Raw genomic sequence first — 144,179 nt, 5'->3', positions numbered from 1 at the left:
CTGATTTAGACGAACGACTGACCTCGGCGGGCTACAAAAAAGACCAAGAGAAAAAACAGAACAAGACAGCAGAACAAACCGATAATATTTCATCGCGTGGCTTTCGGCACGAAAACGAAAATACAGCTTACTTCTGGATAAATTCAGCCTTAGAAGCCAGCAACTGGTCCCAAATTACTTTCTGTATCCTTACAAATGTCCTGATTCCCATCTCCGAAAGATTTTGCCCCAATTTTGAGCAAATAAACATTTCGCCGCGGCGACCGCCATTACGGTGGCTTGCATACTAAATTAGCTAACTTAACAAAATTCTCCCGAGGGGGGGATATGACAAATTTGGTGAGAATCGAAAGTAACGCCAATTTTCTGTCACGCTTTCAATCTGTGGTCACTGGAGTGACCAAAATCGATACATCGGTCGGGATAGGGTTTTTTTTATATGACTTGTGTGACTACTTTGCTAGCCCTTTACTCGTGGAAAACACCAATTAAATTTAATCATGACTTTTAAAAAAGAAAGCTGTTGTTAATAGTGTTATTATTGTGTCGTTCATATCGTTAATGCCCATACATATCCCGAAGAAAGTTCTAGATTAAGACCATTACGTCATCGGAGATTTGTCAACGGCTACCACTGATGGTGCAATAATACAGTTTGTGTTGATCAAGTGATGTGATGTCTACAGTAAGAAAAGAATCATCAATGACTGCTTTGGAATGTGCACTGCGTTCCGACGGTAGTGCTAAGCGAACAGTTAAATTTTAAAAGCGCGGTTATAAGATCTAACAGATCTTCTTGTTATGACTTGCGCGAGCGCCGTGCTACCTCATGTGACCTCTCGACTTCGGAAGTCATGAGATAGGATCTCAATCGAACTTCAACTTTCAGGTAAGTCTTGTTTACTTTCCCAATTTTAATACTCGTATTGGATTTCAGTTCGTGAGGTTTTAGCTACAGTTCTCCTCACTCCCGCTTTGTGGGATTCTTCGTCCAATGCGACCAATGCGACCTAGCAAAAACATGACTTCCGTTTTTTTTTTTTTTTTTGTTCAGTGTATAGTAAAACAATTATTAGATTCGGTTTTTGTGATATCCAGAATGATCAAGGTCTCGGTAACCCCTACCTCGACCTTGATTATTCTGGATATCACAAATCTCATCCAATAATTGTTTATAGTCTGCACCACCATTAAAACCCTTAAATTGCTTGCGCAATCTTCGGGTTAAAAAGGAGGTAAAATAAGCAAAACTCGTATATTCCGATTTCTGGTTTTCTATAAACAAGAGCATTCAAAAACCACAAATCATTAAGAACATGACGACTTACAGTTCTTTCCGTTCCTTTCTTGATTCAAGGAAAAGTTACTTGGGAAAGCTGCAATCATTGTTAAAATGTTTATGTGTTCCGCAATCTATTCTTATCAACGATACTGAAACCTCGTGCATGACACGTGTCTTAATACTGGTGTATGAATGTCTTATCACGAGGGAATGAGCTTGCAGAAAAATAAATAAATGTTTATAGACAGCAATATTTATGTCTTTATTCCTTTCTTTGTGTACGAGAGCAAAGTGTTTGTCACTTGGTTTACACTTGACTGGGTTCCAATAGGAAGAGAGAGGACCCTAGTAACGATCGCGAGGCTGAGTGTTTATGAGCGGCGGCCATTGTACTGTGATTACCCTCATCGGCTGTTGTTTTTTGGAGAATTTCAACTTGTTTCTGAGATTCGCAGGGAGTCTTAGGCCTTTTTTAATTAGTGTTTGAGACACCCGCTGCTGTATTTATTTTTCGCGCGCCATCTACTATGAGGTGGGTAAACATTCACTTTCTGTTTGTATACCGAGCACGAAATTCTTGGGTGAATGAGGAACAATCATACAAAGTTTCAGTTCTCGGACAGAACTGTCTGCAATTACATATTTAAATTATGTCACAAATTACTTCGATCAGCTGAAAATCCCGACAATTTCGCGGAAAATAAAATTCTAGTAAACAATGTCGCCCTGCGCAGTCTGCAACGGTCGGGAGAAAATTTATTCTTGAATGGTTTCATTACTTTAAACTCCCGTCTGTTGCTAAACTCAGCATTTTTATATCAACAACCGAAGTTTTACGGACAGATCTAACATAATGATAAAGTCCAGTATTTTCCTGTGTATTTATGGTTAGTAAGTTGAGGTGAGGTCTCCTCTATAAACCAGGATTTGTTGAAACGTTGCGTGACGGCGCCAGTTTCCGTGGACTCATAATTAAGTTATAATAGGACTAAAATATTTGCATTTGCCTTCAAACTTCATACTAAACATTTTCACATTAACTGGTCATGTTTAAGCACAAAAGCTAATTTCTAAAAGTATAATGTACATACAATGTTCTAATCTGGAAGCATGAATATTAGCTGACATTTGCAATCGCGTGCTGGTTTATCTTAAACAAACTCCGTGCGACCAGCGACTGATTCTAAAATATTTTATATTAGCTATATTTAGTTCTTCACAATAGCAAACAATAGTCTTTCCCAATTGACACAGGTATCTGATCCCTATTTAGGGGATACCGTAGAATTCCGAAAGTAACGACCCCGTTACTTTCGGATTTAGCAAGCAAAAAGGGCAGCTACCTTCGGGTAGCCGTTACTTTCGAATAGCCGTTACTATAGGGTGGCGATGTTTGTACGGTAATTCGCAGTCGTTTCAGACAAAGCGGACGCGTAACACATGAAATTAAAAGTTCCGTTTATGTATGTTACCACGTACCCACATAAACAAAGCAGACTATCAACCAAGAAGGCCCTTAATGTTGGTACTGTAGGGAGAAAGTATAATGGTCGCATTATATCGCAGTGCAACTGATTACACTATATCATTTGACACTGCTGCCAGACAAATACGACTTATAAATCAAAATTTCAATAATAATAATAATAATAATAATAATAATAATAATGATAATAATAATAAGGCACTTATATAGCGCTGTTTCCCGGTGGCTCAACGGTGCTTTACAGATTTAAAAATTCGCTAAAAATTAACTAAAAACTTACCAAAACTATCTAAAATCGACTAGAATTAACTTAAAACAAAGTAAAACCATAATAAAAAAAAATAAAAAATCAGCATCCGTAGTAAACACTCTAGACTACGAGTAGTCCCTCTTTCGCTTAGTCCGTCGTGCGTGACGCGAAAGAAATTCGCGAGAAAAAAATGGCCGCGCGAAATCCTGGGGGCTAGGAGCGCGCGAAAGGAGGGACTACCGCCAAAGCCCAAGAGTTTGCCCTTTCACGGCCGAGTGATTTTTCGGTGTAGGATTTCTCATCTTGACGTTCTCTTATTATCGCCTGTTATCAATAGCCCTGGGAGATCTGAATAAAATTGCCCTACTCTACTCTTCAAGTAGCCAGGCAAAAACATGTGCCGTGAGAAGTATATCTTCGTTCAGTGTTCGTTCAGCGAAACTGTCAAAGAAGTTTTAAAAAGAAGACGGCGAATGAGGCCTCTTGTAACGATTTTCGCTGCGTCTAAAAGTTATTGCGAAAATTTCAACAGAGTTTCAACCGAGAATTTACATTATACATTATACATTATACATTATACATTATACATTATACATTATACATTATACATTATACATTATACATTATACATTATACATTATACATTATACATTATACATTATACATTATACATTATACATTATACATTATACATAGGAGATCATCCAACTGCGGTGAAATGTTTGCCAATAGCAGCGGAAATTTTCAGGTGAATGTCCGGCGTCAAGTGAGAGTCCGGGTCAATCTTTCAAATGGACGGCAGAAAGGCCAAGTTCAGTGAATTTATATTCGCTGACTTAGACGATGCTGTTGAGCGGCGAAATCACTAACACGCTCGCAGTCGGGGTGGAGGCAGAGAGCTTTGCCAAACAAAACACTGGATAAATTTAAATCTTTCCAAAGTGCCTGTTGGCAGATTCGCAAGAACATCACGGCTTGCGAAGCGCGATTCCAACGCTTCGATTTGCTCTGGTACCGCTTCGATTTGCTCCGGTTCCAAAACATTCCTGCAAGACGTCACAGGTATCTCGAATGTTGACAACACGTTGTCAACGCTTCTAACATAAGCCAATCATATTTTTGCGTTGTGAGAGCAACGCATAATTCAAACTCTTGGGCTTAGGCGCTAGTCCCTCCTTTCGCGTGCTCCTCGCCTCCAGGATTTCGCGCGGCCATTTTTTTCTCGCGGCGTCACGCACGACGGACTAAGCGAAAGAGGGACTACTCGTAGTCTATAAACACTCAAGAAAAGATGCTTTTTGAGTCTACGTTTAAAAATGTCAAGTGAAGTAGAATCTTTGACAGATTGGCGGAGAGGATTCTACAGCGATGGCGCAGCAACGGCAAAAGAACGCCCACCATAAGTTTTAAGATTATAGGTTGGATTCCAGAGGAAGTTTTTAGCAGATGAACGAAGTGATCTCGATGTCAATTAGATACGGCCATGGACTATGAATGGTCTCAACTTAATTTGACGTTTCGTATGCTGCAACATTCATACCTTCAGAAGTGATGGTTATACATATGCGAAAGAATAAAGTAAGGACAGGCGAGTACAATTTTGCTAGAGCAAGCGACATCTATTGTTGAGGACACTTAAACCGAACTGACCATATGCACAAAGCGAGTAAAGAATTAAAACTATTTCCTGTAATGCAAACTACTAGCACGTATGTAAAGCTATAAATATAAGAGTTACAAGAGGCTTCAGTCATGGCTTCATGCACAGCGCTGTTACTCATTCTGCGAAGTCACGGCAGCACAAGCTGATATCCTATTCTTCAATTGGCTTTAGTTAGAAGTTCAGCCTTTTGGCCGTGTAATTTGTTGAATTTGTGTAGATTAAAGCGGAAATATTGTGATAACCTAACACGTGCACCGCCATTTAGCCGAGATACTTCGCTAACTCTAAGTTAAAGTTGAGATCCTGGCTCAGTTACGTAGTGGTCAGGGACGAACGAGATATCTCTTTGCAGAACTTTTCACAAAATATCCAGTGTTAATTTAAATATGAAGATTAGATCTCATTTCTATAAGTTACGCCGGAAACTTTTTCACACTGATGACCATTATATTGAAATCAACAAGCTGTGGGTAATCATTTGCAATCCGTTTCAATCTACTTCAATCTTAACCATCCGCGTTTATCCGTGACTTCTCTCAATCACACATTTCGATTCAATTCGTATTCTGTCATGGTAGAAGTTTTCTTTTAGTCTTAAACTAAGAATTCTGATTATCGGTAAGCTATCGTAGTAACTACACAGACTTTTCTCCACGCGGCTTTTCCGGCTGTGACGCTTGAAATTTCGACATTCTCGGGGTCTTTGGGTAAGTGGTTTTCGGTATTCTTAATCTTACCTCTCATTTATGATCACAATCACGGAGCCCCACTTCGGACAGAAGGAATTAAAAAGCTAGAGAGAGTTGATTTAAAAGTACAAGAAAATGCAGTTTCAATCTGTCAGCATCAGACCAATCGCAAACGCTTTATTAAAAAAACTGACGTTATAACTTTAAATAGCCACCGGTGTAACGAAGTAACAAGTAACGAAGTAACGAAAAATTAAACCGAGTAACGGGAAAAAATTTCAAAGGAAAAGCACTGTTTTATGTAAGAATTGTAGAGAAAACCTAAGTACAATTAGAGTGTAATTAGATCTTGTTCGATCGTTGAAGAAAAAATTCAAGGTTGTTGGATCAAGAAAAAATTCAAGATTGTTGTATGGATCGTTTGATTTGATCGTTGATATACTCCTCAAATGAACCAGCGTGGGAGGTTTGAGCTTGTATATCTTTTACAATCATCGACAAAATAATAAGAACAGAAAAAAAACTAACAGAAACATTTTGGGCTTTACATCTTTCCTTGCTACTTTAAAACACCGGCGATTGACATCGACTGATATCGATTAAATTGATTGATTTTCGATATCGATTTCTATCGATTGACTAAAGTAGTAGTCAAGAACACTTACCGACTCCAAAATGGGCGATTCAGAATAAAAAGGATCGTTTCCACAAGACCTTCGTTAGTCGTGGCTTATATAATAGATTAACTGTATGATCTAGAACGAAAACGTTTGGGGTTAGTTGACTCTTAGAGTTACTTTATGAAATAAATTACACCAAATAATATTATATTCACGGCAAAACGATTAAAACGTTCGACATTTTGGCGAACCTAGACTTCACAACTACAGTCGACTACCTCGTTATCACTGGATGTGCTTGAATACATTGTACTGTGATCTTCTATTATAATCGTCTTTGACCACAACTTTTAGTACTGTCGTGCGCTGGTATTATACTGACTACGTGTCTTCGATTGATAAGCTAATGTTCTCGACGGTTCTCCACGTCATTAGAACTGAGCATACAGCGTCCGCGTGGGAGCACTGACTAAAGAAAATGGAAATGATCGAAGTCATATGTTAACCCACGTAAACTGAACGTTTTTTTACCTTCAATCAATTGTAATTACTAGTCTAGTCTTAGGAAAATAGAATATTATATCCCAGTACTATTGATTTGATCGCTGCTTTTCCCTTCTAAACGGAGAAATTGATTGCGATCGTGTTTTAAACAAGAGGGTTAGCAACTCGGAGCGTCTGGAGGACATCTTCTTATCGGACCAGTGCATTTATCTCCATTGGCAAACGAACTGTTTTCCAGCCATGCTAGTTGTTATTGTGAATATGCCATCACTTTCAAAGATGATTAATTCATACTCCCAGTCGCGCTACCTGTGGATCGTGGCGTAGATTTATTGACGAAGCCATAAATTTCTTGCAATACTCACAAAGGTAATCCTACGGACACTAAACTACTTTTGTTAGAAGAAAGATCAATCCACCAGGTCGTAAACTGATCGTGACGCAAAATCCAACACGTTTGGCAAAGGTTGTTTAATTTCTTATGAAGTTCTGCTCTAACAGCCCTAACAACATCTGCGTGGGAGGAAATTAAACACTTGGCCTTTTCAATGGGTCAGTATGCAAATATCACTCAGTTATGCTGCATCTGATTGGAGAATGCTAAAAGCTTACACGGCTAAGGTTTTCATCGGTAGCCTTAAGTTAGGGGATTCCCCTTATTTCATAACCCTACGTCATTACTCATGTGAACATGAAACGACCCTCAGTACAGTACCATTGATGATTTACAGTGAGAGTACAGACGAGTAGAATTTAGTGCTAACTTCCCCGTTCATGGAAACTTCCGAATTATATTAACAGCTCCTTGTGTGTGGCCCACTGCTATTATCACTCTTTGTTGATTTTAAATCAATGATTAACCGATTTGCGTTGCCCACGAATAAAGAAGCGGTTACTAAATAAAATTCATGAAAGTACTAGAATAGCAGATTTGCACGTTGTCGTCATTTGACGACTACCAGAATTCCTTTCCTTTTTTCTTTATTATTTAAATTTTGAATTTCCAGTGGGGTTTAAATAACAATTGCCCTAATTAGCATAAGAAACAGAAAAAGTGAAGGATTCTGGTAGTTGTAGTCAAATGACGCCATCATGCAAATCGCCTATTGACAAGATAAGCCTACATGACACCAAAAGGGGCGAGCGCGGCTTCCGTCTTATAGAGGTAAAACTGAGTGAATTCTTGGTTGTTTGAGGTGTCCGTATTATGAGTGTGTCTGTAAGAAGAGGTTCGATTGACGAACGCAGTCTGTAGATATTACGGACCTTGAGCAATGACGACGGTGACGCCAAGGACGACGCGTAGTAAAACAAGGATTTATAATTTACCTTTGAACTTCGCAGTTATCTATATCTGTTCAGTACGCCTATCGGTCTCAGAACTTGCTCAAGTTTAATGTGTAACGCCAACGTTGAATTTTAAATAAGAATACGAAAAAATAGCCGCCGTCGTTCGCGTTCTCCAAAATACGCAAAACTTAGTCATTTCACGATGAAGACACGGCTAAGAAACGTACAAAGATTTATAATGCACGTGCATCTCCACTGTTTTGCTCGTTAAAGATTTTGTTTGGTGCCGTTCACGTTGTCGTTGCCGTCGTGGTTTGCTTAAGGGTCCCTATTGAATATTGCTTAGTTTCGAACAAGTCTGTTTATCCATATTTACTTAACTTGAAATATTTTAGTGGTAAACTTCAATTTTTAGTAATAAGTCTACGGTAGATTATTCTGGAGGAAATAATTTACGTTTCGTTTGCGTACAAGCTATAATACTGAGGTTGCCTACCAGAACAAGATAGCGGTGTAAACTTTGATAAGGTCTAAACAGGAGATTGACGATTCGAGACGATGAATCCACAGCAACATCACCATTAGTAATTATATTATACTTCTGTAAGTTTTTTCTTTGACCCACACTCGTAATATTTTGACCAATTTTTATTTCACAACCGAGCTTAAAATTTACGATCTAAATGAAGAGGGTTTCTTCATTTATTACAATGCAGAACAATATTATTAATAGTAAAACTGGTCAGTCATAATGAATATATAAATAATTGTTAATACAGCGTCTCAAGCCATTTTTCACTGATCGAAAGGATAACATACCACGATAATGGTCATCTGATGTCTTGTTTATCCTAAGATTTAGAATTAGTCGGCATGGTTCATCAAGTCTAACTGCAAATGCTGTATCGTGACGTTTTAAGACGGAAAACCCGGCATCCGTAAAATTATTGTGCTACACAGCTGAAGAGATCAAAAAATAACTCGAAACACGGCTCGGGTTTCGATAGTATTTTTCACACTTTCCCAAACGTCCGCTCATCAGCCGCCATCAGATAACCGGAGCGACACAGTAATTGTTTTATATTTCTTGACTGGAAGTGAACGATGCTGTGTTTTAACGCGATCTAAAAGGCGATAACGGAAAATGTAAATAGGAGTGTTCTCCTCTATAAAAAGATTATGCAATCAACAGATTTCGATTTCCTCAGCTCGCACGTAGGTCGCTTGTTAATTATAGTGAATTATTCCTGCTTGGTCTGTTAGTCCTGTCGGCTTCTTCGTTACTTAGTCAATCAAACGGAAAAGGAAAAGATAGACCAGGAGTGCTGTTTAGCACTTCCATGACGATTGTAGACCATTACTCAAGTTCAACTTAAGTTGTCGCACCGCTCCTAAATAGCATGGCGGCGTTTTCGCCACTGACTATTTCAGCTAAGATAATCAACTTATTTTCGTTCGAAAATGACGAAACGTTTTGTCTCTCAATGTAGACTCTTTTGAAAGAAAAGGTTACTACTGATCGACCCATGTTTACATGTCACCGAAGGGAATCTGTAATCGAATCTCTAATACCGTCCTTCATCGTATCGGCATTCCAGTTTAACACAATCCAAACTGGAATCTAGCCAGGACACCTTTTAACCAAAACTCTAAGTTACTTCGCGATGGTCGGCTCCCTACCTTAGCCAAAAATGTTTGTTGTTACTTCAGTAACTTCCTCCGCTGATTTGTTAGCTACTGGTTTGTAAATCTCGAGATGATCTGTGCGACATACAGAGCGGTACCCTGGGTGCCAGAGGGTTTTTTTCGTAGCGAAGCTGCGATTGTAAGGGGCGAAGCCGACACCGCGGAAATACGTTTTTTGACGTCACAGTAACTAGCCAGTGGTCATCACCATCGAGCTGTGCTGTCCTTCGATTGACCGATTGATCAGTTCCCTAAGATCGGTATTTTGCTTCGTTTTAAGGTCGAAAATATCCTTGATACTTCTCGTTATTGGTGAGTTTGACGTCCTTAAATGGGTTTTTAATACTCAAGCAATGTTCGTAAAGAATAGTGGTACAGGGGAGTCATTTTGTGTGGAGTAATGTGTAGTTTGCTGACTCGAGCCAGCTCGAGCGGACGAAGCGTGGATCGTGTTGCTTCAGCCGCCCTCGCCTCAGAATTGTCAAAATCAACGACGGGTATCCAGCAAAGCAGAAGATTGGTCCTGTATGCAGCTTTTGCAAGTATTTTGAAGACTGGTTGGATTTAATGTGTAATTTGCACGAAATGGTTAAGGTACTACATGTAAGTCGGGACTGTTTTATTCACACTCACTTTGCGCCGACGTGTGGTGCTTGTTCATTGAGATTATATATCGCAACGCGTCAAAGAAACTTTGATAAGAATTTGTCTTTAAAGACTGGCGTTTTGGCGTATCTATCACCTTTCTGACTTTCCGCGCCTTTTGGAACGGGTGAAATGATTTTTTTGTACCTGCCGTTTGCTGTCAGAATAAAACATTTGTTCATTTCATTCACAAGATATTTCTCTATCATTAAAGATTGTTTAAGCCTACATTTATATAATGGTGGCGTTTGCGAAGGGAGTAGAAATCGAAAATAATGTGATTTGTTGGCCGCAGCGAACGCTGGAAATACTGAAAACATTCAAGACCGCTCAATATCTTCGATTCATTGACAATTTTTCCTTGCCCAAACACCTGTATTTGTTTACACGAAACCGCTTCCACTTATGGGATGTGGTCAAGTTTCACTTCTTTTGATGCTGAAAAGACTTTCAACATTTCAGAGAGGCAGTAATCAACTCCTCAATGAAACCCACTAGTTTATTTTGTTTACTCAGTCATTTGAAGCTTTTCGATTTCTATTTCCCTATCTTGCATGTGCATTGTATTAACTTATATAAATAATTGACTGTTGTTGTTTTTCCTTTCATTTAATTTAATTCAGATGAGCTTTCAATCACTACAAAATAATTTTTACATTGTACCGGTAATCATACATGTACATATCACGTGCTTTGAATCAATATGAAATTAATTATGATCCCTTAGTAATAATATTGTATCATCCCCCCTTCTGTAAGATTCTTACTTAACTTGTAACCACTTTATTACAAGACATTATAGCACCTGATGGCAATAAATTATATATATATAATTATATGTGTTTACTTTTTTTCCTGTGATAAATTGGCTAACAAGTGGGTTTGTTTATGCCACTGTATCTCTGAATTGGCTTACTGTCGTCTACAAACCATTGGTAGTATATCTTCGCTACGTCTAACTCAGATACTAAACACAATAGCATGTATTAAAGAACAGATACATTTCTTACAAATTAATATTTATTGCATTTAGTACATCACTTAAGTTCTACAACATTGCTTTTCTCCAGTGAGAAATTTTGTGTAAAGTCTGAAGTTGTAAGTTGCAAAAACAAGTTCCGTCAGTAGTTGCGAATCACTTAAAATCAGGCTTTGGTACTGTAAACTGAATGGCAGAAAGTGAGGAAATTAGAAATTGTCTCAAATACACAAGTGATAAAAGAGGTAAACTTGACTGAAATCTACAGACTCCTTTATTTTAGGTTTAGGGTTAAGGTTAGGCCTAAGGGACAAGGTGAGAGGTGCGGTGGCCTTGTGGTTAGTGCGCTCAGCGATGGATTGAGCGGTCCGTGTTCGAGCCCTGGTCAAGGACATTGTGTTGTGTTTTTGGGCAAGACACTTTTACTCTCACGGTGCCTCTCTCCACAAAGGTGTACATATGGGTACTGGTGAATTTAATGCTGGGGGTAACCCTGTGATCAACTAGCATCCTATCCAGGGGTTAGTAGAAATACTCCTAGTCGGTTCATGCTACAAAAACCAAGATAAGCCTGACCTGATGGGCCAGTTGGCTCTATGCAGACTTTACCTTTTACTTAGGGACAAGGTACTGCATCAAGTGGGGGAAGCGACAGCAGAGTCAGAACCTCCCACTTCCCATACCCTGTTCTCCCACTTCCCATACCTCTATCTCGTGACTCCCACCCTTGTTTGTCCTGCTCCTGTCCCCTGTAAATTAAGAGACTCAAAACACATCCTAGTCATTTAGCTGCACAGTCCTTAGGCATTTCCTTTTCCTTTTCTCCTTCGTTATCAGCCTTGCTACTATTACACACGTCTTTCAAGAAAATGACCTATGATGTAATCATTGTCAAAGGGTTTAATTTTGAGCCCAAGGGTGAATTTTTCTTTGCCCGTTGGCCTAGAAGTCTCCAAAGACACTAAATGAAAGTCAAGTAACATTTTCAGTTCTTGTTTTTGAAAGTATTTGAAGCCTTAATGAATGACAAAAATTAGCATTTCTCTCCGAATTCCTGTCCCCTATTCTCCCGGGCTCCTGCCCCCTGCCTCTCCCCATCATCAACAGATGGCTGAATGTTCAGGAGAGGAGTTGCCATATGGAGAGCATTGGTCAGTGTTCTCTCAGTCGGTGTTTTTACATCATTGATGTTGTGGAAATCATCCAAAAGGATTTTTCCTGAGCCAAAATGGAAAAAAAATGTACAATAGTAGTTTTCTATTGGGAAATCCAGATGACAGTAATATGTAAACAAATATTAATTTTAGAAAGTTATACAGAGTCTCAGGCTCTAAGGTAATGTGGTCAGAAATTATCTGGGTGGCCTTATAATCAGAAGATTGTTGTGTGAATACAGGGGGGATAGCCTATTTATAACTAAAAATGAAATTCATTTATTGAGTTTTAACTGGAAGCTGCTATTACCCAGATTTTATGGTATTTTTATTGTCTTACAGTAACATATGCACGTATTTTTAATTACCCTTTTAACAGCTTTGTATTCCATGACTTCTGCCATCTTAAGATAATCAGATGTCATGTACTTCTTGTGGTTTTTTCTAATAGCTAAATAGCTTTTTTTCTAAACTCTAATAGCTATGCAACTAGTTTAAAATAATTTTCACACTTTCGAGGCGCTAAAAGCAAAATACAGAACTGCAACAATTCGAAATTATGACAAGAAACAAAGAAACAATAATAAACATGAAAATTTAAAATTTTATATTCGCCAGCGTCAAGCTTCCTGAAGTACAGTATAATTAAAATTGGATATTTTGTGATAAAACATACCTCGGTGAATTCTTCCTCGAGTTGAGGCCAGATTTTGAACCCTTTTGGGGATTCAGTCCTACACTTGTTACACCAACGTGTCCAAGATTTATGCGAAGCACTGCTTCGATTTCGGCCAACTTAGTCTATAATTCGGTGATACCGAGTGAGCACAGGATGACCGTGATTACTTACGTGAGTGCCCCCAATCGAACAAGTGGACGAACACGAGCATGTCTTCCTGGCGAATTTGATCGAAATGCCGTTGACGTACCGATTCATACGGTTCAAGCCCATCAATTCAACAAACTTGAGAAGTTGATGTCCTCAGAACACCGCTACAGCAACACAAAAGCTGCCTGGTTTTATCCTTAGCGCACATCGTAACGTAAATTGCCACTGGCTCTCCGCTTGCGAGCATGAACTCTCACGAAACAACAACAATTTCACACCGTGTGCAAGTTCAGTTTGGCTTTGGCACAATATATAATATTAACTGAGAACTACCCAACAAATGAGCGGAGTTTAAAAGCTACGTTTACAGTGTGCGCTCTAAGTTTTGTATCTTTTTGACTGTCGACAAGACTCGCTGCGAAAACAATGTAAACGTTGAAGGCATTTTGTAGTTTTGTTAAGGTGTACCGCTGACCAGCAAAATACTGTATCGCGCCCCAAAAACGTATTTCCGCGGTGTCGGCGAAGCCGGATCAAGCCGCCATCGAGATCCTGGCGAGAGAAAAAACAAAAAACAAAAAAAAGCCTCGATCGCAGCTTCGCCGCTCACAATCGCAGCTTCGTTACCCTCTGGCACCTAGGGTAACAGAGCGGATATCGACAAATGCTCTCCATCGAGAGCATTTTTCGCCACATGTGGCCGCATGTGAGCAGTCACAACAGCCGTCTGAAAATACCACAAACACTTAACGTTGGTAGCGAGCCCAGACCAAATCGTTTTAACTCCTATGGCTTACTTTTAGTTTCAATGACCGTAATACAAACAAAGAAGTTTGATAATCTCTGATGCCGTTGATCAAGGAGGGGAAAAGAACGTATAAGCGTGCAAAGAGGGCATTTTTTGACAGACCTGCTATCGTTATTTTTGGGAATAAATTTTGAGATGTTCATCTCCGGCAGACGCAGCTGTTGGCGAAAAAAAAAAATAATGGCACGATACTGTTGTTGTTTTTTTTGTTTTGTTTTGTTTTGTTTTGTTTTGTCAGGAGGGAAATTATTTGTCTTTCATCCTTAGGTATTGAAAGTACCAGAGTAAATCTGTTTGGAGTGTGAAAGCTATTGTTAGATCTTGTTAAAGGAACGAAGGAAAACGATGTTTCAATTTTCCTCAGTTAACGTTCAGCTGAATACAATGTTACAAGATAACGGTAGTGTTTCTGCCTTCATTTATGTACGATCAATTCATGCGTCGACGCAGTCTTGACGACATTCATTGTTAACAAGAGGACAGACTCGAAAGAAAACTTGATCGTAAACGAATCCAATATTTTTAACAATTTTATAGGTGATGTACTATATCGTAAGTAATGTAAAGTTCTTTCTGAAGAAAATAAATGTTAAAAAACTACAATTATATGAGTAACACGATTAGAGTGTCATGTATTTTAGGCTGGGTAGCAGGCATAAAACGGGGGAGAGGGGAGAAGAGAGTGGAGATGGAACTTCCTGGCGTCTTTTGCCTCCCTAACTCCCTCTCCATTTACGCTTTCAACGCAGGCCACGTATTGGCACTGCAAAACCCACATCCCATCATAGAAAACATCCCTTATTTAAAAACTCTCCTTCTGTCACAAAAGCAAAACGGGAAGTCATTTTGTTTTGCTCGAAGGTGAATGGCGAAGGATAGGCGTAGTTTGAGTGTCCAATAGGAGCGCGCGAAAAGCAATAATCACTGGTTGAAGTGTACCATTTAAGTTACAGTTGTAAATAGACACTATTTTTAACATTTACATGGAAATTCGCAGTACTCGAGTAGTGCTTATCGCTGGTCTTATGTATATCATTTAAATTTCTCGTATGTGCATTAATAATTTCAAGGGACATTTACATGCTGCCCAAAGACACTGTTTCTATCAGACGTTCTCTGCAACAAATCGCCGCAACTTCATAAAATAAGGCTTACCTTTATATTATGGCAACTCTAAGAAAGTCTGAAGGTATTTCTTAGTCAGTGTGCACCGTGAAATCAATTGTGGGCTGTAAAGGATGCGGCAAGCGGGCAGAACTTCTTAGAACTGGATGATGTTCCTGTCATGCTGAACATCACAACAAATAATCATTTTAGTCAATAAACGTCATTGCTTTCAAGCTGTACTCTCAACTGACAACCGAATGCCTGGAAGAGGCTATATTTCGGACATGATCGGAATGTACTTTTTACATTTACTTTTTACATTCAACTGCTTGTTTCTTTCAGATATATTAAGCATAAATTCCACGATATCATACGTGTTAACATCACAACACTTTAAGGTTAATATTCTATGCGCCTTTATTGTCTGTCCCCCTCCCCCCGCAAACAAACATTGCCCGCCCATTCGCCTGTTAAAGCTCACTAACCCCCCCCCCCCCCTCCCCACATCCGCCATTTCCTCACAAAAAAATGAACGATCCTTCAGCTGATGTCCTTGTATGATGGTATTGGAAGTTGCGGTGGATAATGGGATGGAGCCAGAGAAGAAAGCAAGACGACTATGCCTGACTATTTTTCTCCTCCCATAATCCCTTACGTCTTTGGACTGGCTTTTTTGAATTAAAGGAACGACCTGGGACGAGTTAAGTCGCTATTACCTGCAAACGTTTCTCGTCATCTCACCGTCAATTTGCTATCACCAATGTACACGCATGTAACACAACTAAGTAACAAATCTATGAACAAATTTCTCCCGAAAGAATGAAAGATGCGAATGCAGCCATAACACTACTGGAAAAATGACCTGAAAAAATTTTTTGCTGTGAACGGGATTCGAACTCACGACCTTTGCGTTACCGGTGCAATGCTCTACCAACTGAGCTATCAAAGCCACATGAGAGCGGTCGTGTGTGGGTTCGGCCCTATATATTCAGTGGACGTGATACTCGGCTCAAGTATGTGAATTCCATGGTAATAGATGTCCAACAGTAGCAACTTGAATTAAATAATGAAAGAATGAAAGATGCGAATGCAGCCATAACACTACTGGAAAAATGACCTGAAAAAATCTATTACCGTGAAATTTCTTCCGCCGTCTCGTTTAGTGCCGGGAGACTAATCGTTCAAGCGTGTCAGCGTCAGTCGGTTTGTATTACTTGCTGATTCATCATTTCATCCAGACGGAGTGAACGAGGAAGCCAGAGAGTTTGAAGGAGATATTTCATGTTCACGTGTGAAATGATCGGAAGAAATGTCTTTTCACTGAGCTACCGTTAAGCTACACTAATACTGCTACGACTGTGACATTAATTTCCGCATAGACACTGTTAGTTTCCTTTTCCACGCAGTAGGAATTTTACTTAACCCCACTGGCCTATCAAAAACATCACTATTCCTCTGGATAAAACTGCCAGAGCAAATTGCCGTTTACATATTTTACCATACACGATTGCAAATGAGAGTTTACGATATTACTCCTCGGTAGATAGATACATGTATAACTACTACTCAAGCCACAAATTCGGGCGACGAATCAGTGTGACATAAATGCATTTAAACTCACTTTGAATCGGGTGAAACAAATCAGACCGACATTCAACATTTAAACTCAATATGGCTGATTATTCAGTTTCTCTTACCTTGAAAATGCAACTATGTATTATCGTGGCCCACTGTTGTATTTCTAATATAATGTTATGTTATGTTTCCATGGTGCTTGCCTTTATACAGGAAACCAATCTTAATTTCCGCGTTAGTGATAGATTAGAAATATGATTAAACCGGAGGGAAACCCATTTATTTTCCGAGCTGGAGCCAAGGGGAAACATTGAAATACTCAATTGCAATGCAAGAAACCATACTAACTGGTTTCCTGAGGCCGAGGGATAAGTTGTCATTAGACGGGCACTATCATGGACATATCCCCATTTATGGAAACCTAAAAATAATGGTCTGGTTTCTTTAAAAATTTCTATATAGAGAGTTTTCGTTGAGCTTATAATGGTGTTCCAAAACAATAGGGCCTTATAGCAGAGAACCAGATCGACCACATCTGTCTTACAAAGGAGTCCAAAAGATCACTATAAGACATCCGGGTTGAGTTAAAATGCATGAAGCTAGGAATGAAACAGGTTAAAAAAGAAAAAGAGCGCGATATATTGTTGGTTTCCTGAGGGACGTAAGTACAGCGGATAGATTCAGAGTGGTACTGTCCAACAGGTACCAAGTCCTACGGGGATTGCACGAGGACGATCAGGGAGCAGACATCAACTCTCAATAGAAGGATATAAAGGAGGCACACGTTCTTTGCATCACGCAAGGCATGGTTTAAGGTAGCTTACTACAGTTTTGATGGATTATAACAGCCCAACTTCTAACTCCGAGTCTTTTAAAAAATGTTCCAATGTTTTTCTTTTCTCTATTTACTGTTTGCTTACGTCTTTTACCATTTTGTGTGAAACTTGAACAATTAAACGCCAACAAATCGCCAAAATGAACGACTGAGTACCTAAGAAGAGACTGGGCACTAATAGGTTAGAAACCAGAAACTGCAAGGGACCGCATACGATAAACGCTGCCAACGTAGGATCTACAAGAAATCTGATCAGCCAAAAAAAATGTATGAAGACAAGCAATAGACTGCAAGGCTGATAGTACGTGAAAAACGTTTCGAGACACCAACATGACAAGAACCGATAAAGTAGGATCGCAACAGTGGACAGCTGTTTCGCCCTTCTTGGGGCTCGTCAGCACTGTGTAGCGAAGATATGTAACGCCAGCCCAAAAGCCAACGCACGTAAATTGCAAAATGACCCGTGCACTATATCAAGTTCCGTGCTTTGAACTCACTTGCGCCCCGAAACACGCGCTGCTACATCACGTGTTTTGGGGCGCAAGGAGACAAAGTGTCAAGATTGGTGTCTCGAAAAGCAAAAGAATAAATCTGGCTGGACAAGGCCAGCCTAAACATTGAAACATTCAACCGCATGGCCAGTACCATGCTTAAAAAACGCAGCGTTGCGATCCTACTTTATCGGTGCTTGTCATGGTGGTGTCTCGAAACGTTTTTGACGTAGTATCAGCCTTGCAGTCTATTGCTTGTCTTCATACTAATAGGTTATATTACGTTTTCTCAAAATCTACCCGTATGACCCCACCTCAAAATTTAGGAAAAAGAAAATGGCTCCGATTTAACATTCATGCAAAGTAAAATAAAAATCTGTAAGACAGATTTTTCGCAAACTAAGAAAATGTGAGATCAAAAATAGCTCAAAATCTGTCTCAGATTTTTTTTAAAATTTTGGCTCCAAACGTGATTCACCCCAACAAATCAACTGTGAAAATTTCATCATGGGTTGTACGGTAGGTTTTCGAGTAATCCTCGATCAAAGACTAGCTTTTACAACCTTGGACGAGAATTGAATTGTGCATGCCCTTTATTTAAGCGCGCACTCATGTGATGCCATGTATCGCGTGCGAGAAAGCAAGAGTAAATTAGGGTTCTTTTACCGGTTATTTATAGAGCTTTTTTGTCATACTTTTTTGGCCCTAGGCTTAAACACATGTTTGAACGGAGTTTGAAAGGTGATTTAAAGAAGTGATTTAACGCTTTTCAAGTGCTGAATTGGTTTTCGTTTCTTTTTAGGGTTACTTACGTCATTTTTGAGCGCGCGATTAATACTGACGTCTGGCAGGCAATGGTAGCGCGCGCTACTGAGTCTCAGAAAAACTGTAGTAAGCCACGCGCGCGCTGGGATTGACATTGACGCAATCAACTACGCTACCAGGTACACGACCAAAATGAAAGCACAATTTCCCTACTGCGACCAGACCAAGTTTCAGGCATCTGTCCAAGTTTCATACATTATATGTCCAAAATTATACTGAAATCCAACTGTAAACATGTACCTGCAGATGGCGTAGTGCGCGCTCAAAACAAGTGCGAGATACGCGAATGCTTAACTTACTGGGGAAGTGACAGGAAAAATGTAACGGGCACCGTAAAAGTTTTCAAAAAACATCAATAACTTTAAAAGACGCGTGGTTACCCCTACATTTTATGTTGTGAAATGAAAGTGGCAAGCCTATTCAACACGTAATTAGTTTCTGGTTGTGAACAAAAGGTATTTAGGCTGTATTTAGCTGAACCAGAGGAAGGCTGTCAGAGACGCTAGAAGCGCTGTTGCAACGATTTTGTTACTAACAACGTACCAAAACTTTAGAATGCAGTTTAAGATATTTAGAAATGTGTTTGCTTTTCTGTATGTAAAGGCGAATTCTAAGGAAATCTGTAAAAAAATATCCTTTGCTTCTCTTTTCAGAAAAACGCTGATGTCAGCATTTTTGTTGAGATTCAAGGCTAATTATCTCGAAGAAATGCGTGGCTACCCCGATTGCTCTTTGTGGATTCCAATACCCTTTGTAAAGATCTACTTTTTTCGCGAGGTCCTAACCTGGTGCAAAATCCTTTGTATTTAGTAGGCACCGTCCTTAACTATGCTTACGAAGAAGTGGTGCGTCGACGGAAACCTCAATGTAAGGCATGGCTTTCGGTAGAGACAAACCAGAAGATACAGTTAAAAAAGCGGCAATTATTAATAACTGCTGAACAAGGGCAGCAAAGAAAGAAGCGCAGAAACAGTATACGGAAGCAAAAAGTGAAGTAAAGAGAAACATCAGAACAGAAAAGAGGAACTTTGTGGATAGAGAGGTCCAGGAAGCAGAGGAGGCGGCAGAAAGTGGGAACATGAAACAGCTCTATGATATAACAGAGAAACTTACGGGAAAGTTTGGACGAACAGAACGTCCGGTCAAAGATAAAAACGGGAGTCAAGTGTTCTGGTCAGTGCGGATAAGCAGCTAAGTAGATGGGCAGAACACTTTGAGGAGCTTCTTAACAGACCAAATCCAGCAAATACACGAGACATCCCGCAGCACATGAAGACCTGCCAATTGATCCTGGCAAGCCCACCAGGGCAGAAATCAGGAGGGCCATCAGACAGTTAAAGAATGGCAAGGCAGCGGGCGTAGATGAGATTCCAGCGGAAGCACTCAACGTAAATTCAGAGATGCTAACTGAGATGTTTTATGGATTATTTGAGAAAATTTGAGAGGAAGAGATCCCTTCAATTCAGAATGGAAGGAAGGTCTCCTGTTCAAGATCACTAAGACAGGAGACTTCGGCCTATGTTCAAATCATAGAGGAATCACACTCCTGTCCTTACCCAGGAAAGTACGGAACAGAGTATCTTGGAAAGATTGAGAGGACCGGATCTAAGCCCTGCGGGATCAGCAAGCTGGTTTCAGGCCACGCGGGTCATGTACCGACCAGATCACAACACTGTGAATTATAGTGGAACAGTCACTTGAATGGAACTCTCCCTCTCCCCTCCCCCTAATGACAGTTTTGTTGACCACGATAAGTCATTTGACAGCCTAGACAGGGAGACATTATAGAAGCTGTTTCGACATTATGGTGTACGCATGAAGTTCTTATGAGAGATTGTCTTGCAGGGCAGTTGACCGAGAAGTTTGAGGTAAAGACTGGGGTGAGGGAGGGATGCTTGCTGTCACCCTTTCTGTTCCTCTTGGCTATAGACTGAATCACGAGATCTGTCACAATCCAGAAAAGGAATCGGGATCCAGAGGACCTTGTGGTCGCAGTTGGATGATATGGATTTTGCTGATGATCCAGTGCTTCTGTCATACAACCATCGACAGATGCGGTCAAAACATCTGACCTGCATCATTCCTCAGTGCAAGTAGGACTGAAGCTCAATAAACAGTACTAGACAAAGATCCTAAGGATCAACGCAGGCACTCAAAGAGGCAGTCATAATTGAAAGGGAGGAAATCGGAGAAGTTGAGTCTTTTACTTGTACTTGGGCATTGTAGTGGCCAAACAGGGGGGAACAGACGCAGATGTGAGGATTGGCAAGGCACGATCAGCATTCATGTGAATATGCTGAAGGTCTGAACTCCAGGGAAATTGGAACATCCACCAAGGTACGTTTGTTTAACCAGGCTCAAATGTTAAGCCCGGCTGTATTGTTGTAAAGAGCCGAAACGTGGCTGACAACCAAGGCATCTATGGAGAATATCCAGAGCTTCATCAATCAGTGCTTACGGACCTTACGTAGAATCCTAAGGATCTACTAGTCAGAGACCATCAGCAACGAGAACCAGTATGGGCAAGGACGCAGCAATCTTTAGTGAAAGAGGACATTCATCGAAGGAGATTGAGCCGGCTTGGCCATACGCCACGCGAAGACCGCAAACCTAGCAGCATTGGCCGTCGTAGAAACAACTTGAAGGGATATATAGTAGACATAGTACAGGACAGAGGAGAATGGAGATTAGTCCTTGGTGGCCTATGATCCGGGAAGAGTTACGAGCCAAAGTAAAATGACGAGATTCTCGTCATAGGACATTTTTCACAGGAAGGTAACTTATTTCCCAACCAAACGAGAGCAATTTCATTGTTTGGGAACACCAACATGGCCGCCGCGACGTCATGCGACAAACTGAAAAAATCTGGCAGACTTCAAAGTCTGTTGTCGTTTCGCTGAAAAGAGAGCACGGCTAAAATTAATAACAATTTGCTCTCTCTTTAACAATTTGCTTAATATTTACATATTTGTGTTCCAGGATCTATTGCTCAAAAATGCAGAAAAATCGACGTGATGATGGCTCCTGAAGTGATTTGTTACAGTTGACCTACAACTCTTTCAAACCTCTATTTTGATTTGCTCTTGTTAATCTGCACCTCTTTTGTTCTTTATAGAGCTAGGGGAATTGTTTATGTTGTTTACCTATTGTTTCGTTTGGCCAATTATAAAGAACGTTGAAAACTTGTTACACATCACAAAACAGGTCAAACTAGTAGTAATCAGAGATTATGAGAGTGCGTTCGACGCCCTCTCTTTAATATATAATTATATATCGTAAATAAATGATTACACTAGCTGACTTTCAACCTTTGCCTACTGCTAAAATCAACATTTTCCAGCAGCAACCGAGGTTTTACAATCAGATATGCATAGTGTCAAAGTCCATGCTTGCGAGGAGGTCACGATTTGTTGATACGTTGCGTGACGCTGTCAGTTTCTGTAGTCTCTCAAGTTTCATAGAATATTTAAATTACGTACATTATTCTAAGCTAGCATTTGCAGTCGCGTGCTCGTTTCGCGACTAATTCGAGTATTTCCCGTGATGAATAAAGTAGTCTTATGGATCTTGCCTTCAGAGTACTTTTCCACCGATTCCAAACAATAAAATTTCGACCGGATAAAGACTGAGCTATCTGTCGCGACTGGAACTAATCAACAAATGCAATCAAAATGTAGCTGTTCCCACGGTTATCATCCCAAAGCCAAGTCGTGTAATAAACAAGGACAATTCCCTCAGATTGCGATAAATGCTGCCCTCGAAGCGTTTAAATTCGCCAAAATCTAACGCTGAGAGCACATAATAGCGAGGCGTACGGCGACTGAACAGAAAGAAGACAAAAAAGGATCCATCGGAAAGACGAGCTCACATGGCCTGCTCACATACTCACATGTTCGCCACATGTCTTAGCATTAAACGGTACCAGTTTACTGGCCGTGACATGCCCCTGCAAAAATCAAGCGGGGTGCCCATTTTGGTGTCCCTACAGGAATGTGGTTTTTTTCAGCCTAGAACCGTGCACAGCGAGACCAACTCTGAAAAGCGACAGGTCAAAATTAGGTTTGCGTTCCACTTCGTCGAACGCAAAGACAAAACGCTCCGGTCCGCGCCCAACGGCATCCGTCCGGAAATTCGCGGGAGCCAAAGAAGACAAAGAATAGTCTTATAGAATAGTGGAGTGGTTTAGCGAGTGTAAGGTACAACTGGCAATTTACCAAACTAATTTTCTTTTTACAGATAAATTAATTTTGAACGTGATCAATATAATTGAGAGTTTTAAAAGTCTTAAATTTCCCGGTCCTATTCCCAGAGACACACGCCAAGAATTGCTTTTGTTCGATCCGACACTTTCAGATCGTACTCCGTTAGATCAACCCGGCCGAGTTCTTCAATCATATTTATAACTTTGCCAAGGGTTAAACAAGTAATTTGTATATACTTACAATCGGTCTGTGTTAAATCTCAGGGCACTCCAGAGTTTTTCAAGTTTTCCTTATTTCGTTTGGTAAAGTTCTGAATGCAAATTACAAATCAACGAAACTGAAAGTAAAAATGTGCTGGTAAAGCATTATATGATCTGCCTACATGCTGCGCTTGATGCAACTTGAATGACTTATAGTCACGATAGGTCAATATTAAGCTGCAGTTAAAACAAAAGCTTCACATGCATAAACGTGCCAAAAGTCATAACAATTTATACTCGGGGTGGACCATTGTCTCTATGCGGTTAATCGTCAAATGGCCTAAAAATTTAATTTACCGTAATATCAAACTAGACGCTCTCAGAGCGTTTGTTCGGCCTTCGTACCACAGTATCAAATCGTACTTTACGAAAACGCATATTGGACGCAATAAAAGCAAATTAAAGAATCAGGATATTTTAGTACAAGAGTTCCGCTTAGATATTTACAATTAAAGTTGCTTCGTCGAGTATCCTCCTCATCCTATCGTAAGTTGTGAGTTTAAACCATTTTGGTTCAAGAATGAAGCACAGCTGCCTACGCGTTGATGGAGAAGTTGTTTCCATAGAATTTTCGAGGTCTTCTTACAACTTATGGCGATTGCTTTGTACAAGCTAGGAGAAATTGTACGAAGTTTGTTTGCTGGTCGTGGCGATCCGAGTAAATTGTATAGCTGAACATCTTTGCCGTGTTGCGATCTTAAACCCTTTTCAAGAGTCATATCCCCTTTGGAGAGCGAATAATCCCTTTCGAGAGAGCCAAAACGAATCATGATAAACTCCTTCGCGAAACAACAGTCCCGTGACTAGGCTCAAATTGCATTGCACATAATTTGCATAAACTTTCAAGTTGTGTTTTTTGCGGATAACTTCCAAGAATTTTCGACCCTTAACGCAGTTTATGAAGAAATATTCAAGCTACATATTTTTATTGAATCAAGGCAGGAGTACTTTTAGAAAGGACTCTCATTTATAAGGGAAGATGCGGCATTCTGTTTTGCTATTATTTTGGTTTCATGCTCGTCCAGTTCATGTCACGCAACATGATTTTCTTTTGCAGTCAGACACAGTTTTCTAAAAGAACTGGCGATTGCTAAGGCTGCTAAATATATTTGAACTACTAGTGAAATAACTGGCTAAACTATCGTCAATGCAGATTTTCCTTAGGACTTGGCAAGAACGTTGGTTCGTCAATAATCCCGCACAATTCCCGGCACAATCGAAGGTTTAATTCTCCTGCACAATGTGCCTCCAAATTCACACGTTATTTTTCGTTTTCTGCACCCTACTAGAAAGCCAACTAACTTGGAGGTAAGATATTTAATTCAGTTACCGAAAGTCTTATCTTTACAACTTTGGAGATCGACATATTTTGCGCGGTGCAAGAAACAAGTCGGCATGTTTTTAATGAGCTACCAGTCCAAAAACGTTTTCGTATTTAGCTCGTTTTATCGCAATATGATTCGTTTTACTGCAGTGTTCCAAATAATAACAGCAGTAGCCACATACCGTCATTGACTGCCTATTTTTTGCCAGTGTTTTCGTAGATTGAACTCATACCGCAATCGGCTCAGTTGTTATCTCACGAGAACGTTTCGAGCGTGAACTTTGCTTACCTGGCTGGCTTTCAAGCAATATAATTCGTGGATCGACCCTTTCTGAAAACGATCGACATCTTTGTATGTGAGATTAATGTATAAGGCGCGTTTCTTGCCAAAACTTTCTTCGCAAAACACCGCATTCTGTCACGGAGAGCGAGCAATGTTGCGTTTCTCGTCCCCAGTTTCCAAGGCCTACGCATGGAACGCCTGTTATATACTAACTATATCACGTTCAAATCAGTTACATTTCCACAGTAACAAAATGGTTCGTTGCTTTTCATATTCACTCATTCAAGTTGTTTACTGCAAAAAAAAAAAAGCATTAAAAGGTTAATGTGAGCTCTTTTCAAACGGTAACACTTAGAAAAATACATTCTTTGAAAGACCATCTTGAGTTATTTCCGTCACGGTACATTGAAATGTTCATATCTAGAGGACGCAGCTGGTGATTAAGAACAGGAACATGACATTGCTATTTTTTTTGGTCACGTACTACGCTCTGTCAGGAGCCCAATATCTGGCTGCGTAGAGAAGTGAAGGGAAAGGGAAAAAAAAACATTATGTGAACATAGATCAACATAATATGCTCTTGTTAAGCGTTGAACTGGCGCATTTGATCGCGTTATTTCCCGCAAAGATAAAACGTCCGAGGGCTTGCTTGTGAGGTTTTAGGTGTGCAGCAGTTATTGAAAGTCGAAATGCAGAGCATCTCGTAAACAGACTGTAACTTTATCCCACGTCAAAAGGCTTTATTTGTGTGTCTCCGGTATTTTACACCCGGAGGAAACTCCAGTCAGTAGTGTTGTTTCTTACACGGGCCTTTTGTTTATTGCTCCCTGGAAGACACACTTCTGGATGGGAAAGTCCTCCCTGTCTCGCCCTGCTGGGGAAGCCCTCCTAAGCAACCTAGGCCCATCACAATAACTCAACATCCAACCTTCCAATACTTGCCCCCAAACCTTACACTCCATACCCTCAAAATCTCCAGACCCACACAAGCAAGCTAGAGTGAGTTAACGTTTAATGGTCATCCAACATAGAAGGCCTGCCAAATATTAGTTTTTATCGAGCTCTCCCACCCTCAAAGAATCAGGGTCTCGGAAAGAGATGTCCGTTACTCTCCGCCAAACTCTGACAAACTCTTCGAGTAAAGACGCGGGCTCTATCGCGTGGTTTTATCCAGGAGTACCCACTTAAGGTGATTCCTTAGTGTTGCATCGCACATCCCTACTGCGCACGATTTTCGCGTCATTAGCGCGCGCACATGAGGGCGTGCGCGTACAAAACGAAAGAGATTTCCCTAAAACTAAGCTCGATAGCGAGTTAAATGCTCCTTTTCTCTTAAACGAGCACGGTGACCGCCACTTTTTATTTCATAATTTCAATGAGAACAATATCCTCGATAACTGAGGAAAAAATTAGCAGAAATCTACTTTTTTGGCAAATGAAATGAATACTATAGAGGGAGACATAACGGACCCAACAGCGCATGTCCAAATTATATTTCCTTTAAAGGATAAAAATATGCAGGGGATTTGAAGACATTTTTTTCTGGGACGTAGATGAATAAACAATCAAAGAAAGTCAAACTCTGTGTGATATAACTTGGCATTGAAAAATAATCGAACTTATTTGTTGCGCACGGAGATTACCAAAAGGCACCTAAATAACCGTATTTTCAGCAATGCGGCGTGAAAACAAGCACGATTACCCCCTCTCTTTTATTACGTTTTTGATATCTCCTTGTCTTGTAACAACAGTATACCAAGTTTCATCGGAAATCTATGGCGGGTTCTTTTACTAGGGAATCACCTTAATGCGGCGAAGCTTTGCATTCTGACTAGCCGTGATCGGAACGAATTGTCGCTCCAGGTTTTGCTTTGTTGCCTTGGGCTGCAACAAGACAAAAGAAAAATAAAGCTGAACTTGGAGTTACGTTATCCCTAGAAGGAGATCCAAGCCCGGAGGAAACGACCCATCTGCCCGAGAATTCGTAGCACTAAGGGAATGCCTTATAAGGCGAAACGCTTGCTGAGTCATCCCACCATTCAAGGGTTCCAGAGAATAAACAAGCTGTGATGTCGCATGTCGCACTTTTCACCAAACAAACCTTTTAAATTCCAAGACAACTTAATTCGCTAACCGCGATTAGCAAATTTCCTGTTGTGTGCGTGCGCGTGTGTGTGCGTGTGTAAGTGTGAAGAAAAAATATCATTGCTTTCCAACATCAGTGTTCCTTCTTTGTTACCATCAATTGCCATGCTCATTAATATTACATCATATATCGGTTATCCGGTGTCCAGTCCTAAAGTTGCTTTAAATTACTTCACAGTATGTAACTCCTCGGTCATCTACTGCTCAAGCTACATTTTCCTTTCTCACGCTAGATCCCGGTGAAGCCTGTGCAAACGGACAGAACTTGGCTATATGGCCCATCTTTCGGCAAGAAAAGCATTTTAGTTTAAAAGCTCTCCTTCCCATTCCTCTTGATAAGGCGAAGGACGTGCCCTCCCAGGCTCTCTTCCGGCCTTTTGTTGATTCACCGCCTTCAGAGCCTTCTCACCGACCTTTGCAATCTCTGCTTCTTGTTTCGACGCTACCAATTTTGCGGGTACCCAGCTGCATACACAACCAGACCCCTTAGTGGGCACACAGCTACAGTGCGCTGACGGACATGAAGCCACAACTCTTCAGAAGGGACACATCCACACCTAGCCCTCATCAGTAGGCAAACTATTGCGCCTCTTTGGCAGACAAATAGTCACTTAACCCCAGTGAGTACACAGCCACACTCCTTCTGTGAGCACACAGCTACACCTGTCTAGCGGACACAGCCACACTAATTCAATGGGCACACAGCCACATCTATTCAGTGGGCACACAGCCACACCTCTTTAGTGGGCACACAGCCACACCCCTTCTGTGAGCACACAGCTACACCTGTCCAGTGGACACAGCCACACTAATTCAATTGGCACAGAGCCACACTAATTCAATGGGCACACAGCCACACCTATTCAGTGGGCACACAGCCACACCTCTTCAGCAGGCTTCGATCCTTTCAATCGAACGTGTACCCCAATTTTCCCGTGTTCTGAGATAACAACAAAGCAGCCTACAAATATAAACACACGTGATACAGAAGTGTGAAACAAAGCATGAGTAAACATTAAGACCAGTCGCGTCAAGGTGTACTCCGAAAAAATAGATCCACAAATAGGCCAAGACATGACACTCGCCGTCATGCCCGTGTGAGCATCTTTGCATAAATAATCAACCACGCACTCGCGAAAGAAACGACAAACAAACCCGAGAAAATATAACGTGTGCGACAAGCTCGTTAACCCATTCGAATAAAGAAAAAATTAGGATTTAACTAAAATCCTTACCGCCAAAGTTCATTCTGCTTTGTTAGCTTCACCAATTTTATCAGTGTTTATCGAGGCCTGTGAATTAACGGCATCTTGTTGCGAAGCTGCCGAGTCTTGTAGAGAGCTCGTGGGGCCTGACGAAGCCGTATCCCCTCCGAGGTGGATTATTCGCCGCACCATCTGTGCCGGGTTGAAGAACCACAACATCATTGTTGACGACCGGGATGGGACGCGACTGGTCAGGCATGCTGTTGCGAGTTGTATTGCTCGTGACTTGTTAGCTTAACTGATACAGCTGCTTTCATTAAGTTGTTTATATAATGCTAGGGACGTCATCGCGAGGGATTATGAGTACTCTATGAGGTTTGAATAGATCGACTTTCAACCTTTTTAAAACTCAAAACGGTTAATTATTCAGTTTCTCTTACCTTGAATAATGTAGCTATGCAAGATCGTAGCGCTCTGTATTGATTGTATTTTTAAGACCCTTTTAATATCGAGATGTTTCTATGGTAAAAGCTACAGGAAGGAACATTCCCTGATGCCTGGCATTAATGACAAAAACTAGACTCCAGGGCCTCCGGGGCCCGGTTGTTCAAACACAATTAACTGCTAATCAGGGTAAATTTTGATTTTCGTTTTACGCCTTTTCAAAGAGGTCTTGTCGTATCTTCAGTCCTCACGTTTTGACGTGGATCAATCTCAACCTTCACAGAAGATTAACAGTGAACAACACTTAACAAAGAGATGTTAAGACCTCAATCACCCTTCAATTTCAGCCCAACTTGCGATATTTCATTCTAACTGGACGAAAACGTAGGTTCAGCGCTGTCCACCATTTTTAGAACAACTAATGGAACATGAAAATTAAACAGTACAAATTGTTTGACTCGATGCATAGCTGGCTTTCAGAAGAAAGTTTAATTAATAAAGATTGTTTAAAGAATGTTTAGTATTTACCATCTATTACCAAAACAAACCTGAAATAAGTACTTGCAGTTTTCAATCGCCCACTTTTGGCCTCCAACCCTTCCCTCTACCCTCCTAGAGCTGCTCCCGACCAAGCCTCGAGCAAATCTTGCGCTTCTCCCGTAATCTGCAAACTACAGTGTGCGTCCATGATAACTCGACAGACGCACGCATCAAACAATTCTTAAATAGGAAACGCACAATCAAACCATAAAAAAATACTTATTTTAATTTGTCCTCCTTTTGAATTGCATCATTTTAAAAAGTACACTCTTAAAACCGGTGTCGAGTTGTTATATTATGCTCTAAAAACATAAAATTGGTCATAAAATTACTATCTGCTCAACTTTACATCAATATACTTAATCTAATTTATATATTTTCTTGATCTTTTACAGGGTGTCACCTGATTCAATTTTTACGAGACAAATAAAATACAATGATACAAGATACTATCACGCCCTTGCAAGAACTGAAGCAACATTCCGTTTATCACTGTTTCGTAACTATCACAGGCATGCGGGCTAATCCTATAGCTATAACTTAACGCATGTATTCTTTGAAATTAACTAACTAAACCTATAAACTTACTCTATTTCTTTAGTTATTAGGCTGTACCTGTTTTCTTTTTTTTTTACCTAAAAGCTGTACAGCTTGTTCCAAACAGTAATGATATTTCACGTGCGCATTCAAACCCATATCTCACAAGTCTGTGAACACATTTCAAACAATCTCAAAACTGTCCTTGGGCTACAAAAAGCTGATGCTGCTTAGCGTGCCCAAGTGCCATTTGATAAGAAGGCTTCTAAAACTCATTTAATATTCATCACGTTGAAACACGGGAAATCATAACCGTGACGGTGTTTGGATATCTGAACTTAAGTAGCTTAAATTTTAACGATTTTATTTCTCCGTCTTTCAATTTTTTTTCTTCTCCGTATTTCCTAATTAAGATCAGACATCCAAACACCATCACGTAAACTCGCATTTTTTGAAATATACCATACATAAAATGTACTTTGATGGCATCTTTGTTTACCAGCGCTGGTTGCCTAAATGCCTCGGGTACAAGTAACAAAGTCCTTTTCTATGTTTATCATTACCCTAACTATAAAGATAAATAAATGCTCTTAATTAGTACTTTGCAAATGCTGCCATAAGCAAATACCTACAACTCAATTCCAGAAGTTTTCTATCGGATGACGTACAAAAAAACACTTAAGACTAACCGTGTGTCTGTACTGTTTTGTTTTCTAGTTTCTTCTACAAATCTTTTACAGTTTTCAACACATTTCTTGACGATTTGTTGCTGAATGGTCAGTGATTGCTGCTGAACAATTAGAAGGTAGCTAGTAGCTCTGTTTGGCAATTACACGAGCCACGCCGTTGATTGTATTTTAATGACATAACCCCTCCTTATTCTTGATACGTATAATACATAGTACTTATTTTTAGAAAGTCTTGTAAACCAACAGTGATAAAGAACCGTATTTAAAACCCCTACTGCATCCAGGAGCCTACAATCGTGTATTGGTCGATGGCGACAAAACGCAAACTTTGGCATATTCCAACCAGTAGCCTAATGATGCGTATAAGGTTCCGCTTAAACTGAGTTACTATTTTTTTTTTTACTGACTTCTAGACTACAGTGATAATTGCATGTACTAAGACTCACGGAGCACCCTGTATAGTAGGTGCTCCACAAACTTCACAAACCAAGTGTAATTTAGTAATTGTTTTGGTCAAGTTATCCACCATGACTTTGAGTGATTGTGAACGTCGCTCCAATGTTTGGATCCCTTCCTCCATGTCTACTTTCACGTTTCTGATAAATCTACTGAGTTCTTCGTGAGTGTGAGTTTGCATGCTCAGAAAATGGAAAATTTCGGTGAACTGATGCTGAAACACTGACTTCATTTCACCAAAATCGCTTTGAAGCTTAGCAGCATCGTCTTTAAGAACTTGAACAGTGTTACAAGTCATACGATGGTCGGCTTTAATTTGCTCTACGCTAATCTGTCTAGAACGAATGAGTTCTTCATGATGTGCTACCTTGGTTTCAACGTCAGCCAATCTGCTTTCAACCGTCTTGTTATGGGTCATATCTGAAGCTGAATAACCAAATTTGCCTCCTATTCCGTTTCTGTTGTAATCTGGTCCGCTCGATGAGACAGACATCAAGAGACCAAACGCTGACTGCAAGGCACTGACTTCTTCAGGCTTGAGAGCTTCATCACCTTTCGCATACTGGGTCACAATCATGTTAGCCACGCGGAGTGCAAGTGGAATGCTGTTTACGTTTCCTTGTGCAGCAAGCTCTCTTTGCTGCAAATTAAACGTTAAGACACCATGAAGAGTTACTTTCTCCTGGTACACAGTTTGAACCTAGGAGTATCATCGCAATCGATCACACCATGTATTCAATAAGTCACCAATCAACATGATCAGGGGCCACTAAGACGAACAATTGTTAAAAATAGTGAACTAGTGCAAACAGATAGCCACATCCCACACTGGGAAATCAAACCCTTGAACAAAGAGTACATCCAAATGGAGTAAAGGTGATAAACCGTAATTACCTCGCTCTCGTTGCTAGAACAGGGACTTTGGACGCCACTGAAGTCTTCATGGACTGGACCCACTTCATACTCTTCAGATTTCTGGAAGTTAGACAAGCTCTACGTCAAAGTTATCCAAACGTCATCATTGACAAGTAGCAGAGGCAAAACTAATTACATGCAGAGAAAAGAATGCTAATTGTAGTTGATGTTTTTCACTTGTTCATTTGGACACTGGCCAACAATTAAGAGTCCCTGTCCATAAAATAATATGAAACATAGCTCGGCAAAATTGGCCACTCGGCAAGGATCGAAAATTCGATTCCGCTCATATTTTTATGGTAGATAGGCTTAAAGGCATGACGAAAACTACTGGATAGTTTTTTTGGGCAAGATATCCTTTTATTTCAAAGAAAAATGCAAATAACCAAATCCCGTTAAAATCGTCATTTGACTCACCATTTTATTAAACAAGTTCGAGAGCCTCACAAGCGAAACCACATTATTCTTCCGTCTTTAGAACAATCAAATAGTTTTTTTGCAATGTTTACATGTGTACTGGGTTGATTTTAGGGAATGTTGCGTTGTCTTTTTGGGTGCAAAATAATTAAATTTCGAAGACATGTATTTCATTCACTTAAAAGTACTTCATGAGTATAATTAATTTTCACCATGTGCGAAACCTTCAAATGGAATGATTAAGCTTCTGGTGGGTGAATCGTAGGATGGTCTACAGATTCCTCTACTGAAAGTTGATCTAAAGTGAACTTCACAATACTTTCCACGATCGGATATAAAACAAATTATTTGGATTGCAAAAGATTCGAAATAATTTGGAACTATTGAGTGAGCAACAAATGGAGCTTGAACTTTGGACAAGTATGTCATCAGAAATGCGTCTTAAAATCATCACAAAACGACAAACAAACTTGAAGTGACTCAAAAATATTTTTAACATATTTGAATTAAACTGTTAAATTTAAAAAAAAAAACTATCTATGTTACAGTATATATACAAATTTAACGTTACTCTCACTCAGAGATGGATATCTCATAAAAGCATCGCACAGTGTTAAAGATTTCACTAAATAAAACTCTTTCAAGGTTTTTGGTATTCATGTGAAAATTTAGCTACCTAAAAATATAAATACATTAAGAGTTTTATTTTCAGTTGGTGGTATAACCCATCAAGGGGAATATCAGAGTAAGAGGAGGCCGAAATAAAGAAACCCACAGTTTTCTGAAGGGAAAGTAATCGAGTGCTTACAATAGAATTATTAGCCACATAAAACTATTTGGCATTTTTATTGGGGTGCAGTCAGCATAGAAAAGGTCACACTCAGACCGACTCCCCACAGAAGAATAAGGAATGAAATGGAGATATAGTAGAGTTAACCGAGTGGTGGCTATAGCAAGCAGTGCTCTTATGCATGAGTGACTGCAACATACCGACACATCCTATTTGTAACTGACTGATTGACCGATCAATAACTGATGGACTTCACTTGCTTTGTAATTAGGTATTACAAAAGCATATGCTACTTGCCTGTCAGTGAGTGAATAGCTTAACATGCACAGGGACGCAACTGGTGTGCAATCACTCAGTCCATGATTTTCCTGTTCAAAGTCAGTGAAAAGCATATTCACTTGACCAAAAAGTCTAACATTATCTTCACCTATAACTTTCCAAGCATAATTGATGACACAAAAGGGTATTTATTGTAACTGCTTTTTATGACAAAGGAAATGACCAGTTTTACCTGTAATCTTTGCAACAAACAGAACACTTTTGGGAAATGACATGGCAATATTACTCATAGTAAATATTGCTATTATAAAATTTAAAGCTATATAATGTTAAGACTTGCCTTAAATTTCCCCAAAGTAATAGTCTGACCAGTAGCCTCCACATTTAGTTGCCTATTGCCAATACCACCAACTGCCGGGCATCTAAATTCCACAACTTTTTCAGCCAGCTGTTCTTTAAAGCAGCTTGTCCTTTTACCTTCAAATTCATTGAAATACATCCCACTATATTCAGCTTGCTCTGATACTGTAATTTCATCCTGATTACAAACGTTCTTCCTATCATAGCACACAGGATCGAAATGTTTCTTGATGTCCTAGAAAGTAAAGGGTTTTTGTTACATGTCAGAAATTATATACTAGTAAACATTTCAAAAGTAGAGTTTCTCTGAGCACATTAATTAAAATATCAGTAATAACTTCAACTTCTGGCGGTGCATTTTATGATTCCATGAGAAATTCACAATTCAAGTCAACACTTAAAACTAAAAAAACAATTAACAAGGGTTATTGGCCGTCTTACCAATTTCTTGCAATCTAATAAGTCTAACTTTCTATAGAAAAGTGTATGTATAAGAACAAAGAATATAGCCAGGAAGTAAAACAGACTTACGTATCACTTTAATAACATAACAAATAGTATAACCTTTTACCTCTATTGTTAGATAGGTAATCTTTTAATTTTCTTAAAGTGGATAGACCACTGAAAAAGGAAGGAGAACTATCAAGTAGGAAAGAGAATGACAATTAGATTTAACTCAAGTAAGCGGCAAATTATATTTATTTAGTATAATTTATTATATTATGCTCAGTTACTTGTAAAAGTAGTGTCCTTACAGAATCAAATGGTATATGTATGGGACACATATGGCCCAAGCTTAAGTGAAAGAAGCTATGGCCCATACTAATGTTTGGTAGGTGGATTTAACATGGGCTGTTGCCCTTAATACTGGCCCATTACCCCAAGGGGGTCGTGACAAGAAGGAAAAAGTGATTGCCCTAAATATATCAAACCCATACAAAGCCACTGTCTCTTACTTTCCTTACTCTTTTGTTTATTGCTATATGGGATGGCTACTGTTTGTAAAGTTCTATACATTCTGCATAACATGTGGTTTGGGATTGGTATAGGTGTGCAGGGTTGTCATTAAGTTTTAAGTCAACTGTAGCCTTGATGTTCACACCGGTAAAAAAACTTGTCAGATGAATTGTATGAACTATAGAACAGTTCACCCATAAAATCAAGGGTCCATCAAGCATACTCAACCGTAACAGGTGTTACAAGTTGCCGCCCTTAATGAAAGCCCTGGGTGAGCCCCATACCTGCATGAACATCACCTGATCCTGACACTGTTCTATGGGATTGCTACATATTTCACAAAGTCCCATATAATTCCCCTTGATAGTAGCTGGACATATACCAACATCTGATATGGGATTGCTATGGGACCTTTTATTCAAGTCCAATATCAATACCATTGGATCCAGGAACTACTCCCGCATATAGCTTATAAACATAAGCAAGCTCTCTGCTCATTAAGCTAATAAGTTAATGGAGCGTGACATACGTTCTCAACGAGCCGTTCATGGCGGCATCGCTTTCTATAGAGCTACTGAGCAGTTATATTCCAAAGGTCAGCAAACTGTAAGCTTTATTGTAGCTAAACCTAAAACATTATAGCTTTGTTACCTTCAGAACGTTGTAACAAACCACAGCATTGGTGCAAAGCATTAAAGCACTATTCATGTTAAGATGTTACACATGCGAGGGTAAGCTGTTCAGTATTACAGCTTACCCTAGAAACGTCTACATTTAAAAGCTCAAACAACATTTCAGAGTTCATTTCATGTTTGACTAAGCAACACAGTTATTATTTACTGTAAATCTATTGTAAATTTTTTCTCCCTCCCTCCCTTTGGAGACAGGGTTGGTCATGTATTCCTACATGATAAACAAACGGCCACTTATGTGTAGTGTGGTTAAGTCTGCACAGTGACTTCCCCCAAGCTTGTTTTTTCATCGCCTTTGAATATTGCTTGCTAACTGATACTCTTGTCCGATCCAGCACATGCTGTCTGTCATTCAGCTCATTATAGTGCTGGGAGATAAGTGGGGTTGTTTGTCACGCTATCGATGAAAGTCACATGGGCTAAGCAATCGCAAGGCAGTGTTCCCCCATTAATAATATACATGAAAAAAATACTCGATTCTGATTGGCTGAGAGCAGTGCTGTTCAAGTGTAACACCGGTGCAAAAAGTGTAACACCAGTGCAAATTACACATCGTAATTCTGGAATATGATTGGCTGAAAGACCAGGAAATTTTCAAAGCCAATGATATTACGTAAAGTGATGAGGAAAATTTTGCATGGAAACTTTGAAAAACGTTTTCTCAAGTGAGAAAAAATGGCTTCAAGAAAGGTCTTCCAGCACTTCCTCCACGCAATTTTTTTCATGTTTATATTATTAATAAGTAATCATACAGTTTTGCACTTGTGAGTTTTTCAAAAAGCTGAAATTTCACTCTCTGAAGTAGCTCGTGCATTTTCAGCTTTTTGAAAAATTCAGTCGTGCAAATTAATTCCAAATTGAATTCGAAACCGTATGATTACCTATACTAATGCCAACACAAATGGTATGCTGTATCTTGAAATGTTACATCTAAATGTTTCAAGATTTCTCAATGCTCCTTATTCCTAGCCATCTTTCTCTCTTCTCAGTTTACTGTTGAGTTATACCCCTCCCTACTTTCACGTCTATAACATGAACACCTCTATATTACGAATAGTTCACTTGGTCCCAGAAAAACCAGGCTTTACTTCTATCCCACAATACAAACATTTACTATCTCCCAGTGTTCTCCTTTTCAGGTAAAATTTACTGGCAGTAGCACCACTTATTACTGCATAATTCTTGAAAATTCAACAGGTAAAAGAAAAAATATGTAGTTGTTTCACCAGTGCCATTGGTATATTCTTGTGAAAAAATAAATACACAGATTAAAAAGAAAACCGCACCATCTATTCGTTTCAAACTTCGAAGCAAGACCTGCAAATTTTTGGCGGGCATTCTGTCACAATAATATTCCATTCTGGCAGATGTCATTCATTTGCAAGTGCATCTGTTTTTCATGTTCAGTTTCATGATGAAGCAGCAGACAACAATGTTCTCCTTTCTGTTTGTGGATGAGGGCAAGAAGTTGCAAACAGAAACAGTTACAGGTAACACTAATTTTAAAGAAAAACAAAATTTTATATTTAATGTGCAAGCAACTGGAAATCCGTTACTTGAATTTCACAACTGTAAGTATCAGCATATCAGGAGAGGACTTCTGTTGCAGAATTGACCAACATTCACATGTGGTGATGTAAAACTTCAAAAGGCAGTCTTGACATCAAGAAATGCTTCTCATTAGGGTCAACAGTGTTTAAAATAAAACTCTTCTAGAATACAAATGCAGCGAATTTTGTTCTGATTCACAACCACATCACATTTCCCGGGGAGGGGGGGGGGGGGCAGTTAATAGGGGTTTGACTGTGGACTCAACTGTATACCTCTTGGGTGTTTCTCTGTTTATTAACAATGAACTATTAATTTAAGGCTTCTCACATTTTTCTGAGTACCAAGACACTCTTTAGTTAACTATGGAAACTTACCTCAAAATGAATCAGTGGTATCTCATTCAATGGACAAATCATCCTTGAACTGGTACTGAAAATTGTGATTAAAATAATACAGAAAATTGTTACTTTTTCATTTGAGCAAAACCCTACAGAACATTAGTTATTGTCATTGATACCAACAGGCCTTTGGTGTACTATATTCCTAAATCTCCAATAGGTAAAACCTAGTGCCCATCAGGCTGGTGTTTTAATACAGCTTCCTTAGCAAGAAGCAACCATGAGTCTTTCTGGTCCTCCCTGAATAGGATGCTAGTCCATCATAGGGTTACCCCTCAGCATTAAATTCCCCAGTATCCCTTTATACACCTGAGAGGAGAGAGTAAAGTGTTTGCCCAGGAACACAACATAATGACTCCAACAAGGGATTAATTAATATTATTAATCATTAAAGTGAAGAATGATCATCGCAGTAAATTTTCCAATTTAAGCAATTGGAAAGAAGAAGCCTGAAAAAAAATCAGGGCTTCAACGGGATTCGAACCCGTGACCTCCGTGATACAGGTGCAATGCTCTACCAACTGAGCTATGAAGCCACACATTGGGAGCGAGGCCACTTAATTGAGTTCATATCTTCCCGTGAGGAGTGAAATGATGTGAAGTTTATATGAAATAATTCATATATGAATTGCGGTTGTAGATGAAAGTGGAGAATGATCATCGCAGTAAATTTCGATGCGATGACCATTCTCCACTTTCATCTGCAACCGCAGTTCATATATGAATTATTTCATATAAACTTCACATCATTATTAATCATTAATAATAATTAATTTTAATTGAGAACTAAGGGCTACTAACAGTATTCTGTAGGATAACTAGAAAAAGTTGACATACCATGTTCTACAACTTTTTACAGAACCACACTCTCTGTGACTAGTTAAAATTCATTAATTTTATACCAGATGTAAAGTTGGTGTTGTTTTATTCCAACATATTGTAAGGGATTCAAATTGTCACTTACCATAAAGTAATATTTTTACCGCCTGAACAGCACAAATAATTACCATTCCCTGCCATCACAGCACTATTTAATGGCAGCCCACAGTTATGACAAATTAGATGAAGCCAGTCCATTAATTTGGTTCTAAAGGCTCTTGATCTGTCTAGCTAAGGGTTTCTTAATAAAAGAAAAACAGTACACTGTATTAATCACAGATTTACAACATCCTTGAATTTAACCTCAGGCAGACTTATAGGCTCAAAATATAGGAAAAAATTATTACGGGTTTTCACTTCGATAGTTCTACTAGCCTATGTGTAGGCAATGAGAGGGAGGGCAGGTAAAGCCTAGTGTCCATTAGGATGGTGCTTTAATGCAACTTCCTTAGCAGGAAGCAACTATGAGTATTTTTGGTCCTCATGCTAGTCCATTCTAGGGTAGAAGCCAGTTCATTTTACTTTCCAAGAACTAAATTTACTTTCTAATGGAAAGCGGGTGAGTGTTAGTGTTGAGCCCCAGGAGGGAGAAGAATAAAATTTGGGTGCAAGCGCAAAGTACAAGGAGAGATCAAGCTAGACAGGCTATCAACAGGAGGGGCTGCAGAATCATTTCTGCCATGCACTCTCTGTCGCTAACTAGTATGCAAATTTATACAAGTTTTCTGTTGAAAGTCGGGCCATCAAAATGATCATCAAATGACTGTGTGAAACATTTACAACTACTTAACAACTACTGATTTCTGGAATTAAAATTCCAGAAATCAGCAAAGCAAAAGATCATGAAATGGTAGATTTGAAGTGCAATAAAGGCAAGTGGGAAAAGGATACAAAATTTAAGCGTGTTATGTAGGTATTCTTGCAAGCAACACAAACAGCTGCAATTTAAGTTACTCAAAGCAATTAAATCCAATCACAGGATTTATGTGCACACAGAAGGTTGACAACATTGACAATAACTCTCGATTACCATATAAGGTATTACTCTCAACAAACAAACCCACCACTGGGCTCAAGAAATCTCCCAAGAATCCCTACATTTCCCAGGGCTAGCAAACATTCTCATCAGGAAAGCAAAAAAAATTGTCTTTCTAGCTCAGAGGACTTCCACTTACGGGGAGACTAGGGTTTTGTTTGCAAGCGTAAGACATTTTGATTTCTTCAATTACGAGACTGAGACTTCAAAGTGTTTTAAATGAGAGCTCTAGACGTTCAGGTTCTAAGATGTTCAGATGTCATTTAACTATATAAAAAAAATAAACAAATCGGTACTTCACGACTTTCTTAGCCTTGAAAAAAATTGAGACTGCGAGGCAGCTTTCTGAGAAAAATCAAGACTGCGAGACGCACATGACTGCTGAAAAAACGAAAATGTGAGACCCATGAAATTCAGCGAAACTTTTGCGAGACCCATGATGGTTTTTGAAGGACCATTCGCCACCCCTGACAGACATGAAATAGTTTTCAGTAGAATTTATTTATATTTGTTTGAAATGTTTGAAATTTGAGAAATTGTAATTTAGGCAATTTTGAGTAGACTGTTTACAGCCCTCTATTTTCTCATATTTTTATTCCATTGTTAAACACACAGATAGAGTCGGGAGATAACTGGACGCCAGTGCAAAATGGAAGACTTGTCTTAACTTATTGCTCCCTTTGCTCACAAACCCCACCCCCCACTCCTGCATGCTTCACTCTCGCTGTGAGCAGTCTAATTTTGATAAAGAAGCTCTGTTTCTTATATACTAAGTACAGCACAACTTTCTTGTCGAATATATTTGTTCAGAAATACCAAGTGATTCTAAATAATGTTTTGATTTTGTAGTGGACGAATCCACTTAGCTCCAGCATACTATATTATATCAAATCTCAAGTACTTGACTATTATGAATGTTTTATTTTTTAAATTTGTATCTATTATAAACACAGTTTTTTAAAAAACTGGCTGTCAAATATCGAATAAGCTGCTTTTTAACACCTTGTAGCTTAGCCAACAGTTCTAAGAACTGCAAATCTCCACTGTTACTTAGTAACTACCAACAGTGTCACGCAACCTGTGGGAAACTTTCGTCGTGTTATCTGCTTCCATGCCGAGGCCAAGTGAACAGTTCAATGTAAAGGCCTGATAAGTTTGGAAATCCCATGATATTTCTAAACTGAGGTCAAACATTCTCAACAGGTTCAAATTGAAATTATGGTGGAAAAACGGAAATAATTTCTGACTGCCAGGTAAATAGTTTTTTGAAAAACCGTGCCCTTGAGTCACAAAAAGCTCAGACCATTTGTGACCTGCAAACCCAAAAACATTGTATAAAATCGCTTGGTGTTTCTGACCAAAGATCAAAATACTTGAATTCTCGCGGGAGGTTTCAATTGATACTAACAATAACTTTTTTCTGAATATATTATCCAAGAATTTTGGACTACCAGGTATCTAGTGTTTTGAAATCCCATGCCCATGACTGTGAGTCAAGATTTTTATAGCATGCCAATTAAGGCTAAGAGAATTTGTCCACTACAAAACCAAAACATTGTTTAGAATCGACTCACTTGGCATTTCTCAATATATATCCAGTACTTTCAGAGCTGATTTCAATTGTGATTTTTGAAGATATTATTCTGTAAGAGTTGACTCCAAAGACAGCGAACAAAATTTTTTTGTGTTGAAGCCGTGAGATTTTATGGTACGCCCAAGCTCGCAAAAAGCTTTAACAGTTGGAATCACTTGACATTGCTAAACAAAGATCTACTGTACAGTTGTAAGAAGAATCAAATCAGTTATTCCGTGGGATTTCTATTCAGACCACTGGGTAGGCTAGCTTTTTGAAAACACTCCCTGGCTGACGGGTATCTAGACACAATGTTATAAATAATTATTTGCTTTGCTCAAAGTTTTCAGAACTCTACTCACAACGTGCACTTGTTGGTTCAATTTGAGCTCCTTTGACTCCTTTGACTCTGAGATAGGCTGGTTGCAACTAACAGTGAAAGAGCATTTTCGCTTGAATAAACAACTCACACTCCAGCCGATTCCAGAAAACAACTCGGGTCTTGATGAGCCTATCAATTATGCGATTCAAACATGAAAAATTCACGTTTCATACACCTTAAATAAACAAAGTTTTAGGCAAATGAACCGAAATAAACAATTAATCCCACACCAGAAAGACTAAACACTGAAAAACAACCTGGAATAATCTTATTCAACGCTTTGAAGTCTTGTGACATCCCAAAGGAAAATTAAGTGTTCTGATTGGCTCGTCCCAAATATCAACATCTGTCTACAACCTAATATGGCCAAAACAATCTCACGGCACCGGAAATTTTCACTTACGCAAAATCCAGCTGAGAAAATCTGAGAGTAACCTGCAGCATAAACCTTCACATTACATATGGCACTACATAGCTGCTGCCTCATCAGACTCGCATTTTCACTTGTCTGACTCACTGGCAATGACATATCTTTGTTTGGGAGCCCCATTTCTTGTAGTTTTTGTTTTTCTTATGCTGAATATGTAAATAGAGGATATTACACGGTGGCGAGAAGATATGAATTTTATGTTCGAGTGGCAAGAACAATATCTCACGAGTGAGTGAAGCTCACTCATGAGATATTGTTCTTGCCACTCGAACATAAAATTCACATCTTCGAGCCAACGTGTAATGTTCTTTTTATTATATGGAGAAACCAATTCAACAAAAGCAAAAGGCGGGAATCGTGAGGTCATTGAACGATACGACACTCACAAAGGTGACATACGGAAAATACGCCACTCGGGTCCCGGATGAAGTGGCGTATGGAATCTACGAGTGGTTTAGTTCCCAGTAAAATACTCTTCTCCATATAATAAATAGACCATATTTGTATTCTCCGATTTGAACTGGATCTAGCTTACAATGGAGGCTCATGCGGGGGAATATCATTAAAAAGAGATAAATCTCATTTGCATTTGAAAAGAGTCCGGCAATAGCCCTAGTTGCAAGCTAGTTCCAGTCCAATATATACTGAGAATATGAATATGGCTTGTTGACTTTCAGTTTCAGAGGTGGCGGACTGTTTTGAAAAACAGGGGGGGCGGGCTCATTGTTAAGCCAAGTGCATACCTCTACTCATATTTTCCAAAATGTCTTTTGCGTTGTTTGTTTGCCCAAACAAACTTCTTTGCAATGTCAACAGTATTCAATGCGTCCAAAATAAACTTATGACAATACAGGAAATTTAGTCTTCGTAGGGCACAAAATACAATCTCAAACAGTTTGTGGGCCTCTCCTAGTAGTGTTTCAGTGACAGGAGTTTGCAGGCATTCCCTCCCTCTCACACTTCTCATCAATTCACATGTGTTAGTACCCCCCATTCTCATGAGATTCCTCTTCGCCCTCTCCTTTTACCTCATTACAGGGCTTCTGATAGGTCATGGAAAAAAAGTCAAATTTTGGGCCACTTAATTCAGAGACAAATTTGTGGAAACAGCCAATTTCACAGGAATTTCACAAGAATTTTCAGGGCAAATTTCACCAAAAAACAATCAGTAAAAACAGTCAATTTCACAGGAGTTTTTTGGGACAAATTTTGCTGGATCTGCACTGATTTAACAAATGTTTTTAATGTAAAAAGACAGCAATTTTGCCAATTTTTGGGAGGAAATGATGAGCCTTAGCCTATGCAATAACAACAGCAACAGAAACAGTGACCATTTACTTATAAATGTCGCCTTTCTAAAACTAGCGATTTTGTGGGAAACTCTGAGTATTAGGATGTGCTAAAAAACCCCACTTGCTTTGCAACATATTGGGCAAACAGTCTAAATCAGACAACTTTCAGATATTTACAGCTGCTTTCAGTGTTGCGTGCATAGCGACTATCTTTCGACATGCTATCTCTCTTGACATGTTATGCAACCAGGCCTATGCCAAAAATGTAACAACTGACTTCTTTACAGTCAAACTTGACTTTTAGTCATGAAAAATGGATTTATTTGACATCAACCTAAGGCTAGGAATATCAAGAAGTCATTCTGTGAGAGATAAACTGACTGTTTTGCATGTTTACATCTTTCAAATATTAACTGATCGGCAGCAGCCCAATTCTACAAAAGTCACTATTGAGAGCCAATAGACTACACTAAAATCATTTGGGAAACATGCAAAGTCCACAATCTTCTTCATAATTTCATTTGAGGTCAGTAATTGCGTTTGCAGAACGCAGTCATAATGCAGACTTAAACGAGGTTTTATGAGACAGTGGGTTAAGGTTGGTAGGGTCTTACGATACCAATTTGGCCGCCCCGCAGCAGGGGAGAAAATGAATGACGTCATCGCCAAGCCATGTGCTGTACATTTTGTGTCCATCTGCTACGCCATTCTTTCTTTTGTGGCTTCTTTTGCAGTTTTCAACATTTTAGAGTTTTCTTTGAACTGGTTTTTCACTCTGATTGCATTCGACAAAAATGGGAATGCAGTCCAAAAGCCGACTAGAGTGATATTTTTTTTTTGGCCGGGCAAAAACGAATTAAATCACTGCAAAGCATGTGCACATGAGATGACTTGCTTTTTAGATCATTCACGACTGCTCATTTGTTGTTTTGATTCTGGACCATGGCTGGCCTGTTTGGTCAGGATGCGAGATGACATGCTTTTGTTACATATCTGGGACAACAATATTTATTCCGTTTACGAACACCACTGAATCACCTTGGCTTTGAGCTGTTAACCATGGGAACAGCTATATTTCATTGGCTATATTTTGATTACATTAAACAAATTTTGTCGACTTTAATTAATTAGTTCCAGTTGCCACAAATAGTTCAGTATCCAGCGAAGGTCAAAATTGAGTCAATGGAAGAATACTCTGAAGCCAAGATCTATAACAGTAAGCCAGAACTAAGGAACAGCAATGGAAATGCTGACTATTTTCATTCATCCACGGAAATATTCAAATCAGTTGCCAGTCGCACAGAGTTTGCTTACGATAAACCACAGATAAACCGGCACGTGAGTGCAAATGTTAGCTGATATTTGTGCTTCCAGCTTAGAACACTAGATGTAACACAAGTATATTTTTAAAAATTAGTCTTTATGCTTAAACGTTAGTAGTAAAGGTGGAAATAAGATTTTAGCATGACTTTTGAAGGCAAATGTTCTGTTAAACTTGTGACGTACTGAAACTGGAGCCGTCACGCAACATGTCAACAATAAAGCAAGGAAATCAAATACAGTCGAACCTCTATTAAGTGGCCCCCTATTAAGCAGCCCCCTATTAAGCGGCCAACCTTTATTTGGCAGTCAGCAGCCACAGTCCCAGAAAAATTGTCAGCTATACACTGTTATAAAAACCTCTATTCAGTGGCCACCTCTTTTAATTAAGCAGCTGCAGTCAGCTTCTTGCCGTCCAAAGAGTGATTTTGTTTTGTTTCATACCCCTATTAAGCAGCCAGTTGTCTTGTCTCCTGGAGTGGCTGCTTAATAGAGGTTCGACTGTAATCCACAGAAAATAGTGGACTTTGTCATTATGTTATATCTGTCTGTTCAACTTCAGCTGTTCACAAAGATAATGATTTCAGCTTAACAGACAGCTATTTAAGTTATATCACGAACGTAGAACGCACTCATAATCTTTGATTACTACTAGTTATCATTTAGTTGTCATTTGTTTCGCTAACAACCAGAAAAATTGCCAGTTTCACAGTTAAACGGTCTTTCAACTGTTTACACAGCATGTCGAAAGATGGTCAAAAGATGTCACCTAAGCACGTGACACTGAAAGTGGGTGTAAACACAGGGTCCAAAATTAACTTTTTTAGGCAGGCACCAACTGGAGACTGAAAAAAAAATTTCAGTCGCCATATGGAAAAATGTGGTCGTCAAAGTGTCAATAAAATTTTTCCTTCGCAGCGAAACACAAACCAAACTTTTTGCTCGCCAGATGGAAAATTCTGGTCGCCAATTTTTGTTTTAAGAATCAGAACGAAGAGAACGCGTTTGGGGCTGCAATGATGGCGATTTTTCCGCTAATGATAAGATTAAATACAAACACGCTGATTATTTATACACCTACCACTGAAAAACCACGACTAACGAATTGAATGCCGGCTATATACGCAGTTTCATGCGACTGTCAAATGTTTTAAGTCAACTTTATACCTTCTCTTGTCTCTACCTTTTGGAGAAGAAATGTACCCGACTGAAAACTGCCGTTTGGTTCTTTGCTCCATGTGCAAAACGATCTTTCCTTTCGCGCTCTGTCAAGACGATCAACAGATCGCCATGTTGAATATCGAAATCTTCCACTAATTTCTTCGCGGATGTTCCGTCTCCACTTTGTAATAAATTACGGAAAGAGTTCAGGGCATCTTTGGACACCACATCGCCTGAATAAATATTCATGGCGAAAGAACGCATGTGGCCTTCTGCGCCCGCAATATGTATGTTATGGGAAACCGCTGAAAAAACATAGCAGCGAATCGAAGCTTCACATTGATCATAGCTGTGAAACTTTGTGGTTGATTTGTAATAACAGGAAAATCAGTTTTACACTTCAAAAGTAGCAGAAAGGTAAAAAGTAAGTGGCCAATTGGCGGGCGGCTTTGAATTTTATTTTAATCGATTTGGCTGAAAATCAAAGTTTGTGTAATTATCGTGGCTTGAAATAGTTAATCGCCTGCTGGCGACCAGTTGTGAAATTCTGGTTGCCAGTGCAAAATTTCTAGTCGCATTGGTGACCAGGAAAGCGCAATTTCGGACCCTGAAATAAGGGATCATCATTTGCTCTTTTAACAACAATCTGATCAAGAAGTGCACCAATGGCAAAGCTTTTTACATCCTGGCCACTGCTCAGTTATTTGCAACATTAATCTAAGACTGCCTGGTTAAGTTTCAAATATATATATAGATGTGTGAACGATGTTGGTTTGCTAACGATGATGCCTTGGAGAAAAGGATCCAGTGGATACAGAACGCTTCTACTTTAAATAATCATAGGTTGAATAAACAGAAGAAGATGCGAACTTTTCTCGTAGGAGGTCTTTAATTCAAGTCAACGTTTTGCCCATTCGGGCTTCTTCAACACTAAGAATATCAATACTCGGAATAAAATTTACAAAAAGTGAAAAAGCGTTAAATAAGTTATAAAACAACAACTCACAAAGAGAACAAAGAAATAAAAAATTTTCCACATATTGTTCTACTGATGAGTCATTTAGTAAACACTCTTGTGAGTGTAAGGTTTATCTATATAAGTGAGGTTATAACCCTAATTTGGTTTCACAACAGTTTGAGAAAGCCCAGTCTATTCCTAGACAAACATTGCTTCAACCCCAGCCTGAGGAGTCCAAACAAATTTTTCCACTTGTGCTTGATTTCAACCCTCGCTTACCCAGTATTGGTAAAATTATTAGGAAATACAAGCACCTTATTTATGATTCACCATCTCTTAAAAGAATTTTTCCAGTAGGGTCCATCATTCCTGCTTTTCGTAGAACTAAAAACATCAAAGAAATCTTGAGCAGTAAACCTTGTGAGCAACATCGCACGTCCGATAATCAGTGGGGTTGCTTTAAATGCACAACCAAATGTGATCTATGTCGCAATTATTTAAAGGAATCCAATTGCTTTACCAGCACTAGTACTAGCAGGACGTATCCTATTACGCAGATTCTCAATTCGGAAATCAGGTTAAGCTCCGGCCTGATGATCAAGCCACTTGGCTCGTATGCAAACTTTATCCTCTTGGGGTGGGTATGGATATTTTCTGGAACTGCACATTAAATTAATTAACTGCACATTAACTGCACATTAAATTAATCATTACATTGTCACCATTAATTACAAGACGAGTATAAGAGTAATACGTTCTTGTAAACATAATCTCACAATTAATTGAGCAACTAGATTTTTTAGTGCATAAACACGCCATAAACACACCCTCGTCCGGATCAGTGCAATTACTAAAATCTCAGCACATATTTACTTTTAATTAATCTTTTTCCATCCACAAATACATATAATACAACTTGCATGAACACAATGCAAGTCCCTGAGGGTCCTACGATTTCAAACATTGTTTTCAAAATATTCCTACATTTGCAAAAAGCAATTGGTACATAGTCATTTCCAACACAAGGTACTACAGAAGGTCATTGGAAATTCTGAGGGGGAGAAGTTCACATGCCAAACTTTTTGAACGAGTCCGTACAGTTTTATAATTCTTGGTTTTCATGTGACGTAGTCATATTCCAAAATTAGAAATTATCCTTCCTTCTGAGGTTTTAGTTTCATCAGATAAAAGGCCCTGTAGGAACGTGACGTTTGGCAATGTTTTAGCTCGACAGAGTTCTTCTTTTTGTAACAGAGCACTCCAAGCTTTTGCGTTGCGTGACATGAAAATGGCGGCCAGAAAAGACTGTCGCGTAGGTCAAAAGACGAGTTATCGCTTTAGTTTTTGTTAAATAAACGGTGCTTGCACTAGAAGAAGCATTTATTTCAATGTGTCGGAGCACTAGAGTAAAAATGTTCGTTTCAATAGCAAAACTCAAGGACGGATGTTTTTGTTATTTTACGGTCGCCATGTTTGTGCCCCTCCGAAGGGCACAAACATGGCGTCTCCATACAAAGCTCTATAAATTTGGATGACACGCTTCTGCGAATAACAGGCGAATGAACAACAGCAGAAACCTGATTCTTGGCGAGGTTATTTATATAGCAATCATCTATCATATCCTAGATTCTTGAATTTATTTATTGAATGGTTACGATTTTTAGTTTTGATCACATGACTGGTGAAAACCAAGAATAAGCTAGCTTATGCATAGCAGAAGCCTTCTATTTCCCCATTTCCATATCGACGATGAAAAATTGCTTAGCACTGGTTTCCCCCGAAGTTCATTCAACACAAGTTGTCTGAATCGAACTTACCGAGTTTTCGATTCGGCACAAACGTCATAAGCCATGACGCGTTTATGACAGGGGATTCAGGTTCGTCTCTTGGAAAGCTGAGGAAAGATTGAAGCAAAATTTCAGCTCTAACTACAATGGGATACAAAAGTTTTGAAAGCGAACTCCAGATATGTTACTTACTGATGTTGTTCAGCCATTACATACCACCGCTTCGTAATATGGTAGAGGGTGCAATCCCCTATCCCATGATGCAACGAGTTGAAATTAATTCCAGGCTCACACCCCTAGTGTCAGTAGCCAGAAAGGTCCTACACATGGGTTGCATTTCAAAACCTCTTAAAACACTCGGATCGGAGTCTCCTATTGCCCTAGCTATTTTTGGAATGGTCTAGCGTCAAAGAAAGCTAAAGCCTCGACCAGACTGGCAGTCGCTTTGACGAACTTTGATACGGACGTATTTACTTTGAATCTGTCGTGAGTAATCGTGAATGGTCTTAGTGGCTTCGAGCTTTGACAAATCACCCAAATAACTCAGATTAAAAGAAAGTAAAATACTACATCTAGGAGAAGGGTCCGTATGGGTACAATCGAGACAACATATAATAGCTTTTTTACGTATGGCACGGCATGCAAGAAATGCCTACCGCCATGCAAATGTTTTCCAGAATAATGAATTTTATCACAGTTTATCGAGCTTCAGCTACATATCCTCGACTTTTCAAGATCGTTCCCCAATTTAAGGATTTATTGCTTTTAAGATGATGACCATGATGTTTTCCGTCGTGATTTCCGTCCAAAATTTATAAACGTTACGGTCGGTTTATTTTATCCGAGAAATTTGCTTCGGTAAGCACTAGTTCTTCAAACTTGATATGTACACTTCGTACCTCCACGCCAACGGCACGCAAAGATGATTTTGAGCTTTTCAATGCAGGGGCGTAGCGTGAGATTTTGAAGGTGTACGCACAACGCTGAAATTGGGTGCACCGAAGGCGCCCCAAACTAGGGGGTTTGGGGGCATGCTCCTCCAGAAAATTTTGAAATTTAGGGTCTCGGAAATGCCATTTCCAACAATTTCCGTGGAACTTTTTTTATAAATAAATGCGAAGGAAAATGCAGTAGTTAGTTGTTTATTTTACCCATCTCTAGTGTTTTCGGTAACCTACAACAAAAAATGGGGTAAGACAATGGTAAAAACAGGGGTTCACAAGAAAAGGGCAAGAAATTAAGTCTACCCTTTAGAAGGGCGAACTTTGTTATAACATCATCAGTTTCAACGTCCTTGTACTTGTGAATGTGCAAAATTGCTAAAGCGCTCAATCTCCCGTCTGCCATGGTACTTCGTAAGGGCGTTTTTAATCTCTTCATACTGCGGAAACTACGCTCAGCAGTGCAAGCAATCTCGTTCCCACAGTCTCCGTTCCCCTCGACCAGCGGTCGGAAAACGTGAGCTCTGGGAGCAACCATTTTGAAATAACCGAATTCTGCCCATCCGGTTTCACTGCGCAGTCTGCATCTATGGCGTACGCCTGAAATGGACAGGTCTCAAAAACCGCTGAGCATGCGCACTCAGTTCCCGCCTTCAAATGTTTCAAAATGGCGGACGACGAATAAGATTTCGCCACGTAATTCAGCCTTTCATCAGGCTGCTCATACATTTATTCAAACTTCCATAATCGGTTGAATTACGCCTTCGACGTTTCTAGTTTGTCTTGGCATTGTGTTTAGTGAGATCGGCGGTCATTTTCTACAGAGTATTCACCCTTACCTGGTTCCCCCTTGTGTTAACGTTCGCTACTGGTGGAAGAGAAACTGGACTCTGATTTTCTCGTTTGTTAAGACGGCCCAGTGTTTGTTAAGCTTGAGATTTGGACTACGTTATCGTTGTTTCTTCCGCAAGGAAATATCAAAAATGACTTTTTTTTCGTTTCCATGGTTTTGAGAAAACACTTCCCAAAGGTATTATATGGTTGTAAACCGAAAGGAGCAGCTCAGTGAAGCTCTTTAACGATGAATAATGGCTGGATTAATGGCAATCTGCCGGCAAGACCTCGTCCGAGCGGATGCAAAAAGTGACTCTGTGAGTAGAGACAAGTTGTTTTCTCATTAGGCGTTCCTTTCTTGTTAAATACCATCAAGATTGTAATTCCCATCATTTAATCAATGCTCTATTGTAGTGTATTGCACGCCTCTCTTTGTTCATGTAAAATAAAATAGGATTTGTTTAGAATATCAAGATGGAGTTGTAGTCTTTCTTCTCAGCGTCACGGTTAGCTGTCGAATTTTTCCCGCCATTTCAAGGTGCATCCACTTTGAAAAATTTAGCTTACCTAACTCAAAACAAGCAACTGGATTTCTCTTAGATCTTGTTGTACTTTTTGTGGAAATCAATAATATGCGCCAAGCGACAACGGGCCCTTCGAGGCGGTAAAGAAAAGGATTACTCGATCAGATCGCTGTTAATGAAATGAATTAGGGGAGGGTATTTTTTCTGTTCTTTCGGCCAAATGAAAATTCACGGAAAAATATTAAACGAGACAACTTGTTGCTTTCCGCAAAGTTCCGCTGGTGACACCTGATCAGGGAGGCTGACTAAAGTACCCCTAACATTACAGTGTTCGAGAGCCTGGACCACAGCGATTTAGCTTTCTTTAAACCCGAGCATTTGCAACAAACACTTAAGCTTAAGTTAATTCAAGCAGACGCACAGGAGCGAATAGTTTGCAGCAAACATTATATTTCGCCGAAATAGGTAGGTACATAAGCTTATATTCAAGCTTACTTCTCAGAATTAAAAATAATCGTACACTGTAGTAGGATGCAAGGTTGGTAGCATAAGCACTTCACTGGCTTCTGATCAGGGCATTGTAATGGTTTCTTTTGTTTTTGAAGCAATAAAGAAAAATTATCTTGCACCATACAATACCTGCGTTTACTTTACGGAGCATCCCTAAAAAGGGCTTTCCAGCATCAGTACCAAAAGTTTAACATACAGAAAATGCTTTACTAGTTGACACAACTCAACCTAAAAGACTCAACTTATTGATTTTTAATAAAAACAGAGAGCCAGATTTATAAAGCACTCCTGGGTCAATGTGTGATCCAAGTATTGCTGGAATATAAAACCCAAAAAACAATATTTAGGATTTAAAGTGAAAAAAAAAATTACTTCATGAATCTGAATGTCAGAAAAAAATGTATCATTCAATGAAAATGTCTGTAAGAAAAAATACCAATCATCAAATCTCGTTTCCCCACAGGTATACAGGTATAGCATCAAAATAATTACATCAGACCTTTTAAATCATTCAGCAGAATGCTAACTTAAATGTCGCCAGATTACAACATGAAAGCATACACAATGTAGTTGAGGAGCTTGAACAAGTCAGTGCAAAGTTACTGGAGAAAACACAAAGTAACTGTAACCCTATTTTGACTGGCAAGTTGTGCATCACCAGTCTCCGCCCCAACCATTCCATTCAAGTGAAAAAAAAAATTGTGATCAAACATGTAAATTTAATTTCTTATTTGAAATTGAAAACAGACAAATAAGTCAGTTTTTACAAAATCCAAAAGAAGCTGCAGTTTGAGAATGGGATCATTATAAACCTTTCCCCCTAGAGTCAACCATCACTCTGTAGTCAAGGCTCATTACAAATTTTAACTATATTTGAGCATGCATCAGTGCTAATAAACAACAAAAGGGCTGAAGTGCTAACCCATGTTTAATGAAGGTATCAAGATAATATTATCCTTGACTGTACTCAACTGTTAATACCGGTAGAAATTAAAGGAGCTCAGTCACGGTATTTTGAGTTATTTTGGCCACATACAAAATTACCTTTAAATGGTAGGAAACCTGAAAATAACAGTTTAATAAGATAGAAAAACACCAAAGACAATGATAAACCATAAAGGAACAAGGATGGCTAAGGATGGAGCAGATTAACATGGATTACAAACAACGAATTTGAAAAATTGAGGCTAAATTTTTTAATATGTGCAAACCGTGACTGAGCTCCTTTAAAATGTTGTGAACATTTGTAGCGGAATCAGAATTTGGCAAACATGTTCAACAGTTTCACAGAGCACTGACCAAGCTGAAGCACTATACACAAGGGTGGTAAACACCTCTATGATCTGACTGAAATGGAAGCTTTCTGTGATCAGCATTCTGCTGGACTGTTTGGTCACTTGCAAAATACATGTATCTACAGTAGTTCAGAGACAAAATGTTTACTTTGCATTTTATCAGGGACATCTGGCATAACATCTTTTTGTGTTTGTGTGCCTGCTAGAAAAACTCTCCAATCCAGAGGGCAAATGGCTCAAATCTCAAAATGAAAGGAGCCAGTCACAGTTCACTGATGTGTACATGGTTCTTGGGTTCAGCCGCCACCCACAGCCATTACTTAACTATGAAAAGACCTTGGTCGACAGACAAGAAGACAGGAGTACAAAAACAAAATTTGTCTAATAAGGGAGGCAATAAACGTGAGATCACATGTTGCTAATAATCATCAACTGGAATTAAATTAGTTAGTCTGAGCCAGCAATTTTTTGGTATTTCCACTCTGTGCCCAACTTAGAAAACAGAAAAATTTGTTGTGGATTATAACAAAATTATTGTCCAATCAATGATCGTAGACAGAAGATGAGTCTACTTTGCATTAATACAAGGAGGTAATACCAGTAAGAGTTATGATAGAAGTTTCAGTGTTACTGTATACTCCGAGAGCAGAAATGTACAGTGTTTCACCCAAAATTTGCAGAATAGAAAGTTCACGCTCTCCATCAAGGAAGACATTTTTTTGCATGCCAAGCACTATCTGGTCCACAAGTTCCGTAGCAAGTACCACTTGGCATATGTGCACTGCAGTTGTGGATGTACAAAGTCACAACAAAATGGAAGTAGTTGATTTGGGAGATGATATCACTAGGAGTCACCGCAATGTTCACGTGACCATGGAGGGTGGCACAGTCCGCCCTTGGCAAGGGGCTATTGACGTTCAGCATCTCCTTGGTGTTGTATCCGTTGAAAGAGGAAATTATCACTGCCAAAACTTCCTTCAACATCTCCCTCTGCAATTCAAAGAGTTCAACTGGTCAAATGCTGAAAAAAGTTTTAAGGAATGAAAGTAATCTATGTTTGTAAAAAAATGCAGTGTGCTTTAAGAATTTAGCAAGACATAGGACATGCAATGGTTTGTGCTGCTAAGGTATGGCACATAATTTTCAGAACCACCTTGAAGTTTTCACAGGGAAAAAGATTGAAATCCTTCACTCTAATTTTAGAAGGTAGCTAGTTTTGTAACTGTGTAGGAAAATCAAATTTTCAAAAGAGGAGGCTTTAGAAGCAATAAATTGCCTCAAAACTGTAACAGAATCATTCAACCTGTGGTAAATTGTTGAAATTAACTCAAGAAAAACTTCAAAAAAAATTGTCAAAATAATTACGGTTAAGAATCTCCTGGTTTTTTCCATTTTCGAATTCTTAAGTAATGAAGACATTGCATGGTCAGGTGCTATGGCCACTGGTATGGAATTTTATTGGAAGGTGGAAACATCACGAACATGTATTGTGAAGTGGACATAATATAATGAACTATTATTTTTGAAAGTTGTACAATGTAAGTTATTAATGACCTTCTTAACTGTATGTATACAGAATTCTGCTTACCAATTTCTTATTCTTGACTTTTACTGTATGAGCTGAGGTGTATGCCAATGACAGCTCAGCTTGAAGAAAACAAAAACAGTGGAGATGAAGACGACGATGAACCAGAAGAAAGCTCAAATAGAGAGTCAGAAAATCGCGGGGATGACAAGTTCGATGATCGATTACAGGAAAAAGGTTGATGACATCAAAGCAAGCAAAATCTGCGGAGCGCTTCTGAATTTACATACCCTGGTCCCAGAGATTTTTCTTGATTTTTCTCCGCACGAGAGAGCCTCGAGAGAGCCGCGAAGTGGTGAAAACACGAGTCGCGAAGCGGCGAGAAAGAAAAACGAGGTTTTTCTTTCTCGCCGCTTCGCGTAAAGAAAAATGAAGAAAAACCTCTGGGACCAGGGTAGAATTTAAAAGGAAACGAATCCACCAGAGATCCTTCCATTATATACAAATCCCAAACAGAAACCAATGCAAGGATGTAGCAGAATTTCGCGCCGAATTTGCTGTGCTCCTCTAAGCGCAGGCTAACATCGTCGTTGTCGGCAAACATCAACTGCAATCCATTGATTTTATGCTCATCCTCGACAACCCAGTCTTTCTTCATAAATAACCATTGATAAAAGTGCAAGTATACTGACAAACTGGCCAAGGAAAAAGCACCAACTTGTGGTGAAAAGAGCACAGTCAAGCGCAGTTCACACAAACTACCGTTCAATGGCCACTCGATCGCGCTTCCAATCCCCGCAGTAAGTCAGCGGTCAACGTTCTGCGCACGCGTCCTTAAAAAAAGTCCCCAGCCAATCAGCGGTTTTTGAGACCTGTCCCTGAAATGGTTGCTCCAGGGCTCTCGTTTTCCGACCGCTGGTCAAGGGGAACGAAGGCTCTGGGAACGAGATTGCAGTGCAAATTGACACAGGATACATCAACTATGTTATCACAGCAACATAAACTCCGGGATAGAATTGAGGGTTGGCATGATTAAGAGTCTCAACCAAAGTCTTTGGCTTCACATTACCATCCATTCCACTCCACTTTTGCCTCCATCTTTTGACCTCGGATTTGAATTCGCCCTTAGAGATATCCATGTCACTGCCGAAGTAGCAGTAGATATCATTAACGGCTCTTTCTGTTAGCTCAGAGAGCTTCGCTGGAATATAGAATTAAAGCTAAAAGGGTGTTGGCTTCCTGAAAACATATCTATGTATTAGCTAGGAATTGGAGGGATAAAACAAAGTCGTCGTTTATGGATTAATTAAAAGGTACTGGAAAAACAAACACACGCGCCAGTATAATTCCAAATTTAAAAATTGTTCCTATTTTATGGCAACTCTGACAAATGCTTTAAGGGAATAATAAAATTTTTTTTCCAGATTTCAGCTGTACGCACGGGCGTACGTGCGTATATGGATGCTACGCCCCTGCAATGTCTTATCCGAGTCTTACGTTTACTAAAACGCAAACCGCGTTATTGAACGTAATGAAGTGATAGAATTGAAGGAGAAGGTACCAAAATGTTTTGAAAAGAAAGGATGAACTAGCCCAAATTAACCACTGAATTGGAGCTGTATTGCCCGCTGGGTGACAGTAAAACAAAAGATTAATTGTTTCACGTGAAAATCGAGGTTGCGAATCTTGTTTACGAGAACAATTTTACAAGCTGCAGTCACCAGTTTAGCGGGAATACCCCAGAAGGACAACTGACATGTTTCCAAATTGATGTCATTCAGAAGACAGCTTCCGCGAATCTGACTGGCAAATCGTGAGGCATGCATTACAAACCTTTCGTTTAAATTACATCAGTGTGTTTTACACGCAGAGGCCTTCCTCCGACTTCCTACGCGGCGTGGGTGTCCGGCTGTCTACGGGCAATGCTTTCAACTGACATTTTCAAAGACATGCATTGTCAATTTTTTCAGTAAGTCGCCATTCGGTATCTTCGCCTTGGAGTCGTCGAGTCAGTTCGTGAATCGGTCATGTATGGAATGTTTTTTCAACATTAGTTAAGCATTGTTAGTTAAGTTGATTAACATTTCTACTGGCTCCTTCAAATGCGGCAGGTTTCTTTCACAGGTCACAGGTCACAGGTCACAGGTCACAGGTCACAGGTCACAGGTCACAGTCAAAAAACACTAAAACTCGCGATGTAACAATTACCCGAGATCTGTTTAGGTTAAAAATTGAAATCTCGACCAGAGGAACAAACTCCATGCCATTCCTTGTTTTCCGGCGGGATCATTTGCTGTCCACATCGGGGATCATTTACGGTTCGGGATCTTTTGCGGTCCAATTTGGAGATCATCTGTGGTCGGGGATCATTTACAGTACTGTACACTTGTACAGTTATTACATTCTCGAATTAGTTGGAGAAACTGTGGAATGTTTACCATCGTGTACAAATATTGCGTAATTCTCACGACCATTGCCAGAGAAGTTCCTGAGGTTGTCCGGTTAATAGAGGTTTCACTATCTAAGTTTACAACCACACTTTTTCCGTGATGAAGTGACCGACACAGGACGCCCAGCTCAATAGTAGCCTCCGAATTCGAGCAAGCTCACGTGGTAGTTGTTGGAAACACAAAACAAGACATAAAGTAACGAATAGATAAAGGCCTGGGAGGACTCCCATATAAAAAAGACGGGGGTGCTCGTCGTACCTTTCAGGGGTTAAAAAAGCGATTTCGGTACCTCTTAGGGTGTTCAGTCTCAGTAGGTCCACAGCGGGAACTTTTGCGGTACCGTTTAGGGTATTGAGTCGAAAAAATGTGACTGGAGATAGTGCGTTGTTTTCGAATTGGTTCCTCTCAGGAGTAAAAAACATTTCGAGCCACACCCAAAACACAGGATCTTGGTACCTCTCAGGGTTACTTTTCAAACTTTCCGACCAGCATCCCCGTCCTTTTTAAATGGGAGTCCACCCCCACCCCCACCCCCCGTCCTCCGTGAGAAGGGTTTCTAAATTGGTAAGCAACGAGGGTAGTTACTTTCGAAACTTTACGATGATATACTGGTAGAATTCTACTTCTAGCGTGAACGTGGAACGGTACACGAAGCGCAGAGATCGATGGTCTATATATCAGAGAAAAGTCCACGACGATAGAATCAATTTGCAATGGAACATGTAGCCTGCAGAACAGGCGGATTAGCAGGGCAGAGAGCGAAACGCGATACACGAGCGCGACGCGCGAGACGAAAAAATTCCACGGATTTTTTTTTCGTCTCGCGCTTCGCGCTCGTGTATCGCGTTTCCCTCTCTGCCCTGCTAATCCGCCTGTTCTGCGGGCTATGGAATATGACGCATATCAACAAAGGCACTCAAACATCAATTTCATAATGGTCTCCTTGATCTTTTTTCTCTTTCTCTAATACATATTACACATTAATAAATATCCCAGTAATCAGATAATTATACCCGAATTAAAAGAATATTTTATATTATACCCCATGGCCACACCAACCAGTTAACCAGAGTGAAATAATTATCACGTTATTGATCGCATCATAAAATAGTGCACCTCTAGATCTTTTCCTCTATGTTTGCAAACGGCAACATTGACTTTGAACATGACATGTTTAATTTTCATTAAGTTCGTATTTTTGGCATTGACCAGAACCCGGGGGGGGGGGGATACTCCCTTATTTGGGCTATACGGGGACATGCCGCTGGACAGGGTTTTTTTGGGCCTCGCTGTCCTGAACAGTGTATACAATTTTACTCGCCTCTGTCCTAAACGGGGTCAGAACCTGTCCTAAACAGGGCATGGTATTACGATCACAGACGTTAACAGGCCTTTACAAGGTCATCAATCAACATCAGATCATTTTTTGTACAAGAATGCTATTGTTTTCTGTGTCCTTTAATTTAAATTATTTTTCCACTTATTAGTATTATAACAAGCGCGCATTGACAGAATAGATCGTACCGGTAGTTCTAGTTTCTTTGTATTTCTTTGTCCTACACAGGGTAGTGTTTTAGAGTATTTTTGTCCTCAACAGGGTCAGGATTTCGAACCCTTGGCGACACCCCTATACCCAAACATGGGTCAAATATCCCCCCCCCCCCCCGCCACGCCCGGGGACCAGAACAACCAATGATGGAACAGAAAAATTGTTGATGGGGTTCTAATACCATATGTAAATTGCATTTGCGGTAATACATCTACATCTATTCAATTTCATTACCAGTTGTGTGGGCTGTTACAAAATGCTACAAAACTTCGCTCATGTCTCTTCAAAATCTATACAAACAGAGGCCAGTAAAAAACAGAGGACAACATTTACAAAAACCCCTTACATAAGAAATGATTTTTTTTTATGACACCTTGGGCGTCGTAGTTCATAAATATCATGGAGTCAACCTCCAGCCTTAAAATCGTGAGTCGCGCTAATTTAGGCGATCTTACCTTCCCCCTGTTTGAACTGTGAACTCTAAACCTTATGAAATACCTCCAAGCCAATCTAGCTTGCCCGCTTTTCGCTGTGCGTAGTGTTTCGTTCAGCTCTTTAATTTTTTAATCAGTTTGCACATGGCAAAATCGCCTAAAGTAACAAGAACTAACGTCTTAAAAACGTCATGATTAAATCATGCATACCATCCAGATGGTACGAGTCCCACAAAGCAAGTACACTCACTCCTGGGCCATATTTTATCATTAAAATAAAATTCGAAGCTTTACTCCGCGATTTACAAAACATTCTTAATACCAATGAGCTATGTAATTTATCCGTCTTTAAACTCAAACTTTAAGTTTGAGTACGAGGTTGTGAATGGTGAAAGTATAATACTCTTGTCTGTTTTTCTGGTTGTCAATATTGATAGGAACGGCTAAATTACAAATACATCTAAAAATGTATCATTGTATCGTTCAAACTACAGAACGGAGGGTCAGGAACATAACCTTTCGCTTCAACCCGTCGCACCCTGGTTTGCTTAAAGGGTGAAATGAAAAAACTTTATTCAAAGTATAACGGGATGCATAATTTCTTGGGAACATGTAGAAGACGTCTGAGGATGTCAGTGTCAGGCACTTTTCATTTGTTGCAAAGTCATACAGGCAGAACATTAAGTAAAGTACGCTTTTGTTTCTAAGCGATTCAGCGCAGCTTTGGTATAACGTACGTTACCCGCAATAGCTCAACGTTCCAAAGCACTTTGACTCGCGTTTCATGCACAAAATGTACTAGTCTCGGAGCGCGCTTTCATAAATTGGAAATAAATTACCCACAGATAATTTTATAAAGCTCTCGGTCACGAGAATTCCAAAAAAAAAGAAAACTTGGGTAAGTCTAGCTTATCCCCAGCTACCATGTTCTTGATGTGGGGAAATGTATAGAAACAGTTAATTCGACCAACAACAAACAGACTTCGACTGGACCATGTAGTTCTCGATAACAAAAAGATTTTGAAAGGACTCACTTCGAAAAACGAACCATTGACACCTGAAGGACACGAAACTGCCTTCGACACTTCACTCCTCAGATCAAAGTACACTTGGATCCTAGATTAATGATTAAGTCTGCAACATTGAGCTACAATGTTCTAACTCCTGAGCTCATTACTGATACACATTACAAACTTTCATCAAAACCTTACAGGCGTTCATCTTCAAAGCGCCTAAACTGTACTTCCAGGTCGGCAAGACTTCTTTGCGAATCAAGATGCCCACTTTGAAGCCGCCCAATGTACTCTTGAAGTAATCCACTTTCTAGAGCTCGAGTTTCAATTCCTCTTTCACGCTCTCTAGCACATTCTGCTCCGGCACTGGCACACATATTCTTTTGAGTTTCCAACTGAAGCGTAAAATGGATTAATCAGTTGATAATTATTTAACCAATTAATTAATTATTTAACCAATTAATTAATTAATTAAATCCATGTATAGTTATATAATATCGAATTATTCTCACATTTTGATTGGTTCTTACTTATGTTGATTGTATTCAATTGGAGGACAGACGCATAGATGACGTCATAAACATTTTTGTTTCTTCATATATGTAAGACAAATAGATCCCATGTTGCCGTGCGTCTGTTTAGTAATAGATCACAGATGACGTCAAAATGTGGTAAGAACATCAGTCGGTGGTGGATGGATGGATCGGTTAAAATGTTAGATGAAGTAATTGACAAAAAGCAAATAGAAACTGATCAAAAATGCGTTATTTCGTGTTCTCTAAACTGCGAACAGAAGTAGCTAGGAGTCGGTGGGAGAGTCAGAAGTACCGTCATGACATGATTTAAAAGTTGTATACAAAGAAGTAACGAAAAACACATCTGCGTTAAGTATACCTCGTCATCAAAAGTTATGATACCCTAGTTCTGTCGACGAAAAAATGAAAGAAATAAATAGAATAGAAGGCGGCAGCGAAAAGAGAAATGAATAGAGAAATGAGAAAAACACATTATTCTATAAAATCAATGAACTATACCTCTTGTTCTAGAACTTGAATTTTGCCATCTGCAGTTACAACATTGTCCTGTAATTGCTCGTGTTTCCTTTTTTCCTCAGCAAATTCTACGGCAAATACTTCGAGCTGTCTTTTACACTGTTCGGTGGCATTTTGGTCACGACGCTGCTGAAAATAGTGTTGTACAACTGCCATTGTAATTGTAATGCAGAATCAACAGTTTTCGTTTTCTTTTGCCGTTGTTTTAGATGTAAGAGAAAAAAAAGAGCGAGAAGGAAAGTAGTAGTAGTTGTAGTAAACTTTATTTATGCTCGAACTGAAGAGTAGCACCTGTGTGCTAGTATCTCCGAGAAGAAAAAAAAGATAAAAGAAAAGAAAAATACAACGATACGATACGATACGATACGATACGATACGATACGATACGATACATGATACGATATACGATACAATACTTAATTTAACGTGGAACATACGCGTAGCTACATGGCCTAGCTAAAAAAAATGTACCCGCTACTTTACAGATATTCCACACATATGCCAAGTATACTAAACAAATAAAATTAAAGAGGTTCCTGGCGTTCTAGATCTTCAACTCTGTCCTCTGCAGTTCTTACTTCCTGTAGCAACTCCTCACCTTGACGTGACACAGTAGCAAGTGCATCAGAAAGGGTCGCGAGTTGCTCTTTCAGCTGTTCACGGTGGTCCATAGATTGCTAAGAATACGTATATATGAAATATGTCACTTTCACCTATTTGGTTTCATGGTTTGTTTCCAGGTACAACTATTGGACTCGTGGTGAGTGAGTTGCATTTGGTGGCTTTGAATACATATGTTCTCATGAGCATATCTCTTTTCATCAAATATACATTTTTTTTTTTAAATTCTAGCTCCGACGTTACATAAGAAGAATGAAAAGCAAACCATGGTTATTTCGTGCATCAGATATAAACTGAGATAAAAATTAAAACTTAAATCATAAAACCGCCCCGTTTGCGCCACAAGGAAGACAATTATATACCTTGCATGACTGAGGTTACAATAATCTGCCACTCCATCCCTGTTGTAAACATGAGGTACAGCGTGGCTGGTTGTAAAACGCGTACCAGCGTAATGAGAATCGACGCAATGAGAGTTACACCTCGATTGTCACTTAAAAGATAAACGCCTCCCCCTAGCCTGCACGCAAACGTCTCCTATTTCCTTCTTTTCAAGTGGCCATCATGGCAAAGTGTTCCTACAAAACCCGCGAAACAAAGGACATTGTAGACGTCTGCACGCAGGTTACTTCCCTCCATTGTTGCCAAGCTTAAGCCTGGACCTGGAGACATAAGTGCGTTCAGTTTGTTATCGATTCTCGCTCTTGCACCGAGGATTTTTTCTGCGTTTTCAAGTTTTCCTCTCTTTACAAAAGCCAACAACAGGGAAGGCCTAAAACAACCTGGAAGAAGAAACTTAACTCCATACATCTGACCTGAGGCGAAACCGGAAGGCGGCACAAGATCGCTCACGCTCGAGAGAGACTGTGAAGGCCTTATGCATTCCATGGTGCAATAAGGACAGATGATGATGATACAAAAGCCAACGATCTGAATTCTAATTCAATCTCGACGCCAACCTCGTTCCCGGGGTCTCTCAACACTTCGTGGTGAGTTCATAAGGGCTCTTCCGTATTTCGTGGGTAAATAAACCACATTTACATTACAATTTTAGTAATGCAGATAGTACAAGTGACTTAGTGGCAAAAATCATAGCATTGCTTATATTTGTTTTAATGACGAGATAAACATACAATAAAAGAATTACCAGAACTTTAACTTGACCCTCTGTAACTCTCATTTCATTCTGCAATCGCTCACGTTCCCGTTTCTCAGTAACCACTGCATCACTAAATGCTGCAAGCTGCTGTTGTAACTGGTCAATATTGGTGCGATCCATACTTTGCTGAAAATACGAAACATATATTGACGGTTTATGTTTTTATCTTAACTTTAACACTTTTACCATAACTTATTGTTGTTGTTACTGATTAACAAAAAAAAAAAAAAGAATCAGAAATAAAGAATTAACACAGAAAATTTGTGTAATCAGAGGATTACCTTGTGTTCCAACAGTTGAAATTTTTCCGCTGTAGATGCCACCACATTCTCTAGTTGCTCACGCTGGTGTTTTTCAGTGTTATATGCTCCTAAGAGCACTTCAAATTGTTGCTTTAACTCCTGAATGTCATTGTGGTCCACAAGTTGCTGAGAACATAAAATGATAGACGGCGTGTCTATAGTATAGGTATTCAGCGCAAGTTTATTCACTAATTCTGATGATATTGAATTCGCATACACCGTAACTATTCACGATAATTTCACGTTATGTCAATGGTAATATTTTTCTTGTTACATTTCAACTCATTTGATGGTCGATTCTCGAGTACTCTGTCCTTCCTCTCATCAAAATCAAACATAATGGGTAGTGAGGAAAAGGTCACATGCACGTACCTTGTGCATCAAACCCTGCGCTACTTCCTTCCACGATTCCTCACCGTCTGGCTGATCAAATAAGGGCAAGGTAGAGGGACCAGGAACAGCACCTTTAGCAGTACTGGGAAAGAGAGCAGGGCCCAGCTGTGCGCAATTCTCCGCCTGGTACTGTGCCTGCTTAAAGATGCAGAATGATATGCGTATTTCACATTTTTCTGCATTATTAAGAAACTACTCAATTAAAAAACCGCTAGAAAACTTTTAAACATCTGACAAGTACTGATCAACGAGGCATTTAAAAGTAGGTTAGTGCTTATAATATGTATTGCATATAGTACAAGATATCTGATATTTTTATTATAATACATAATAAATCTTGGGACCCAACAATCTGCAGCATTCTCCGCAATGACTTAAGTTTGTTTGATAACCTATAGTGCTGACATAATTACTCGAGTCAATGATTAGATCCTCTTTAAGATCCAGTATGGTCACAGATAATCACAGAAAAGGGAGAATCATGCCTCGATGTTGAGGAATTACAATGTCTGCACGCGTTAACACGATAAAACTGCATGTTTAGTCTCTCAGCTTTTTACTACATGTGGGTGAGTGACGTGAGTGACGGCCATGCTGTTTGTCTCTTTTTTGGTGAGCTTTTCTAAACTTTTCACTTTTCACTTTTCACTTTTCACTATGGGGAGCAGGGATGGCACAGTGGTGAGAGCACTTGCCCCCCACCAAAGTGGCTCAGATTCGATTCAGGCTCAGTGCCATATGGGGGTTGAGTTTGTTGGTTCTGGCCTAGCTCTGAGGGGTTTTCTCTGGGTTCTCTGCAGTTCCTCCCTCTACAAAAACCAACACTCCAAATTCTAATTCAACCGGGAGAGAGGACCTGCGCAAAAACCAGCTAAGGCTGATGTGGCTTCCTCTCTACATATTATAATTTATTTATTTATTTAAACATTGTGATAATAATATTAAGATCAAAAGTTTGAAACCATTTTGGTTAAAATTAGCAACGACATTTCAGCATTTGCTTAACACCATCACCAAGTCAAAGTGAACAATCTTAAACTTATGGAAGCTTAAAACTGCGTGGTCAAATTTAAAGTACATTTTTGCTCATAAAAATAAGTAAAAGTTTAAGAAGTTCATTGTGTCGAGTTGTAGTGTGTGAGTGCAGTTCTTTTTTGTTATTGTCGTTATAACAGTTTAAGGTCTTAAATCTTCAGTTTCAAATGAAAGTAGAAAGAGTGATTGAAAATTGAAGGCTTGTATGGTTTGTATATATAAGGAGCATTTGCATCACAAAATCACAGTCTGACATGGTTTCTACAAATCCTGTAAAATCAAAACAAAATGCACGAATATGTTACTATGTGCCCCTGACTTTAAAATTGCAAAATTAATAACTTATTGCTAATATATCATGTGATGTCTTACTGCATGCACTACGAACTTTGTCACTTTTTCATTGTTTAGGGGCTCTGTTGCAAAGGTGGATATTAAAATAAGTTAACTTTGTTACAGGTACATGTACAATATTACTGTGTGAGTTAGAGTCTATCTACAATAAATGACAAAATTCTTAGAGCTATATTGATGTAGAACTTTATGAATGATTTTGCTCAAATTAGTATAAATGCAATCTTAAGTGCAATTTTAAAAAGGATTTACTAGACGCACACTTTTTAAGAGTGATATTTGAATTTAATTCTCCCAAAATTGCACAAGCCTTTATGCAAGCGAGTACAATCTGAAAGAATTTTCAAATATCACGAGTAGTGTAAATCCTTACTTCATCAGGCTTTCATACAAAATTACTCAACATAAACATGCCTTGTAATATACTCAGAATATACTCAGTCATTATTATAAAAACAAAAAAACAATATTATAGACTAGTTAATCCAGTCCAATAGAATAAAACATTTCAATCTACCTGAGCAGTTGCCTCTTGAGCTCCCTTACGATGTAAATCCATATGCACCTAGATCATGAGAGTTAACAATTAAAAACTTACATTGTGGTATTTTTTTTGCTTACAAGTCCATGTACATTTTGAAAACCTTGGGGTTACTTTTTTCTGTTTCTACAACAAATTTTGTAGTGATCTGACTACCTGCACCTCCCATGTCTCCCATGAGTAAAATGTCTGGAAAGATGCATAAATGACTTCCGAATGCGTCCTTCTGGACACAAACATATGTGTCACATCCAGGGCTATCATGTTTGAAATGGATGTTTCTCCAAAATTATATTAAAAAAGAGAAAAACTTTTCAAAGGGATGGAAGTTCAACACACTGAACAGCTCGCCACTTTAAAGGTTATCATGTTGTGCAAATAAATGTGGGATGCCTCCAGAAAAGAAACAAAACATGAGGATTATTAAAACAAAATAATTAAAAAAACAATTAGCTACAGTACTTGTAACAACATCCTTTATAAATAGTCAATATTTCTTAATAAATGTGCAGTAGTTACATTGTACCTCCAAATGCCTTATTTGTCCAACCCATTTACATGGTCCTCCAGTTTTACTATCAAATGTGCAGCAAATGTTAATATCCTTCACTGCTTCCTCTGTGAGTTTATCTGGATAACTCTATGGAATGTTAAATATATAGGTTGGTTAGTACTTGCCACTTGCAACTACTTAGTAGTAGCAGCAGCAGCAGCAGGAGCAGGAGGAGCAGGAGGAGCAGGAGCAACAGCAGCAGGAGCAGGAGCAGGAGCAGGAGCAGGAGGAGCAGGAGTAGCAGGAGCAGGAGCAAGAGGAGGAGCAGGAGGAAGAGCAGGAGCAGGAGCAGGAGCAGGAGCAGGAGCAGGAGCAGGAGCAGGAGCAGGAGGTGGAGCAGGAGCAGGAGCAGGAGCAGGAGCAGGAGGTGGAGCAGGAGCAGGAGCAGGAGCAAGAGCAGGAGCAAGAGCAGGAGGCAGAGCAGGAGCAGGAGGAGGAGCAGCAGCAGCAGGAGGAGCAGCAGCAGCAGCAGTAGCACTAGCACTAGCAGCAGTACTAGCAGCAGTACTAGCAGCAGTACTAGCAGCAGTACTAGCAGCAGTACTAGCAGCAGTACTAGCAGCAGTACTAGCAGCAGTACTAGCAGCAGTACTAGCAGCAGTACTAGCAGCAGTACTAGCAGCAGTACTAGCAGCAGTACTAGCAGCAGTACTAGCAGCAGTACTAGCAGCAGTACTAGCAGCAGTACTAGCAGCAGTACTAGCAGCAGCAGCAGCAGCAGCAGCCGGAGCCGGAGCCGGAGCCAGAGCCAGAGGGGTAGTGGTAGTGGTAGTGGTAGTGGTAGTGGTAGTGGTAGTGGTAGTGGTAGTGGTAGTGGTAGTGGTAGTGGTAGTGGTAGTGGTAGTGGTAGTGGTAGTGGTAGTGGTAGTGGTAGTATTAGTATTAGTATTATCATTGTTATAACAAGTGGGACCGGCAAAACAATATCATAATTTGATATATCCTTTGGTATCTTCAGGCAATTGATTATGTCTTTTCATGATCAGGTGCATTATTTAATCGTGTGTGGTTAAAGTAAGTTAATAATTTGCACATGGCTGTTGATACAGTTGTAGGTCACAGCAAAGCTTGTATTGTAATGCACTGGTTATTATTAAATGTGCTACAGTGTATATTAAAACCATTTGCATGACCCTACACTAATGTTATCACTGAAAATGACCAAGAAGTATTAACAATTAATTCAGTCTGATCAATTAAGCACTCTCAATCAGTCATACAGTCAATAACATACATGTAAGTTTAATTTAGATACAGACAGGGTGTCTGCAGCATGGTTGTTCAGAAAAATAGAAAAATAGGAAACTCATGATTGAAAAATTGGAATTTTCTTTAAAAAAAAAAAATAGGAAAATCAACTATGAATGCTAATTTATTGGACGTAGCTAGTCTCTCTACAACCAATACATCAGCTATCTCAGTCTGCCCCTTTAGTCCATCAACAGTGATACAAATGTACATACACCTGTATGACAATGCTAGCATTTTTTTAAAAGTTATTCTTCTTAGCTCTCAGTGTGATAACATCAGTTTGTTTAATAGATTATAAAATAGAAAAAAGCAATTGAAGGGCAATCGGCAATCAATTGTCAAATAATACTAACTTGACATTTGAATATTTTCTTAGAAACAAGACTAGTGATTCTAAAATGAATTCATCAATTCGAATTCCTTGGTTTTAACAGTACTAAACAACTGAACTACCTCCAGCTTCACCTTGTTCAGAAACTATGCAGTCAGCATCGACAAAACCTGGATCAGACTGGATCACGGACTGGATCATGGACCGGATCATGGACCAGATCACAGACCGGATCATGGATCGGATCATGGATCGGATCACGGATCGGATCATGGATCGGATCATGGATCGGACCAAGGAAAAAAATTCAAAATTCAAGATTCAAAATTCAAAATTTTGTTGAGCAAATTACATTAGAGTGACTACTGCGAGGAGAACATTTTACTTAATTCAGGTGTGATATTCCTTTATTCTTTTATAATATCAAGCCAACTGGGAGCTGGTCACAGATAAATTTTTTTCAGGCTGTTGGGTTTTGATTGCGATGATCAATCATGTCTTCATATCTTTCTCCGTAGTTCAACTATATGATATTTCATATATTCACTTGCACTCTTCATCATCTACAGGTATATTACAAACTCACAATGTGACCAGCTCCCAGTTGACTTGATAGCTCAGTTGGTAGAGCGCTGCACCGAAATCGCAGAGGTCATGGGTTCGAGTCCCATTCAGGCCTGAATTTTTTTTCAGGCTTTAATTTCACAACTGCTTAAGTTGTGTGTTTAATTGCGATGATCAATCATGTCTTCATATCTTTCTCTGCAGTTCAGATAAATGATATTTCGTATAGTCACTTGCATCAAAGGTAAACTGTCATAAAATGAGTCAGCATGGTAATAATAGGACGAACGTATGAATCGAAACACAAAAACTAAAAACACTAAAAAAATTAAACACCTGATGATTTCAAACAATTTCCGTTTTTGAGACAACTCTATACTTTTACAAGATATGAGTTTGGAATACGATATTTCGCACTGGAATAAAATGAAACAAACAATTTGTATTTCAAGGAAATATAGCTGTTTTACAAAAAATTGTAAGAGTAACATCGATAGTGTGAACGATAACGCAACCCAAGAATAAACAACATTTTAGGAGTTACGTCACGATTTTTAGAGTCATTTTTAGGATCGCAAAGAGTTGCCTTTAAATAGAATAAAACCTTAAAATGATCGTGTTCTAGGATAGAAATCACTTAAGAGGTAAGAACAAATCAAAACAGAATGAGGATTGCTAAGGATAGCAAAGATTAACGAGGACTGCAAATGACGAACTTGAAAAACTAGGCTAGTTTTTTTCAAGATGCGCAAATCGTGACGTAGCTCCTTTAAAGCAAGTCATGTCCTTAAGCTTTTGTACATAAGTTCTCTCATTAACTGTAACACTAACTGTAACGCTCACATCTGACACAAAAATGAAGCCGAGAATTAGCTACTGATACTAACAATAATTTCAAAAAAAAGAATGGGAGGTTCACGCAAGCTTTGAGCCAACTAACGTTCAAATATAACTACATGCATCTGCTTGTTCATTACAATTTAAATTTGTTGTAAATTAGGCATTTATGTGGCTTTTTAAATGACCTCTTGTCATTCTCTGTAATTAACATGTCATTGCGTCAAATTCGGGATTCTTATTTTCATTTAACATAATTTAGTTTTCCACTTTTATTTTTTATTTGTTATTATCTTATAAATGATTTGATTTTTTTGGGGGGATTTTTTTTCTTTAAAACTTTGTTTTTTTTCTGTGATCTGATCTGTGATCCGATCTGTGATCCGGTCCGTGATGCAGTCCATGATCCGACCCGTGATCCGGTCCGTGATCTGGTCCGGTCCAATCCAGGGTTTTGTCGACGCCGCTATGCAGTAGATCTATAACAGAATTTTCACAGAATTGCCTTTCTGTCCTGGAATCCCATAGTACTTAAGTTGGAAATAACTTGACAAATGAGCAAAATGTTTTGTTTTGGCATCTTGTTCGTTGATTTTTGTGTCAAAAAAGTTAAAGAAATGACAAACATCTTGACATACGGCAGCAAAGTGTGACAGTTATTCAAATCTAAAGCATCACCAAAAGCTGAAGATATGTGCCCGGAAGCACACAAAGCAATACAAAGTAAAGATGGAACTTTTCCCCTTTCCCAGGTCCCTTTGTTTAATAAATAGGTCTGAAAGGGCTTGGACTTGGGTAAGCGGTCATAAAAGACAGTCACTTCTGTATGTTTAATTTCCTATTCATGAAGAATCACAATATCATAATATCACGATATCTTGTCATAATATTGATATTCGTATCATGACAAAAGATAACACGATTCATTGGTGCATTGGTGTATTATTGCAGCACTACTATCCCTACACTAAAACTCAATCGTTCCTGTCCTAGAAACCTCCTAGTTGTTGAGCAGCTAAGAATCATTTCATTCTAAATTCCATGTATTGCGAAAAGCAATGCCTTGATCACAAGTTAGTGTACATGTATGCCAAAGACTTCGATTTCTCGGCTGATTATCGAATTCTAATTACTAACAGTCCTTAGGCTTGACCACAGTAAATGCAGCATCGGAAATGTCAGAATAAGGCCAAACCAAAATGGCCGTTTTAAAATCGGAATGAAATCTTTACACACATGGTTCACCTTTACAAAGAGCAATTTGATTGGTTGTTGATAGTAGCCGCAATCTGATTGGTGTGACATACATGCATCCCTCACTTATCCACTCGTCCACTCATAACATAGCCCGGACTGACATCTAAGAGGCATTTTCTTAATTACAAAAAATAACTCAAAAATGCTTTCAATTGTCTTTCTGCATTTTTTCTAGGGATATTAACTAAGGGGTTAATGAAAAACCTTCTCACGTAATAGCCATTTCTTGTCATCTATGCATCTACAAGTCCAACCCTCCAAGTTGCGACCATTTCAGTCGCCACGGTGACTAGAATTTTGGAGCTTGCGACTAAATTAGAACGCAAGTTGCCAGCTCGGCGACTAAAATTAACGTGACCTGTGCATCAGGAGCTTGAGCGGACTATCATCCGGAGCGAAAATAAAAACGTCCTGAGCATCAACAATTCACTTTGCAAAGCTAGTTGTTGTGGGATTTTAACCAACAGAAATGGAGACTGAATAAAATGAAATGTTACATGGTAAACACAGATCAAGGAATTGCATTCAGTTGAGCTTGGGACATGATGAAATTTGTTCCACTCGACTGAACTTTGGCACATGACAATTTTACCTGGAAGTGTGAGACAATGCATGCAATCTGGTCATTTGCCATCGAAAAGAAGACGAATTGCAAAAGCTTGGAAAGCTCAACAGTGACAGGATCCACAATATATTTGAGAAACATCCAGATGTATTTGAGAAACATATTTTGTTTAGGTGGACACGAAAATACTTGACTTTACAGCAAACTTGATAACACAAGCACGGGGGATTCCATAAATAAAAAAAACTGTGATGAAAAGCGGCTCGCAGTTATAAATAAATTTCACTTGTGTGAACAAACCTGGGTTTATTTTCAAATTCTCAAAGATTTCATCAATAAAAAATATCTGTCTTAGTGATTACCCTAAAACTTGTGAAAGTATTTTCGCGTTGAGTATTTGCGTTCCGCGGTTCGCATGTTAAATTCAAAACAACAAACAATTTGAGCATGAACTTTTCTGTCCATTTCAATACAGTCTTTAATTTTCAGATGAAGTTTTATATCGTTTGCTTATTCAAGCAGAAAACGAGGTTGAACATTTAAAAAAGATTACAAGCGATAAGGTAAAAATAGTGTTCACTTTATGGTCTCAGCAAGAATTTGACGCTGCCTTGATAAACATTGGAAAACTTTCCGCCATTCAGCTGTGAATGAGGCTATCTTATTTTAACTTGGTATAATCTGTGTCATTTGCACTGCTCCTGTTGTGTGAATTATAAATGATATACACAAATATTTCTGTGTTTTGTGAAGCGACTTTTTTTCTTAATTTTCATTTTCATTTGATCATCAATCATTCCAATAAAAGCATATTTGAATCAACATTAGGTAGTTCTTTCACTGAACGGGTCTTCAATTTACTAGGTGGTTCAAGGAAAATGTTATTAATAATACAGTTAGATAACAATAAGATTATTATTTTTTATTATTGTATGGCTGTGTCTCGCAAGGACTGGGAACTACCGAATTTATGAATTGGATTGGCTGAAATCGATATTGACCGCGGTCTAGATTTTCCCATCTAGACCGGCATCTGTAGACCGGTTTCATTTTGCGTTGAAAAAGTAGCAAACTAGAATACAAAAATGTTCACTATTTTCTTTTATTTTCTTCTCAATAATTTATGGAAGTGCCAAAAAGGCTGATGACAAAAAAAGAAGTAAACAGGACAAGCAAATTTCAGCAGGTTTAAGTTAAGCTCATCGCCATTCACTAGCAAAATGTCAGCAAACCAAATACATTAAACGAATTAAAGTTTTCTTCTTCGCCATATAATAAACATCTTATTAACCGAGCTAAGTCGGTCTGTATAGGAGAATCTTGACCTCAGTCATGTGTACAGACCTCACTGCATTCGGTCTGTATTCACGACCTCGGTCAAGATTCTCCCATACAGACCTCCTGCTCGGTTAATAAGAGCTAATTAATTAATTATTAATTTATGCATATATTTTGGCGACTAAAATTTTTCACTGGCGACCAAACCTGAACAGTCAGTGGCCAAATGGCCACTAAGGAAAAAAGTTAACTTGGAGGGTTGAAGTCTAAAATTTAATTATTAGAAGACCTTCTGTATATATTTTAAAATGCTGAGAATATGTGTTAGGAAACTCTTGATAATTATAAGACAAATTTATCACTCCACAATGTGAAATACAAATTAAATTAACTACCTCAGAGCGAATTTTTGAGAGAGAAAAAAAATGTAACAAATTGCCAGAAAGATCTAGGAGCAAATTGCTTTAATCATCTTTATTTCCAGGAATCATTGAAGTAGTAGCTGAAAAGACAAAATCTGAACATATTAATCATTTGCTTCTCATAGTTTTTATTTTACCACCATTTTGAAAATTTGACAGTTTTGTCAAGTAATATGTGAAGGAGCTTTAACTTTTTATACATGTTGTTTGTGGTTAAGCTGTTAGACCAGATGCCCCAAGGTGTTGGCATTGCTTTTTTTAATGAGCTATATTATCAAGAGGGAGATAGGAAGGTGTAAAATGGCTGTACTGATAAATGAGACACAAGAGTCTCAAGTCAAAATGCAGACTTGAATGTTTAAGACCCAAGCCCACAGCTCTTAATTTACAAGGTTTAATTTCAATAGGTAAGCTTAAATCACAAACACAGATACCTCTTGCACCAGGAACTCCTGCTTATCCACTGGGCAAACAGCTTTAGGTGCATTCCTATGTGTACATTGCAAAAAGAAAAAGGTGAGTGAGGGCACTCATTACAAACAAATTTCCTCTAACCCCTCTATCGGGCCAAATGTACACGCACACAATCGAAACTCTGCTTCCAATTTCGTCAGTTTGATTTTCACTAGATCATATTGCTCTATGCTTCTGATTGCCACTCCGACTACAAGGGCTGTCAATAAGGGCCAAAACCTGTAACACCTGTTACGGCTGAGTATGTTTGATGGACCCTTGATGTTATGAGTGGACTTGCCTGTAGTTGATACAATTCACCCATAAAGTAACAATTTTGCTATGGGTGTGAAGATTAAGGCTACAGGCGAGTTAAACCTTAATGACAACCCTGACTACCACTCCATCACTAGTGAAAACTGGCCTTAAGGGATCTAGAGAGGAATTCATTAATAACTACATGTAAAAGAAGTCATTATAGCATAACACGCACTAGTCCTATCTTATTCCTATTGAGCCATCATGAACGAAATCTCTATGTACGCACGGTCATGCGTATATAAGATGGCATGTGCAGTTTCAATTTAGCTGCAAAATTTCAGTTGAGTTTAGTGCAAGTTCCTTTTGTTTAAGTTTTGGCAAAGTAAAGATTATTCTGAAAAATCCAAACTCTACTTCAAGTCTTTGACTTTTTGGCAAGCTAAGATGTTAACTTAAACCTGAGTATTTTAACCTTGTTTGTCTACATTTTCATTTTAGTAGCAGTATTTGTAGAGGATGCCCTGGCCAGTTCTTCAAGAAAAATTCAGTTGTGTCAAGTCTCCCCAATGAATTTGGCAAGTGGAAAGAAGATCACTTCAGCTGGCTGATGGAGACGCGCAGTGAGTTGTGAGGGTAAGGCCTACTCTGAATAAATATTTTGAAATTGTGGCTTCATAATTTTTGGTTTGCTGGTATTTCTGTTACGCCAACAGCTAGAAAAGAACTCACCATCAGGGAATAGTGCATTTGCCCATTTAAAATTGTTCAACTATGTTTGCAAATGTCATGTCCAGTGAAAACGTTAACACCGGTGGATGACAGAACGGTCAATGATAAAGGTTGTGCCATAATGAAACCGCCAGCAAGTGGAATGAGAGGTTGCACCGAGGTCTCACTAAATTTGCAAGAAATTTGTCAGAATGCTGAGGCAATTAGCTTAATGTTTGTTTATCAGAAATGGCCGGTGACCCACCTCATACAGTTTGATGTAACTTGAAAGAAATAATCACCCACCCCAATGTTTTGTCCATCAGAACTGGCAGGTGACACATCTCATACAGTTCAATGTGAAGCGAAATAAGTAGTCAAGCTGCCTAATGTTTAGTCCATCAGAACTGGTGGGTGACCCACCTGATACAGTTCAATGTAACATGAAAGAAATAATCATGCATCCTAATGTTTTGTCCATCAGAGCTGGTGGGTGACACACCTCATACAGTTTGATATAACACAAAATAAATAATCACACAGCTTAATGTTTTGTCCATCAGAACTGGCAGGTGACCCACCTGATACAGTTCAATGAAAGAAATAATCATGCACCCTAATGTTTTGTCCATCAGAGCTGGTGGGTGACACACCTCATACAGTTTGATGTAACACAAAATAAATAATCACACAGCTTAATGTTTTGTCCATCAGAACTGGCGGCTGACCCACCTCATACAGATCAATGTAACCCGAAAGAAATAATTATGCAGCCTAATGTTTTGTCCATCAGAACTGGTGAGTGACTCACCTCATACAGTTTGATGTAGCGTGAAATAAATAATCATGCAGCTTTAATGTTTTGTCCATCAGAACTGGCAGGTGACACACCTTATACAGTTTGATGTAACGCGAAAGAAATAATCATGCAGCTTGATGTTTTGTTCAATGTAACAAGGCATTACTATCATTTGCTACACATCAATGCACCAATAGCAAGCGTGTAAACACTGTCCGTAGCTTCCACCATCAACTGTATTCCACATTTAGATCCCTCAGATCGATTTTGCATTCGTTGGACACACATTTTTCTGTTAGACCATCACTGCAATTTTGTTTACAATTAATGGTTGTTCCTCTCCATAGCATTTTAAAATTAGATTGCTTTAAAAGCATCCACGCCCTTTAAAATCTTTTGAGAAAGAAATGCATTTTGAAGGAGGCAAGAGACTCAGGTTTTATTTGTTCAATTAAGTTGCAATTACTTCAGCATTCACTTACTGTCTTGTAGTGGTCTCATTTGATCATTATTGTCATCTGTCACACAAGGGGCCTGACCGAAGAAAGGAACTATTGTTTGTGTGTGAAACGAGAGCACACTTCAATAACATTTTGATGACACATATCAGTTGGTCCTTTATATTTCTCTCTTCTCATATTTATTCCCCTTCATCTGGTTCTTCAGATATAATGACATTTATATAACAATGAAACATAGTATAACACCTTGCCCGGCTCAAGGCGAGGCAACCTGGGGTTAGGTATGTTAGGTCATGTTTGGAATGCTAGGAAACTTTTCTAGCATTCTTTTGTGGTAATTCCAGTTTTCACCGCTTGCATGAAGGTCAGTGGTGGTTGAGTGAGAATTCTACCTGTTTTAGGTTCGTCCACGAGTAGTTAAAAGTAGGTAAGAGTGAATGGAATTCGCCCTTAGTTTGATCTTCCGAGACATTTGAAGCGCCGTTTGTTGATCGAGTTCAGCTGGTTCACAGCAAAATCATAACCTACATAATATACCGTAAGCTTATTGCCAACGAGACAGGCGATCAAAAACGTAAGCCTGTCGAGGCAGCAGGATATAGAGCCGTGCATAGTTTGATGACTATGCAGAAAAAATCTCAGATCTTTCAGCTCGATTTTCGCATAATCCGGTTCTGTCAGTGATATTTTTAGGCCACATTAGAATGTAGCCAGATGTTGTTGATATATTGTACGAACCAATCTGAACACTAGTATACTTTGTGACATCACAAGGCTTCAATATTTGTTCAGCTCTCCTGGGTGCGGAACCTCATTGGGCGATTATTTTGGTAAGTACTTGCCTGCCATTCTGCTATTTGAGGCGTATACATCTTGGATTTGTTGTGAGTGAATCGTACAATTGTTAAAGCTGAACAAGACCCAAGTTGTTTTCTGGAATGAATGCGAGTGTTGTTTATTTGAATCAGGGTAACACTCAGAATTTGTACAATTGTTCGCCATCCGTTCGACGAATTATTTCGGTAAGTAGTTTGTTTGACATTCTGCTTTTAGAAGGTGAATGTACAATTGTAAAATAAGTTAGTAAATGACCAATGAGGTGCATGTAACTTTGATTTAATGCTTTTCATGGAGACAAAAGTGTTGAGCAAAGAACAATGTAAAACCAGCTTACATGTAAGCTTAATACGACAAAGATTATCAATGTTGTTTGTTTAATTTACTCTCAAAGGGCGCTTTCGCTTGAATAAATACCTAAATGAGGTTTTCCAATTATTCGATTCAATCACAACAAATCCAAGTTACATTCACCTTCAAAAAGCAGAATGTCAGGCAAACCACTTACTGAAATAATTCGTCGAACAGATGGCAAACAAATCCTGAATGTTACCCTGAATATCAAATCAACAACACTCGAATTCATTCCAGAAAACAACTCGGGTCTTGTTCAGCTTTATGTAACACTTGTACGATTCAATAACAACAAATCCAAGATGTATACGCCTCAAAAAGCAGAATGGTAGGCAAATTACTTAAGCACTTACCAAAATAATCACCGAACGAGGGAAAGGAAATTGATTTTAACACCTGTTACACTGGAAGTATAATAAGCATGATTTTTAAAAATACAAAAAAAGTGTTTAGCGTTTTGTTCACTCACTAAGTTGATAAATAAACAATGTTGTGTTTATTACAGCAATAATTTGAAACATTAACTAAAAGAAACTGACTTTAACACCTGTTATACTAGAAGTATCCTATACATAATTCAATCGACTCTTGTTTACTAACTCAATTCACTCGTTGGCACTTACCGATAGGTACATTTGTGCAACCAGTATAATTTATAAGGAATTAAGTTTTAAAGCTTCAGTGGCAGTTAACAAATATATATATTTTGAAAGATCATTTTAAAAGATCATTTTAAAAGATCAATCACTTCGCTTCACCAGAAAGAAGAAACGTTGGCGAACTAATCTTATCCGTTGGCGGACCGATAGCGAACTGGCCATTAGCGAAAGAAACTCGAAGGCTAAAAGACCCAAATACTTGTGCACGAAAACCACCGTAAAGCAAGCTGCTCGGAGGATATTTGGATCCCTGCATACGCAATGTACTTTTAAACAGGGCTGCCTCCCTCATACTTACAACACTGTGACGCGAAAATCGAAAGAACATCTTGAAGTTATAACCGCGTTCAAGAGTTTGATTGCCCTCAAGTCAGTCCACCTATATCTACAAAAGCGACTGAAGATCAGATCTTCCCGCGACGTCAAAACATCCGCGAAAACCCGAACTTCCCGCGCAATCAAAGCCTAACAATGATTTCGTGGTCTTCATGATGTCATGATGGGCTCCTGCCATAGTTTTTTTTTTTTCAGTTTGTTTATTATTCTCGTGATAAATCTTAGCTTAAGCTTACCTTTCCAACAAGCAAGAACTGCAAAATCGATGAGGACATGACGCTACGCCGATCGGTTCCCTCACCAAGAAGCAACAGATTGGACAGAAAAGCTGCTTCGAGTGGTCCTTCAGAATAGGATGTTTACCTATTTTTTCCCGATCTACTTCTAAAATCTTGTATCCTACCATTTTTGAAAACACGAACGCAATTGCAAGAGCAAAATCAAAGAGAACGTCAGAGAACGTAAGAAACCTTGTTCCCAGAGTGTTCGTTCCCCTTGACCAGCGGAGCTTGTACCCGCGCGAGTCTGGGACGACCAGGAGGGAGAGGTCAACTTCGCTTGCGTTGCCATTGCCATGCGATTACGCGCCCAATGATCTTGGCCATTATGACGTCACTCGTGAGCCGGCCCGTGAAGTTTCAACGGCCGCTAACGAATGACACCAGACAAGTTTTTCATCCGATGCTTGCTCAAAGAATTTGAAAGAAAGCGATCAACAGACCACAGGAATAAGATAACCTGTGAATATTGTGTTCAAAAATACTTTGGTGTTCAAAAACTAGAAGTCAGAAGGCACAAAAACATGCAAAATTTCGACATCGCTCAATTAAAACCGCGATTGAAAAGTGGAGCTTTGCACTCGTTTCTTGGGCGATATCTGAAGAACCCAACAATGAACAACACGAACACAAAAACATGAACTTGATATAGTTTAAAACGTTCGAATAGTGATGAAAACGAATCATTTAACATGTGCATAAAAATGATCAGTGGGTTTAAACCCATTATTTTGTAGACGATAGCGTGTTGGACCCGCTGATCGATACTCGAAACCCTCGAAATATGAGAAAATGCTCCCTTGCAAAGGCATTTGAACTATCAAGTCATATGCTGGGTTGGAAAATAAGTAATGTACCAAGGAATTATTTTTTGCGCTAAATTATCCACAAAACCGTCAAAGATAACATTTTCTTCTGCGAGGCCAACCAGCTCCAAGCAGACGTGTGGATATTTTAGATGGTAAAATGATATAAAATCACTCTACAGGAGACCTAGATGAAACGGATGATATTCAGAATAACACGGACCAGACCTCTTGCCAGAAAGGTGCTTCATTTCATGTCAAAATGTTCGTCAAATATAAGATCGGAGCACGATCTGTTTCCTCGCATGCAGTGAACTTCTGAACTTCTGAACTTCTGACAAGAGAGGTGTCCTAAAGTGGTGCTTTGGGTTCTATTTATTTTTCATTTCTCAGTAGACTGTATAGACTGTAAAAGACAACTGCGTAGGATGTCATATAGAAAGACCTAAAAAATACAGAATCTGGTTCCAAGCAGCAAGTGAATTAAAGAGGAAAGGATATATGAACAGGGATACTTCCTATACTAAGTCATTAGCAATAAGAGTTAACTTAACAAGGAGAAACTTGTTAAGCCAAAATGACTTTTTGCCAAAACAAAGAGTTCAGTAGAAGGTTATGACAAAGCTAGAAAGATCAATATCAGGTGATCTCTTATTATAACCAAACCCCTTGTTTTCTAATAGTATCTGTCTTGACAAACTGGAATAGCTTTACTGCATCTAAGTTTGAAATGATAATCAATTCTTTTCTTTATACTTTATGCTTTTAATTTTCATCATAAATCTCATGTGAACAAAGATAGCTCTAACAATTATTTTACACTAAGCTTAAACTGAACTACAAAGAAATATTCGCGAGAAGAGTGTCACAGAGAGGTTGTACTTGTAAACATGAACGTCAAGCCTGATTTCTCCCCAGCTCCTTCCATCCCAGGTTCCCTGTTGCTTTTTGCATTGATGAGTTTATTTTTGGCTTCAAGAGAATGATAAGTGTACATTTCCAGCAAATAACACACAGGATTGGGTTTTAAATGTTTAATTGACAGTACATTGACAATAAATAGATAGCTTTCCATGGTGGTTGCATGTACTGCCAGAAATGGGACCTGCTTGAATGGTCTTGCAAAGGTAGTGGAGGATGGTAACTTAAGGTTTAAAAAGATCAAAATAATAAGACTCCTCATAATATTCACCAGTCAAACATTGCAGTAAATGTTTATATGACCTCCCTTCCCTTTTTGGTTTTCATATCACCCCTAACTCTTTTCAACAGAAAATGTAAACTAAAAGACAAATTTCCTAATGAGATCCAGCACCAAGAACTTGAGTATGTATTTACCATTAAAAAATGCAATTCTCACAATTAAATGATCCAACCCCCATCCACCTTTTAAGTCCCGTCCAAGCAGTTACAATGTGGTAATGTACATGGAGCTAATATCAATTTATAAAACATTAAAAAGCTCATTTTCAGTGTCAATGTATTGAACTGAGGTCTTCAGATTTTCAGCACCCTCACCTGCACAAAAAGGAAAAATAAAATTTTCTGAAGCATGTCAAACAAACTACAACAATCACTCTGCATAAAGCATTTTCGGATCCTTACTTAAAGAAATCAGACTTCAAATACCTAAATTGTTGCTGATTGTTAGGATTAATATTTTAAAAAAGCTTCATTAGATTATTTTATTATTAATAAAAAATTTATTATTATGATTATGATTGTGATTGTGATTGTGATTGAGATTGTGATTGTGATTGTGATTGTGATTGTGATTATTATTATAATTATTATTAAACTGCAGAGGCAGCCATCTAATCCTTTCTTTTTTTGGATGAAACTCCGATTTTTTTAATACTGGTGTTTTTTAGTGGGACCGGCAAAACAATAATTATATAGAGGATATTACTAATTAATTGTTCCGAAGGCCAGACGAATGCTTCCGAACATTTTCAGAACATTTCCAAACATTTTCTGAAGATTACCGAAGGTTGCCGAAGATTGCCGCAGACAACCGAAGAAGATCCAAAGAAGTTTCAATCATACATCAACAAATTTAAGTGTAGTTAAAGGGACAAAAGAAAAATGTTATCAAAAAGGAATGATATCTTCACTGTGTGAAAGATAAAAATAGTATCTTCACTGCGCACAATGAAGATATGATTTTTTAGTAAAAGGAAAAATTCTGGTATTTCACTGGTGTTTATATAAAAAAAAATTAATATATCCTTTGGTATCTTCAGGCAATTGATTATGTCTTTTCATGATCAGGTGCACTATTTTAATTGTGTGTGGTTAAAGTAAGTTAATAATTTGCATATGGCTGTTGTTACAGTTGTAGGTCACAGCAGAGCTTGCATTGTAATGCACTGGTTATTAATAAATGTGCTACAGTGTATATTAAAACCATTTGTAAGGTCCCAGACAATACTAATGTTATCAATGAAAATGACCAAGAAGTATAGACAATTCAATCCAATCAACAAAGCACTCTCAATCAGTCAATTTAAATCAATCAAAAACATACCATCAATAACATATATGTAAGTTAAATTTTGACACTGACAGGGTGGCCACAGCATGGTTGTTCAGAAATATAGGAAAACCGGAAACTCATGATTGAAAAATAGGAATTTTCTTTCAAAAAAATAGGAAAATCAAATATGAATGCTAAGTTGTTGGACATAGATAGTCTCCTTACAACCAACCCATCAGCTATCTCAGTCTGCCGCTTTAGTCCATCAACAGTGATACAAATGTACATACACCTGTATGACAATGCTAGCATTTTTCTTAAAGTTATTCTTGTTAGCTCTCAATGTGATAACATCAGTTTGTTTAACAATGGATTACAAAATAGAAAAAAGCAATTGACGGGCAATCGGCAATCAATTGTCAAATTGACATTTAAATATTTTCTTAGAAGCAAGACTTGCGATTCTACAATGAATTCATCAATTCGAATTCATTGGTTTTAACAGTACCCTCCAGATTCACAGAAACTACACTGGCTTTTCAAAACTTTAACATCAAACCAGCAGATCTATAATAGAATTCTCACAAATTGCCTTTCTGTCCTGGAATCACAATATCTTGTCATAAATGTCAATATTTGTATCATGGAAAAAGATATCCTGATTCACCGATGCCTTGGTGTGTCGTTGCAGCACTACTAATCCCTACACTAAAACTCAATTGTTCCTGTCCTAGCAATCTCCTAATTGTTGAGCGGCTAAGACTCATTTCTTTCTAAATTCCATGTAACGCAAAAAGCAATGCCTTGATCACAAGTTAGTGTATGCCAGAGACTTTGATTTCTCAGCTGATTATTGAATTCTAATTAGTACCCACAGAGTCCTAGGCTTGACCACAGTAAATGCAGCATCGGAAATGTCAGAATAAGGCCAAACCACAATGGCCATTCTAAAGTCAGGACGAAATCTTCACACACATGGTTCACCTTTACAAAGAGCAATTTGATTGGTTGTCGATAGTAGCCACAATCTGATTGGCGTGACATTCATGCATCCCTCACTTATCCACTCATCCACTCATAACATAACCCAGAAAAATGCCAAAAAAATACAGTTAAACCTGTATTAGGCGGACACCCTCGGGACCCTTGCTGGTGTTCACTTAATACAGGGTGTCCGCTGAAAACAGGTTTGCTCAGAAATCGTCTTAAAAGGATCTAATCAATATTGGTCAGTATTAAAAGACCTTGAAAGGGACAAATAGCATTCTTGTGAACGATCAATAACTCTGAAATACCATATTTCCATAAACAATGACAAGTACATGAGGTAAAGCAATTTAATATACAGTAACAGTATCTATATTGATCGAATCATGTGAAGGTTCACAAAATCAAACAAGAACAAAAGTTCTGTAAAAACAAAACAGAATAACAAAACATTGCATTTCTATGACAGTTCAGTTTGTTGGCAAACTTACATGACCGATCTACTAAAACGTGGACAAAAAAAAATCATGCATTGTTTTTTGCAGTGTCCACTTGATTTAGGCTTCTAACAACAGAAATGACCATAAAAGTCAAGTTTAAGGTGTCCGCGTCCACTTAATAGAGGTGTCCACTGAATACAGGTATTTTTTACAGTCAATGTGGGAAAAGAAAAATGGGACTTGTTCTGCTTTCTGCTTAATAGAGGGTGTCCGCTTAATATGGGGTCCGCTACAGGTCTGACTGTAACTAAAAAATGCTTGCAATTGTCTTTCTGCATTTTATAGGAATATTAACTGAAGGGTTAATGAAAAACCTTCTCAGCTAATAGCCATTTCTTGTCTTGGTGAGCAAGTCACCTCATTGACAGATGAAATTAATTGGCGGTTTCAGTAAGTGCCACAGAGTCTGCGGCAATAGTAATGAAGTTTCTTTTGTCACAAATTTACTAGTTTTACAGGTAACTAATGTGGGAAAGTTTTGGCTGAATATGAACTTTTGGCTCTCTTTCATAGAGGAGGAAACAAACAAGCTGCTAAAGAGAAGCAATATGTTTCCATTGTTCATTTGAACCCTGGCAAACACATAATAGTTATAAAACAGATGAGATTTCTTGAATTGAGCTAGGGAAGATTCTAGAAGATACACAATCACAGAAGCGTTCTTTGCACTAAAAAAAGGAGAACTGATGCTACCTGAATATAACTGCTATCCCTGGCCTAAATGAGAGTGTGGCATCACTCATTACAAAAAATAAAAATAAAAAAATGTGCAACTGAACTCGAGAACAGAGTTTATCACACTAGCAATGCTAGAACACATGCGTCTTACATGTTATGTTCTACTACAACGAAAAGCACTCAACGTTTGTGGGTAGTCCTGCATGAAATGTATCTTTCACCTAACATATAGTTGACATTGACACTAACTTATCTGCTTATTGCTTTTGTTTTTAAGAGAATAGCACCACAAGGATAGCATGAGATTTGCAAAACCATATAATATATATATTTTTGGTCATGTTATCAAAGAAGCAACGTAAGTATGTCACGTTTTACGTAATGCACACAGGCACCTATAGCTACCCCACCAAGCCCCCCTTCCCACAAGGCTACTTGATTAATTGAAATTAATTAATTAAACAAACATTAGAGTTTACAACTAATGGCGCTATTGCCTTATTGTGTTATTACATTAGTGCCTTAGTGAAGAGCAGCCCCCTAAACCATCCCAACAGTGCACTCTACACTAAAAATGATCATGTCAGACCACAATTTGAGAAAAATTAAATAGGCGCCCCACCTCCATCCCCACCCCCCTCCCCCGGTAACATGTGAAGGAGCTTTAAGCTTTTATACATGTTGTTTGTGTTTTAAAAGCCATTAGACCAGATGCCCCCAGGTGTTGGCGATACTTGTTTTAAGGAGCTATTATTAAGAGGGAGATTGGAAGAGGGTGTAAAATGGCTATATATACTGATAAATGAGACACAAGAGTCCCAAGTCAAGAAGTAGACTTGAATGTTTAAGACCCAGGTCCACAGCTCTTAATTTACATGGTTTTTATTTCGATAGGTTTGCTTAAATCACAAACACAGTTACCTCTTGCACCAGGAACTCCTGCTTATCCACAAGGCAAAGAGCTTTAGGTGAATTCCTATGTGTACATTGCAAACAGAAAAAGGTGAGGACACTCATTACAAACAAATTTCCTCTGACCCCTCTATCAGGCCAAATGTACATGCACACAATCAAAATTGACAGAGATAAATTGCTATGTCCCCAGACCAAGAACTGAATATGCAAAAGGTAGCCAACACTACAGAGGATCTGTTTGGTGGAACAAGATTCCCTCAGAAATCAGACACCTGCATAGTTTAAGTGTTTAAAACCTCACTGAATGGGAAAGATTACTTTTAGTGCACTTTAAATACATGAAAGAAAGTTTCATTATATAGGTTTTTACTGTACACTAGTTAAATAGTTCATTAGTTAATGTAATTGATGCATTCCTGTAAATATAGTTACTTTATTCTTTTGCGATGTTTCACACAACTCCTAGGAGGAGCATTTTTATGATAAGTTTCATGTTTTAAATAAAGATTGATGATGATGATGTGTACATCACCAAACACATATCACCAGCTGCTAGTGACATGCTTATCCTTGGCAGTGAAGATCTTCTTTGGGGATACAGAAAACATGCAGTGCTGAATAATCTACAAGCTGGCGAAAGGGGAGGTTAACTGGTTGCAATTAATAATAAACTTAAAGAGGATATGTTTTCATGATAATTGAGCAAACAACATTTTTTTCTGTTATCAGCTGCCCAATGAGGCGGGCAGCTGGATTCTCATGCCAAGGCTTTGACTCTTAAAAGCACATTTTCACAAACGAAATTCAATAATAGTCAGAGTGAATGCTGTTTTAGTTCTCAGTTAAAACAATACCAAATTTATATTGGATATGGATGAGGTTTGCAGTGCGGTATATGTTTCATAGTGTTTTTCAGCCAAAGTTTTGTTAAAAGGCGGGTTTTCAATAGCGATGGAGTTGGAGTCGTAGTCAGGGTCATAAGAGAGCTTCAAACCTATTGAAAATTGAAAATCAGAGTCATAAGCAGAGTCATAAGTTCAACGGAATCGCAGTCAGAAAGATCAGAACGTTTCTATTTCTTCCAATTCTGTTTACGACTCTATTACTTAATGATCCAGTAAAAACTAGGTTGTTGGAGTTGGAAGCAGAAGCAGAAGAACCAACCAATCACAAGGCCCAGAATCAAACATTGTGACTGTTTTCTTCTTCCACTTCTACATCCGACTATGACAATCTAGTTTTCAGTAGATCATAAACGACAAAGTCATGAGTGGAATGGGCATTTTGCTTCCAATTCAGTCGATTTCATTTTCACAAGATCATATCACTGTTTGCTTCTGATTACTACTCCGACTACCAGGGCTGTCAATGAGGGCCGTAACCTGTAACAACTGTTACGGCTGAGTATGTTTGATGGACCCTTGATGTTATGGGTGAACTGGCCTGTAGTTGATACAATTCACCTATAAAGTGACAAGTTTGCTAAGGGTGTGAAGATCAAGGCTACAGGTAAATTAAACCTTAATGACAGCCTTGACTACCACTCCTTCACTAGTGAAAACCGGTCTTAGGGGATCTAGAGAAGAATTCATTAATAACTACATGTAAAAGAAGTCAATATTAAGCTGAAGAATAATCAGACAGGTGATGATGTTAAGGTTGAATATTACATCAGCAAATCAGATTCAAAAAATAAATGAGAAAACTTAGTGTAGAAATATTTCTCAAACAAAGTCAAAGCCATGTGTTAGTATTATTACACATGGAATTAGGAGCGTGAGATAAATAATTGATACATTTATTAATCAACCCTGCTAATGCCACAAAAATTGTCAGTGTTAGTTGGCATTAGCCAAGCATTTATCTTTATGCTCTAATAACAGTACGATCATTTAGAGTGCATCTAGATGTCTTATTTGTTTCCGTAGTGCAAATATACTGATAGTGTGCAGGAAACTGAACAGACCTCATACAAAAATGAACAATGTGCACTCATCTTATATCAGTGCTGGAAATAATTTTTGTTCTTTAACAGGACATGTGTCCATTCAAATCTTCATTTTGGTTGGACATCTTATCAATTTGACCGGACATTAATTTGCATAATTGATTTGCATAAGTAATTAGCATAATAAAATTTATTAGCATACCATAAAGATTTTCAATACAAATCGTTCAAAACTGCATTTAAATTTGATTCACTTATCATTTATGATGATAAGATGACTTTATCTACAAGATGAATGCACCAATCTCTCCTGGTTATCTCCTGATTATATGCTTTTCAAGCAAACCTAGTTTTCTATTGAATGCTACCATTAAAGGGACACAGTCAGCTTTGGGACTGCACTGACCTGGAAACTAGTTTTCTCACTTTGAAAAAAGTTCACCTCAACCTGAAATCAAACTACGTCCAGAAATCTGCTTCAACCTTCGCAGTGTTTTGCTTGATTTCCAATCGTTTACTGAAAAGCTTGTTTTTGAGTGTGCTTTTGCTTATCGTATGATATTATTTTTATCATATTTGATTGAAAACCGTATGGATCGCATCTCTGTGATATGTAAATTAGCTATGAAATGGTATCTAATGTGCATGTGCTCCAGCTGACTGTGTCCCTTTAAAGCAGGAGCCCATCACTAGGAGTGTGCAACTACCCCAATTACTCCTGTCCCAGCCTTTTCACAGACCCATCTATTTTTAGTTTGAATTTCTTGCGAATTCAGACCCCCGCAGGAAACCTCAGTGGCCAATCACAAGCACAGACTTTATAATTTCACCGGAAGATTAGGTCGATATGTCCACCTGAGGCCGCCATTTTTCTCCCTACCGATTCACACTCATTTAGACTGGAACTGACCTTTTTCATGGGAAAAGAAACCTAAAAATAGACTGGTCTGTAAAAATACCGTGACATAGGCTTAGTATGGGAGTTGCAGGCTCCTAGTGATGGGCTCCTGACCAAAGTTGACTCTAGGGTACATATATGAAGGGCTAACAGCATATCGCAATGCATGTAATGCATAATAGAGTGATTTCTGAAGAGTACTTTATTTGGCAAGTACAGGAAAGATGGACACTTCTGCTTTAGATATGGCAGGAGCCCATAATGTGCTCCAGGATATGGCTCAAAATTTCGGAGTCAAAGACCCAAAATTAAAAAAAATCTCGTGTATCCATTTGGTGACTAAGTGATAAAAATCAGGTAGGAATTTTATTCAGAAAAGAACTCAATCCATAAAATCGGTAAAGAATAAATTCCAAGACTTTTTTGGCCGCTAATTTTGTATACATAGCTCATGTGATGTTTATGAAAGATTCGTGCATTCCAAGAAACACAATCGGTAGGCATACATGGCGTACTTAATGCTCAAGGGTTTGCAATGCATTATAGGGCAATTTCAAACACGAGCCATTTGCAAGTTTTCCGATTTGAGCGGAATCCTTTACAACAAAGCAAATGGATAGATTGCTTTCTTTTCTTATGTTGAATGTTATAGAAGCAAAGATATTTGACTATGTATTTCTGGAAGGGCATAACGTCTGAGAAAATAACCGTTATTGATCGTCAACACAGAGAAACGTAGTCGCCATTATGCAGGGGCACCCAACGACCGTTTTCTCTCTAATGCTGTTAGATGCTGTTTTAGGCTATCTGGAGTACTTTTAAAGCTCTGTAGGTTAATTTTAGGTTGCAGTAAAAAAATGTTATCTGTTCGGATATTCTAGGGGAACTTGAGTATTCTCGAATTTATTAGGGCTTTTTTGTCCATTTCCCGAAAACCTTAGGTTTTATCGCCTTTCCGAAAATGATAGCTGACCTTTTTTCGGTACTCAAAACGACATTTTCAACAGTCCGAAAACAACAGACATTAAATTTCTCATATCACGAAAGTTCGAGGTGCCAATTCTCTCAAGAAAATCAGAGGGGATTAAAGGCCTTCCGAACAGATAATTTACCGAACCGATCCGTTGGGTGCCCCTGATTATGGTAGCCTGTTAACGCAGACGTATTTTCGGCTGTCAACTAAACCAGAATTTTTGGTTGCCAAAGATGAAATTGTGGCCACATTGGCGACCATACCGGTAGCAATTTCGAGCCTTTTAACAATGCGTCCATCTAAATTTTATGGATGGACAATAACTTGGTGTTGGTGAAATGTTCGGAAATCATGTCCGATCATAATGTAAAGTGGCCCGACATATTTAAATTTTGGTCGACTTGTTTTAAATTTTCAATGGCAGATCATTTTAAAGATCAATCACTTCGCTTCACCAAAAAGAAGGGACGTTGGCGAACTAACCTTATCCGTTGGCGGACCGATACCGAACTGGCCATCAGCGAAAGAAACTTGAGGGCGAAACGACCCAAATACTTGTACACGAAAACCGTAAGGCAAGTTGCTCGAAGGATACTTGGATCCCAGTACACGCAATGTACTTTCAAACAGGGCTGCCTCCCTCACACTTATAACACTGTGACGCGAAAATCGAAAGAACATCTTGAAGTTATAACCGCGTTCAAGAGTTTGATGGCCCTCAAGTCAGTCCACCTACAAGAGCACTGAAGACCAGATCTTCCTGCGACGTCAAAACACCCGCGAAAACCCGAACTTCCCGCGCCATCAAAGCCTAACAATAATTTCGTGGTCTTCATATCATGATGTCATGATGGGCTCCTGCCATAGCTTATTTTTTAACTTTGTTTATTAGCCTCGTGATAAATCTTAGCGCAAGCTTGCCTTTCAAACAAGCAAGACCTGCAAAATCGATGAGGACACAACGCTACGCCGATCGGCTCTCTCACCAAGAAGCTACAGATTGGACAGAAAAGTTGCTCCAGGAGGTCCTTCAGAATAGGATTTTTAGCTATTTTTTCCCGATCTACTTCTAAAATCTTGTATCCTACCATTTTTGAAAGCACTACGCAGTAGCTACTTGTAGGCTCGATTTTCAGCCGTTTCAGGAATCCTCTCGATCTCCTAACGAACGTGTGTGGCTTAATGTGGTTAGTACCATATGTAAGACTACGTATAATGTCCCGAGAATATGGCTGTAGCTCTAGTATACCCCTGTAAACCCTTGTACACCCCTGTAAACCCCTGCATACCCTTGTAAACCCCAGTATACCCCTGTAAACCCTTGTATACCCCTGTAATGCATCAGTCAATTCCAGCAGTGCCCATCCCCTCCCCGGGCTAACCTCCGGGCATTAGCATTTTTTAAAAAAAATTGGCAAATTCCCCGGGGTGGGGACGAAGAAAGAGGGCAAATGCCTCGCCCCCGGGATTGTCGCCTTCCAGCACCTCCGCAGTTTTTTAATTAATCAGTGAATAAAACGGTCAACTGTTCAGTATTTTCATGCAACAGTAAGACTTCAAGGACAACAATACGTGTTAGTTGATTCTGATTATATTTAATTCTTTATATTTGTTTTTAACAGTTTGCTAGAGGATAGCTGGGATTGCGGCGGACGTGCCCCCAGCCGTGAGCGATGATGGGCGCCTGTATTCGCAGGCTACTTTTTCTGTGAAGAATCAAAACATTTTAAATGATGATGCATTGCATTTTAAGCTCGCAAGATCTGTCTTGAAGATCGCATCATTTGAATTCGCAAACCTTAAGTATTTTAACTCCACTTTCACGAATTTAAAAAATGCTAGGCTAGTTTTGAATGCGAAATGCGAAATAGTCGTGTTCACGTCAGTTTACGTTATTGTTTTGTGATAAACAAAATATAGTTCACCTTGTCGCTTATATTTATATGCTTACAAGAAAACATAACTTTAAAAATAAGTTTCTCTAGTCCCTGACGGACAAGCCATTGTTCGACAAACGCCTCGTCTTTCCCGATGAACTCATCCATGGCACTTTCCAAAACACGCGTGTCGAATGCCTGGGGGTCGCCCCGGGGTACGCAAATGCCCAGCCCCCGGGCCTCGATAAAATTGCGGACGCCCCTTTTCAAACCTTTGTTTACCCTTGTATACCCCTGTAAACCCTTGTATACCCTTGTATACCCCTGTAAATCCTTGTATACTCCTGTATACCCCTGTTAACCCTTGTATACATCTGTAAATCCCTGTATATATGAGATGAGCCTTCAGGTTTGAAACAGTTCGTGAGTTAGTAGTATGCAAATGGAACGAGATATTTTTATTTTTAGTTACAAAGGTAACTTGATACTTTTGTTTTTCACAAGGAGTAAATTCAATTAGAGGTCACGAATCGTCACTCCTAGTTCTTAGGATATGTTTTAGAGGAGACGAGACTATTTAGATTTGAAACAGTTCTAACGTTTACAATAGTAAGTGCAGGTAACGATTGTTTTGTTCTTGTTGCATGCAAATATTACAAGATATTTTCATTTTTTAGTTACAAAGTGTAATTTGACACTCTTGTTTTTCACAAGAGAATAAATTCAATTGGAGCTGACAAATCATCACCACCCTTTCCCACGAGATGTTTACTATCTTTAGTAACAAATGGTAGCTTAACACTTGTTTTTTTATATGGGAGTAAATTCAGTTAGAGCTGACAAGTTATCGGCTATTGTTTCCAGGATATTAAACAAAAAAGAAACTGTCATTTCTGGATGGGTTTTACATCTCTGCAGTAGCAGTTTAATAGTTTTATTTGATGACATTCATTTCAGTTCGATATTTTGAAAGGTAAAAAGTATGAAAACTGTTCAAATGTTCTTTGAAGACTGTGTGGCACCAAGTTAAAGTGCAATTTAATTAAATCAGACTTCCAACGTGTCAGAGAGGTTTTTTTTTTCTCTTTCTTTCTATTTTCGGTGAAGTTGTGTTGTGTTGTGTGAAAAGGGTAAACTTACGACTCGTATAAAATGCGACAGTGTCAGAGAGGTTTTTTTTTTCTCTTTGTTTCTATTTTCGGTGAAGTTGTGTTGTGTTGTGTCGTGTAAAAAGGGTAAACTTACGACTTGTATAAAATGCGACAGTCTCTTAATTAACTTGAGTATTTTTGAACAAAAATTTCTCTTGGGGGTTGGAAGGGCTATGTGATCGGTGAGTGAGGGAGTTATGCATGTGCGCATGTCACACCAATCACAGTGCGGGTTGTATCAAAGAACGAATCAAATTGCCTGTTAGAAAATAAGATGGTATCTATATTAATCTGCAGACATGTCAGATTACTGTAGTTTGTTCAGTCAAACATTTTATGGCTTACTATTTAGCTATCTTACCATGACTGATGTAACATCGCATGTACATCATAAATTCCCAGTTTCTTTCTTGCTGTACATTGCAACCAAAAAAACTTGTCAAATTAACCAAATCATTACTGTAAACAGCTCCATGAATGCTCCTACCTCCGACACTTCACACAAAAAAATAACTCTTGCACGCCTTGCGCGCCTATGTTTTTTGTTTTGTTTGTGTGCAGTCTCCATGATGCCATCTTGGAAATTCCTTAGTGTTATTGGGAGACCAATAATAATTATTTGAGCAACTGAAAGTGCCTTATCAACATAGTATCCATCATAACTAATGATCTGCTTAAGGGTAGCGGTAACATTGGCAGTGCCAAATATTTGCACAGCCTGGAAGCCAAGGTGGATGCGTGCCTGAACTTCATATTCGTCTCCTGTCAAATCATGTGGTTTGTGGAGAAGGTTTCTGTATAGTCTATAAAGACCTTTACAAAATGTGCATAAGATTTCCAAAAGAGTTCCTTTGAACCATGATTTGATGATGATGATGATCTTAATTACAAGGAAGCACCATGTAAAAAATACTTCCTTGTTAAAATCCAAAATCAATGACACATATTACAGACAATGGCTCCTCTTATCTACATCTGTCTTTGTTTAGTCAATGAAACTGAAACACTTGCTGGACAAATCACTGACAGTGCTGTCTATCTAAGTTACGTTGCAACAAGGAAGCAGAGTTGCTCGCACTGGTCCAACTCGACATCTTGTGGCCCGTATCATACTGTAATAGAGGGGAATGGTTATGAAATTCCACAAAGTTCTCTGTTGTATGCTTTGTTTTCTTTTTTGGGCTTGACCGTACACAAAACACAATAGTTGTTTACTACTGACCAAGGAACTAACCAATAGAAATGCAGATTGAAATGTTTTGATTACGTAACTCATGCAAAGTGTGTGAGCGCAGAACAAACGATTGTGCACGGTCGTGGACCTTCCAACATAAATCTTGGCATCTTTGTTTGCTCCTTTGATGTTTGCCGGGCTTCATAACCATTCCCCTCTGTTAACTATGCCCATATCCAAGAGTCAAGTGGTGAAATTATTTCTCAGATTAGACTTCTGGAATGTTATTGGTTCACAAGGATTCGTTGAGAATCACACTGCGCCAAAAGTGTGTTGGGATTACTTTTATTCCCATAAAAAATAAAACAACATGGCCGACAGATGCAGGTATTAAAAAGTGTATTTACTTTTTTCTCTCCACTAATATTACATTTTTTAACTTACTTTTTAAAAAAAAACGTTTCACATCAATAACAACACTAGACGTCAATTTGCAAGATGCAAGATGTTATTTTATAACATATTTCTTATGCTTCCTGAAACATCCTGTGATATTAAGTATTTATTTATTTATTATTTATTTATCATTTATAAAATCATTTAGTTATTTACTTATGTTATTTTGTTTTTTTAAAGTCTTTGTTTGTTGTTGCAGTAACAGCCCCACCTGTCAATTCGCCTATCTTATCGTTACTGGTACAACACTCGTACAAAATATATAAAAATATAAATGTATCACTGCACCTCAGTAAGCACTTAGTGACATAGCCTCCTTAAAAAGTACATTCAGTTCGAACGTGTATTAGTTGACTTGTATAAACGACAAGCCAAAATAGTTTCTTGTAGGGCAGGAGTTTTTGATGTACGAAACTCTAAAATTCAGTCCAAGATAAACAGGCAGCTAGATAAAACAAAGAAACTGGTGTTTTTACAGCAAATGCACGGAATCCGATAGTACGTTTACATATAACTTGCCTCTTCCAGCAGTTCAATCGGTTAGGGAGCCTCGTGAAGAAGAGCGAGTCGAAAGCAAGGCGAGGGGTTAAAGTAGTTTTAACTACTTTAAAAGTAGTTAAAACTAAGTAACTAAGTAACTAAGTTTTAACTAAAACTTATTGCCATTCCAGCGGGTTCCTGTTAGACCGCTTTTTCAAAGACGTCAAAGTGAAGTAGGCAGTCAATGACGACGTCATACGTTAGTGAGAAGGTAAATGACTGGGTACAAAGCTGATGCGTGCTCTCTGCATCCTAGCCACAAGCCACGTGACCTGACTCAGTCGTCACAAACAATTGTCACCGCCCTCTTGAATTCATGGTTTTCATGTAATGTCAGTATCAGTTACTTTTGGCAATGATATGGGTCACGGAAGAAAGAAACTGATGCCTTGCTCAAGCTTATTAAACACTATACGCGTTGTATATCCAGTATCTCTACACGTCTCACTGCGTCGGCCAAGTCAGTAACCGTATTAGCCATATTAGCCAGCATGCCTCCGTGTGATCGTGAATAGCGCTCTAGTCGCGCGATTCTCTCCTGGATAACTTCCATACTTCTATTCAACCTTGCAAGTTCTCCATGTTGAAGGGGAGATTCCAGTAAACGATTAAATCTGGCTTGAAGGTTGATTTGCTCATTCTGCAAAGCACTGAAGTTTTCTTGAAAAGTATCAAAATCCCGCTCCTGGCAATCCAAAGTGTGTTGAACGCAGTCAACTTTATTAGAAACATCACGGAACGCATCGGAAAGGTGGCAAATGCTTTGCCAAAGAAGAGGGATTTCCCTTATGAGCAAATCGTGTTGAGCGACCCTATTCTCCAAGTCGTTTAACCTTTGTTCATGTTGATTAGTGACAGAATTACGGGAGGATGTGTTTCGGGTGTCGCTGTTTCCTGAAGTCACTTCTTTTGGTGTTGGGGTGATTTCCCCTTTAAATTCCAAGCTGTTTTCCTGAGAGTTCTTAATTTTACTTACTTTATTACCAGACAGCAAAAGGGGAACCTGCCGTTGTAAAAGTTGGTTGACGTTTAACTGCTCTTTCTGTAGAAGCAATGAATTGGAACAAGTCATTATTAAAAATCATTCATTTGGAACCTTGAAAATTATGCAGAGGGTGTGGAAAGATTTGATCATGGCTAATAGTGGACAACAGAAAAACAGTTTACTATTACATTTTTCATTATCTCAAACTGAAGTTTGTTTTTCAGTTGATCTGGTAACTGTCTTAGTCTCGAACTCGGTTATATTTGAGGACTGCGAGTAGTCTCTCTTTCGCTTAGTTTGTCGTCCGTGACGTGAAAGAAAACCGCGAGAAAAAAATGGCCGCCCGAAATCCTGGGGGCGAGGATTTTTTTCTCGCGGTTTTCTTTCGCGTCATGCACGACAGACTAAGCGAAAGAGGGACTACTCGTAGTCTAGGTTATATTGAGCTTCTCACTATTTCAATCCGAAAGAACTTCTTTCCAGTATGCAGGAATACCTCAAACTCTCCTTTTCTCGAAGAATTAAACATTTCCATAGAGTACTTAAAAAAACACGATTACGCCATGGTAATATGTCCATGCGACATAATTTTTGGTTTCCCTTTCAGGGGACACTTAAACAGGTACTTACAATAAGTATGTTTTATTTCTAAAATGAAGAACGATAATTGTGGCGATAGTTAAATTATCTGCCGCTAATGCAAGCATTTAAGAAGTTGCTACGTTAGGGATCGTGTAATATGGAGTGTCCATACTGCATGCAAGCCCGAAAACGCTAGTGAATTGCAAGGGAGCAAGTGCAGCTTTGCAGCAAAAGAAAACCATTTGACTCTGTTGTCCCTTTTAAACTCCCTCTTTACTCTTTACAATTGTTTTTGTTTCCCTTAAATCTTCTAGGTAGCGCGAAAGGGCACGGAAATTGTCAAGAAGATACCAGTATTTGGCAACAATTACACGTTAAGTCAATCTGTCAGTTGTCACAAGATTACCGTGCAACTTAAATGAAACATAAAATAACAAAGTTCACATCAAAGTACCTTCACTGGGGGAATTCCACCTTTACCACGTTTTGCAAGCTTAGCTGGAGATGCCTGGCACTCTTCACTTTGGTGAAGCTGCAAGGTGTTATAAAAATATGGTTAGTTGACTGAGAGAGTGGTTGGTTAGTGGGCGTGATCCGGAGGAAAGTAGTATAATGTGTATAATTAAAAAATATGTGATTACCTGCTTCAGGTCACTGTTCTGGCTCAGTCACTTTTATTCTTCTTCTTAATATTTCACATGGGATGTAGGAAAGTTGGGTTATTTTATTGCAGTACAGGGTTTTGGTGCGTCTCCTCAGCGTTACATCAGTGCATGCTGAGCTGACAGATAAGTGGCATGACCATGTGGTTCATAAGCATAAATGTTAATTTATAATGACCAATCAAAGTGCACATTTTATTTTCATCAGATTCACAAGACAAGACTAGTGAATCTAGCGCGCTTCACTTTAACTCAGACCTTAAGGATACGGCGATATGCATGTAGAATTTACTGTAAGGACAAATAGCACTTAACCAGTGTCTAAATGTAATTTATAGCCTTGGTAAGGTGCTGTTGAGAGTCTTTCTTACCAAAACTAAGAGACATATCCCAGTTACTAAGAACGGTGAGAACTTTACCTTCATGGCATTGAGATTGACTTGTTCATTGCATAATCTGCATATCTCTAGCCGGTACAAGCATTCATTTTCTAAGTGCTCCGCCAGATCGTTTCTACTCTTTACCGCCACGTCACACTCAGGATACACGCAAGGTATCATTGTAAGGTCTTCGCCACCACTGGCCTATGTAAAAAAAATGAAATGTAATCTTAAACTACCACCATCTAATGCACATGACATACACGATTAGTTGCATGTATCTCGTCCCTTTGGCAATTGCACAAGAGGGGATTGTCGAAGGGTTGGAACGAACCCCTTTTTGAAAAATAGTGAGGGACTTAAACCTCCTCTGCCCTGCTCAAGCTGGTTGATTTTCACATATTCCTATTAAGTTACTCTGCAAGAAAGTGTTTAAAGATATCCGTCGGGAAGGTCTTAGCTCGGATACTGCAAAACTCAGCATTGCTAAAAGTGTTTTCGTTGATGAAGCAACAGGCCTCGTCATCTATCCTTTCGTAGATCTTAACAACGACAGAGTCAACCACGTGCGCTGCAATTTCAAATGGCTTGCTGGTTTCGTTCGCAGCTCTAAACACTTCTATTAAAGTACGAACGTTCATTCATTTCATTGACAAAGCTGGAAAACACGACATGTACCAAGGCCTACAGCTTTTCTCGCTGGCTCTTGATGCATACCTGTTGATCTGTCAAAAAATTGTCAATTTATTTCAAGACCTCCACTTGAAAATGCTTGCAGTTGTCTAATTTGCTTTACGAGCGCTGCTTTAGTGCGTATAGTGACCCCAGCACTTTCAGGATTTGATCAACGTAGTCTGCAAAGACGAAATGCAGGGAATGTTACTTGAAGGATCCTAGTTGGCACTTGTTGGTTTCCTATTACCGAATTTACTCCAAAATGCTCCTTCCTCGAACACTGACAAGCACCGTACATGACGGCACAAATAAGCATCGCCCTTGAATAAGCACCAGACCCCTAAACAGCAACGCAGTGCTCATTCGAAACATCTTACAACTTAAACGGTGACTACACATGCAAGCGCGTATGCCGCTACTTGACTCCAATAAAAACGCTTCATGACATAATTTCATGAAGCGTTAATAGACCAATTTTGATATATTAAAGTTCAGCCTAACAAAATCGACCTCAGCACAAAGCTCTGGGGAATAAACCCCACAAACTCTGTAGTTATTCCCCAGAGCCTCGTACTGAGGTCTATTGTTCTCGGCTGAATTTTACTATATCAACATTGGTCTATTTGTTATTACAATAAGGTAACTTGTTAACACACGAATTTGAAAGATTCGGACGATAGGAAACATTTTGAATCAGCTTTTTACTATGCATCTTTTATTGGAATTTTTATGGAATTACTATTTCCATGAGAATGAGAATGAAGGATGTGGTACAATGTAAATATCCTCCACTTTTCACCGACACGGAGGTGAATGTTTGTTATCGAGAGTTTGAGTAGCCACCGTCAGAGTGCTCGCAAAGTACTATTCACTGGTTTGGGTATGTGCTGATAGTCTACTGATTGACGCCCAGCGCCCAGCTCGAGGTTACTATCGAAGTCGATAAAAACCAATCTATCAATTAAAACGAATAACTGTTATTTCGGAAACTTCACGAAAACGCGAAGTTGAAGCAATTTTAAACGAAAGACTGATCAGCTCCCGGTGCCGTCTACTGATAGTCAGATCGCTACTGTATGGTAATAAGCCAATGGCAGTTAAGCCAATTAAAACGCTGGAAATGCACTATCTTAATGATTATCTTAAGCCAGCGATCATGTGCGCGTTGTTACAATTTTGGATATAAAAGCTGCCTTGCTTTTAATCGAAGTTGAAAAAAATCACCTTAAGTATAATTTTTGTTGGAGAGAATAAAGAGACTTTTAACCAAAACTATAAAATACATGGGCTTGCCCTTAATTTTCTGTGAGCAATTATTCAACTCGCCTATATGCCACCTCGTCAGTTGGCCATTCGCTCGTAAAAGACTTGAGCTTGGGGACAAACTTAATAAAAAGGCTAAACAAACAAGACGGAATTAATGCTTCATTTAGGCAACAAACGAAAAATAAGGAATAAAACAGATGGGAGGCGTTGTGCAATAAGACACAATGTATCACTACACCAACTTCAGGCATTGCGTTACTATCCAATTTTCTCCTTACCTCCAACTGACTACATCTTTCATATCCTTGAGCTTGTCCAATTTCTTTTCCCTGGCAGCTGCCAAAACTGCAATTCCCCACATGGCCCTACAACGCATGGTTTGCACACAATCACACAAGCACTACCCATCTCATTCTGCAGACATAGCGTCTCTATAATTTCCTATTAAGTGATCTGCATAACTGTTCTTCTTTTCTTTTAACTGGCTGCCTGGCATTTTAACTCTTACGTTATTTCGGGTAGCCAGCACCCCTAGGGGAGACTGAACACTGAGTTGAGCCAAAACAAAGACCGTCATTTATTTGGGAGATGAATGCATATATCATTTTGTCCAGAGTAAGTGTAAGTGTGTGTGTGTGTGTGTAAGTGTGTACTGTATGTATATGAGTACAACCATATGATGCCATTGCTGTCACCAACCACTGACTAAAATGGCCAGTGGGCTCACTTTGAGAGGGAAGATATCGACTTGGGTGACGGGTTTTGCTAAGGATAAGGAAAATCAGTACAAGTGGGAAAGAACCTCTTTTCATTTTTGTACATTATTTTCATTTTTGCACTTTACCTGTACTTTACTTATCATAACTTACTGGGGATGGCTATGTGGCCGGTTTCTTTTTCATCGATATTTATTAATCAAATCCTGTTGAGTTGTTGCATTTGCTAAAAGCACACTTCTGAAGGTCAGATCAGCATTTGAAAGCTTCTTAATTTACCCAAAGGACTGCAACTTAACTTAGCCATCGCACTGTAACTGATAGGTGTGCATTCTAAAATCGCTAACACATAACAATAATAATGCCAAAACATAAAGCAAATGATTGGTTATCCACAAGCATTAAATGTGCACCACACTACCAAATACACACTTTGACTAACTGAAAAAGAAAACCCTCGCCCTCTTAATCTGGAAATTGGCATAGAAAATGGTTCTAGTGGTGTTAATGTCTTGGAGAGACTTGACTGTACAGTCACATTTATAAACAGTTGGGTTAGCAATAAGTGTGGGAAAAAAACTTAATTTATAAAAAAAACAACTTAAATTACCTCAAAATCATGTAACCTTCCATTCCATTGACATCCTGAATCCAAGAACAAACAGTGAACTGCTAAGTTAAGCACTTCTTTGCAGACACTGGCATCTGGTGAGAACTGAAAAAAAAAAAAATGGAGCATTGACAATAGCAAGGTTCAAAATGTAAACATTGATACACCAAAAACAGTCAAGGTCGAGTCTGCACTACAGCTTAAGCACCTCACATCATAGAAGCTTATTTCAGTTTCTGTAGCAGTAAGCAACGAGAAGTATCACCACTACTCCCTGATTAGATGCAAGCATATTCAACTTGCATGTTGAACTCCAGCGTTTTACCAGGATCTTCTCACAAGCACTATTATAAATGCTTAACTGGATGGATAGAGGTACTGTGACAGAGAGGAAGGTTTTGCCCAAGAACACAACACAACCAGTACAGTGGCAGATCTTGAGAGACATGCCACCTCCCTACTTCTTATTTTAAAATGCAAAAAACCTGGCCCATCTTCCCTATTATTAAAAGACAGTGTCTTCAAATGCCAATTAAGGCAGGTCAAACTATTCACTGATGCTAATTCCGGTTGAATTTGACAGCTGCAAGTGAATCCTGCAATTTAATTACTGCAGACTTTTGCCCTGTAATTTTTTTTCTGTTATTGTTACTTGAACTACATATACAAGGGAGGAAAAGACAAACTAATGATAATTAATAGGTAGAAGAAGGAAGGAACTAAACTGAAGCACAATATAATTACACATGACAAAACTCCTTTCTGTGTTCACATTACCTCATAATAAAAAAGTGGTATTCCAGTCCTTGAACAAACTCCTTGTGGATTGTTTCTGTTTGTAAATTATTTATAACAATTTATTTATTTATAACAACTTTATTTGCATCAAAAATATATTATTAAATATATCTACTTTAATTTACCTGGTAATGATAATGACAATGACAATACAATGACAGTAACAGTGACAGTGTCAGTGTCAGTGGTGTCGGTAATGGTGACGGTGGTGGTGGCGGTGACAGTGTTAGTGTCAGTGACAGTGACAGTGACAGTGACAGTGACAGTGACAGTGACAGTGACAGTGACAGTGACAGTCAACATAGCCATCCAAAGGAAAGATCTAAGATTCCATTAATACATGTTCATAAGCTAATGGTTAGCTGAGTACCGCTATTAAATATGCCACTTCCACTATGAAAAAGAACATTGAGAATTATTCTATAAAAATAATTTACATAATAAACAATCTGCATTAACAGGGTTCATACTCTTTTAAGCTCGTCAAATTCCATGACTTTCCATGACCTTTTCCATGACCTTTTCCTTTTTTGCATGACCTTAAGTTTAACTGTCACTTTTGAAAATTCTCAAAACTATCCTTGTTTTAGGGTCAAATTTACATTATTTTTTGTAATCTCTGGCCTTTGCCAAAATATGTGCAGTTCAAATTACCCTGAGAGCATCTGCATGGGAGGCTATTGCTCAGTGACTCGCCTTTATTATAATTTTGTTCTTGATAAGTTAATAAAGATGGTGAATTTTAAGCTCGGTAATGAAATGTGAAGGTGAATTAATCAACAAGACACGAGCGTGGGACAAAGAAAAATTCTGAGTCCCCGACAGGAATCAAACCCATGACCTCCCGAACACCGGGCGGGCGCTCTATCCACTGAGCTACGAGAACTCATGGAGAGTATGGTCATTTAACTGAGTTCATATGTAACAGGTGTCCTGCATACTGCTAGGATCAGCGCTATCGAATTCATCGTGAGTAGTGATAAGTTAATAAAGATGCTGAATTTTAAGCAGTATGCAGGACACCTGTTACATGTTACATATGTTCGGGAGGTCATGGGTTTGATTCCTGTCGGGGACTCGGAATTTTTCTTTGTCCTACGCTCGTGTCATGTTGATTAATTCACCTTCACATTTCACTACCGAGCTTAAAATTTACCATCTTTATTAACTTATCACTACTCACGATGAATTCGATAGCGCTGATCCTAGCAGTATGCAGGACACCTGTCATATATGAACTCAGTTAAATGACCATGCTCTCCATGAGTTCTCGTAGCTCAGTGGATAGAGTACCCGCCCGGTGTTCGGGAGGTCATGGGTTTGATTCCTGTCAGGGACTCAGAATTTTTCGTTGTCCCACGCTCATGTCATGTTGATTAATTCACCTTCACAATTGTTCTTGTTTTGACATCTGCAGTGACAAATGTACCAGGCTTAACAATTATTTTCCCCAACATTTGCATGACCAACAATTATATTCCATGACTTTCCAGGCCTGGAAAACAAAATTCTTGAATTCCATGACTCTCCAGGTTTTCATTGACCCATACAAGCCCTGATTAATTATAAAGTATTTAATAATAACTTTAACTCACATGTAACAATACAAAAGGTTTTACTCACAGGGAAAGATGCTTTACACAGGAACTACAGAAGAAGTGGCCACAGCTTGCCCTTGTTGCATCCCTCAACACAGATTGACAGTATTCACAGATAAACTTGTCTTCGAGGTTCTGCTTGTCCCCTTCCAATATAGGGTAACCTGGCATTTTTGTTGCACAGAAATTATTAACTCAGCTCTGTGTGATCACTGGTTTAGGAACTGGCTCTCTATACAGCCACACCAATGCTACAGCTTTGAACTGTAAATGGATGAGATACTCAAGTCCTGACATTTGAAGGAGTCTTAGAGGAGATTTGACTGCAAAATAGAAAGTTAAAAAATCAATACATTTATTTTAAGTTATGATTAGTGAATAAGCCAAATGTCAAGGGTATCCCCCCCTCCCCCAAGGAAAGACTCCTATAAAAAAAAGGAGGGGGTTGCTCCTCAGAAATTTTGGAAAGAACCCCTAAGACATACCAAGATTCTGTTTTGTGGGCATGTCTTGAATTTGTTTACTCTTAAGGTGTCAATTCTAAGATAACACATTATTTCCTGTCATATTTTTTTTGGAAAAGTACACAGAGTGGTTTGAAGAGCTTTCAAAGCACACAATTTCTAAAAACAGTTAGATTATTATGGGCTCAAGATTTCTATCGTGTGAGAGAAATCAGGAGTGAGTAATTATAAATCTACTGAGTAATTATACATCTACTAGACATTCAAAACTTTATCTAAATCCTCTTCACAGATGCCAAGAAGCGGCTGTCATTTTGTTAACAAGAACACTACTGCCGATAGATAGCTAGTTAAGCATAGCCAATCAGAGAACAGCATTCGTGATTGAGCACTAGTAGATTTATACCAAGTTACAATAATTATACCAACACTTGTCTTGCTGAACCAATAGTGACAGTGGATCATGTGTCATGATCAGGCGCAGTTGCCTACACTTCTGACTAATATAGTATCTATACCACCTCCCTTAGTGGAGTCCTGGTCACTTACAAGATGTAGAAGCCTAACTGAAAATTACCCAACATTTCCTCACCAAAAATGCCTGCATGTGTACTGCTGATTGGGTACTACAGCTTTACAGTTTTAGCCTGCAAGCACACAGATTATTTTTGCTTGTGAAAAAGTGACATCATGAGTCACTATTGCTAAATGTGTTTCAGGAAAATTGGGGTCATGCATGTATGCATGGTCTGTGATATTTGCTGCTCACTTTGAATTTTTGGTCTTCCGAATCATTTAGCTTCACTTGTTCCTGAAGGGCACTAATTTATATATGCTTTAATTGTTATTATATCATTATAGTGTTTGTAGCCATTATAATGCATGCTCTGATTGGCCAATTCTGGGGTATTATTCTCCTGTAATGCCCACAGGCCAATTATAATATGGGTCTGCAAAATCAAAGCAAAAAGCCATAAAATAAACAACTCATTAACCTCAAATGGTCAGTCTTCACGCGAAAATCTCAAACCTTGGCCTTGCTGCATTGACCATGCTATTACTCAGTCAATATGGCAAGGTCTCGGTCTGAGATATTCCAACAATGTCCTCACTCTCTCAGTCAATAAGTAGTTATCAGAAGGTTTAATCAGCAACTGAAGAGGTCATAGAGGTGCACAGTTTATGCTATTAAATTTCACCAGGTAGAAGAATTTGGCACCTCTGTAACTTGCCGTAATTGTTTTGCTAATACAAGTTGTTTTAGCTCATTTCTCTCACAAGATAGTTTAATTGAACTTTGAATTTCAGGGCTAGATCTCTAACAACATTTCTGGGTCTTTTTTTTGGTTCTTGTGCAGGTGGACTGTGCCCAAGATCCCTACACAGTATTTTAAGTGTACTTTTCCTCTGGCTGGGTAAAACATAGCCTCTTCAAGGCGTTCAGTCAGTTGGGGTGCAGAGTGAAAAAAGGCGAGCAAAAAAATAGGGGAGAAGCACGGTGAGAGAAAGTGAAAGAACACCTGTGGGCAAACTTAACAAAAGGTCCTTCTGCCCACTTATAGACCGCTTACAGGGACCCGTAACACGACCGCAGGCTTGTGGTTTTCTGTTGTCAGCAGATGTGTCGAGAAATGATTCTCCAGAATTGTAGAAAGAGGATTGCTGAAAACACCAAAACAACAAACAAATGTTAGATCGCCATCTGGACTCTGGATATACTCGTTCCGCGAAGCATGCTAACACCCTCTCAGGAGATCAAGAGGAATTGACGGGAAAATCACGGCATTCTTTCTCAAAGTAAAGCTACAGCTTCCTCTGATAAATAAGATAACTATGATATCCATGATAAGAAGCAACATACTGTACTTGCAAACAGTTCAAACGTCTGGGCCCTAATAACACAACATAAAAGTGTCCTTCATAAACAAGTGTGAAGCAAAGATAGGTCAAAAGACCGAAAAGTCTGTAAGAGGTTAGGTGAAACAAAGTAAGAGAAATATGTTTTCTCGCACACCACTGTGGCACTGGAAATAGGTCATGTGACCTTGATAGCTTAGGATACAGTTAGCTGATTGGTTAGCTGGCTGTTTATTTTGGTGATGGCATTACATTGACACAATCTTGCTGCTGTGCATGTAGTGGTTTTCAATTTCTTTTTATAAAAGGCTGAAAAATCTCAAAACAGTTGGGAGGATCAGGCAAAATTATTTGATCTATGAAGACAACCTTGTCGCTGATGCTGATTCATACTAGCTGTTAGGCTGAAGGATGAATGATGATGCGAAACAATGAGTGCCAAAGGCACAAGCTTCTGGAATGGTCTTGGGCCAATTGTCCCCCTCCCCCTGCCAGGAAGTGTTTTGGAGTTTAACTCCCTAAAATCCCCTTTCCTCTGTTTCTGTCAAGTTATTCTGACTGATTTCCATAAAATAGCAGGAACCAGCATGGATCTGCCCCTGCTTCTTGGCCTATAAGGATAAGCCACTTCTAAACCAAGCAGTTCCTGGGGAGGGTCTAAAAGAGTGGGTATTAACTTTTGGGTCAGGTCTGGAATAAGGAGGGAAAATGACATAGTTTTAGTCTAAAATAGGGTTAAAATTTCATGAAGCACACCACACACATGCACCCCACCAAAATTTTCAGGAAATACTGTACATCCCTGGGGTTCATGGGAATCAGTAATGAACAACTGCATGCAGATTGCAAGACAGCCGACATAATTGTCATAAATGCACAGTGAACAAACAGGAACACAAAAATTCCTTACTACCTGTAGTAGCTCACAGTAAAAAAGATATGGTTTGGATCCCACTGGACTCTCATAAAAAGGCTTTTAATGCTGGTGAATCCATTCCCAGCAACTGCATACACAGTTACATGTAAGCATGCAGTTATATTTTTCAGGCCAATTTCTTATAATAAATGGCTAAAAGAAATTATCTGGTAGACATGAAAGAAAAAATTGTGTAAATTTTCAATCGAAACAGTTTTCCCTCATTCAACATTTTAGAAAAAGAATTTGGTAAAATATATTCATGAGCAGTCTATTATTTTAGTGGTCATAATTATTGCAAAATTTGGATAAATTAGCATGCTTTCTTTCATCATCTGAAACAGCTTGACTATGATAAATCTACATGTAGTCTTAAGCTTATATTCAAACACAACACACAGTCCAGGACCTACAACCCATGAATGACAACCCACAACTCCTGACCCACCCTACCACCCATGCTAAAAAGCCTCACTGTATGGTGGCAAAAGAGGAAATGCACTTTCACATCTTTATCAATACAAAGTGGATTCTTGCATTGACATGTGCATCAACTATCATGTACTTGAAAATGAGCTTCTATGGGTGACGTGCGTCTCAGATAGCTTATCTCCCTGATGACCAATGTATAAAGTCTTAAGCTTAATATCAAAATATGGTTTAAATTGCACTTGAAACTGTTATGATAAGTTGGTTGCCCTGTGTAATGTATTGCTACCTGATCTTGAGGATCACATGTTGTGTAAAGAACTGCAATACACTCTTGAAGTTAAAGTGTGTAGACATGTACTTTTTTATACTCATAACATGGTACCACAGGGATCTCTGCAAAAGTGATTTAAAGAAAGCTTACTGACTCTCAACTCTGACAAAGAAAGTATCAAACCTCCCTCAGAATTGGATATTAATAGTCTCAACCTCACAGATGTGTGGAAGGAATGGAAGGAAGTGTGGAAATTGTATTGGATATTGAGTGGCCTTTCAGAAAGGACGATGCCATACACATAGCAACTATCCAAAGTATTCTTTAACACTCGAGAAAGCCATCAAACTATGCAGAATCACAGAAGAATCTAAGGAACAGTCAAAAATCTTCATCTCACCGACTACTCAGATGGGTAGCATCCACGCTGTAAAGAAGACAAAGCCACAGGTGGACACAGGAAAATCCAAAAACAAAGACTTGCAGAGAATAATGAAATGCAAATTCTTCACAACGTCTCATGACAAAGGAAATTGTCTGGCCTACAGAGCCATGTGTCACAAATGCAATGGAAGAAACCACTATGCTTGGTGCTGCTTCAAATCGAAGAATAGCACGGAAGAAACGTCTTCGTCACATGAAAGTAGAGGAGCATATTGGAGGGTCTGAACATCAAGGAAATTCAAGGTAGTACTAGAAGGAACATTCAGTCAGATCTACTTGTTAATGACATTCCTGCAAGTTTTAAACTTGATACTGGTGCAGAATGTAATGTAATTTCCTTAGGTTTGACTCATGAGTTGAATGCCCAGGTACAGCCAACAAGCATGCTACTCAAGTCTTTTGGGAGGCACCAGCTAGCTAGATACTGTGGGCAAATGTCTTCTTGATACGAAGGTATAGGAAACTAAGGGTTCAACACCCTTGGAGTTTTATGTACTCCAAGATAATGTAAGACACCTCCTTGGTTTAGAATCATGTGTAGACCTAGAGCTAATCACCCTGGATAACAAAGTAGAACAAGTAGGTCTCAGTGAAAAATTCACCCTTCTGGATGAATTTCAGGATGTTTTCAAAGGTTCAGGTTGTGTTGAGGGAGAGTATAACATCAAGTTGAAGGCCAATAGTCATCCTACTATTCAACCACAAAGGAAAAGGTTATTAGGCATGATTAACTATCTTACCAAGTATGATACAGTTCTTACTAAACTCAAATCTGTCCTGAGTACTGCCCCAATCCTATGATTTTATGACACAAGGTTACGTACTACACTCCAAGTTGATGCCAGTAAAAGTGGTCTAGGAGCATGTTTGATGCAACAGAATCAACCAGTAGCAATTATGCCTCACATGCTATGTCAAGTTCAGAAATCAATTACGCCCAAATTGAGAAAGAGCCCTTGGCAATCATTTATTGGTGTGAGAGATTTAAGATGTACACATATCAGATCATAAGCCCCTAGAAAGTATTTTCAAAAAGCCTCTTTTCAAGGTACCCCTGGCTTGCAAAGAAAGAGACTTCGTTTGCAAAAGTATAATCTTACTGAAGTGAGATATATATGTTCCAAGGAAGTTTCTTTGTATTGCAGATACCCTATATCAAGAGCATTTGATCAGTCCAATGTTCCTACTGATGATGATATGCATCGTGATATGGAGCATTTCATTCATAGTGTAATTATCAATCTCCCAATTTCGACATGAAGTTGACAGAATATTTTACAAGTTAACTTATACTGCAATGATCCTACTATGCAAATGTTACACAGGTATTGCCATGGAGGGTTGGTCTGAACACAAACGTGATGTACCTCTTCCTCTAAAGTCTTTCTGAAATGTCAAGAATGACATTCAGGTTACAGATGGAATCCTACTCAAGGACTACAGGCTTGTCGTGCCACTTGCATGGAGAAAAGATATACTCCAAAAATTGCATATAAGTCACTGTGGCATTGAAAAAAACCAATGCTTATGTGTGTACAAAGGTATTTTGGCCTGTTATGACTAAGCGTATTGAAGACACGGTGTCTAGTTGTGAAAAATGTTTAAAATATCAAAGTAAGCAGACCAACGAACCCATACAAACTCAAGAAATCCCACCATTGCCTTGGCAAATAGTTTTATCTGATGTGTTAGAACACAAAAATCAAAACTACCTTGTGGTCACGGACTATTATTATTCAAAGTATATTGAGGCCATTAGGCTCAATGGCAAAACCAACAGTGGTGTTATCCGCTGTCTGAATGAATTTTTCACAAGACATGGTTATCCACAAACTCTAATTGCAGATAACATGCCTTACAACTCCAGCGAAATGAGGGACTATGCTACGCAATATGGCACTAACATTATAACAACCAGTCCTGCATATACCGGTAGTCAGGTAAACAGTCTTGCCAAAAAGGCAGTTCACATTGTTGCAAATTTACTGAGAAATTAAAGGAGTGCAATTTAATTGAAGGTCTAATGGAATACTGCAACATGCCAATAAGCAATTTTCCTTATTCGCCTAACCAAAGGTTGTTCAGTTGGCAAATCCAAACAAGAGTTCCTATTCACTCTATAGTTAGCCTGCAGTGCAGGCGTCTTATTGGGGCGAGTTAGCGTTACAACCTTGCGAGCGCCTTTTTAGACCGCCATGTTAGACCGCCATGTTAGACGGTGGGGGATGGGGTAGGGGAAAAATGAGAAGACGCCTGCCCGAAAAGCCCGTTAAAATGCGAAACACCTCCTGATTAGTTGCGCTTCACTGCATTTCCGGAAATGAGCGGGTAACCAATCAAAATGAGGTTTTCTCGACACCGGAAGTCTCACAAGGGTACACACCACGAGAAGTTTGTGCCAAGCCGCAGGATGTCTTGCATTCTCACAGAGGTACGTGTTGCGCTCGCGACTTCAGACGTAGAGTATTTTAGAAATACCAGCAACTGATGAGATCCACATGGAGGATCGAAACCATGGTCTTGCCTGAACTAAGCCGAACAATGGCATATAAAACACGCAAAACAGTTAACGGGACTTGCGCGTAAACAGCTACACTTGAATCATGTGGTGCCAGAACAACCAAAGGAGGAATAAACCTATACATCGAGCAAGAGAAACATAAGCTCGATCAGATAGCTGCAAGAAACATAAGAATGTCTCTAGACAAACGTATAGCTTTCTCAAAGTAAAGCTACAGCGTCTCCGAAGGAAATCGTACAAGAACAAATATGATATCCGTGATAAGGATCTACCTACTGTGCTTGTAAACAGTTCTAGTCACAGCCCGGCCCGGTGTCACAATATAGAATGCAAGTAAGCAACATGTTCACGGTAAATTTCATATTTTGTCCCTCGAAAGCAAATTCATGGAGACTTAAAAACATATCTTGCAATAGAAATGAGCCTAAACAATGCATAAACACATGGCAAATTACAGAGGTGTCAAACTCAACGAGTCGACATGCAGATAACAGCGCAAACCATGTAGACCTTTGACTTATAAAAATTTGCCATAGCACGATCTAACGGCTCAACTCCGCTTAAAATTCCTCCTTATTACACAACATGAAGTGCCCTTCATGAACACGAGTGAAGCAACAAGAAAGGTCGAGTGACCGAACAGAGAACGGCAAATGTGCAAATGTCACGAACCGTAGAAGTCGTGTAGGCTAGTCAACCCCATTTTACGTAAATATTAAGCTTTTCCCAAAGCCAGTGGATAGCACTGCCAACAGATCTTTTCCAGATACCAGTGTGGAAATTGCGTCTTTTTGCTCCGTTCGTAATTCGCGAGACATTCCAAGTTCACATAAACGCTTGAGAGATTCCTCGAGGGCGGAATAGAAACTAACAACATCACTTTCGACAGAGTTTGCCATGTTTCTTACCTGCACGAACGAAACGAAACTGACTGACAGACAATTGACAGGCAGGGTCAAGCCGCACCAATCAGAAACTCCGTTCGTGGGCGAACGGAGTTTCCTAAAAGAACAATAACCTCGGGCAGGCGAGATTTTCTTCGCTCCACTCCTCCCCTATCCTTCCTCTTGCCTATCATTCACCCCCTTGGTAAAACTTTCTTTCTCTCCCCAGTCTTCCACTGCATGAAAAATTCAAGATGGCGGCTAAACTTTTTACGATGAGAGCGCTCGCTCGAAAAAATCTCGCCTGCTCTGCAGGCTACTCTATAGTCTTAGTACCACAGATCTGTTGTGATATTCCAGCATTTTTAGAAAAACAACAAGCTTAATACAAAGAATTCTATGACTGACAAGGCTCCAAACAATTGCCACAAATCGAGGAAGGGGATAGTGTAAGGTTCAAGAAACCAGGTGACAAACATTTGTCACGTGCTGCAGTTGTAGGAAAACATGAAACACCCAGATCGTATATCATTACTGATGAAACTGGTAGAGAGTACCGGTATGATAGAAATAGATGCCATTATCATCTTACTCAGGAACCACCTGTTACTATATTAAATGATGATCTCATTGATGAGTCAGAGTCTGTAACTATGCAATCCAGTGTAAACTCTCCAAGTGTAACTAGAGAATCAGATGCTAACCCAGAACCAGAGTCACCTGATACCAATGCCTCCTTGTGTCTGCGTCGCTCTACTTGGGTTAGATCTGTTCTGGTTTGGCATAAGGATTATGTTATGTAAAAGAGTTGTATTGTAGATTCGTCTGCAGTTGAGTTATTGAATTCTATGTTCCAGTTTCCACTTGTATTAACATAATCTCGTTACGACAGCCAAATAGCTCAAGAAGGAAGGAAGGAAGGCAGGCAGGCAGGCAGGCAGGCAGGAAGGAAGGAAGTAAGTAAAGACTTTATTTAAAGAGGGTAGCGCTAAAATAGTATAAACATACTAACAAACCAGTGGCCCTCTAAAAATTATGTACAATACGGATGTTAAAACTATGGCATAACTATGAGATAATATAACAAATAAAAATACAAGAGATAAGAGATAAAATCAATTAAATGTACAAAAAGTATAACTAAATCAGAGAATAAAATTATTTAAAAGCTGCTGTTCTTCAAAAAAGATGCTTCGATAAGTTGGTTACCCTGTGTAATGTATTGTCACGTGATCCTAAGGATCACATGTCGTGTAAAGTACTGCAATAAACTCTTGAAGTTGAAACGTGTAGTCGTGCATTTCCTCATACTCATAACAGAAACTGAATTGAAAATTGTGCGAACCTACTCTAAAATGACGTGTATGTACACATTTTCAGAATTTTAGGTGCCCTGGATCCCTGAAAATTAAGACCTCTCCATATAGTAACTCGGACGCTATTAAAATGTTTAACTCATCTACTATTTGGGTATTTAGATAAGGACCAACTCAAGTCAGAACCCTAAAAATTGCGGGATCACAATACTTGTTTTGGAGGTAAACAGGTAAAGCGCTTTGAAGACTGATCTGTGGTCAAGTAAAGCGATATTCGCTCCATTGCTATGTATTCCCGCACGGCCCGGGCTGGGTACATTTGCCAATTCATCATACAGACATCATCACTTACCCCTAACTATTTAGAAGATGATACACTGAAGGTTCCTTGCACTCTGTTAAAGCCGCCGATCGCCCCTAGGAAATCGTACCCGACCGCTCGTTCAGTTATTACGTTCAAAGAACAGAGCCAAGCAACTGGTCTCGTGATCTGCCTGTTAAGTTCATCCCGTCATGTAAGATTAATTTTAGTGTACCCAGACATAGACTTGAAACCCAAACAATTAGGCTAATTAGCGATGATCAATTAGTAATTGATGACTTTAATATATCGATGACCAAAAATTTTATGGCCTATTAATTACTCATTGATGCCATTGATTATTTATTGATGCTGATAATTGATTACGGAAAAATTCCATGTTAAACCCCTAGGCTTATATAACTTCAAAAGGGGTTTTGGGCGGGCTTATAAACGGAGGGCTTATATCCAGGGGGGCATGTAAGTCGAATAAAGAAAATGTTTCGGAACGACGAGATAAAATTAATGACTAATAGTGATGACTGAAAATTTTATGGACCCCATTAGCCTGTTCCAAGCTTCGGCAGTTAGGGACGAGCGAAAAAAAGAGGGCAAGCGAGAGAAAAAACGAGGGAGGACTCCAACTACCGAGAGTCTGGAACAGGCTATGGCCCCGTTTTGATTTAGCTATCGGCAAATTAATAATAAATAACTATTCAACTAATCATCAACCCTTGATTACATAATGATTTCATTGAGAGCATTGATATCATCTGGTAAAAATATTTTAAAAATAGAAACTTTATTTAATTTCAGTGTCAAAATGTTAATTTAGTTGTAGATAGTGAGACAAGCTAATTGGGGACACTTCTAGACTAAGAAGAAAAAAAAAAAGAAATCTGAAGATATAAGAGAAGAAAAGAAAAGCTAACACTAACTATATGTATAAAATAAATAAGACTTCCATGTTTGTGGGTTGGTTGGCCGGGGTGCGTGCAGAAATCTTACAGTAAAAGGAAACATTGCAACTTAATTGGAGAGAATTTCAGTCTGATTAGGTTGCTCACAGGCCAACCACTCAATTTATTTTGTCAACTAGGCACCCCTTCCGCTGGGTCTGCGAGAATGAGCAGCGTAGGCTCTGGGTACCAGAGAGTTTTTGCAGACAGAAAACAAATTACCGTCCGGTACAAGAATAAGGAGCCTGGGAACAAGGTTTTTAACAACACGTCATTGAAAGTGATCTTATCCAGCAAGAACTCTATTATTAGTAGTAACTCGCTCATTTTGACACTCCCTTTGGTCCTAACGGTGTCTGTATTATAAGCAAAATACAGCAGCTCCTCTCAACCCCTCTCAACATCAATGTACCGCGGTGCGGGGGGGGGGGGGAGGTAGAGGGACTGCAGCCCTCTAGTCTAGAAAAAATATCAGATTATTCGGGCAAAACTGATGTACCGTGAGGGCAAAGACACTGTTGAAAATATTTTCTCATTTAATGTCTTGCAACTGTCGCAGTGAGCAACGCTGTACTCAAATGTGATCGCATGCTGCACGATGTTATAAAACAAAAATCAGGAATTGACACTACGAAATTTACCTTCGGAGATGCCAAGGTGCCTCGAAGCAGACCATCACCCCGACTTCCGGGTCCGACTGGTGACACAAGCGTTCAACACCACACCCACCCATCCCCTCCCCCCATAGCAGGAGCATCCTGCTCACGGCTAATAACATTTTTGCCATACGCCGGTGACTTTCGAGTTCAGATTACTTAATATCGGCTAGAAGAAGGGGGAAGCCAGACGACTTATTCGGTAGCAGCGTTGTTGTCACGTTTACAGGGGTATCGCTTCTCTCCTTTAAACGATGCTAGTCCAACAAATATTAAGGTATTCCTTGTAATTCACCGGCCAGTGGGGGACCCCCATATAAAAAGGACGTTTTATGGAAGTCCCCCCACGGGGAATTCACCATTGCCCATTTATGCTCTCGGATGAAAAGAAGCGATGTGAGAGTAAACTGTCTTCGGAAAACAACAGAGTGACCATGGTCAGGCCCCTAATCCAAATCTCTGGATCTCTATGTGTGTCATAACATTTTTAGGAAGCTTGGTTCGCTACGACTGCTGAAAAAAATGTTCTGCGATCATTGAGATAGATTTAAGTTGTGATGACGCTTATTAATTTCAACTAATTTCTCTCACGCAATCTTAATTGCCACATTAACGTTAAGTAGCTCAAAATAGCTGCACCATATTTCGGCGTTTATTGGACCTATATAACAGGCAGAACGAGATCAATAGTTGGACACTTATTGCAAAAGTATGTTTTGCAAATAACTAGAGCTCAAATAATACACCTTGTTGTAGTGTAGTCATGCCAGTATTTGAAAATGCTCGTACGCCAATAACTTCAAAAGGTTACCAGTGGTAAAATTTGACCTCTATTAACTTATACAGATTCAGTTTGTTCCATTACAACCATTAGATTAGAGGTAGGAATACTCTTCTAAATTGAGTAACATAACTGGGTACAGAATATAAAACGGTATTAAAATTTACGTCCTTTGTCTCTAACAAATATATCAATAACGCATCACGAACGAGCTCCCAGGGCCCTTATGGATACCAGCCTAATTGCTGAGTGGGCTACCCTGACGTACTTACTTACTATTTAAAATTTTAAATTCAAAATTTAAACATTAAAATTCTATTTTTAGCCAGGGAGCACCTGCAAATAAACAAATACATGAAACATGAAATGAATGACAACTAAGTCACCATTGTATTCTTTCTACCTGTTGAGACGAACAATGCTTAAGTTTTTCAAGTAGGTTTTAGTTAACAAGCAGTTTTCGTTATTCTCTTTTTGTAAACAATGCATACTAGCCTAGCATTACGACAAAACACACCGTGTATTTCAAACGTCTGCATTATCAATCACTGCATTCAAAAACAATGTATGTCGTCTTGAACATACACGTAAGATATCATTAAGTTCATGACACTCGGTGGACCGAGTGTTCCTCTACAAAACCAACCTCATTCCCAGAGCCACGGTCCCTTTCAGTCAGCACGAAAAAAAAACACAGGCGAAACATCACTGCATTTAAAAAAAATGGGTTGGTGAGCCAGCATTAGTAACGCCGGTCACTCTCTGTGCGCACGTTCAAACACAATAATCCACGCTCACAATAAAACGGAACCAGAATTTCAGATTCCGGCTTTTGACATAAAATGAAGTTGGGCGCTCGGTCTGCTCACAGCTGACCAAAGCCGCGTGAATTCTGGGGACAAGATTGCCCACACTATTTCCGTTCCAATAAATGCCTGTACAAATCTTTCTTTCACATTACCTCCATCAAGCAACATGACAGGAACATGCCCTTATAGCACTTACCCACAAAAACAAGGACAGATCACCTAGGAGGGTGTAGCCAGCCAGGAGATGCTAAATCTACAAGTCTATCACTGACCAAAAAGCAAGAGCCGACTCGTACATGAAGCAAAGACAGACAAAAAATACGAGATCCAAAAACACAACTTTGAAACAGTTAACCAAGCAGATCTCAAGCGAAACTACACTTTTTCAAAGAGTCTGATCTCACAAGGCTTCCTTTTTCTACCATTAATTTGCTTCACTGTATTAAGCAGTGTGAAATTTGGTTTAAGTTCGATTTAGCACCTCTACTCCCCCTCCCTCGTTCAGAGTGATCCAAACAACAGAGGTAGGCGCCAATTAAGATGGTACAAGTTTATCGCACGCGATATTTTAACATGCGCTGCTAGCGCCGTGCAAAAATAGCATACATCTACGGATGTCATAGGCAAACAGGTTTCAAGTTTAAAGAGAAGTTTTATGGAAGTTTTCAAAGCAATTTGTAGGTTTGCTTTACGAGAAAACAATACGTGTAATAGACTAGAGAGCTTTTTGCACACGACAAAGTTGTACCCCCAAACATGTTCCTCCCGAGTCTCACTAAGGATCAAGGTAGTTTACTCCTAAAGAAACTGTTTTGCTGGGTTGCCAGGCAAGTGAAATACTTAATTCATAATCAACTAAAAGCTGATACAAAAGAGAAATTAACCACTGTAGCGAATTTGGAAAAGCTGACGTATCGAGTATATATCCCTTTCTGTAATGCTTGTTACAGATCACTTATATCCACTATGATTTTTAGGAACATAGTATCGTCTCGAACATACGCATGGTTGTTAAGTTGAGCAAGGGAACAGAACATTGGACATCCACTGGCGATGTTGGTTTCTCTTGTCGGTCTCTGGAAGGAGGAGCTGATCGGATCAGGTCTGAAGGCGTCGATCACGTGTTCCACGTTATCCTGATCCAGTAACATGAAGGTGACCTTCTGTCTGAATGGCCAGCGCAGCAATGCATCGTACTGACCACGCATGACCACAAAGGAGATCGAGATGTGTGTACCTCGGCCCATGCCATCGCCATTCAAATATACCCGTGCACACATCTTGTATCCAAAGCGACTGGTGTAAAAACACGGGCTGTAGAAGGACACCTGTTGTCCGGTAACTGAGTCGTTTCTTCTGCGAGCATAATCGGAAATCTTCCACAGCAACTGACCGTCGAAGCTTGAGAATTCTTGTTGTCTCACGTACTCCTCTAAGTCAGCCAGTGTTACATTTCTAAGTGCCAGTGTGTGCTCGAGAGACTCGATCCTGCGTTCTTGCAACGTGGCCAGCTGCTGCACCTAGAAGTTCGGCCCATATTAATATGTTTCAAGATTTTTCTTTGTTAAATTATTTTTTGTATATATGTATTTTTTATATTTTACCGATCTTAATAGTAATTATACAGTTTTAATATTATTAAGAATAAAAATCAGTGACAATAATTTCGAATGACGCTTCGCTGACTCGTTCATCATTTTCAAATTCTAAAAGTCAGATTCCTATGAGTTCTTTATACACTAAGAATGAGTGTGAAAGTCTCGTTGCATGTGATTAAAAACTCTATATGAGATACGTGGATGACACCTTAGCCGCGGTAAAAGATATTCCAACTGCTACGGCTTTCCTGTCAACATTAAACGAGGCACGCCCAGCAATCAGCTTCACAATGGAAGTTGCAAACAACAGTAAACTACCTTTCATCAGAAAGGAGCTCAAAAAGATTGGAAAACAGGCTGAAAACATGTGTCTACAGGAAAATAACAAATAAAGGCCTGCTTCTTCACTGTCAAGGGAGGTGCGGTGGCCTCATGGTTAGTTCGTTCGACCCTTGAGCGAGCACTCAGCACTCAGCTATTGGAAAACACCTGCGTGACGCTCACAATCTGAGAAACAAAGATCTTCAAGAACAATTTACCATCCTTAAGAACTGTCGAGGTAAATTTGAATGCTTAAATTTATGAAATGCTCTTTGTCCAAGAAAAGAAACCTTAACCGAACACTCAATCTGACTCAATTAAAACAAAACTATTTAGTACTTAATTAACACTCTCTACATTCCACATTGTAGAGTTTTTAATCACATGCAACGAGACTTTCACACTCATTCTTAGTATATAAAGAACTCATAGGAATCCGACTTTTAGAATTTGAAAATGATGAACGAGTCATCGAAACGTCATTTGAAATTATTATCACTGATTTTCATTTTTAATTGTTTGTCCAAAGCCTCCGTTATTTTAATATTATTCATTTTAATTTATTTTATTTCTTATTTATGTTGTGACTAGACCTGTAAAGTAGCTTTCTATATAGCTAAGAGTCAGTCACTTAAATAAATATTGAAATAAATTACATATTAAATTAATATTCTCTCTTACTCTGACGACCTCCTGCAAAGCTTTGTTAAACTTGTCTTCTAGGTTGACCAGTTTCTCGTTAAATAAATTGCGTTCCATCTTCTGGTCATCGTATGATCTGATTAACTCTGCAATAGTCTCTTGGACCATCCGAACTGCATTTTGTAGATCATCTTGTCTATTTTGTAGGTTTCCATGTTCAGCTAGGCACTCCTGCAGTTGCCGCATTGCGTTTTGAAGGTTGTCTCGAAGATGACGTTGCCCGTCTTGGAAATCACGTTGCTCCTCTTTGAGATTTTCCAGTACATGTAGAAAGTCATCCACCACATCTCTGAGGTTATCCATCTCATAATAGAGATGGTTATGAGAAGTCCGAAGATGTTCCTGCGCATAAGAACCATATTAATCATACAGTTAATTGAACCTCCTGCTTTTCCAGCGTACACCATATAGACTGATAACGACAGCCTGGAATTCATTACAACACCACTTTATTTATAACGAGCCCCAGCATTATAACAAGCACATTAATATTTTGTCAGTCCCTTGGCAGTTAATTGCGAACACCCTTAGGAAAACAGTAAGTAATAACCCACTTCCGAAAGTAACGAAATCCTTTACTTTCAGATTTAACAACCTTTTCCTAACACTACTTTCGGCCGGAGAGTCGCAACTATTTTTAGGGGAGGAAGGATCGCTACTGACCAGTATCTAAAATTTGCACCGCAAGTGGGCATATTCATCTTAACAAATAGAAGCCTTTTTAATATAGATACGGAAGAAAAGTAATGTATTGCCTTAAGAACTTGATATTGTCAAACAAATATCGGTTTTTGTTTTCAAAAACTACAAATTGCACTTGCCCTGTGGCCTCGTGCAATTTGTTCACAGTTGTTCATTCCAAATTACTTATGCTAATTTAGTAGTTAGCAATGTATTACCTTCATCAAGTTGCAGCTGAGTTCAAAGCCACAAAATCTACATTTCTCTGGCCTACAGCTACACTCTGTTGTCAAGTGATGACCAAGATCACCTCTTTTAACCAGCAACCCACAGGCCCGATAAACACAAGGAACTTTCATGAATCCACATGTGGCTTCATGGTCCTGAGAAGAAAACATACTGATACATCGAGCTTGCCTTTTCGAATTATATGTTTTCTATAGAAAAGTTGGCAAGCCTGTGATAGGGTTTTAAGACATGAGACAGTAGTCGGACTGCAGATTGATTCTGATAAGGATCAGAAGTTCAGACAGTGTCTGAAAGAATAGACATAAAAAGACAAAATCAAGAAAACTTGAGAGTTGCCAAGTGTTGCCTGTGTCGTTTAATACCTAATTTCAACCGTCTTATATCCCGTTTCCGGCACGAAAAAATTGTTCATTCCCGCTTTCCGCCATGAAAATAAACAACTTCCCACCTCCCGCTAACCCCTTGTGAACCCGCCTTCATATTTCCATTTATTATATGGAGAAGAGTGTGTTACTGGGAACTAAACCACTCGTAGATTCCATACGCCACTTCATCCGGGACCCGAGTGGCGTATTTTCCTTATGTCACCTTTGTGAGTGTCGTATCGTTCAATGACCTCGCGATTCCCGCCTTTTGCTTTTGTTGAATTGGTTTCTCCATATAATAAAAAGAACATTACACGTTGGCTCGAAGATATGAATTTTATGTTCTCGTGGCAAGAACAATATCTCACTCGTGTTCTTGCCACTCGAACATAAAATTCATATCTTCTCGCCACCGTGTAATATCCTCTATATATCTCGCATCCCGGAAGTGAAAAAAGGTTCATCTTGCATCCCGCCAACCCTGTGTTAGCCGAGACCCTTGCATCTGCAGGTAGAAATTTTTTTTCTATGAAGTTATAGCAGCCAGTTTTTCAGTTGTAGCTAGCCATAAACAAATTGTAGTTAGCGATATACTATTAAATATTGTGGTGGTTCTAGTTTAAGTACATGTTCTTTAAACTTGATTTGGTCACAGGAGGAAAATTATGCTTTCAGCATAGCTGCAATTTTGTCAGTTTCCACTCTGCTCCTACACGTGGCATAATTAATCCATGTGTTGCATGTTGAAGAAAATTGCGCCCACTGTAACAAATTAATCAAAAGTAGACACCATCCTTAAAAACAGACAGCCTCACTCAAATTAAGACTTCACACAAAAAAGGACAACATTAGTACCTCAAAAAGCTTTACTTCTCCTCTCCATGCACATCCCTCATCTTGAAAGGTGCAGGATACATGTACCGTCAAGGCAAGAATTTCACGGCGCATGAACTTATCTTTAAAAGTCTGGTTCTATGAACAATCAAAACATTGACGGACTTTTTCTAATAAAGTTATGTAGTGTTCTTATTACCAACAGGAATGTGTACTTAATATGTAAATTTGTATAGTTCCAGAAAATGAAATAATACAATCCCAATTAGTCCACGGAGGGTATTCCATACTTCCCAAAAGATCCCTTACCTCCCAAGAATGTCCTGTTTTGAAGTTCATGCACCCATCCACTCTGTAATGTCGTACGTCATGCATTCAGACAATCCTAGCTACATCGCCTGATTTTGAGAGTCAATAGGAATCTTTAATTCCATGAGCTCTTATTTGTCCTGATTAGCAGTTACTCCGTCCATAGGCTTGTGCATGGCCAGCCTTTGCCAAGTTTTAGTTCAACATCATTTGTGATCAAGTTTATCCCTAGCGAGATTACAACACACTACAGGTGTGTTTATTTTCTGGAACTACGCAAATTTATTGGTCATTAAATCAACAATTGATTTTTTAATTAACACAAAAAAGTAAAAACAAGTATAAAATCATGTAGTATTACCTTCAAGTTGTGAATAACATACCCATCCTTTGCACAGCAGAAAGGCATTGTAGCATTCCTATCACAATCAAAAGTAGTCAGGTAAAAAGATGTTTTGTCCAGAAGCCAAATTCGGAGTCCCTTTGCCCAAACAGAAAGTCTGTTTGCCCAGTTACAGCTTCCAAAGCCATTTTTTAGATAATTTGTAGATTTTTCAAACATTGACTGGAATATTCATCGCACAAACTGACAGGTTTGCTCCAGCATTAGTGTAGCATGTTCATTTGTTTAGTCCCAGGGCCAGGCCTTAATAAACATAGGTTTGTGCAGCAAACATTTGATTGTGCAGCAAATAACATTAAGTCAAGTAAGCTGATTCTCGCATTCAAAATGTAAGATTGATTACACTGTCAAACGTGGGAGTGTCAAAAGAATTTTCTCTTTTGTTCCACAACATCCCATCAAGTTGCCAGAGTTGGTTGTTTATTCTGGTGACTTTTCTAACAATAGCAGCTTACTAGTTGCTTGAACAAGGTAAGTATTGCTTTTTTCCCCTTGTTACTAGCATATCTTAACTGTTTATACCTATGGTTCAGTTGTTCAGAACGCAAAGTAAACGGAATTAAGCATTGATCAATCAAATGACACAAATTTTGATCCAGTCAGCCCAACCTTAGGTTTGCAATTCACTCTTAGTTTATTTTATGCTATACATTAGTTATACATATCCATTGTTAGAAGTAAATTAAGGCTCAGAAATAAGTCCTATGAATAAGATGTTCATATTTAGTGTTCTCCCTTGTTTTCTGAGCACAACAGGTAAAGAGCTTTTCAAACCTGTAGAACAATCAGGTGAACTGCAGCCATGTTTATACTCAGGTCTGCTTGAAGTACACTACATTAAATAGAAATTTGCCCCCCAAAAAACATTTTCTTTCAAAGAACCTCCATCAAATACATATTACAGTTTACTGGCATTAGATGTCAAACAAAATGGAGCAGAATTTTGACTTCACTTGTTTTATTCAATCCTCTTAGGCCAAAGAAAAAGTGGCACAAGCCACTTTTGGGGTATTCTTGCTGGGCTTAATAATACAGGTGATCACCCTACAAAATCAGTGGTATCTGCCTCAAATCGCTGCATATTCCCTATTTTAGGCCGTAACAAGTGGAGCTAATTAAGCCATTAATAAATTTTGCCAGTGACCACCTGAAAAGGGGAACATTAACATATAGGTTTTCAATAACATTCAAATAAAGGTGGCTTTTACTAAAATTAAAAGTGGTTTCCTTGCCTGTTGCTCAAATTTGCATATTAGTGAAGTTTGACACTTGTGATGCAAACCAAGCATGTAACAAAAAGGTTGAGTTTTCACTAGGACAATTTTGGCTGGATAAAGTCAGAAAAGTCTGGAAATGGAGTGAAAACAGTGCATCTTGAGTTAAGTTAGTTAAAAATGCATGCTGTTTTCAACAGAAAAACAAGTGATAATCTAGACGATATGACTGGAAATTCTTGCCAAGTTATACTACCTTGCGAGATGGTACAACTTGTCCTGATAAATGCTGCAACCAATCGCAATGTACATAGCAGCAGATGCCTGCCAATTGCGCTGCAGGCTATGTTATTTAAAGGAGGCTCATATCTAGTTCACAACACAGAACTTTAAAACCGGCAGACGAGTTCAACAGACCTCATTTATTTTGATAATTTACCATTCCTACCACCCTCTTAGATTCTCCAATTCCTCGCCCAGGACCTAGTATGTCATAGCTAGTATGTCACGTCGTCGCCATTCAGAATGAGTTCCCTCATTACAACATTTTTGCATCTTCCACATTTCTAGGGTCATTAACCACATCCTCTGGTATAAATGCCTTCTCTTTTAATTCCGTAAATATAGAAAAAAATAAATGCAAGAGAAGTCATTAATAGCACCTCCTCTGTCAGCCATTTTTGAAAGTTGTGTCCTTTTGGAATTTGAATCGCCTGGTCAGTGGGTTGATTTCTGGATTAAATTTTCCATTGAAAACAGAAGTCACATTTAAAGACCCTCAGTGTCAAATGGCATGCATTGTGAGCATTTGTTTTTGTTTTGATTCTGTCGATGAAGATAGCATCAAAAAATTGAAAGGATTTGGTTATTTGGTGGCCTCAAATATAATTTACTGGTAAAAACAGGTACAATGTTTGCTTTAGATGCCATTTGACTTAAAACTACTGTATTTTGAAATTCTGACCTTGCGTTGTGAGGTGACAAATGTCACCTTCAAAGTTCCTACCGCCTCAGGCGCCATGCCCGTGAGAATTAAAACAACTCCACAAAATAAATTTACTTTTTTAGTTTCTTTCACGAACTTATCTATAAACAGAATGTACAGCACTTACTATGCTTAGAACAATGTCTTAGTCATGATGTAGAATAAGAGTAATGAACAGTATTTCGTTTTTTGTCATTGGCAATTTCATACCACACTTTGGAATCCCTACAGAGTTATTATCGATAACCAGGCACGTACGGATACTTAAACATTTTCAGTTTGCTTTTTTTTACAAGAAAGGTTTTCTTCTCCAGGAATAAAATGCAGTAGAGAAAGCACTTTTCATCACTAATAAATTTCAAGAAATCTCACCAAAGGTAACCTAAAATTGGATGAATCTACAAGTGATTTAATAGCTTTTCTGAAGGCTAGCAATGACACTAGGCAATGATAGCAATACAAAGGAAAATAAAACCAAATCTCTGTCACTTACTGCAGCACACAGAAGTATGTTTTTAGGTATCGGAGTACATCTTCCCTACTGTTTGTCCACTGATCCCAGGGTGCTTTTCTCAGATAATTCCCTTAAGAGCCTGTATGGGTCTGTACCTTCCACCTGGGTTCTTTGCAAATCACATCGTACCAGCCATAGTTTAGCTTCTTAAATTTTTGTAACAGAGTATTGTTCTCCTAAAATAATTGCCCTACCCAAAACAGCAATATTGAAACTGTTGATGAAGAAGGCTGTGACTAAAAGTGGGACGGGGACGTGGGGACTAGGATGTGGGACATGGGAAGTTGGGATGTGGGGCGTGGGACGCGAGACGCATGACGTGGGGCGTAGGACGTGAGGACATAGGACTCGGGGATGTGGGGACTTGGGGACGTGGGAACTCGGGGATGTGGGATGTGAGGACATCAGTACTCGGGGACGCAGGGACTCAGGGACTCGGAGACTCGGGTATGTGATAAACAAACAATACCTGATTTTTGCGCTGAATGTGTAAAGTACAATTTTCGGTGGTGTCGAGTTAACAAATTGACGTCAGTTTTTCATGCATCTGTCCTGTTATTGATCATGAATTTCGTCATAACGTTGTCAAAGTAGCTGTGGATCCACGAGGCAATAGCCCAGTCAATAACAGGACAGGCGCATGAAAAAATGGCATATTTGTTTTTTACAATAGCAAATTGTCAAATTGTTTGTTCTCGCTCATTGACACATCACACAAACTATAAATTCTTGAGTCTGTTCGCTTATTGACAATGAAATTAGCCAATGACCATGCGAGAATTTCTGCAGTTATCACAAAAAAGGTATTATATGCTGGAGAGCACGTCAGCAGTACCTGATGATTCCCAGCGTCCATGGTTCGACCTGGTATGTTTGCATGCCTATTTTACCGTGAGAGCTCTTGGTACAGAAAAGGTCATAAACCTCGTAGGTAGTCAACTATGTTTTCATGTTAAACCTTTAACCTTTAACATCTGTACCTTATCCACCACCGAAAAATTTACATTACACATTTAGCGCAAAAATCAGGAGTTGTTTGTTTATCACCTCCCCAAGTCCTCACGTCCCACCTCCCCGCATCCCTGAGTCTTGACGTCTTCACGTCCTACATCCCACATCCCCTGGTCCCTGAGTACCCAAGTCCTAGAGTCGCCGCATCCTTGTGTCTCACGTCCCCGAGTCCCCACGTCCCCATGTCCCACATCCCCGTCCCACTTTTAGTCACAGCCAGTGAAGAAGGATACCTATTTGAAAATCAAGTTAGATCGCTCAGATTATCACAGATTGAAATAGCTAAGACACCATGAAACAAACTTTTCATATCATACGAAAAGTGAGTCACAGCACACAATGCATGCTGTTCGACAGAGAGTCTTTAACTAGGGAATGTTGGTCTGTAAACAAACACATAGAAAGATTTGCTCGGCTAGTTAACAACCTAGTGAAAACACAACCAAAGAAAAGTTCAATTCCACTTTTCACATTTATTATTTCATATAATATTTCATCACAGAGGCAATGAACATAACAAGGAAGAGGGGGGTGAATAGGGGTATGCAAATCCACCGATCCAAGCCTTTTTCTCGCCAAATCCGTCGAACCGCCAATATATTTGTTCATATCCAAAACCACAACCACATCCGGAAACAGAAGTGCAAAAGTTTAAAGGTAAACTGGTAAATGTGAATGGCATTGTTAATTTCGCACAAATAGTAAAGAAGGCAACATACTTGATGACTATAACACGTTACAATTCCAATAACAGTCTCACACCTGAGTTTAAATGAGCTTCGTTCGAAAAAAAAAAATTGGATGAACTCATTAACATACCGACCAAGGCTGAAGAAAGATCTATGATCCAAATTTCGTTTAGCACCCAAGATTCGAACATCAAGACAGGCACAATCCGGAATCCGCGCCAAAATTCACAGCTGATCCACGATCCACTGTGTTTTAATTTCAAAATCCACGAATTCGTTCGATTTACCGCAAAAATCCACAATCCGTGTGCTTTTAAGGCCAAATTGCCTCAACAATTTGGGGCGAACCGACGCTTATTTCGGGCCTCAAAGCGAATTGGGTTTCGGATGATGCGATCGTTCCAAGAAGAAGAAGATGCATGAAAATAACATTCATTTATACTTAAGTTTAAGTTTAACACTCACTCTAACAACTGTTTAAGACATGACTCGCAATAGAAATGGCCACATTCCGTCTGAACGGCATCTCTCAGAAGATCGCCACAGAGACTGCAAAAATACTTAGCATCAAGGTTGCTTTTATCCACACCGACTAGACGATATCCAGGCATGGTTTAGTCGAAAAGCGGTACCGTCAGTTCAAACTACTAGAGAGACAACATACGATGGAGTAATGCAGTGATAAACTGACGGAAATGTCCTTGATATCGTCGAGCATTGTAGAGACTCATGGGATAGGGGAATTCCCCTATCCCGTGAGTCTCTGCAATGCTCGAGAATTCAGTGTGTGTACGGCTGCCTGTTTGCCTGTCTGTGGTCTGTGTGTACATCTGAGTGCATTGGACATCTGCCAAAGCTCTCTTATTTTAGCGATTTTTAAAAGACTGTACCATGCCTTTGCGTTTAAACCAATAACTCTCAGATTTGGTAAACTTACTAACGTTTGGCTGCTCTTTCAGATGGCAGGTTCTATTTTTCAATTCAATCGATTTTAAATATTAGTACCCAGTCCCCTACTCGTTTAGAGCATGGCTAATTTTCTCGCGTTTCCTTCAGTGAATTTTTTTTAAAATTTAGCTCAGTTGTAACCACATATAATTCCTATAAAACACCCTATTTCTGTTAAAATCTGTCAGAGCTAATCTAATATATTTAGAAGAATGACAAATTACAGAATATTGGAAAAACCAACTGAGCAACCTTGACTTTTTACACTTCAAAATGTCCGGCAATATCATTTCTATGATGTGGCAAAGTATGAAAAAATTTCACTGAAGGAAAGTATAAATATTAAGGATTGCAGTTTAGACTAAAATGAGGAATATATCTGCCTGTCATTATATAAGATGTTGCCATGGTAACAGCCTTAATCCAAAAAATCGACAACCAAAAAGTAAGCCTTATTCTAACAGTAGCCATACTGGTAAATCTCTACAGGGAAAACTTTAAGAGAAATTAACTAAGTTTCCTTTTCTATCTCGTGCTCTATAGGGAGTGTGTTCGTAAATACTCTAGGGAGCCACCTTTAGTACATGAAAACGATGTTTAACTTGAAAAAAAACTCCCTGACATTCGAAAAAAAGCACGCGCTCTAAGCCATCGGCATCAAGCTTTCAACGAAATGATGGTAAGAGCTAGCAAAGTAGAGAGCTTTGTTAATCAAAATAAACGTGTAATTTTTCTTTCCTTTTCTTGCAAGGAGTAGAAACATTTTTAACATTTTTTTCAGTCAGCGTGATGTTTCACCGACCTGCATGTGCATGGATGCAGATGTAGCTTAGCTTGAGGGAAATCTCTTTCATTGTGTAAGTGCACACGCTCATTTGCAGGCGCTAATGACATGAAAATCGTCCGCAGTAGGGATGCGCAATGCAATACTGATGAATCACCTTAAATTTGGAGAACTGTCTTCTTTATTTATTGTCTATAATATCACATATAATTTCTTGACTTTATCCAGTGAATGGTTTTTGATTTTATTTTTTTATAGCGTGACAATGCACACACTCTATTTCAAAGCCTGTACATTGAACATTTTAAACTGTTATTAAACAGTCACAGAGTTTATTTTTACTGAGGAACAGGAACTCTATTTCATGTACAACTACATGAAACATAATCAAACCCAACGAAAAGTAAGAACAATAATGTCAGCTGACTATAATGTGACCACAGAAAATTGCTGAGATTCACATACATGTGGCCACAAGTTCTGGATAGCTCTCTTCCTTTGAAAATTTGAAGGGCAGGTTCCTTGGTTTAACAGTATTTTTTCACAAAAAGGGCAACCTTAATAATTAACCAAAATAATCCAAATTACTACCTTTGGGGCACAATACCTAGTTCTATGGTATATACCTTATTTGTCAAACTTGTATGCAATAGCATCACTAGGAAGAGTAGAAAGGAGTTTGCATAATACAACTCTTTGTGCAATATGTCCTTGCATTAGTTAAACACAAAAACATTGAACTGTTTAAGGCATAATGAAACCAGAAAATAGTTTACAACTGAGCAAACAAACACAAGAAGGAAAGATTTTTCCCTCCATCATCACCACTCCGTTGTCAAAAGAGCCAAGAACATGAGCATTGGCATCAACTGCCTGTGAAACAAACAAACACTTGCCGACTCTCAAGAAACTGCACACATAAACAGATTTCAAAGTCAGTGAAAGTGTGCAAGAGTCAATGGGAGAGCATGAAAGTTGGTGGTCAAACACAAACATGAACGCTCATCAACTGGTCTTACAACTACATGTTTACATAACTACTGTATAATCATCATTATTTTGATCTGGTTTAATAACTTTCTGCAGTTGTCCCAAACAAATCCCCAAACAAGCATTTTTTAAAATTTGGAAGTTTGGAATGAAAAATAGAATCAATTCAGGAGTAATGACAGTCATTCTTAAATATAAACAGAACATGCTACCCTGTAAGTATTTTGACTGCAATATTCAACCGCTAGACTACAGCTGTGAATGGCCAGCAAGGTTGTAAACATATTTCACATCAACGGTGTTCAAATAAAGCACCAAAATATGCCTATGCAGTCTTTGCTCCACTGAAAAACTCTCAGAAATTTCTTCTTTCAAAACATCAAGGCACACACTCATAGGAAGGTTATTCCGCAACCTTGGCAGTTGCCTATGACTTGCATGACTTAAGTACTGTGGCAAACAGCTGTCCTTGGAGGAAGAGAGTTTTCGAAGCCACGGGACATCTGTCATGATCTCAACAGGCCCACTAGAAAGTTCTCTTTGGATTCGATAGATGTCTCTATTCCAGGGAAAGTGAGGGAATCTTTCTAATGTGCTGTCTACAGGTTTGAATCCAAGATTGTCAATTAGCTCATTGTTGATAGCGGTAATGGTATCAACCCAGCTGTAAATAGAAACCTTTGTCACTATGCCCACAGGATTTCCCTGATCATGGATGACACAAAAATGGTAGTCAAGTGTTGATGAGAACAACTGCCGCTCAAGTTCAACTGGATCAAATGATTCTGTCGGTTGTAGAGAAATGATTCGACTAGTATTCACAGGTAAATTGTATAACTCATCTAATAAGCTCTTCATGTGCAAGGCTGGGCACCATGAGAAGTTTGCACGATTCAAAAGACAGTTCTGGAACTCAACTTGGGACAGCTTTTTGCAAGAGTTGCATGAAAAAGAACAGAGTCTTGGGCAATTGATGATTGACAACTTGATGACTCCACATTTCCGCAAGGAAACACTTTTTATGACTTGCGATGACAAAACAAGTTTGCCTTCCTTATTAGAAACATCTTCAGTTTCACTGAGGTCCATGGATGATCCTGTCTTGAACATATGTTCAATTTGGAGGTATTCAATGGCTGGCAGCTGACGAAAAAAATGGGAGAAATGTTCCAAAGACAAACTCTTGCATTTGTGTAGAGTCAAATCACAGAGTGCCATACATGTTAAGTTCGGAGTAAACCAGAGTGCTGCATTCCGCAGATTGGGGCAATTGTACACTGATAAATAGCGTACCTGAGGAAAAACTTGCAAAGCTAGTTTCATTCCTCTATCAGACAATGCAGGTGTCTGCTCCCTTTCTACTATTAAGCCATGCTCTAGCAGCTCCTCCTCTGTATATTGCCCCTTTTCAGGAAAGTCGTCAGCATATCCAAGATGAAGACATTCAAATCTTGGATATTCAGCATGAGCCATTAGCAATGCCGAGAACACTGCATCCTTCGTCAAAGAAGGCTGAACAAGTAATTCTTCTAATCGAAAGGCAGACACTAGCACCAAGTACCCCAGATCTACTTCAAGAGCATCATAACACGATGCAAGAGACACTCGTGTTAGATATCTAAAACTGCCTAGTCGCCAGTTGTCCTCAACCACATGGCGAAACACACCTCCTGGAAAAGGGACTCGCACCAATTCAAGGCGTTCCAGTTGGGTCGCTTTTCCAAGTGCATGGAAAAGTGGAATACAAGCTAGTGGACTAAATGATCCAGTTTTAACATCACCCATACAGTTTTTCATGATGAAATGCTCCAGCTTAGGGCAGGAAAAATCTCTGAACGGCTCAGGATCTGTAAACTTCACCCAGCGCAGCTGAAGAAAGCTTAAACTTTCTATCAGAGGTAAGGACGGTACTGTTACCCCTGTTAGAATCAGCTGAGATAACTTGACTCTACTAGGAATTGATAATCGACTTTGCGGAGAAATCGGAAAGTCTCCCCCCCGGTTCCGGAAGCCCCCGGCAATTTCCAAATTTGGATTGATAGCCAACATGGCATCCAACACTTGGATATTGGAAGTGCTGATGGATTTAAGTTTATTACAGAAAGTTAGAGCAGCAGTGATACCATCGACACTTAAAGTATCTGCATGCCTTCGTTGTCGTTTAGTTATTGACCGAGGATGTATTCCGAACACGCTAGTTACCTCTGGGCATCGTTGAAGCAGTCGTGAAAATATACCATCTGTAATGAGTGGGGACATTTCTCCGTACCACTTTCCCTCCGTAAAGTCGACCGATTTTCTTGTTCTTAAGTGGATTGTTGCGGCGATTGAAAGTTTCTTAGAAGTCGTCTCAAGCAGCAGTATTTCTCTAAGTGTCAAGGAAGACATGATCTTCACCAAGATCTCCAGAGACAAATGATCGAGTGAGGCTAGCCTCGCCGTCATTGAGTTTTCAACCCCATATCCCGGATAAAATGAGTTACCATCCATGTCTTTATCCGGTGGGCAGTCCACATCAAGCTCAAATTTCCTTTTATCCATTTTGTAGGTTCTGGTAGTAAATTTAAAGCTGAATGCACTAGTACGGGAGATACATCTCTCCTCTTCCCACGAGAAAACACTTCCGAGCAAACAGTTGGCGATCTCAGGGGGGTCGCGAGGAATTCATTTCTTACTACCGACGATTTTACGGAGGTTACCGATGACCATCCGATATCATCCCGAGGCACGAGAAGGAAACATGGCGGACAAATGAGGATGTCTCTTGTCAAGGAAGGGATGTATATTGGAACGAGGGCTGATGCAAGGAATTTAGCAAATGCTAGGTTACCGGGCGATATATTAAGGATCCTGACAGTGGACATCGAATCGCTTCAAATAGAAGAAGACGGAGTTTTAACAAAACATGTTTCTTGTTTAGACGAGCCTGAAGCAGATCTTCTAAGTTTCTTTGACGATTGTTCTGAGTTTATCACCACTGGGCTAAAGAACAAGCAAAATATTATTGTGCACTGGTGGGTAAAATATTCAAGGAAGTCTAATCATGAAAATAATTAAGGTTAAAAATTCCTGTCAGGGTTGACCTGAAAATCAGGAAACCTGGAATGTCGGAATGTTAGAACACCGGAATTCTCTAGACAAAAATATAGACAGGTCTCAGGTCACGTATTCAGTGCGAGACTCACACTTAAGCCCTATCCAAATGGGAAATGTTTGGCAATCAAGCATAATCAAACACTGTTTGGTGACCAAGCATTTTCCCATTTGGACACCATGTTTGATTGTGTGGAATCGTGTTTGATCGTGTTTGTTAAAATTTGAACGACATCAAACATTTGATCAAACATTTTAAAACATTTTCTTGTTTGGTCAGCTTTGTCAAACATGTTTTGTGTGTTCTGGGCTCACTCATAGATGTCCTGCAAGCTTTTGGCAGGAGACTATTGTGTGCCTATGGCGTGTTGTTATACCTTCAGTTAGCTAATTTTCAATCGTCCTTGCTTACGCTTGTCCTATTACACACAGAGAAACTTATTCCGTCGTCGTTAAAACTGCCTGTGAGACCAACAATTCATGATGACAAATTTTAGGGAGTCTACCATAGAACATCATCATTTTGCTTGTTAAATCATTGCTGGAGCACAACAGCAGATCTGGGAGACTTGAACTTCTAGTGTATTTACAATACTATAAACATTTTAAGCAAGTCGTGCCATTTTACACGAAAATAGAAGAGTTTGTTGATGCTCCCCCCAACCCCGCCAAAAAAAAAACACCCTTCTCAGGCCAAAATAAACCATTTTAAAAAATACCACAAATTGCATTGTGTCCAAATATAATTGTTATTTGGTTATATCATTTTTGCTGGGGAGGGGAGGGTCAGTATCTAATATTATGTCACTGGTATATCAGTAAATGTATAATTTCTTTTAGTATTTGGTATAACATATAAGTAGTGAGTTAATTTACAAATAACCATTCCATGTGATTTTTCTCCCTGGAATTTCCAGAATTTTCAGTTGAATGGTTTGCCTTTTGGAAGTTCAACAATTCTCAGAATTCCTGGTATTTTTTCTTGGACATTACTGTACCATTTGCCCCCATTTCGAAAATTCTGAAATTTTTGGTTGAAATATGGAAAGGGCACTTTCTTTGATACCATTAGTGTGGTGGCTGAACAAAGTGTCAGCATTGATTCATCAATGAAGAAGCTGAACACCATTGTGAGCTGCCTCTACTTACTACTAGCTTTCTTTCTTCTTTTTGATCCATAGCCTGGAAGGTGTGTCCCGCAGTGCAACTGTTGTACTGGCACATGTCATGAGCTCAGACCAAATGTCACTGGATGAGGCAACAGATTTTATAAAGAGTGTTTATCCCAAGGCTAAGTAAGAATTTCTTTTGACCCTAAGAAGAGATTTTGGAGACTGGATTATACATGCTGTCTCGTCAAGCCTTGTTAGGTGGGGTGTATGCTTGTCTCTTGTCTGAATTTCAAACCACATGTCTGCCCACAGTCTGCACACAGCTGCAGAATTTCAACACAAGTACATTGTATAATGATCATTCATCCCACAGACTACTGTACTTTTACCAGCCCTCATGTCACTGTTTGAATGCCATGTTGCTTGTGAGAACTATTTGCTACCAGGGCCTCTCTCTTGAAACTTTAAAGGTAATTGAAACCATACTTGGTGTATTTCAAGGAATACAACTAACAACATTTGCAGCATACATCACTACCCATTGCTGCGTCACCTGGGTGAAGAGAGGTACTGAGAGATTAACTATAGTGTGTCTTACCCATTGGAACACAACACAAGGAATCCAGGCCAGGACCCCAACTCGGACTGTTCGATCCAGAGTCCAGCGCTAACCATTAGGCCACTGCACCTTCCAAACATAATTCTAACTTGTAAAACTCAGATGCATATATATTTACAAATTTATGCTGGTGACTGATTGCTGATTTTTCTTGTACGTGTTTTTAGTCCCAATGTAGGCTTTCTTGAACAACTTAAACTTTATGAAGCCATGGGAAATACAGTTGATAAAACCAGTCCTGTGTATAAACAGTACAGACTGCAAATGTTGGCCAGTCAGATACAGAGTGGGTGTCCATGATCTTTTGCTCTTCTGTTTAAATATAGGTGTATTCAGTCATTTTTTTGTATTATGCTCTTGCTAATTAATTGGTGCTACATTTATGTCAGGTCAACAGTTTTCCACGAAAGATCTTCTGTCCTCCCTAATTGATGAACTCAAAGGCAATATTGCTTCCAGTCACAAGAAATTTCAATGTAGAAAATGCAGGTACCCATCTTGAAGTAGAATCTAAATTCAACAGTGTCCATATGAAAAATTGTTAATAAATAGTGAAATTCTTATCCAAAATCTTTACAGACTGAGGTTTTTCTGTAAGCCACATACCAAATGCCAAGCAAGCAGACACATTGGTTGTGTGATACTTCATATCTTTTTTGTTCTCAGTCTAACTCAAATACAATCTCTTTGTGACCGCTCTCATGAACGACCAGCTCTAGTAATGTTATAACCATTCTTATCACTGTCTAATCTATATGGCAGAATTTCTTATAATTTGGTATTGACTGAAGACAGGAACTGGTGAATGTCCACTGTATAATTTTGAAGTTGATTCACATGCAGGTTGGTGTTGTTTGGTGGTGATTCATGTATTGAGCATGAACCTGGAAGCGGTCAAATGTCATTCAAGCAACATAAACAGGATTTCAGTGTCATGAAAGATAATAACAGGAGCAGTGCTCAGTGTACATCTATATTTATTGAGTCTGTCAGCTGGATGCTTCCTTTACTTGAAGGAATAATTGAAGGAAAGGTAAGTACAGTAAGATCTTTCATATATTCACTGTTATCTTCACTATCTACAGGTATATTTCAAACTCTCAACCAGCTCCCAGTTGGCTTGATAGCTCAATATATGGTACAGCACTGCACCGGTGTTGCAGAGGTCATGGTTTGGAATCCCATCCAAACCTGTTGAATAAATTGCTATTTTACTTTGTGGATTTTACTTAGCAATGACATTAGTTACTACTTATGTAGTTAGTCAGTCATTCAACATGTCTGCATAAATTCTCTGTCTGTCTGTGTCTGTTTAGTTTGTTTAAAGGTGGCTGACAATAGTTTCCAGCTCTTGGATAAATACTGCCACTCTTTGTTGTATCATTCTGCAATGAAGGTATCACACAAATGCCCAGTTATTGCTAAACAAGATTTTGTTACCCTCTTTATATAACAGGTTACCATAGCAACACAAACCAGTTAAAACACCCTTAAGGTCAGCTCTAAGTATTTATAACTAAAAAAGGAGCTCAGTGACCCTCATTGTTTATTATTGATTTGTGATTAAGATAAATAAGATTTCAGTTTTTTTTCCAAATTTTATAAAGGTTCTGTGGAGGTTTAAGGTTGCCCTGACACCCCTCCACAGATTTTTTTAAACTTTGCACAAAGTTGCTTCTTTTCATGCTTATCACAATTCAATAATAATAATAAAATAATGGGGGTTTACCAAGCTCTGTTTTGAGTTGTAAGCACTCAAAGCTAAAATTAAGGGTGCTTTTAACTGGTTCTACTGTTGCACCATAGAGATTGCCAGTATTGGTTCACCGATGGCTGGGCATTTAGTTTAAGTGATACCAATATTGTAGCATCACTTGATAAACAGTGGTAGTATTGATCCGTTAAAGTACAGCTGTTGGAAAAGTGCTGTTGCCAGATAAGTTAGTTATTCAGTTAGTTACTCAGTAGCCAAGTATCTTGGTTAGTTTGTTTATTTTAAGTTTCATTCCAAATCAAGTTTGTGCATGTTCGTTTGTAGGTTTCTTGTCCCAGGTGTAATGGAAGACTGGGATCATTCAACTGGGCAGGTATGCATATTAAGTTATCCATAGCAGCTCATTATTATTGCACGCTGGTTTCAAAAATTCTTGCAAACTATTAAAAAGTTAGCAAAACAGATATGAAATAGTTCTTGGCAGTTGTAGATTTTGTTTTAATTACAATAAAAACTTCAACTTTTCTTCTGTCAGGAATGCAGTGTTCCTGTGGAAAATGGGTGACTCCAGCATTTCAAATTCACAAGAACAGGGTTGATGAATCGTGGAATGTACCACTACCAAATAAAAACCAGCCTGAACCCAGCTGATGCTGTCTACAAGAATAACGGAGCCTGTCACTTACACAGAGATGTTAATAATTTATTAAGAATGTGACATATCTATGCCAATATGAAAACATAAGTAAGAATACTCCCAAAATTGGTGTTATTTTGTGATTAGGTATGACAATTGTTTCCAGTCCTGTGATGTGCTACACAGCCTTGGGTATATGAACACTCTTTACAAAACTGATACAAATTATGGAGGAAATGGTGAAGAAGTTATAACTAACTGTCCCCTTCATGCCACGTGGCACATAGGGTCACAAGAAGATGTTGCAGTAGACATTTATGGCCCTCTGACAACTGATCAACCAAGTTTAAGATTCTTTTTTAAATTTTTATTGCATTTTAGAAAATAATGCCTATACAACCTAGTTTAGATGGTTAATGCAATTCAGAGCTAAGTTTTCATTCAAAAGAACACCAGCTTATGTATCAAATCAGGATCCTTAACTGAGTCTGTAGACACTACCCTTTTCAAGAAAGATACCTGGCAGAAGAATAACATTGAGCCACTGGTGCTGTTTAACTAACGATGTTTTTGTAGGATTGTGCAATCACGTCATGGCTACAGTATCTAAATACATTTAATGCCTGTTTCTTCTTTGTCAAGCAGTCCCTACTTCAGTGCATTCTCTTTCACTTGAGAAAATATAGCAAGAAAAATACTAAAATATGGTCAGTTTCAAGTGTAACAAGGCAAAAACTCCAGATGGCCTTGCAGGCTAACAATCTGTAACATCGAACTAAACTTAATATTAAAATTATTGGCCAATGCAGAAAGTCACAGCTCAGAACATAAATGCCTTCCACTTAGATTTCTGAACAACTCATTGTTAAATTAATTTTCCAGACTCCAAAAAGGCTAATCAGAACAAATAGGAGTATGCAATATTCAGGGTGCTGCATTAACTCCTCCAGCCCTTTTCGATTAAGTGACACTGCTATGAAACCTATTAGCGGGGTCCTATTGTTGCGAACAATATGCTGACATCACATATACAAGTTCACTTTTTTTGTGCAGACCACTAATTACCATGTTTGACAAACATAATTGGTCTTATATACAGTGGAATCTCCACTTCCGGTCGCTGTTACTGTATGCACTGGGATTCCATTTTCTGATTGATTCAAAAAATTCATCAAATTTACTGTGGCTAATCAATTATTTTGGCCAATGAGGTTTAAAACCAAAACCATCCATGTGTTTACTTATGTCATGCTTCCTACTTGTGTGCTTTCCTCCAGTTCCATGTTTCTGCCGCTAGTTTTGATTGGTTTCATTTCCTTGTTCTGCCATAGTGATTGGCTCAAGTAATACCTTGGTTTTACTTTCTACAAGAATTAATATAAGTACATCAATCTAACAAGCCAGGACATCAGAGTCAGTTGTTGCAGGTTGAATTTCTTCATCTGTGCTCCTGCACTCAAAATATGCTCCAAACGATTCACAATGCCTTGGATTGAGAATGTTGATCAATGGCAAGAAGACAACCATCCATAAAGGGCTCTCCTTTTCTTTTGATGATGATGGCATCACCTACAGTGGAAACAGAAATAAAACAACTGTTAACTCTCAAGCTTAAGCTCTTCTCTGGAGTGCTGTTACCAAAAACATTTACTTTATGCTAATATCATAGGTCCGCAATGCATGCAGAGACTCATCAGAGCAGAGGGATGTTACAAGCTACAGATTTAAAACAACAAAAATGCCCAAAGTCTTTTTTACAGTGTTGTAGAGTCTGTGGAAATGCAGGTGAATTGGTAGTTTAGTCATATGCTGCCCGTTTTAGGAACCTTTCGTGTACTTTTTTCTCTTAGTCATTGGTACTAAAGTACTAACCCGTACGCTCAGTAAACTACCCTTACCAATAGCGTGTATTACTCGTATAGACTCCTGGCATACCAGGCAACCCAAAACCCCAAAGATAAGCGCCTATTAATCACCAAAATCAATCACCAATAATAATCGCTTCAATAGCATGGATACTGTTAGTACTAGCATACTACTAAATCCATAGGTGAAGATTGTGCATGTACAAACGTGATTATGTACTAAGCGTACAAACAACTGATGAACATATAACCACAAAAATCGGAATAGTACAAGTACTAGTGTACTAAGTGCCACCGTAACCGAAGATTCTACAAGTCCTTAATGTCTGTGTCAGGCTGTGTGCAGATACCTCAATTATTTCCTTTCCTCTGTGGAGGACTGCAGGCAATGGGTGCTTCCTGTTCGACCAAAAATTACTGTTGTTTGAAATTCCAAACTTTCCAATGGTAAATGAAACAGCCTTTACTGGAATTCCTGAAAAACTCCATGAGCTATTAATACCCACATTTTTAATAAATGTCTTTACTGGGAATTTTGTTCCATTTGATTTTGTTCACGGAATTTCCAGAATTTTTGGTTGAGTGGAAACATTTCAGAAATGCAACAAATCTTGGATCTTCTGGAAACTTTCCCAGGAAATTTCAATGCCATTTGCCCCAGGTATGAGAGTTCTGTAATTTTTGGTCAAACAAAGAGCACCTAATGTTGCTTTGGAACTCTAAATGTTGCTATTGCGGGGGGCGGGGGGAGGGAGATCAAACAATGCACATAAATTATTTCTTAGTACTGTTTGATGCAAGGAAATAATGCAGTTATTGCAAAATGTCACAAAGACAAAAGAGTTACTGGTTATTAGACAACAAATACATAATATTTATCACATTATGTTCAACACACCTTATGAAGTCTGTGACAGTGAATAAGACCATCACTTCCAACTTCAAATACAGAAAAACCGTCCAAATATCTGCGCAAAGAAAATTGACAAATTTAGTAACTATAAAGGTCGGTTGAAATATATAAATGCTGAAGATCAGGAGATACTGAAGGCAAATATTGGAAATGCATGATAATGTTCTTCTCCTGAGTCAATACATGTGACTGACTTGAGAGGAAACATAGGCACGCAAGGCATGCAGGAGTTATTTTTTGCGAACTATAAGTCTCGGAGATAGGAGCATTAATGGAACTGTTTACAGTAATGATTTGGTTGATTTGACAATTTTTTTTGGTTGCGATGTACAGCAAGAAAGAAACTGGGAGTTTATGATCTACATACGATGTTACATCGGTAATGGTAAGGTAACTAAATAGTAAGCCATAAAATGTTTGACTGAACGAACTACAGTAATCTGACACGTCTTAATGTAGATACCATCTTATTTTCTAACAGGCAATTTTATTCGTTCCTTGATACAACCCACACTGTGATTGGTCTGACACGCGCACATGCATAACTCCCTCACTCACCGATCACGTAGCCCTTCCCCCGGGGGGGGGGGGGGACTCCCTTATATGGGCTATATAGGTCTGTGCGGACCCGAAGGGTATGGTTTTTCAGCCGTTTTGGTCATAAATAGGGTATCGATTTTAGCTGATTTTGGCCATTTTGGTCATAAATAGGGTACGGTTTTTGTCCTTTAGCCTTGATATGGGTATGTTTTAAGAAGAAGCCACTTTTTCATCATTATCGAAAAGAAAATCAATAAAAGCCCTTCACAAATTTATATGTTTATGGTAATTTAACATTGGTTTGAACTAGGGAGCTAATTGTAACGCAGGTCTGAAACAGGGTTTTGATTTGAGGGTCAGGTCGTAAATAGGGTTTCGAATTTTTGGTTAGGTCATAAATAGGGTAAGGAATATCGCAGATTTTAGTCATAAATATGGTGAGGGTTTTGGGAAGCGGGCCGCACACCCCCAACCAATTTTTCTGGGAGTACCCCCTCGGGAGCCCTTCCAGCCCCCAAGAGGAATTTTTGCTCAAAAATACTCAAGTTAAGAGAACTTTTCGCATTTTATACGAGTAGTAAGTTTACCCTTTTTACACAACACAACGCAACAGCACTACTTCACCGAAAATTTAAAGAAAGAGAAAAAACCTCTCTGACACGTTGAAAGTCTGATTTAATTCAATTGCACTTTAACTTGGTGCCACACAGTCTTCAAAGAACAAAACAATCGTTACCTGCACTTACTATTGTAAACGTTAGAACTGCTTCAAATCTAAATAGTCTCGTCTCCTCTAAAACATGTCCTAAGAACTAGAACCGACGATTCGTGACCTCTAATTGAATTAACTCCTTGTGAAAAACAAGAGTATCGAGTTACCCTTTGTAATTAAAAATAAAATTATCTCGTGCCATTTGCCTACTACTCATGAACTGTTTCAAAACTCAAGACTCATCTCGTTCATAACTAGCCACCATTACACTGAAAATTATGCACTCTAAAACAACCCAATGTACGTATGTAACTGTCACACTCCCCTCCAAACCAGACTAAAAATCAAGAAACGGCAACATACACGTCTCTCTTTATTTTTCAATTACCAAAGTCCTTGTGTTTATACATACCTTGTGTTTCTCACGCACCATTTACCTTTACAACAAGGAATTTGATTGGCTGTTCATAGTAGATCCAATCTGATTGGTGTGACATACATACATCTCTCACTCACTCACTCACTCACTCACTCACTCACCCATTGACCCGTCCATAACATACCCGACGCGCTGACTAAGAGGTATTTTTTTTACAAAAAAATAACTCAAAAATCAGTCGTCTGCACACAAAATCATGCTTACAATCTCTCTTTTTTAAACTCATTGCCAATTGATGAGCTTGGAAAAGGTGCCTTAGGGATGGTGTAGCCAAAATATGAGCCTCAACCAGAGCATGCAAGTATCCATGGCAACCCTGAAAGCAGCAACCACCAGGCACTGTCACACTGACAGAGTTAGTGGAGATGCTAATACCACCCCATATACTTACCAGGTGAGGGAGACACAGCATGCCCCAAGCATGAATGGTACTCAAGACAAACTGCGCAGTCACACTGTCACAGCTGGCAAGCAAAAGATGTGAGCCCTGCAAAACCCCATATGAGACCCCTCAGAGCATGGTCGCCCTGACAGACTGCTGGCCAGCATTGGGTCAACTCAAACTTTGCATAAATTACATTTAGCCACATGAAAGGAAAATGCAGCTAGCTAAAGGTATTTTTGTACCTATAACCATCTGCATCAACCTTGATCCTTCTTCCGATGTATGGAACTGCTGTTCTGATCAATGGTATTCCTTTTATTCTCCAGCGAACTTTAATTGCTGCTTCATTGGGATGTTTAGTGATCTTCAGGACCTCAACAGACAGCTCAGACATACAGCTCAACATTAACAATCTTAGACCACTTATCTGGCTTCTGTAAGGGTAGATTCCACTGAATACAACGGATGCAAAAATGTTACAAATACAGTCAGATCACTAATAATAAAGCTTAGCAGTGAGAGAAGTTAGAGAAAAAACACATGAGTGACCTCTAGGCTTGTAAATTTCATTCTCATCACATCATCCAAACAAAATAGGGACTATATGTAAAACCATCAATGCACCTTCAATGTATTGTGCACCTAAGTAAAATATGGAAAATATCAGACAAACCCATGGTAACATAGAACAGACACATGTCTCAGATATGTGATTCATCTAGATTGCGATTAATACAAGACAAACAAAACAGATTGAACTTTATGAAACTGTGAACCACACTAAACTGAAAATTGCAATCATGCAACCAGCAATCTCTCTTACAATTTGTTTTGGTCGATGCACAAGTTTTTAGCCTCTTCCAGGCGTTCAGTTAGTTGGGGTGCAGCATGGAAAAATAAAAAAAACATGGTGAGAGGAAGCGAAAGAACGCCTGTGGGCAAATGTGACAAAAGGTCATTTCGGGTATACCAGGATCTGGTATACCCTCTGATTGGTCAATTTTGACAGATTTTGTCAACACTCGAGCATTACTGACACGAGATATGTGATATGGCGGCATAACATGACCTTTCAACGAGTGACGTGGCGTTCAAATCTGTGATAAACAACACACTAAGAGATTTTCCCCAAGGACTCCCAAGCGGAGTGCCTTCGCGAAGAACAGAAGGATTGCATAAAAATATGGTCAATGAAAGATGTCCTTGCAATGCTTCCCACCGGTTTTGGAAAGAGTTTAGTCTTTCAACTCTTTCCACGAGTTTCAAAATAAGGTTGACAACTGAAAACCACAAGCTGGCGGTCATGTTACGGGTCCCTGTAGGCGGTCTATAAGTAGGCGGAAGGACCTTTTGTTAAGTTTGCCCACAGGTGTTCTTTCGCTTCCTCTCACTGCGCTTTTTTTATTTTTGCACGCTGTTTTTCAAACTGCACCCCAACTAACTGAACGCCTGGAAGAGGCTAACAAGTTTTATGCATCTAATATTTACCTGCTCAATGTTAGATGCATAACACGGCCAAATAGAAGCATCAATCATAAGCAGCATGAAGCAACATCCATAAAATGACTATTTAACAATTAGACCCATAGCCCATGAGGTGAAGCCAAATGGGCTATTGACCCATGGCTCTTGAGGGCAAAGGGTCTAATTGTTTTAGTATCACCCAACTAGTCGGACAGAAAAGGCAATAATGAAGTTAGCAAATGCAAGTTAAAGAAATATTTATTTGGGAATAAAACAAAAGAAAGTGCCATGCTCGATTGTGCCAATTTCGCTACTTGAGGACTACTACTAATAGTCCTCTAGTAGCGTAACCAATTAAAACGCAGGATTTGCATTAGTCCACTAGTTGGGTGATACTAAATATATTCAACTTACTGTGTTGTGATTCCAGTGATGTTGTTCACAAATTTAACTTTCTTGTGATATATATCATAATTAGGTGTCTTCAGAAAAAATTCTGGAATCTAAAATATATTGAAACAATCAATAAAAATAACAAATCTGCCAATAGCAGGTTGTTACTAACTACTTATTGACCAAGAGTGAGGTCTTTACGAGAAAATCTCAGACCAAGGTTTGAGATTTTCCCATAAAGACCAAACATTTGAGGTTAATATTAAGTAGTTTATTTAATATATGGCTTTTTGCTTGGTTTTTGCAGGCCTGTAATCAGCCCATGAGCATTATGGGAGGATAATGCCCTAGGTAGTATTAGCCAATTAGAGCACGTGTTTTATTGGCTTCAAACGCAAGTCATAATACAAAAATAAAATACAATAACCAATATTATTATTATTACGTTCAGGCTGTTAATTTTAACCTGTCTGGTTACTGATTAATATTAATATTAAGTAGTTTATTTAATATATGGCTTTTTGCTTGGTTTTTGCAGGCCTGTAATCAGCCCATGAGCATTATGGGAGGATAATGCCCTAGGTAGTATTAGCCAATTAGAGCACGTGTTTTATTGGCTTCAAACACAAGTCATAATACAAAAATAAAATACAATAACCAATATTATTATTATTACGTTCAGGCTGTTAATTTTAACCTGTCTGGTTACTGATTGCAAAAAACTCATTGCACATTTTGGAGCCAGTTGGCATTTTTCCCTTTTGGGATGCCATGATAAGATAGGTTTGGGCAAAACTAACAATGCCAGATTTGGATCTTGCCAAGTTGGAATTCACTTGAAACACTGCCACAGGATAATTTACAGGCTATATCACCTGAACAGGGCCTCATTCTAATCCAGGAGTATGAACCACAAACAAGTAAAACCCTTGTACACAACCAAAGTGCACTAGGCTATGTGCCTTACCATTACAACTTTTTGACCTCTTCTTATGACTTCCATTTCAAATGGCCAATCAAACTATGATAACTCGCCATTGGTTTCAAACGTTCGCAGGTTGGGATTTTTGAAATTCCCATGTTGGTGGTGAATTTGACAATTTAACATCTCTGCTCTCAACAGTTCCCATGTGTTGAGCCAGCAAAAAATTGTGAAAAAGACATCAAAATTTAGTCACAACAAAAACTTTCACAAATGGCAACAGTACAGTGCATAGCACTGTAATAATTATTCCTGTCAAGATTTTTAAAAAGACTAACAGTTACTGATAGAGCAAATAATGAAAGATATGCTAGTACAATGAAAGGTAAATATCACAAGCAATCCAAATTACAAGGTCTTAAGTGACCCTCCAACAATCCAACCTTGAAAAAAAAAATGCAGACTAAAACTGACTTTCAGACTACAGATTGTAAGAAATAATATAAGATTTGTAAGAATAGAAAGAAACCACAGGTTTAGTGCTGCATTATGTGAAATATAGAATGAATTAATCTGCAAATTACCAGTCTATAAATCACTTATTGCAGCTTACATTTTGTAATGGTTGGCTATTAGGCCAGAATGCACAGAACTGCCTGCCACTGACTCTAGCACCTCACCTCCTCCCTCAGTACAAGCAATATTGATGACAGCTGGGTGGGGTCTGGTCCACTCCTGGAATCTTTTTTGGCATCTGTCTTTTTAACATCCTTTCCAGCACTGCAAAAGTCTGTGAACAATACTGCTGCTTTTGAAGTAGACTTGTTTATTGATTGATTTGAGTGGAAAATTTGAGAAATTTGTTCCTTTGGTTCTGGCAGACTAGGGTTTTGTTCTTTCCAAGATCTATGAACATTGATTGAACATGTTTGTCTGTTTTTCTGTTTCCCTGCTAGAGTCTTGAATGGTTTCTCCTCCTCTTGCAGAGTAGAAGAGTTCAACAGATTTTCTCTATAGTCAAGCAAGGGTCTCCCAGTGAAAGCATCTTCTTTAAAAATCATTAATACTATCTGCTTATGATCCATCAGTGGGTCATGATTCAATCTGGCCATCAATGGTGATAAGTCCTTTGAATTTTTATATGTCTCTTTATTTTGCCCCCAAGACTTCACTGGTTGGGATTTGCTCTGCTGATGGGAAACTTTTCCTTTTCCATTAAAAGAGAACAATCCCTGAACATGTTTAGCCTCATTTCCTTGGACTCCTCTTTTCTCAGTTTTTGTGCTCTTGTTGAATATAAAGATGCATGGTCGTTGAACCTAACACAAAAAAAACAGAACAGATCATGCATACAAATTTCAAGACTTCCAACAAGCATTGAACAATATAATATTTTAATAGAAATTTTTAGGGGGGAAAGGGGTGCAACTAGTCGTTCACTAATTTCGCTCATGTCCAAAATGTGCTCTTCACGTGTTACCAATAAGCCATGCGTAAAAAAATGTATGTTATTGAGCTAAGAAAGAATAATTATAGCAGCAAACATTTACCTGTAGGATAGAAATGCAAGACTCGAAGTTCTGACGCGACGGTCTGGCAATCATATATACCAAAAGAAAGTAATATCATAATTTGCCCTGAAACTTCAACAAATTGGCTGCAATCACTTGCACAGATTTAATAATATCAAGAACTCTACTTGAGCAAGCATGTATGAAGCCGATACACACACCTCCGCATTAACAAGAATATTTTGAGCTGAATTGTACCTTCTAATTTGATCGGATCTAGAAGGTTACTACACATTACATGTATTCTACTACTAATAACGCTGAACCAAAAGAAACTTTAAGCGGTACATGTACATTGTACAGATGTTTGGCAAAAGTAAATAAACAACATTACGCACGTACGTACATCGTAAGGTTGCACTGCAAGCTGCGAATGCACGTAACATGCGACCGTCGATGGCGGCGAAATTCGCACGTATTTACACAAGAACTTTGGAGACTTCAAAAGACCTGAAGATGTCAAGGCCATGCTTCTTTACACGGATGTAATCACTGTCCCATGCAATTGAAAGGCGCTCTTGCAGAACATGGCGGAACAGGAGGAAATATATTAGAACCGCGGAAACCCTGGGAATTAATTTGATACTGTGTTTGCAATAACCAGCGGTATAATTCACCACATATGCGTACTACAGAGAGGTTATTGATGGTTCAATATGGCTGCCGAATCACTGAATGATGAATTAGAGTATGTAAAATTGTATAGGATAAGGCCACTTTTACTTCATTTTTACCTAGGACCATTTATACCGATATATTTAACATGGCTGTACTTCTGGACGGTGGTGTACGGGGTCACAGATTATTTTGAAGCCGGTCTCATTGCGTTGGCCGTGGTTGGAATATTGCAAATTCTTTCTTGTCTGTTTTGTCACTGGTCTGTTCACGTGCGATGTCTTTTCACTTGTTCAGCGGTGAGAATACCCTAGATTAATAATTATTACATGTGGTTTTGTGTCTGTACTGTGTGGAAAGTAGTTATAGAAATTATTTACGTAGCATAGTAGGCTAGACAGAGGGTCCCCTATACCTCCTCTGAAAACAGTTTCACGCAAACGTAATTGGCCTTTTCACGCATCACGAAAAATTCGAAAAACAGCTTCACGTTCACAGAAAAAAGTAAGCAATCACGTTTCACGCGAAAATGCAAAGGCTAAATCATGTTTCACGTAAAAATGCAAATTCTATTCACGTTTCGCAAAACATACAAATACAATCATTACAAAAATGTATCTGGCAATACTGAAATGTACCACAGTAGATATAGCTGCACATGGCCATATTTTGATAATTTCAGACTCTCTCGTCGTCAGCATGTCTAGATCTTTTGTGGATTGGGTATTACGCATGTACAGTGGAACCCCGTTAATACGGACACCAAGGGGACATGCCAAAGTGTCCATATTATCGGGGTGTCTGTATTGAGCCGTATTTTAGGGGGCTCTCAGATAAAAAGTCACGGACACATGTTTTTTCGATACCAAGAGTAAGGCAGACATTTTTTACAGCAACAAAACGTTGTTTTGATTGTAATGTAACTGTAAAATTAAACTATGGAAACCTTATGGTCATTTATCATACTCTCGGAAAAAAATTAATTTTATAGTACTGTAGCACTTGAATAAGTCCGTGGCTTTACTTTATACAAGGAATTAAGCAGGCATTTTAACAGCATTAAAACATTGTTTAGTTTCTTCTATAACTGTAACAAGTTTAAAGTATGTAAACCTTACGCTTATCTACTCATACTCCTCCCGGTACTCCCGAACTAAATTAAAATTAAAGTTAGTTCGCTGTTCTTGAAACTCGACGAAAAAAAGTCTGTGACTTTACTTTGCCCTGACGCTTTTAGTTTGTGTCTCAACCAGGTGGACTGAATATTAGACAAAATCTTTGAAAGGTTATTCGCTGTTTCCGTTAGGTTTTCACTGCAGATATTCAGTCACGTCCTCCAACTTCCCATAGCTTCTCTCAGTGACTGAACTTTCAGATTTTCTCCAATTAGCGTATAATCGCCGGCATGACAATGACGATAGACAGTGCGCAGATAAACAGTGTCCGTAAAGTAGGGTTGACGATGTATAAGAGTTTGTCAATTGGGACACAGAAAAGTGTCCGCTGTCTGTATTAACGGGTGTCCGTAATAAGCGGGTTAATTTTAGAGAAAATATATGAGCTTTTTGCCAGTTGAGCAGACATCAGTTAAGGCTGGATAGAGTGTGGAT

At 38.9% G+C, this 144,179-nt stretch overlaps 10 protein-coding genes and 2 non-coding genes across 35 annotated transcripts in view; 3 read left to right on the top strand and 9 right to left on the bottom strand.

Annotated features, from left to right (window-relative positions):
• LOC110046578 (TNF receptor-associated factor 2-like) overlaps nt 1-25,081 on the bottom strand; it is a 74,019-nt gene extending 48,938 nt beyond the window's left edge. For 4 of the 17 annotated variants that reach the window (XM_089274591.1, XM_089274608.1, XM_089274594.1 and 1 more), the window contains exon 1: nt 6,036-7,897. The gene's annotated coding sequence lies outside the window, so the exon portion shown is untranslated. The other 13 variants (XM_089274596.1, XM_089274612.1, XM_089274599.1 and 10 more) reach the window with 9 other exon arrangements.
• Nucleotides 25,082-29,326: 4,245 nt separating this feature from the next.
• LOC110060448 (uncharacterized) lies at nt 29,327-55,656 on the bottom strand. Of its 2 annotated transcripts, none has more exons than XM_089274738.1 (7): nt 55,443-55,656; nt 48,011-48,087; nt 38,127-38,282; nt 37,139-37,193; nt 33,545-33,799; nt 31,698-31,778; nt 29,327-31,443 (listed from the first exon to the last, which is right to left on the bottom strand). In XM_089274738.1, exons 3-7 carry the CDS (start codon nt 38,237-38,239, stop codon nt 30,790-30,792), a joined length of 1,158 nt encoding a protein of 385 aa, XP_089130864.1. In that variant the 5' UTR covers nt 38,240-38,282; nt 48,011-48,087; nt 55,443-55,656; the 3' UTR covers nt 29,327-30,789. The 2 variants fall into 2 exon arrangements, with proteins under 2 accessions (XP_089130864.1, XP_089130863.1); XM_089274737.1 differs by lacking the exon at nt 55,443-55,656 and adding an exon at nt 48,173-48,237.
• On the bottom strand, nt 37,626-37,698 carry Trnat-ugu (transfer RNA threonine (anticodon UGU)). The gene has a single exon. It is a non-coding gene; the product is annotated as a tRNA-Thr (tRNA).
• Nucleotides 55,657-56,982: 1,326 nt separating the features above from the next.
• On the bottom strand, nt 56,983-76,987 carry LOC110060414 (uncharacterized). Of its 4 annotated transcripts, none has more exons than XM_089275039.1 (9): nt 76,675-76,987; nt 72,005-72,059; nt 65,039-65,152; nt 64,489-64,536; nt 62,562-62,720; nt 62,169-62,315; nt 61,876-62,013; nt 60,090-60,236; nt 56,983-59,450 (listed from the first exon to the last, which is right to left on the bottom strand). In XM_089275039.1, exons 1-9 carry the CDS (start codon nt 76,842-76,844, stop codon nt 59,250-59,252), a joined length of 1,179 nt encoding a protein of 392 aa, XP_089131165.1. In that variant the 5' UTR covers nt 76,845-76,987; the 3' UTR covers nt 56,983-59,249. The 4 variants fall into 4 exon arrangements, with proteins under 4 accessions (XP_089131165.1, XP_089131166.1, XP_089131167.1 ...); XM_089275040.1 differs by having other exon boundaries at nt 62,562-62,717; XM_089275041.1 differs by lacking the exon at nt 72,005-72,059 and having other exon boundaries at nt 76,675-76,848.
• Trnaf-gaa (transfer RNA phenylalanine (anticodon GAA)) lies at nt 67,254-67,326 on the top strand. The gene has a single exon. It is a non-coding gene; the product is annotated as a tRNA-Phe (tRNA).
• A 1,554-nt stretch (nt 76,988-78,541) lies between the features above and the next one.
• Nucleotides 78,542-88,228, bottom strand: LOC149102193 (E3 ubiquitin-protein ligase NRDP1-like). Its single transcript, XM_089275173.1, has 3 exons — nt 87,819-88,228; nt 83,085-83,139; nt 78,542-79,040 (listed from the first exon to the last, which is right to left on the bottom strand). The coding sequence occupies exons 1-3, from the start codon at nt 87,986-87,988 to the stop codon at nt 79,020-79,022; spliced, it is 246 nt and encodes an 81-aa protein (XP_089131299.1). The 5' UTR covers nt 87,989-88,228; the 3' UTR covers nt 78,542-79,019.
• Nucleotides 88,229-91,481: 3,253 nt separating this feature from the next.
• LOC110064935 (uncharacterized) lies at nt 91,482-109,989 on the bottom strand. Of its 3 annotated transcripts, none has more exons than XM_089274920.1 (9): nt 109,825-109,989; nt 104,323-104,429; nt 100,393-100,690; nt 98,749-98,803; nt 97,972-98,076; nt 96,924-97,010; nt 94,744-94,908; nt 94,117-94,194; nt 91,482-93,137 (listed from the first exon to the last, which is right to left on the bottom strand). In XM_089274920.1, exons 3-9 carry the CDS (start codon nt 100,536-100,538, stop codon nt 92,505-92,507), a joined length of 1,269 nt encoding a protein of 422 aa, XP_089131046.1. In that variant the 5' UTR covers nt 100,539-100,690; nt 104,323-104,429; nt 109,825-109,989; the 3' UTR covers nt 91,482-92,504. The 3 variants fall into 3 exon arrangements, with proteins under 3 accessions (XP_089131046.1, XP_089131045.1, XP_089131044.1); XM_089274919.1 differs by lacking the exon at nt 104,323-104,429 and adding an exon at nt 101,424-101,478; XM_089274918.1 differs by lacking the exon at nt 104,323-104,429.
• A 2,206-nt stretch (nt 109,990-112,195) lies between these two features.
• On the bottom strand, nt 112,196-123,564 carry LOC110064938 (TNF receptor-associated factor 2-like). The gene is made up of 6 exons (XM_020772046.2): nt 123,319-123,564; nt 118,399-118,456; nt 117,750-117,866; nt 116,499-116,663; nt 115,579-115,941; nt 112,196-114,498 (listed from the first exon to the last, which is right to left on the bottom strand). Exons 1-6 carry the CDS (start codon nt 123,462-123,464, stop codon nt 113,923-113,925), a joined length of 1,425 nt encoding a protein of 474 aa, XP_020627705.2. The 5' UTR covers nt 123,465-123,564; the 3' UTR covers nt 112,196-113,922.
• A 1,184-nt stretch (nt 123,565-124,748) lies between these two features.
• Nucleotides 124,749-128,210, bottom strand: LOC110064932 (F-box only protein 38-like). The gene has a single exon (XM_020772041.2). It carries the CDS (start codon nt 128,114-128,116, stop codon nt 125,825-125,827), a length of 2,292 nt encoding a protein of 763 aa, XP_020627700.2. The 5' UTR covers nt 128,117-128,210; the 3' UTR covers nt 124,749-125,824.
• Nucleotides 128,211-128,214: 4 nt separating this feature from the next.
• On the top strand, nt 128,215-134,359 carry LOC110064933 (dual specificity protein phosphatase 12-like). The gene is made up of 7 exons (XM_020772042.2): nt 128,215-128,589; nt 129,850-129,963; nt 130,567-130,685; nt 130,789-130,888; nt 131,243-131,432; nt 132,438-132,486; nt 132,649-134,359. Exons 1-7 carry the CDS (start codon nt 128,327-128,329, stop codon nt 132,762-132,764), a joined length of 951 nt encoding a protein of 316 aa, XP_020627701.2. The 5' UTR covers nt 128,215-128,326; the 3' UTR covers nt 132,765-134,359.
• LOC149102192 (uncharacterized) lies at nt 132,800-142,532 on the bottom strand. The gene is made up of 6 exons (XM_089275348.1): nt 142,301-142,532; nt 141,064-141,702; nt 139,483-139,571; nt 137,847-138,056; nt 135,514-135,583; nt 132,800-134,319 (listed from the first exon to the last, which is right to left on the bottom strand). The coding sequence occupies exons 1-6, from the start codon at nt 142,421-142,423 to the stop codon at nt 134,143-134,145; spliced, it is 1,308 nt and encodes a 435-aa protein (XP_089131474.1). The 5' UTR covers nt 142,424-142,532; the 3' UTR covers nt 132,800-134,142.
• A 51-nt stretch (nt 142,533-142,583) lies between these two features.
• LOC110064915 (endoplasmic reticulum transmembrane helix translocase-like) overlaps nt 142,584-144,179 on the top strand; it is a 22,316-nt gene continuing 20,720 nt past the window's right edge. For both annotated transcript variants that reach the window (XM_089275345.1, XM_089275344.1), the window contains exon 1: nt 142,584-142,868. In XM_089275345.1, the coding sequence (XP_089131471.1) occupies nt 142,611-142,868 (258 nt within the window). In that variant the 5' untranslated portion in view covers nt 142,584-142,610. The remainder of the gene's footprint in view (nt 142,869-144,179) is intronic.

This window comes from Orbicella faveolata, unplaced genomic scaffold (assembly GCF_042242905.1).
Source record: "Orbicella faveolata isolate gen_17 unplaced genomic scaffold, um_ofav_v1 contig_36, whole genome shotgun sequence".
Taxonomy (NCBI): Eukaryota; Metazoa; Cnidaria; class Anthozoa; order Scleractinia; family Merulinidae; genus Orbicella; species Orbicella faveolata.
The sequence above is the reverse complement of the archived record's forward strand: the minus strand, read 5'-3'. Positions and strand labels throughout refer to the sequence as shown.

Bases quoted from the DNA above. Each gene is read 5' to 3' on its own strand.
- LOC110060448 (XM_089274738.1), bottom strand. From the start codon at position 38,239: ATGGACTGGCTTCATCTAATTTGTCATAACTGTGGGCTGCCATTAAAT. The intron at 33,800-37,138 runs GTAAGTTTCCAT...TTTACTTTCTAG, and splicing joins TACCACTGATTCATTTTGAG to GACATCAAGAAACATTTCGA. The intron at 31,779-33,544 runs GCAAGTCTTAAC...TCTAACTTCCAG, and splicing joins TTACTTTGGGGAAATTTAAG to AAATCTGAAGAGTATGAAGT.
- LOC110060414 (XM_089275039.1), bottom strand. From the start codon at position 76,844: ATGGTAGGATACAAGATTTTAGAAGTAGATCGGGAAAAAATAGGTAAA. The intron at 64,537-65,038 runs GTACAATGTAAC...CTCATGATCTAG, and splicing joins GACAAATAAGGCATTTGGAG to GTGCATATGGATTTACATCG. The intron at 62,014-62,168 runs GTAATCCTCTGA...TCGTATTTTCAG, and splicing joins TTCAACTGTTGGAACACAAG to CAAAGTATGGATCGCACCAA.
- LOC149102193 (XM_089275173.1), bottom strand. From the start codon at position 87,988: ATGGTAGGATACAAGATTTTAGAAGTAGATCGGGAAAAAATAGCTAAA. The intron at 83,140-87,818 runs GCAAGCTTGCGC...ATGTACACATAG, and splicing joins AGGTCTTGCTTGTTTGAAAG to GAATTCACCTAAAGCTCTTT. The intron at 79,041-83,084 runs GTAACTGTGTTT...CTTTTTGTGCAG, and splicing joins AGGAGTTCCTGGTGCAAGAG to GTGAGGGTGCTGAAAATCTG.
- LOC110064935 (XM_089274920.1), bottom strand. From the start codon at position 100,538: ATGCCAGGTTACCCTATATTGGAAGGGGACAAGCAGAACCTCGAAGAC. The intron at 94,909-96,923 runs GTAAGGAGAAAA...TTTTTTACATAG, and splicing joins AAAGATGTAGTCAGTTGGAG to GCCAGTGGTGGCGAAGACCT. The intron at 94,195-94,743 runs GTAAAGTTCTCA...AACACCTTGCAG, and splicing joins TCAATCTCAATGCCATGAAG to CTTCACCAAAGTGAAGAGTG.
- LOC110064938 (XM_020772046.2), bottom strand. From the start codon at position 123,464: ATGCCTGGATATCGTCTAGTCGGTGTGGATAAAAGCAACCTTGATGCT. The intron at 118,457-123,318 runs GTGAGTGTTAAA...TGATTGTGATAG, and splicing joins TGTCTTAAACAGTTGTTAGA to GAATGCTACAATGCCTTTCT. The intron at 117,867-118,398 runs GTAATACTACAT...GATTGTTCATAG, and splicing joins ATGTTATTCACAACTTGAAG to AACCAGACTTTTAAAGATAA.
- LOC110064932 (XM_020772041.2), bottom strand. From the start codon at position 128,116: ATGGATAAAAGGAAATTTGAGCTTGATGTGGACTGCCCACCGGATAAA.
- LOC110064933 (XM_020772042.2), top strand. From the start codon at position 128,327: ATGAGGATGTCTCTTGTCAAGGAAGGGATGTATATTGGAACGAGGGCT. The intron at 128,590-129,849 runs GTGGGTAAAATA...TTTGATCCATAG, and splicing joins CAAAATATTATTGTGCACTG to CCTGGAAGGTGTGTCCCGCA. The intron at 131,433-132,437 runs GTAAGTACAGTA...GTTCGTTTGTAG, and splicing joins AAGGAATAATTGAAGGAAAG to GTTTCTTGTCCCAGGTGTAA.
- LOC149102192 (XM_089275348.1), bottom strand. From the start codon at position 142,423: ATGGCCTTGACATCTTCAGGTCTTTTGAAGTCTCCAAAGTTCTTGTGT. The intron at 141,703-142,300 runs GTACGTACGTGC...TTTTTGTGTTAG, and splicing joins TTGCAGTGCAACCTTACGAT to GTTCAACGACCATGCATCTT. The intron at 134,320-135,513 runs GTGTGTTGAACA...TTTCCACTGTAG, and splicing joins ACTGTCACAGACTTCATAAG to GTGATGCCATCATCATCAAA.